The sequence below is a fragment of the Budorcas taxicolor genome, chromosome 19 (genome assembly GCF_023091745.1).
Source record: "Budorcas taxicolor isolate Tak-1 chromosome 19, Takin1.1, whole genome shotgun sequence".
Lineage (NCBI taxonomy): Eukaryota > Metazoa > Chordata > Mammalia > Artiodactyla > Bovidae > Budorcas > Budorcas taxicolor.
In genome coordinates this window covers 44,346,447-44,468,342 of record NC_068928.1, presented here as the reverse complement: position 1 = coordinate 44,468,342, position 121,896 = coordinate 44,346,447, and the positions used below count along the sequence as shown (strand labels likewise).

The 121,896-nt window shown below is 52.5% G+C and overlaps 5 protein-coding genes and 1 long non-coding RNA gene across 9 annotated transcripts; 3 read left to right on the top strand and 3 right to left on the bottom strand.

Annotated features, from left to right (window-relative positions):
- Window positions 1-755: 755 nt before the first annotated feature.
- Window positions 756-4,092, bottom strand: HEXIM1 (HEXIM P-TEFb complex subunit 1). The gene has a single exon (XM_052657409.1). It carries the CDS (start codon window positions 3,477-3,479, stop codon window positions 2,517-2,519), a length of 963 nt encoding a protein of 320 aa, XP_052513369.1. The 5' UTR covers window positions 3,480-4,092; the 3' UTR covers window positions 756-2,516.
- A 3,767-nt stretch (window positions 4,093-7,859) lies between these two features.
- Window positions 7,860-17,461, bottom strand: ACBD4 (acyl-CoA binding domain containing 4). Of its 2 annotated transcripts, none has more exons than XM_052658101.1 (11): window positions 17,382-17,461; window positions 17,180-17,277; window positions 16,885-17,004; window positions 16,482-16,602; window positions 16,314-16,398; window positions 15,923-16,043; window positions 15,610-15,696; window positions 15,232-15,302; window positions 15,055-15,130; window positions 14,234-14,373; window positions 7,860-8,583 (listed from the first exon to the last, which is right to left on the bottom strand). In XM_052658101.1, the coding sequence occupies exons 3-11, from the start codon at window positions 16,970-16,972 to the stop codon at window positions 8,458-8,460; spliced, it is 915 nt and encodes a 304-aa protein (XP_052514061.1). In that variant the 5' UTR covers window positions 16,973-17,004; window positions 17,180-17,277; window positions 17,382-17,461; the 3' UTR covers window positions 7,860-8,457. The 2 variants fall into 2 exon arrangements, with proteins under 2 accessions (XP_052514061.1, XP_052514062.1); XM_052658102.1 differs by having other exon boundaries at window positions 7,860-8,580.
- A 1,533-nt stretch (window positions 17,462-18,994) lies between these two features.
- PLCD3 (phospholipase C delta 3) lies at window positions 18,995-39,751 on the top strand. Of its 2 annotated transcripts, none has more exons than XM_052657737.1 (15): window positions 18,995-19,250; window positions 30,849-31,010; window positions 31,108-31,336; window positions 31,687-31,816; window positions 32,663-32,891; window positions 33,374-33,575; window positions 33,738-33,882; window positions 34,689-34,841; window positions 36,084-36,227; window positions 36,361-36,511; window positions 37,288-37,404; window positions 38,238-38,404; window positions 38,548-38,683; window positions 38,796-38,945; window positions 39,147-39,751. In XM_052657737.1, the coding sequence occupies exons 1-15, from the start codon at window positions 19,100-19,102 to the stop codon at window positions 39,230-39,232; spliced, it is 2,352 nt and encodes a 783-aa protein (XP_052513697.1). In that variant the 5' UTR covers window positions 18,995-19,099; the 3' UTR covers window positions 39,233-39,751. The 2 variants fall into 2 exon arrangements, with proteins under 2 accessions (XP_052513697.1, XP_052513696.1); XM_052657736.1 differs by having other exon boundaries at window positions 38,527-38,683.
- Window positions 39,752-41,937: 2,186 nt separating this feature from the next.
- On the bottom strand, window positions 41,938-76,164 carry NMT1 (N-myristoyltransferase 1). Its single transcript, XM_052658921.1, has 13 exons — window positions 76,024-76,164; window positions 63,741-63,849; window positions 60,985-61,129; window positions 54,308-54,426; window positions 53,654-53,745; window positions 52,689-52,805; window positions 51,747-51,917; window positions 50,836-50,944; window positions 47,910-48,080; window positions 47,153-47,320; window positions 46,037-46,174; window positions 45,006-45,329; window positions 41,938-43,430 (listed from the first exon to the last, which is right to left on the bottom strand). Exons 1-12 carry the CDS (start codon window positions 76,152-76,154, stop codon window positions 45,309-45,311), a joined length of 1,491 nt encoding a protein of 496 aa, XP_052514881.1. The 5' UTR covers window positions 76,155-76,164; the 3' UTR covers window positions 41,938-43,430; window positions 45,006-45,308.
- Window positions 44,517-46,962, top strand: LOC128065682 (uncharacterized). Its single transcript, XR_008201077.1, has 3 exons — window positions 44,517-44,760; window positions 45,400-45,567; window positions 46,259-46,962. It is a non-coding gene; the product is annotated as an uncharacterized LOC128065682 (long non-coding RNA).
- A 2,242-nt stretch (window positions 76,165-78,406) lies between the features above and the next one.
- Window positions 78,407-104,193, top strand: DCAKD (dephospho-CoA kinase domain containing). 2 transcript variants are annotated; one of them, XM_052658286.1, is made up of 5 exons: window positions 78,407-78,498; window positions 94,452-94,673; window positions 95,309-95,512; window positions 99,642-99,729; window positions 102,924-104,193. In XM_052658286.1, the coding sequence occupies exons 2-5, from the start codon at window positions 94,562-94,564 to the stop codon at window positions 103,213-103,215; spliced, it is 696 nt and encodes a 231-aa protein (XP_052514246.1). In that variant the 5' UTR covers window positions 78,407-78,498; window positions 94,452-94,561; the 3' UTR covers window positions 103,216-104,193. The 2 variants fall into 2 exon arrangements, with proteins under 2 accessions (XP_052514246.1, XP_052514245.1); XM_052658285.1 differs by lacking the exon at window positions 78,407-78,498 and adding an exon at window positions 84,796-84,857.
- The last annotated feature ends 17,703 nt before the right edge of the window (window positions 104,194-121,896 follow it).

Genomic DNA, 121,896 nt, shown 5'->3' with positions numbered 1-121,896 from the left:
TACCCAGACCTCAGTAAAAGAGAACGACTGAAATTGCTAATGTGTAAGCATGATCTTTTGAACAGCTTATTTAAATTGTTTAGCAGAAATGCCTTTAGTGAATGGCTAGAGTGGACTTGAGGATCATTTGTCATGATCCTGGTAGTATAAGGAATTCAGCGTCTTCCCTCTGCCCCTGCAGCAGTATGCTAGTCAAGTGTTTCACCTAGAAAGTGTTGATAGAAAATTGAAATTTTGCACAAACCGCATCATTCTAAGAACGTTAAATGCAGTAAATACCATAAAATGCAGGTGCCTTTGAAAGCAAAATTCCGAGTTGCATATCTCAAGGTAAATCAAAGTAAATTATGACAATTACTTTAAATTTCTATAATCTTAGAGACTGGATTGAATTTATCTCCTAAAACATAACACACTTTTTTCTTTTCCTGATGATCAATGCACTACAAGCTTTCTAAGACTAATAGGAAAACAAGATCTTTATACTTAAACCCATCTTATTAAGAAGAGGTTCTGAAATCAAGAGGCCATCACGGCTGCATCCCATGTAGCGCAGTCAAAATGAGGCTCCTGCTTGTGCACTGGAAAGCCAGAGGGCAGTGTTGCTGCTTCTCTAAGCAGCCGTTTCTGGGTCTCCTGTATGATGTCATGGCAGAAGGAAAATTAAAAACACGAAAACTATTTCAAAATAGACTTTTAATGTAGTTTTTAGGCCAAAGGAAAAGCTGATCATACATTGTCTCCAGTGGACCATCTGCCAGAATAGGGCCACCTCAACCCAGCTTTGAAGGCCCTGAGTCAGTCTTAACCGCCATGATTTCCCTTGATTCATGGATTTGTGTATGCTTCTCACGCATCATAAGGCACATTTCACTCTTGAAGTTCCCACCACCTCCACTATTTCATTTAGCTGCAAAAGCAAGCTTCCCAATGGGAGTTCATCCACCTCAGGGGTTCTTAACCTTCAGGGAGTTTGAGAATTTCACGATTCTCTAGAACCCTCTCTCCAGAAGTACCTACACATAATATAAGTCTACATATAATTCCATGGGGCTCGCGGACCCGAAGGCCCCCTATGTTTCTGAGGAACCAGGTGACAGAAGCCTTGTGCTAGTGATTTGAGCAATGCATTTGGTCTAGGGAAACGCAGAGGGCAGGTAAAGATGGGCTGGGTAATCATGGTAACAGTAGGGAACAGTCTTACCATTTCAGTTTTGACTTAGGGGCAGAAAAATTCCCAGGGCCTCCTGCACTTTGAAGAGTAGAACTACTGAAGGACTAAGCAGCTATCAGCAGTTTAGAAGACTGAGAATAGAGGCTGTATAGGGATGGTGCAGGGCTCCCACTTGGCCCCCCAAGGACGTAATTTAGCTCAACCAGAAGCTTTACATTTTGTTTGCAGTGAGGGGGCATTTTTAATTTTAGTTTGAGTCTCATGGAAAGGTGGACAGCTCCTATTCCTTTTCTTGATATAGGGAGCACTTAAGATTGGGCATTTAGGGTTAAGTCCTTGGAATGCCCCAAATGGTCATTTCCTCTATAAATACAATATTCCCTACCTCTGAATATTTTAACATAAAGAGCTGCCTCACAACTGTTTATTCAACCATTGCTTGCACTAAGAAAGCAAGATAAGTGCCTTTCCCAGGCATCCAAGAACTCCTTCCAGCCTTACTGGGAGGAGGAGGGGGGAATTACTAAAAACCCACTTGTAGGAGTGAAATGAGGCTGTCAGTTGTCCAACCTGACAAATGGCCAAATTAGGTTTACATTTTTGTTAATAGACTTCTGAATGGCTATTGAGAAGCAGAATTAAATTTTAAGCTGCTGATCATAGTTACTTCCTACTCCCCAAACACCCAACACTGCCTTATTTCTCCAGCATCAAGAAAGAAAATGAAGGCACTAGAAAACAACACACTTAAGTATTGAAGATAATTAAATCTTTATATTTTGCTGGAACTGTATATTGTAGCACACTAAAACCCATTCAAGGGAAAACTGGGCAAACTGAAAATTCTCCCATTAAGGTTTGGTTTTGAAAATGGACAAATACTTCCTTTACCCCTCCCCCCAATGCAGTCACATAAATCAATATTACTTTGAATTAGCTCTAGAAATCACACAAACTATGTTACATTTACAAATATTTATTATAACTAGAATGAATTTAATGGTTCTCAGATTTGGCCACCTTAGAGCTCCATTTAAGGAGATTTTTAACAGAAAACTGCATTATAACCTGGTCAAATTACTTACACATTAAAAAAGAAAAAAAAGACTCCTAAAAAGGAAAAGAAGGAAAGCAACCCTTCAGTTTCACATAATTAAAGAACAGGAGAAAGCACACAAACTACATCATAGCTAAATTGACTGAACCAACCAAAGCCAGGGGGGATTTCTTTTCTGATTATGTGTCATAAAAAGGTCCACTGTCTTATATACACATGTATATAATGTTACATTCCATCACTGTAAAAAGTCCCCTTTGCCCCCTCCCCCGGAAAAGTTTCAGTCTAGTCTCCAAAGTTGGACAGCGGCGCTCGCTCCTGCTGCCGGTGCAGTTCGTTCTCCGTCAGCAGCTGGAGGTTCTCCGCGCGCAGCCGGTCCAGCTCCAGCTCAAGCTCCCGCACACGCGCGTCGTCGCCGTCCAGCCGCTGGCTTTCCAGCCGCAGCCGATTATTCTCGTCCTCCATACGCGAGAGGCACTTCTCCAGCTCTAGGTACTCTTTGATGAGCTCCTGCTTGCTCATGTTCTGCAGGCTCTCCGCGTGGTACCGCTCATAGGTCTCCGAGAAGTCCCGCTGCAGAAACTCGCTGCCGTCTCCTCCCATCCCGTCGCTTCCCCCATCCTCCTCGCCCGCTTCTTCCATAAAGTCCTCATCGCTGGTGTCGTCGGATTTGGCAGCGGCCCGTTTGGGATAGAGACCGGTTTTAAGATCCGGCTCCTCCTGGTCGTGGTCATCCATGAGGAACTGCGTGGTGTTATAGGGAGCAACTGGCTGGCCCTTGGCGAACATCTCGGCTCGAATCCTCGAAGCTCGCAGGCTCTGTTTCTCATCGAACTTTTTCTTCTCCTCCCAGGTCAGCGTATAGTACGGTTTCCAAAGCCGCTTCTTCTTGGAGGGGCGTCTCCTATGTTTTTTCTTGCCCACCTGTCTCTGCTGCGGGGGAGCTCCGCCAGCGGACAAGTCGTCCCCATTCTGGCCCTTCTCACCCGCTTCCGGACAGCTGGATTCTGGGCAGACCTGGGTCTTAAGGGGAGACGGCTGGGGTTCCAGGCTCCCTTCCCCCCCCTGCCCTGGAGAGCCACCCGACTGGGGGGACGCTCTCGATTGCCACCTACTGTCTTCCTCCGGCACCCGCTCCTCCGCGCCTGGGGGGCGATCAGGGTTCCGTTCTTCATGGACAGCAACAGCACCTGTACAGTTGCTAGTTTGAGGCTGGTGCTGATACTCTGACAAGAGTGGCTCGGCCATTGCTAATAGAATCTTCTTCTCGAAGTTTGAAGAATGTTGGCTGTAAGTCCTTAAGGAAAAAAGGTTTGCTTTTCTTTGCAAAAATGTCCAACACAGTCCTCTTCGGTCTGTAATTCCTGCAGTGATGCCTTTAGCCAGTCCTTCTGTCAGCAAACTCCAATTGCAATTTGGGGGCGCTCAAGTCAATAAAGGGTTAAGCGCCCAGAGCTCGGCCAGATAGCGGGTCCAAGGGGGTGCAGCAGCAGGAACAGTACGTAATGTGCAGAGGGGGTGGGCTTCAAGCCTTCCCGCAGACCGCCCCCGCGATCGAGAAGTTGGTGGGCAAGAAGATTAGGTTAAATCCAATGGGTTAAACCCAGCCCCGAAGGGGTTAAAACTACCCGATGACGCTGACTCCGAGGGGCCGGATCCAGAAAGGGTTAAATCCCCTGCCGCAGAGCCCACAAGGGGTTAAAGTCCCAAAGCCACCTCCTCCCACTTCCACGGGTGTCGCTCCAAGCCGAGCTCCCCGTTCCCTAGGCCCGGCCGGAGCCTCAGCCGAGGACAGACAAACTCATCTCCCCTTTGGCTCGATGTTCTGCTCAGCTCAGTTCTCCTCCGCCTCCTCCTCTTTTTCCTCCCTCCCTCCTCCCCCTTCCGACAGCTCCTCTTCCGCCTCCTCCCCCAACTTCCCCTCCCAACCTGCCTCTCCACCTGCCAACTTCCAACTGCTGCCTCCCAACCCTCTGCGCCCCTTTTATATAGAAGCCGGTCCGCCCCGCCCATGCGCATGCGTGACTGAGTCCCCATCGCAGGAAGCTGGGAGTCGTAGTTCCCATCTTTCAGGCCCGCCGTCCTCGCGCGCCGTACGACGTAGCCAATCCCAGGACGCGTAGGGGGCGTTTTCCAGGCCGCCTCCTTCCATCGCTTATCCCTCTCTAGAGAAACGTGAGCGCCCATTGGTCAAAAGGCACACGTCTCGCCGAGGAAAGAAGGCCAATCGCAGAGAAGATGGGGCGGGTTCTGGACCATACCATTCTGCTTCAGGAATACAGCAAGATTCGATGGCCTTTGAGGGCCTGCACAGAATATTTTTACGAAAAGGTGTGTCTTAAAGGTTATTATCCTATTCTGTTCTCAGCGGGAAGGTTCTGAAGATCACAAACATTTGTTAACTTAAGCGAGAATGGTTTACCCCTAAAAAGTAGTCCCTAAAGTGTAAACGAGTATTTAATTCTGTAAATAGAGATGTTGGCCCATGGCTATTAATTCTCGATTCTTAAGATTACAAGAATGGCTTCAAGGTGTTGATTAGTGACTGGGATGGACGTTTGCGGAAGGATATTGTGAACACCTTTTTTTGTAAAAAAAATGCGCATGAAGAGGTAAACAAATGAAGAATAAAAAGTGCCGCCTTAAAGGGACAGTGTGACTGCTTTACGGCAGCACCCTCTGACTAGGCCTCGGAAGATGAGAAAGCAGGTTCGAGTCCCGGGTGACGTCCACTCCCGGACTACCTTGGGACCCTTAGAGGAAAGTGGCGGAGTCCCAGCCCCAGCGTAGTCTTTCACGGCCGCCCCCGCCCAGGGGCCAATGCAAAATGGTGGGCCGTGGCTGATTTCTCTCGCCGGCGCCGGGAAGTGCTGGGTGTGCGCCCTGGGATCCCCCGAGACCCCGGGATGTAAGGCCTCGCTTCCCTTCTCCCTTACCGGGCCTCAGCTTCTATCGAAGAAAATGGCCTCCTGGGGCCCTCTTGGTTTGTTCAGTTGGGAATCGACCATGAAATTTTCCTAAGCCTGGATGGGAGTCCAAGGCAGCGGATGAGCCTCTTTGTTGGGGGAGGGGTTCGAAATTAATCCAGAGTTGAAATAATCAACCCTGGCTACTCAAGAGAGAAGCCACAGACTGGAAAGAATCATCCACTGAGGCTCTTCCTCGTCAGTGGACGCTGGGCAACACCGGCAGGGAGGCAGAGCCAGAGGCTTCCCCGAGGAGGAAACCTTGCCCAGAAATGGGGGCAGAGGGATTCTGGCCCAGAACCGTGGGACAGATTCATGGGGGGGCGGGGAGGGGGTAGGGCGGCGCGCTACTAACTCCTTGTGAAAATTCTCCAGATTCCAGGCTTCCGCCCAAAGGACAGGGGCTGAGGGCCAGAGTAGCCGAAACCCTCCACTCAAATCACTTAGGTCTAAAATCTTTCACGCTGCAGTCCATGAGGTCGCAGAGTCGGACACTACTGAGCGACCGAACTGAACTGAAAATCTTTCTGTAATCTCAGTTTTCCCCATTTGCCACACACCGTGACTCTTCTGTTTCTTCATCAACAGCCCTGTCATATTCCAACTGCTTTCCACCGAACAGCGTTCCTTTGCACACAGAACCATTTGCCCCTCCACAGCCCAGTGAGTTAGGCAGGGTAGGGATTCTTGTCTCCATTCTAGAGAGAAGGAATCTCTAAAGCTCAAAAATTAAGTGACTTGTCCAAGGTCACATGACAATTAAGTGACACTTTCGGCGAAAGCGAAGGTCTCTGTGACTCCGTGCTGTTTTTCTATCACAAACACAAAAGTCCCTTTTTTGTAAGAACTCTGGATTTAGTTCCTTTCCATCAGCAACACTTTCAGCCAACTTCTGGCCCTTCTTTCTCTCTCTTTTTTTTGCCTCACCTGGAGGCATGTGGGATGTTAGTTCCCCCACTTAAGGAAAGAACCCGGCTCCCTACAATGGCAACAGTCTTAACCAGTGGACCGTCAGGTTAATCTCACATTGGATAAGAAGGCACAATGATGAGTAAAATTTCATCCGTGCTACTCAAGAACTGTGTAGACAGGCCATCAAACCTATGGTAAGCCAAAATGGCAGGTGATGAAAATCCTGATAGGACCTTGTGAGCCAAGTTGCTTAGGAGTTGAGAATTGTGGACAGGTTTCATGGAGGAGGTGACTTCGTGGCTGTCTAAAACATGAAGCATTTTCAGGCAGAGTGGCATGAGCAGGACATTTATGACGAGTAGGCGTCTTGTCCCAAGACAGGACTTGTCTAGGGATTCAGGAGTGGTTTTGTGGGGAAGTGGTCATGGGCATGCCCAGAGGGAGAGGCAAGCAAGAGTGACCCTGAGGCACATCCAGCTGTTTTGAGACGGAACATCCTAGCCTGTTTTCCCTGAGAACTCAGGTCTTTCTGAAAAACCTGCCCTCTCCTGTGCTGCTTCCTCAGTCATGCAAGAAGCTTCGCAGGAGCAAGAGCTTCTCCTCAACAGTGGGAGTTCCCTGATGAAAATTTTTTGGAGAGAACTCGACTGGGAGTCAGAGACCTCCAAACTGTTACATTTTCAGACTCCAAAGGACTCCTGGGTACCCTCAGTTGGGATTTGGAAGGTACAACTGAGCCCAGCCTCAGTCTGTTGGGCTCAGCTGTATGGGCTCATTTGTTCTATTAGGGGGGTAGTGGTCAGACTCACAGGTTGTGGAACTCCAGAATTCTATGAAACAAGAGGCCACGCACCTTGATATTAGCTAGGCATTTTGCCATTAATGTCCTGGTCATTAATCCCCAGGACTGCCTTATGGTGAAAAGGTCTTCATCGCTATTTCACAAACAAGGCAACCCAGGATCAGAGCAAAGAATCCTGCCCAAGTCATACTGCGAGTATGCCCAAGCGGTGGCGCTGGCTTCCGCTTGCCTCCCCAGCACCAGTTCGGCCCCTCTTCCTTGCCCTCCAGTTGTTCATCCCTAACACAGGGATTAACTTAAAATTTAGTAGCCCCAGCAGCCAGCGACTCCCAGAGGTCTCTGCTCAGTTTGGCACTGGACCCACCCCGACGGGAGCCGCGGGGACGACGCTCCCGCCGTCCTTGGCCTTCCAGAAAGTTCCCTGGGAAAGCCCGAGCGCAGAGGGCACAGGGGGAGAGCAGCTGAGGAGGGGGAAGCGGGCAGTGGGCACTTCCGGGGCCCGGATCTCGGCCCCCGACCCTACGCCGGGCGCGCAAAGCAGGGAGTAGCCGCCCTTCCCTTCGGGCGGGAACGGAGCCTGGGCCCAAGCCCGCCGGACTCCTCTCCTCCCGCCGCCCCTAGCTGGCAAACTTCCCCCCGCGCAATCCCCAACCGCGACAGGGCAGGGGGCGGGGCCCTGGCCCCACCCCCGGCCGCTGCTGGGGGCCCCACCCAGGGTGCCCCTAGTAGCCGCTCCACCTCCCCGGCAGACCCGGGGCTGTTCCCTCCACTAGCCCGGGGAGGGGGAAATGCACCCTCTGGAACGCCGACCGCTGGCGTCTCGGGGTCGTCCACGGCAGCGGGGGAGGGGGTCACAGAAGGAACCTGAACCTCGCGCGTCCCGGACGCGCTTTCCGCCTCACTCCGTGGCAGCCCAGACGGCAGAAGATGAAGGTTTTATTTTATTTAGTGAAACACTCTTTTGTAAGTGCATCTTTAGTGAGGACGTCCTGAGTACTTCTGCGGGTAAGGCGGCCAGCCAAAAGGAGCTGACTGCCCTCTCCCGGGGCCAGCTCTCTCCGCCTTTCCCCAACTCGGTCGAGCCTCCTGGCCTCCCTCCCACAGCCCGCCAGCCAATCACTCTTCCACGGCCCGGCCGAAGTCCCAACTTGCCCAAGAGCCGAGCCTCCTCGGGGAGAGGCTGGGATGGGAGAGGAGTCAGGTGACTCAGAGGGTGGGGAGGGCAGAGGCTGAGACCCGGTAGCTCCGCCCCTGGATCACCCGCCCACCCCGAACTGGGGACTTGCTCCACAAAGGCAGTCTCCCCAGGAAGCCTGAGGTGGTCGAGGGGGAGAGGAGGGACAGGCCCTGTGGAGCTGCAGGAAGAGTAGGGTCTTATCTGGCCCCCACACGAGGAGAGGGGTATCAAGGTGAACACTATTTGGGGCGGGAAGCCGGGGGGTGGGGGGTGGGGGGGTTAATGCTTCCTAAACCCTAGGAAGGCTCAGGGCACTGCAGAACACAGGGTTCATAGCCTCCTGTTGGCTACAGACTCCTCCACGGAGAGTCACCTCTTCTGGGTCCGAAACTGTCGGAAGAGCCACTGGACGATGAAGGGCCACAGGAGGAAGAAGATCAACGTGGGGCCGGAAAGCCTGAGGGGCCGAGGCCTGGCACTGGGTGGCGGCATCTGCTGCCAAGAGGAGAGAGTCAGGCCCCAGCCCAGGCCTCAGCTCAGGCTAGGCCCTCCTTAGGGACCTGCTTCTAGAACTCAAGTGGGAGCTGCTACCTCCCTCTCCCCAGTCTGAAGATTGGGGCTCCCGGTTTGTCCCTGAAACAGTGAGCTCCAACTCCCTCCCCTATCTTCCTCCCACGGCAATTCAAGGTGCCGAAAAGAGTGGAGGAACTGACTCCAGGTCATCTCTGGGCCACAAAGCCTGATAGGGCCTGAAGGCCCCATATTGTAAAGGATGTGCCACATTTCCAATGAAGACCCAGGGTGTTCAGATTTTAGTTTCTAAATCCCATTATCTGTTGAAGCAAGGCTCCTTGGAGAAGTGGCAGATTTCAGGTCTGGAGCAGGGAAAGTGGAATTGAATGTGGGATGTCTTATACCAGGAAATAAAGAAGCTGTTAAGGATTAATGAGATTATGTTACAAGAATCTAGGACCCAGCTAGAAAGGGAGGATCTTACAAAGTTGTGACAGTCTGGGCATCAAAAAGAATGATATGATTGCAGTTGACTGAAATACTGAGTCTTTAAAGTCCATAAATTCATAGAAGAGTAAGTTGGAAATTTATTACCATTGAGGTGGCTGTTAAATCAACTCCTTTCTTTAAAAATAGATAAGTAAAGAGAAAGAATTAAGCACTTATTCTGCCCTTCCATAAGGCACCATATTTCAGGGAAATCCTAGATGGTCAGGGAAACTCGACAGAAAAATGCTAGCTAATAAATGTTAAAGGAATCATACAAAAGTCCACATTTTTGCAACCATTAACTAAATTATTGATCCAACAAGGATTATCTATCACTTGTCAAAAGCTGTGTGTCAAATGGGGCTGATGGGGAACTGGGACATTTCCTGGCTCCAAGTGGTAGAATCAGACTGTCACCCCTTCATCCCTGCTGTGATCCTCACTAGGAATATTCATGGCAGGACATCCAGTTATGTGTCTTGATGTGAAGAAAGAATATCACCTCTGATGTAATCTGGTCATGTAATCTAGCCACAGGGCTGTCACGAGACTCGAGAAGTGGTACAGTCTACAAGACTACGGAACAGTCTCATCACCAAGTCAGTAGCAAGGAAGAGGACTGGTCTAGACTAACAGAGTCTTAAGGACAGAGGCTCCTGGCCTGGACAGACAGGGAAGCTGGAAAAGACGATTTGAATCTGGACTGTGTATTTGACTGTTGGCTCAGACAGTAAAGCGTCTGCCTACAATGCAGGAGACCTGGGTTTGATCCCTGGGTCGGGAACATCCCCTGGAGAAGGAAATGGCAACCCACTCCAGTATTCTTGCCTGGAAAATCCCATGGATGGAGGAGCCTGGTAGGGTACAGTCCATGGGGTCGCAAAGAGTCAGACACGACTGAGCAACTTCACTTTGTGTTTTTGATGATATGAAGGAATTGTGGTGTGCAGTAAAATGTTTTTGCTAGGTAGTAGAGTGTTCTTATTTTCAGAGATGCAAGTCCAGGTATCTCAGCATGGAAATATTCAGCATATAAAATTAGTAAAAGGTAAATAAAAAATACCACTTCAGCATTCTTGCCTTGAGAACTCCATGAACAGCATGAAAAGGCAAAATGGTAGGATACTGAAAGAGGAACTCCCCAGGTCAGTAGGCATCCAATATGCTACTGGAGATCAGTAGAGAAATAACTCCAGAAAGAATGAAGGGATGGACCCAAAGCAAAAACAATACCCAGTTGTGGATATGACTGGTGATAGAAGCAAGGTCCAATGCTATAAAGAGCAATATTGCATAGGAACCTGGAATGTCAGGTCCATGAATCAAGGCAAATTGGAAGTGGTCAAACAAGAGATGGCAAGAGTGAACATCGACATTCTAGGAATCAGCGAACTAAAATGGACTGGAATGGTGAATTTAACTCAGATGACCATTACATCTACTACTGTGGGCAGGAATCCCTTAGAAGAAATGGAGTAGCCATCATGGTCAACAAAAGAGTCCGAAATACGGTACTTGGATGCAATCTCAAAAATGACAGAATGATCTCTGTTCGTTTCCAAGGCAAACCATTCAATATCACAGTAATCCAAGTCTATGCCCCAACCAGTAACGCTGAAGAAGCTGAAGTTGAACAGTTTTATGAAGACCTACAAGACCTTTTAGAACTAACACTCAAAAAAGAAGTCCTTTTCATTATAGGGGACTGGAATGCAAAAGTAGGAAGTCAAGAAACACTTGGAGTAACAGGCAAATTTGGCCTTGGAATATGGAATGAAGCAGGGCAAAGACTAATAGAGTTTTGCCAAGAAAGTGCATGGATCATAGCAAACACCCTCTTCCAACAACACGAGAGAAGACTCTACACATGGACATCACCAGATGGTCAACACCGAAATCAGATTGATTATATTCTTTGCAGCCAAAGATGCAGAAGCTCTATACAGTCAACAAAAACAAGACCAGGAGCTGACTGTGGCTCAGATCATGAACTCTTTATTGCCAAATTCAGACTTAAATTGAAGAAAGTAGGGAAAACCGCTAGACCATTCAGGTATGACCTAAATCAAATCCCTTATGATTATACAGTGGAAGTGTGAAATAGATTTAAGGGACTAGATCTGATAGATTGAGTGCCTGATGAACTATGGAATGAGGTTCATGAGATTGTAGAGGAGACAGGGATCAAGACCATCCCCATGGAAAAGAAATGCAAAAAAGCAAAATGGCTGTCTGGGGAGGCCTTACAAATAGCTGTGAAAAGAAGAGAGGCGAAAAGCGAAGGAGAAAAGGAAAGATATAAGCATCTGAATGCAGAGTTCCAAAGAATAGCAAGAAGAGATAAGAAAGCCTCCCTCAGCGATCAATGCAAAGAACTAGAGGAAAAGAACAGAATGGGAAAGACTAGAGATTTCTTCAAGAAAATTAGATATACCAAGGGAATATTTCATGCAAAGATGGGCTCGATAAAGGACAGAAATGGTATGGACCTAACAGAAGCAGAAGATATTAAGAAGAGGTGGCAAGAATACACAGAACAACTGTACAAAAAAGATCTTCAACCAAGATAATCACGATGGTGTGATCACTCACCTAGAGCCAGACATCCTGGAATGTGAAGTCAAGTTGGCCTTAGAAAGCATCACTATGAACAAAGCCAGTGGAGGTGATGGAATTCCAGTTGAGCTATTTCAAATCCTGAAAGATGATGCTGTGAAAGTGCTGCACTCAATATGCCAGCAAATTTGGAAAACTCAGCAGTGGCCACAGGACTGGAAAAGGTCAGTTAGTTTTCTTTCCAGTCCCACAGAAAGGCAATGCCAAAGAATGCTCAAACTACTGCACAACTGCACTCATTTCACACGCTAGTAAAGTAATGCTCAAAATTCTCTAAGCCAGGCTTCAGCAATACATGAACTGTGAACTTCCAGATGTTCAAGCTGGTTTTAGAAAAGGCAGAGGAACCAGAGATCAAATTGCCAACATCTGCTGGATCATCAAGACAGCAAGAGAGTTCCAGAAAAACATCTATTTCTGCTTTAGTGACTATGCCAAAGCCTTTGACTGTGTGGATCACAATAAACTGGAAAATTCTGAAGAGATGGGAATACCAGACCACCTGACCTGCCTTCTGAGAAACCTATATGCAGGTCAGGAAGCAACAGTTAGAACTGGACATGGAACAACAGACTGGTTCCAAATAGGAAAAGGAGTACATCAAGGCTGTATATTGTCACCCTGCTTATTTAACTTATATGCAGAGTACATCATGAGAAATGCTGGACTGGAAGAAGCACAAGCTGGAATCAAGATTGCCGGGAGAAATTTCAATAACCTCAGATATGCAGATGATACCACCCTTATGGCAGAAAGTGAAGAGGAACTAAAAAGCCTCTTGATGAAAGTGAAAGTGGAGAGTGAAAAAGTTGGCTTAAAGCTCAACATTCAGAAAACGAAGATTACGGCATCTGGGCCCGTCACTTCTTGGGAAATAGATGGGGAAACAGTGGAAACAGTGTCAGACTTTATTTTTTTGAGTTCCAAAATCACTGTAGATGGTGACTGCAGCCGTGAAATTAAAAGACACTTGCTCCTTGGAAAAAAAGTTATGACCAACCTAGATAGCATATTGAAAAGCAGGGACATTACTTTGCCAACAAAGGTCCGTCTAGTCAAGGCTATGGTTTTTCCAGGGGTCATGATTAGATGTGAGAGTTGGAGTGTGAGGAAGGCTGAGCGCCGAAGAATTGATGCTTTTGAACTGTGGTGTTGGAGAAGACTCTTGAGAGTCCCTTGGACTGCAAGGAGATCCAACCAATCCATTCTGAAGGAGATCAGCCCTGGGTTTTCTTTGGAAGGAATGATGCTAAAGCTGAAACTCCAGTACTTTGGCCACCTCATGTGAAGAGTTGACTGATTGGAAAAGACTCTGATGGTGGGAGGGATTGGGGGCAGGAGGAGAAGGGGACGACAGAGGATGAGATGGCTGGATGGCATCACTGACTCGACGGATGTGAGTCTGAGTGAACTCCAGGAGTTGGTGATGGACAGGGAGGCCTGGCGTGCTGCGATTCATTGGGTCACAAAGAGTCGGACACGACTGAGCGACTGAACTGAACTGAACCGAAATAAAAAATATTAGTAAAACCTTGGCGAGGGGTAGGTGAGTGTTGAAATGCTAGCCACTGTGGATCTGAGGAAATTCCTACCAATTCCTCTGTGCCAAGGGGACAAAGGGTCACCTGAGTGATTCCTTCATATCCAGGACTTCAGCCGTCCCCTGCCCCCACAGCTCCAGGCTTCACAAGTACAGACTCATTCAGAGTTAATGGTGGATGCCAGCTTTTGAGGGAGATACAAGTGGGACCACTCCCAGCTCCATCACTTAATAATAATACTAATAGTAACAATGAGCCCCATTCGGAAGCACCTACATGCATTATCTCACCTAATCTTCACAGCAGCTCTGTGGGGTTCTTCCAGGCTGTGTGAGTTACTTCCAGGCCCTGAGGTAAATTATTCAACCTCTCAGAGCTTTAGTTTCCTCATTTGTAAAAGGGGAATGAAAAGAAAACCTATTTCATTGTTGTGTGTGTGTGTGTGTGTGTGGATAAAATGAGGTAATGTAGGTAATATGTTTGGCACACAGCCGGGGCTCCAGAAATGGCTGCTCTTATTTATTTTGCAGAAGCAGAGGTGTCAGGGGTAAGCAGATCTAGAAGTCGGGAGGAGGAGTGAGGGGTGCAAGGGCTGAATGTGAGGGGAGGGGAAGACAGTAAGTCTGGGAACAGAAGAAGTCCTGACGGAGGGGCAATAGGGACCCCCTCCCAGCCCCAGTGCAAAGAGCAGACAGGTTCTGGCACCTCCAACTGTTGGAATTCCCTCTGTCCTCGGTTTCCCTTCTGGCACGGGGTGGGGGTAAAAGCAGGAAAGGAGGGCTTCTCCCACTCTCCCTTCCAGGTTGGAAGCACTGTAGACCCCCCGACTTCCTGGCCTGACCCATAAGCCACACCATTCTCTGGAGAAGGCAGAAATATGGCCAGATAGAGACGGGGGGACAAAGAAGTGGCTAGCTGAGGAGTCCAGCACAGAGACCCTCAAAATTCTGCCCCAATCTTGCCCTGGACCTTCAGAGGGGGCTCACCTGCTTGGGGGGCATAGGCATGCTCTCCAGGCTCTGCAGCCTCCCCTGGACGTCCCGCATACTCTCCTGCAGCGCACGGACTGTCCCCACCAGCCACGAGTCCAATTCCTGGGGCCTCAGCAGCGGGCCTTCCAATCTCCCTGCAGAGCACAGACACACAGGGAAGGGGACGCAGGAAGCAACTCAGCTCGGGGCAGGGCCAGGGAGGAGTCAGTAGAATGCCATCCCTTGTGCCCAGTGTGAGTCTTATAAAGTCCATGCATGCAGCTGATGGACTGCCAGGGGTTCGAACCCCAGCACTACCACTTAGCTCTGTGGCTCTGGGCAAGTCAGTAACTTCTCTAAGCCTCGTTTGTCATCTGAAAATCATGTCCTCTCCCTCACAGGGCTGCTTGCTCTGAGGAATAAAGGAGATAATATTTATGAAAGTGCCTCTTATGGGACGTGGCACACTGGAAGTTAGGAAGAGATAAGGGAGAACTCAACTCGTCGTCCTTGGAGAGTCCCAAATGGGAGACCCCAAGAGAAAGGATGACTCCCAAGGCCACGCAGATGTAGATGAGAGAACTGGTCTAGAATTCTACCCCTGCTGCCCTGACTCAGTGCCAGCCAAGGGCACAGACTCCTGGTGGCCCTTGGAGAGGAGGCCAGGCAGGGACTTTGTTCCTCCAGACCAGTCTCTGGCTTTTGGCAACCCTTCCTTGGCAGAGGCTGCTCTCTCTAGTGCCCAGCGCTGGACTTTCTCCTCTGCCCATGAAGGCAGCCAGGGGAAGGCCCCCAGGCACTGGAACCATGGGGCAAAGAGTCGTATAGGGGCTCACCTTTCTCTGCAGGAGGCTCGGGGGTGTTTCTGGTGTCATTTTCTCCTCCCAGGGCGCCCCTTTGCTCTTCCCCAACCTGCAGGGAAGAGTCACAAAGTCCACGGAGGGGAGGGTGGTGGTGGGAGCAGCCAGGGCCCAGTGGGGTGGGGAAAGGGAGGGGATGGGAGTGGGTCTCACCAGCTCAGGCTCCAGCTGCTCCACAGAATCACAGAAAACCTCGGCGTCTTGGTCCCTGGGTGGCTGGGATTCTGAGGAGGAGGGAAGTAGGGCGAGTGGCAGGAGGGAAGCCATGGAAGGAGGGGAAAGGTGTGCACCTGGGCAGAGGCACCTGTTCAGGGGACCCTCAAGATGCTACCACAAGAGGCGCAGATGCGTCCCTGAGAGGACAGGGATCCCAGAACCTGCCCCTGGCCTTTGGGACCACAGGGGGTCTCAGTGTCTGTGGGCATGAGGTGTGACAGGCACAGCGCAGCATCTAGCCTGCTCCCCTCCACGCTGCCTGGAGGTCCTCCCACCTCTGACCTGGCCTTCTGCTCCTCCCACCCAGACACTGACCTGGGCTTGGGGGTGTTGGTTCATTGGGGAGGCAGGGAGGCTCTGGGGCAGCCTCAGCATCTCCATTCAGTACCTGCTCTTTCCAACCTGCGGAGACACAGCACCCAGAGGTGGGGCTGGGAAGAGATCAGGCCCCCACTCCCCATCCTCACTTAGCCAGGGACTCTGTCTGAGACCCACCCCATCGGGGCACTAGCTGGGGTCCTTAAAGGAACATCTCTAGAGCCCTATGCCTCCAGGCTTCCCTCCAATTGAGCAGCCCCCTAAGACAGTTCTGTCAGCCTTTGTGGAGCTCCCAGCCTGGGTGCCTGACCTGTGACCCTTCTCAGGAATGTCTCCGGGGGCCTCGGCATGTCAGGGATCACCTGGTACAGGGGCTCGAAGTAACCAAACATGTCCTCTGCCACCTCGCCCAGGGGCACTGTGTCGATCACCTGTGCAGAATGGGTCTAATGGGGAAAGGCTGGCCCCTCCCACCACTGCCCTCCTACCCCCTTGAGCTGTGCCACCTCCGCCCTGCTGCTGCCATCATATCCCTCCACCTTGTACCCAGTCAGGACCCAGAGTCAGGCAGGGGCAGGGGAACAACATGAAGGTGGAATTCCCATAGGTGTATCAATGTGCAGGAAGCATAATGGGGGAAGGGGGGCGGGTCACCTGGCTGAGAGCTTGGACGCAGGGAGGAGCCTGCAGCCTCTCCTAACCTTCTGTGCCACCAGCTTCATCTCGGTAATGTAGGCGGACATGGCCTCCTCCCTGCTCATCTGGCCCAGGCTGTTCCAGGCTTCCCTGGGGGTGGGGGTGGGGGGCGGAGGGCTGTGAAAGGCTGATTGACAGCTGAGGCTTGTTTGCCCAGCTGATGGGAAGCTCACCATTTGTAACGTCCAATAGGGTCCCAGAACCCAGGCTGGGGGATGAGGCAGGGCCCCATGGTAGCCTGCTTGTAGTAGCTGTAGAACCGCAGCATCTCTTCGTAGGAGGGGCGATAAGAGCCTGGACAGGAGTTGAGAAGTGGAGAGAGACAGTATCACTCCCAGCTCCAGGAGGACAGAGGCGGGAGGAGAACCACCCTTGGTGGGGTGGTGAAGGGTCTCTCTTGGTGGGGGCAGAGATGGTGAAGGGTCTCACTCAGGAAAGATGACAGGGGCAGGTGGCAGAGGGGAACCCCAGGACAACATATGCAGGGACTTGTCTGCAAAGCTGCCAGGATCAGAGTCTCCTGGGAGGCAGACGCTGGTCATCTGAACCACCAAATGCGGGTCCGCGTGCCCTCACCGTTCTTAGGCAGGTTCTGAATGACGCTGACTGCGGCCTGGAACTGTTTCTGACAGTCTGGTTCTGGACTTTCATTTTCGATACCCATCTCCAGCCCTGGGACCCTACTTATGGGCGACTCTGCAAGAACAAGACTGTGGGTGAACAGTTTCTAGGTTCCTCCACCCGCCTCCCTGGCACACGCCTCTGTAAGCCACTGGTCCACTTTCCAGAGGGGCAAACTAAGCTCTTTAGAGGCCTAAGTGAGATGCCCCGGGAGGTCAGAAGCTGCAACTGAGGAGACTCCTTTTCCTACCCAAGGCAGCGTGGGTGTGACCAGGGTGACTGAGAGGGCCTCGGTGTGTGGGTCAGGTGGCAAGGGTCGCGGTGTCTCTAGACGCACATCTTCGACTCCTAGACAGGCGAACGGGCAAGCCGAGAGGAATCAGGGCGGGGCGAGCAGTCTCCCACCCCAGCCTCCCATACCCCGGCTCAGCCTCTCGGCGCCCAGCACTCACCCTCAGGGCCCACTGCCCGGACACCTAGGTTCCCTCTTGTCACTAGTCGGAGGCTTCCTACCGACCTCCGGGCCGGGATCGGGACGCGAGGCAATAGGGAAAACTTACGCCAATCAGAGAACCCGTTTCAAATTTCTTCTACACCACAACCACTCAGCGCGGCCCTTTCAAGATTATGCAAATAGTTTAGTGGTGCCTCTCCAGATCAGGCGGGGCGAATCCGCGGGTTGACTCCCCAATCCTGAACGGCCAGAGGCAGGAGAAAGCGCCCCCTGGTGGACGTCGTGAAATGACGCTGTCTCTTGCGCCCCCTGGTGGAAACCGCGTAGTCAGTTGAACCCAGGCCCCGCAGATTCGAGCCACTCTATTCAGCCCTTCATTTACCAGACCCTGGGGATAAAACGGGAATCAGCTCTTGAGATCAAGGGTTCTGCAAATGGGACATTGGAGCAGAGTTTTGGAAGGCTTAAGAGTAAGCCAGGAGAAGAACGAGGAAGGTCATTCCTGGAGGAAGGAATTGCAAGATCAAAAGTACAGAGGAGAAGACTAGATATTCAGAAGGAATATCCAGAGAGGATATTCTTGGAGACGCAAGCCAGTACGGACGCAATCTCCAGGTCAGGGCTACCTGAAAATGGAGTAAAGCAGAAGGTGGCAAATCTAAGTCCTGATCAACTGTTTTATCTTTGGATGCCGTGCTCCCGGCCGCCGCCGAGTGGCGGTGTGCACCCAGCTCTCCGCCCCCGACCCAGGGCACTTGCTGCCGAAGAGGCAGATCACATCACACCCCTTGCGCACACATACGCTGGCGGTTTCTTATGTAGTAAGTGCACGCATGACACGGTCACCAGAACCCGTATTCGACGCTAACCCACACGTTGATATCAAGGACATCCACGCGACGAGCGGTGGCTGTCCCGGGACCTCAAACGCCCGGTGGGGGGTGTCGACCGACCCAAGCGTCCATTCCCAGGTTCTGCCGAGGACTCATCCGCGGGAGAACCAGTCAGCTTCGAGCCTTCTACCCCTCTGGGGGCGGTAACTGGCCGGGCGCGGAGAGGGTTAATCCTATGACGTCATAGCCAGAGCCTTCTTCCTTCCTTACCCTCAGTCAGTTCCCGCCCCCCCCCTTAACCCTCCGGTTCGGGCTTCCCTGCCTTCCAGCTCAGCTCCTAGGCCCCGGACTAGCCGGTCCGCTGACCCGATCCCCTCTGAGACCTCGGTCAGGACGGGGAGGGGGAAGTGAAAGGGGTCCTGAGTCCGCACTGAGGCCAGGTCCGGGGAAAGGAGAGAGTGTCTTCGCGAGACGGCAGCCCTCGCCCCCTCCAAAGCCTCCCCCAGCACCAAGGGGGCTCCGCATAGGGCCGGGATCCCAGGACCGCTCGGAGAACAAGGAGAAGGACTCAGGAGCAGAGGGCGAATGCGGAGACTCGGGTGCGCCAGCCAGGCCGCCGCCCCACTTGTGAGCCGGTGCCCCGCTCCCCGGCGGGGGTCACCGCCTCCCTCGCCGCCGCCTCGCGCCGCCCCAGCGCCGTCCTCGGCCCCGCCCTCCAGCTCCAGGTCCCTCCTTCCTTGACCCTCGTCCCTCCCTTTCTCCCTCCTCCCGACACCTCCTCCTCGAGACTCGCTCCCGGCGCCGCTAAGTTTCTCCGCTCCGCACCGCGCGCGCTGACCCCAGGCCCGAGGACGGGCCCGGCCCCGGCCCCGGCCCCCCGACCATGCTGTGCGGTAGCTGGAGGAACCGCCGGCGGCAGCCCGAGGAGCCCCTGGTCCCGGCCCAGGTCGCAACGCCCGTAGGGCTCCTGTCCCCGCCCGCATCCCAGGAAGGCAACATCAAGAGGCCCGGGCTCCGGGCGCTGAAGAAGATGGGTCAGTGAGCGGCCGGGGTGGCTGCGGGTGGGCGCGGATGCGCCCCGGGGGTGCATCTTGGGAAGATCGGGGTGTTACGGCAAGCCCTTCTTGGGTTTCCCAGTAGGGATGTGGGGAGTTTAGCGAGGGATGGAAGGCCAGCGCCGTTCCAGAGTGGGGCGGGGTGGAGTGTCACACCTGGGGTCACCCGAGGTCCCGAGTCTGAGCGAGGCTTCCAGGACAACTTCTGGGAGTATAGAGTGGGAGTTTGGACGAGGGCTGCGGACTGGAGTCCGAGAAGTTTGGAAGAGTAGAAAGGGAGAGACAGGCTTAGGATGCCCGTCACCCCCTCCCGGAAACCCTGTGCCTTCTAGGGTCTTCGAGCATCCTGGATTCTTGGGCCTCTTAGGGCATGAGAGTTGTGGAAGAGGCTGGCATCTCATGCCGACCTTGCAACCCTACAGTCCCCACTGGGATTAGAGCAGCCGCACAGCCCTGGAAGGACTGGTCTAACTGGTGAGAACACTGACCTTTGGGTCAGAAAGCCCAAGATGCCTTCTTAGATTTGAGGAAGTCATGGGGGAACGGAATGCATTTGTGGTTTATCAAGCATCTCCTAGACGCAGGCCAGCACTGAGTGGTTAGGGATGTGGTGCCCATCAATCTTCTTCACCTTCCTGAGAGGTAGGTGGTATAATCCCCATTTCACAGATGAGGAAGAGAAAGTAAGGAATTTGCCCATGACCGTAGAGCTAGTAGAGGGCAAAGGTTGGCGTGTAAGCCCACACTGCCCCTGGCAGCCTCTCAGAATCTGGGCAAAGTGGGACTGAGTGGGGATTGAGGGCTTGAATGAGGGGGCGTGTGTGTGAAAGTAATGTTTTAGTATTTATTTTTTTATCTTATTATTTATTTGGCAACACCAAGCCTTAATTCATGGCACGCAGGCCCTTTAGTTGTGGCACGTGGGATCTAGTTCCCTGACCAGAGATCAAACCCTGGCCCCTGCATTGAGGCCAGAGTCTTACAGAATCTCACCACTGGACCACCACGGACGTCCCTGTGAGAGTATATTATACAACGCAAAGTACTGTAAAACTGAAGTGGTGTAGGAGAACTGTGGTCAGTAGAACAGTTAATGATGGAGAGGCTAGAGGTGGGACTGAGGGAACAGAAGGACAGGATTGCCTGTGTGAATCTTGGGGTAAAATGCAGAGGTCTCTCTTGCCAGTCTTGCCTTCTCTTACAGCCACAGGGCATGTAAGATCTAGTTCCCAGACCGGGGGTTGAACCCACGCCCCCTGCACTGGAAGTGCGGAGTCTTAGCCACTGGACCACCAGGGCAGTCCTTCTGGTCTTACTTTCCTCTGTCCTCCATTGTTTTTGTTCTTATTTCTACCTCCTTTCATTTGACCTGAATTTGTTGAGCTCTGTGTTCTGATCACTGTGACTGGCACTCTCCTTATAAACACAGAAGACATGCTCTCTGCCCTATGCTTCATCAATCACACATCCGTTCAACCAACATTTATTGAGTGCCTATAGTATGCTCTCGTAGAAGGTGATGGCAACCCCACTCCAGTACTCTTGCCTGGAAAATCCCATGGATGGAGGAGCCTGGTGGGCTGCAGTCCATGAGGTTGCGAAGGGTCGGACACGACTGAGCAACTTCACTTTCACTTTTCACTTTCCTGCATTGGAGAAGGAAATGGCAACCCACTCCAGTGTTCTTGCCTGGAGAATCCCAGGGCCGGGGGAGCCTGGTGGGCTGCCGTCTATGGGGTCGCACAGAGTCGGACACGACTGAAGCGACTTAGCAGCAGCAGCAGCAGCATAGTATGCTCTGCCCTAGGGGTTCAGCAAGAAACAAGACAGACATAGCCCTGGCTCTTAGAGAGCTGAAGCGACAGCAAGGGTGTCAGACAATGAAACCAAGAAACAAGGCTCTGAAGGCTAAAGCATGAGGCTGGGGAGCCCTGACTGCACCCCGGAACTGGAGGGAGACTGGAGTGAGGCCAAAGGGGAGATGCAGGGAGAGGCTGGATCCTTGAGGCGCCTGGAGGGGGTCAGGAGCTCAGGAAAGGTCTTAGACAAGAGGAGAGCAGGAACTATGTAGGGTAAGGGTGGGTTGGATGAACACAGGGGTAAAACAGGGAGCCCCACTGAAGGGAGGCTGAGGGGTAGGTTGGGCAGAGTGGTGGAGGGGAGGCTCAGATGTGAGCTGTGGAACCAGAACGGATCCAGGACTACAGGGAGGTGGACTGAGCTGGACTCTGCTGTCAGCGGGATCTGGGAGATGTCTCTCGTGGGTGGCGGTATCATCCTCTGGTTTACAGGACAGTGGTGGAGAGAATGATCCCCATGGGGAACTGCGGTGCTGCGGAGACAACAAAGGGCTGGCGTTAGGCCAGAAAAGCAGCCCCGGGAGTGAGCCGCCCCTGAGGGTTACGTTTGCCATGGGAGGGTCGGGGTGACAATCCTGCCCACCTGCCTGTCTCCTCATTCTGCACACATTTGCCAAGCCCCATGGCTCAGATCATAAGGAGTCTGCTTGCAATGTGGGAGACCCAGGTTCTATCCCTGGGTTGGGAAGATCCCCTGGAGAAGGAAATGGCAACCCACTCCAGTATTCTGACCTGGAAAATCCCATGGATGGAGGAGCCTGGAAGGCTACAGTCCATGAGGTCGCAAAGAGTTGGACACGACTGAGTGACTTCACATCCGGGTACCAGGGTGTTGTGCCAGGGCTGGGGCTTCAGAGATGGAGAATACCTAGCCCTGGGGGAGAGGACAGTCTAGGAAACACTTGTAGACAAGTAATTAGTGCTAAGCCCAAGACTCAGCACCTGTGGCTGAGTAAGGCTGCACGGGAGTCCCGGGCACCCTGTGACGGTGACACTGTTGGGAACTATCTGGGCGTCAGACTGTCACCTGGGCACCCTCCCTCCCCTTGGCTGCTGCACCATCCTGTTGAGCGACTGCCTTCTGAGATAAGAATGTCGACTCCATGGGGAATGCCCCTTCCCCAGGCCTCACTGAGTCCAGGAACAGGGTGGAGGCGAAACCCAGGTGTCCTGGGGCCCAGCTGCTCAGGCCCACAAGGCCAAGGCCTGTGTCTACCACCCACGTAGCTTTCGATGCGAGCCCTGTGGCTGCTGCCTCTCCCAGAATGATCCTCAGGGCCGCGCCTGGTCACTGCCTCTGTCACACCCCTTGGTGCCGGTTGAGTCTCTCAGTTGTGTCCGACTCTTGTGACACCATGGACTGTAGCCCATCAGGAGCCTCTGTCCATGGAATTTCCAAGGGCAGGAATATTGGAGTGGTTTGCCATTTTCTTCTCCAGGGGATCTTCATGACCCAGGGATAAAACCTGGGTCTCGGCGTCGTAGGCGGTCTCTTGACTGCAGTAGATTCTGTATCAACTGACCCACCAGGGAAGCCCCGCCCCTTAGTCCAACAGAACAGATTTTCTTTCAAATCAGGTCAAGAGGCCAGGGCAGGGAGTGGCTCAGAGTCAAAGGCTCAGAGGGGCTCAAGGAAAAGAAAGGGCTGGGAGGGCCATACTGGGGGAAACTAAGATGAAGGGGGAGGGAGGCAGCCCCCATATTGAGTGGGAGTCATTTGTGCAGCACAGGGTCCAGCCTGCTCCAGCCCCCTGCCCCTAGGCTGGGCTGCTGGCCCAACCTGTTCCTAGGAAGCCAGGGAAGAATTGAGCCGAAGAGGAGCCAGAAGCACAGCGCAGTGCTGAGCACACAGCAGCCCCAATCCTGTTTAATCCTCTCCATCCGCAGGGAAGGTGCTGAGCTGTCCCCATGTGACAGATGAGAGGCTCGAGGTGGAGGGGGAGAAGTCACCCACCCAAGGCCATACGGCTAAGCGGCAGCAGTGCCTGTCTGCTGCCAAAGCCGTCATTGAATGATGGCTCTTTATTGCCTGGGTTCCTCTGGTCGCTCAGATGATAAAGAATCTACTTGTAATACAGGAGACCCAGGTTTGATCCCTGGGTTGGGAAGATCCCCTGGGGAAAGAATTCAGGGAATTCTTGCCTGGAGAATTCCATGGACAGAGGAGCCTGGTGGGCTACAGTCCATGGGGTCACAGAGTGAGACACAACTGAGCGGCTGACACGTACATATACATACAGCTAACACCTTTGTAACACTGTGCTAGTGCATTTCACATCTAATGTCACAGCCTATGAAGTAGGTGGAACCAGTAGCTTCATCTTATTTTAAAATGTTCATTTATCCGCACCAGGTCTCGGCTGTGGATGCAGGATCTTTAGTTGTGCCGTGAGATCTCTTAGTGGTACCATGTGGGGTCTAGTTCCCTGGCCAGGGATCGAACCTGCACTCCCTGCACTGGAAGCAGAGTCTTAGCCGCTGGACCACTGGGGAAATCCCTAACCTCATTTTTCAAGTGAGGAATCTGAGATTTAGAGAGGTTCAGTAACTTAGCCCAGGATTCAAATCTCAGAAGCATCTATAGCTAAGAGAGGATTTGAGGATTTGAACCCAGGAAGTCAGCCCAGAGTCCACGCTCTTAACACAATGAATGGATGAGTGATTTAAGCCTGGTGGGAAGGGACCTGCTACACCCCTCCCCCATATTGGCTCTGCCAACCTCCAGGGAGTGTCCTCATAGGGCTGCCCCCCAAAATACAGGATGCCCAGTTAAATGCACTTTTCAGATAAACCACACATAATTTGGGACATACTGATACCAAATTATTATTTGTTGTTATCTGAAACCCCCATTTAACTGGGCATACCGAGTTTTACCTGGCAGTCCTGCCACCCCAGAGCCCCACCCCCACGCCTAATCCCCCGGAGCAGAGCACTGAGTGGGCAGAAGCTGCTCGCTTCCCTCTCCAGTCTGTACACACCACCAAATGCCACAGGGCAAGCGTGCTCTCCCCCCGGTCTGCCCAGAACAGGTCCTGCAGGGTGAGTGGGGCTCCCGGGGGGAGGTTGGCAGCTGCTGGGGGGGGTCTTCCGAGAAGCCCCTGGTCCAGGCAGATGCCTGGCCTGGGTGGTGGGGAGGGCTGGGCTGTGCCAGGCAGGGCCTCGGGGCTGGCTCTCTCCTGCATTGTGGCCCCCTCACCTCTTCTTGTTCAGCTCTGGGGAGCCCCATCTCAGCCCCCAGACAGCCTTCACCCCTGGTCTGGCCCCTCCGAGAAAGGTGATGCCACCTTCATGGCCTTGTGTCCGCCTGGAGCAGGGGAGCGCCGCCACCCTTCCCTGACTTTGTTGATGTTTCGGGGAACATTATGGATTCTGGCGCTGAGCTCCACTGAGTTCTAGCCTTGGGTGTGGCAGCCAGCCTGGGTGAGGGGGACTCGCTTGGTACCCAAGGTGTGGGGCTGCCTGTTGGCTCGGGGATTTGGGTGGGAACCCCTCACCGTTGCCTGTCCCCTCCCAGAGCCTCATGGCCTCAGTCACCAGGAAAAGCTGCTCTCCTCCCTGCCCCTGTTGGCATGAAGCTGGCGGCTGTCTGTCGCTCTTGCCTGCATGTCTCACATTCCTGCTAGAGTCCTGGGTGCCCTTTCTGAGTGTGTACTGGCACACACACACACACACACACACACACACACACACACACACACACACACAGCCTAGTTTCCATACCAAGCGTATCACCTTCCTCCTACCCACCGACCGCCTCCCACAGACACACAGGTACACACACCATATATGCATACACCACCCTACACACACCTTCAGTCCTTACACACCCTGGCCTCTGCATATACACCCCGTGACCAGACAGCACCTCCCACCCCTGCCCCCTCCACAGTCCTTACATCCGCCCCTGCCTTGGGCCACCCACACTCTTCAGCAGACATGTTTCGTCCTCTCTGACCATCAGTGGCCCATCTATGAGAAGGGTGGGATTTTTTTTTAACATTAAACAAAATGTATATATCTATTTAATGTATTTGTTTTTGGCTGCGCTGGGTCTTCGTTGCTGTGCGAGGGCTTTTTCTAGGTGCGACAAGAAAGGGCTACTCTCTAGTTGCCGTGCGCAGGCTTCTCATTGCGGTGCCGTCTCTTGTTTCGGAGCGCAGGCTCTAGGGCCTGTGGGCTCACTAGTTGCAGCTCGCGGGCTCGAGAGCACAGGCTCAGTAGTTCTGTGGCACCGGGGCTTAGTTGCTCCGCTGCGTGTGGGATCTTCCCAGATCAGGGATTGAACCTGTGTCTCCTGCATTGGCAGGTGGATTCTTTTCCACTGAGCCACCAGGGTAGTCCAGAACAGTGGGATTTAAGGGCCAGAGATGAACTTGGCCTCCCACAGCCTCTTCCAACTCTGTCGCTGAGGCAGATTCCTGCACCACTCCTAGCCTTGGCCACAGAACCCCTCTGGCCCCCCGACCGTACACAGCCTGAATTGCCCAGGGCGAAGGTGGTCACTGGGAAACTGTGGGGCTGCCCGTTTCCCACCACCTTCTGGTCCCTCTCGGGGCAGAGGTGAACGTTCAGCTCAGGGAGGGTGTCTGGGCCCGAGCCGATGACAGTGGGCTGAGCGGGGGACAGAACCAGCTGGAGGCCGTGAGACTCAGGAGCAGGGATGGAGCAAACTACCCATCTTCCTTCCCAGGCGCTGTCTCAGTTTCCTTCTTTATCATTTATTTCAAGCTCCCTGTGGACAGGCCCCAGGTGGATTAGGGTTCAGCCCCATAGAGCCCTTTGGGTGAGCTCCCTCCCCAGTTCTCAACACACTCCAGCTCTACCACTTATCGACCCTGCAACCCTGAACAAATTCGTTAGCTGCCTCTTTAACAGCTTTATTGAGAATTAATTCAGCCATTTAAAGTGGTTTCTGGCACGCATGCTCAGTCGCTTCAGTCGTGTCTGACTCTGCGATCCCATGGACTATAGCCCGCCAGGCTCCTCTGTCCATGGGGTTCTCCAGACGAGAAAATTTGAGTGGGTTTCCATGCCCTCCTCCCGGGGATCTTCTCTACCCAGGGACTGAACCTGCATCTCCTGCATTGCAAGTGGGTTCTTTACACACTGAGCCACCTGGGAAGCCCCTCCTGGCATATTACATCATTATTATCATTATTTTTGACTGTGCCATGTGGCATGTGAGATCTTAGTTTCCCCACTAGGTATCGAACTCGTGCCCCCTGCATTGGGAACACGGAATTCTAACCACTGGACCACCAGGGAAGTCCCTTTATTTCTAAAAATCCTTCTAAAATATACATAACATAAAATTGGCCATGTAAACCGTTTTGAAGCGGATAATTGAGTGGCATTAATTACATCGGCAATGTTGTGCTATTTCCGAAACTTTCCCATCACCCTAAATAGAAGCTCTGTGACCATTGGGCCATAATTCCCTGTTTGTCCCTTTCCAAAATCCCTGGTGACCTCTAATTTACTTTCTGTCTCTGGATTTTTTTAACTGAGGTATAATGATATAAAATGCTTCTATGGATTTGACTGTTCTAGGCACCTCATTTAAATGGAATCGGATGTTTGTCCTTCTGGGTCTGGCTTATTTCACTTAGCATAATGTTGTCAAAGTTCATCCATGTCGTACTTTGCAGAGATCAGACATCACTCTTTATACGGCTGAATAATATCCCACCGAACAGATAGATCGCATTTCACTTATCCGTTTATCTGCTGATAGACGCTTGGGTTGTTTCCACCTTTTGGCTACTGATTGTCCTCATTTTTACTACTGTTATTTCATGATTGTTCCCCAGCCTGCCCAGTCGAGGTGACCAGGGTGCTGGCCCAGCCCCCTCCAGAAATGGATAGATAGGCAGAAATGGATAAATAACCCACGGAAACTGCAGGAGGTAGGCTCCTAGTGAACCTGCTCGTCCAGGAAACATCTGTGGGTTTGGGTCTGGCAGGACTGAGAAGATGTTTGCTGGGCAGCTAGGCAGAGGGCCAGGCCGCTCCCAGGATCACTGCCCAGAGCTTGGACCCTCCTCCTGACCTCACCCCCTTCCCTCTGCCCCTCTTGTCTGACACCCCATACCTCTCACTATCCCAGGGTTCAGAAGCTCAAGCAGTGGAGAAATAGAGATAGCCATCCAGGTGCTCAGTATCCGGCCCAGCCTGGCACTTCACCCTCATTCTGTGAAGCCTTTCCACTGGCAGTGTGGGCGGAGGACAGCGTGGTCCAAGGCGCAGTGTGATCTGGGGGCCCTTGCTGGTAGGGCGGGCAGAATGGAATGTCACCCCTTCCCAACACAGGCCCTTGGGGAGCTGGGGTGAGAGCCAGGAGCAGGGCCCCCGTCAACATGGGAATCTGTCCCCCTGGGGGGCCAGTCAGGAGCTCAGGCTGCCTTTCTCCATGTCCTGTTTGCAGAAAACTCTGGACAAAACAGGCCCTCGGTGATGGTGACTCACCTCCATTTCCGGCCTTAGTCATTCACCCGCTCCCCTCCTCCCCACCCCCCAGCTCTGGGCTTGGCATCACAGGCCTGGCCGGGTCAGGGGAGGCGGCTCCAGCTACAGAGTTTAGTTGTCATGGAAATGAGAAGTCCCCTTTCCCACAGCTGAGAAGGCTGAGAAGGGGTGGGCTCAGCCCGGTGGCACTACAGGGCCCCCTGACTTCCCTGCCCCCCACCCTCAGGAAGAGAGGATGGGGTTGCCCAGATATGAGGATAGGGGGCTGAGGGTCTGGTGAGTCTCTTGGCCTGGCACACGCCATGTTCTAGCTCTTTGTGTGGAAGCAGGAGGGTTCCACCTCCCCTTCCTGGCTAGGTGGCATGGAGTGGGCATTGACCCTTCCAGAAGGCCACAGTTCCAAGGACAATGGGCCTCTCTTCCGTCCTTTATTTTAAAGAGAGACCCCTTGGAGCCATTAGGGTCACAGACTGGCCCCAAGGGGGACCATAGCCCATTTTATTTATTTATTTTTTATATATTTATTCAGCTGCATCAGGTCTTAGCAATGGCATGGGGGAATATTGTTGCCTCATCCTGCTCTCTCCTGGCCACACACAGACTCTCTGGTTGCAGCACAAGGGCTTCGAGGTTGCACTTAGCTGCTCCAGAGTGCACAGGCTCCACAGCATGTGGGATCTTAGTTCCCCAAACAGGGATCGAACCTGAGCCCCCTGCATTGCAAGGCGGATTCATAGCCACTGGACCACCAGGGAAGTCCCCATAACCTCTCAAGGATGGCAGGTTTCTCCTCCTGCCTCTGAGTCCGTGATTCTCGATCACAGTCTCTCTCAAAGTCACAAAGTAGACTCTTTTTTAACCCCGGCTGCCCTGGGTCTTTGTTGCTGCGACTGTCTCTAGTTGCTGCAAGTAAGGGCTACTCTTCATTGCGGTTAGTGGGCTTCACGTTGCGGTGGCTCCTCTTGTTGTAGAGCAGGGGCTTCAGTGGTTGCAGCACATGGGCTCAGTAGTTGAGCGTGCGGACTTAGTTGCCCCGCAGCATGTGGAATCTTCTCAGACCAGGGCTCGAACTTGTGTCGCCTGCATTGGCAATGGATTCTTAACCACTGGACCATGAGGAAAGTCCCACAAGGTAGGACAGATACCCAATATACCGATATCCAATCCCCAACCTGCACCTGTTGAACGAGAATCTCTGGATCATGGGTTTCGCAACCTCTCCAGGTGATTCTGACGCACAGCCAGGGTTGAGAAACCCTGACCCACAAGGCTGCTGCTCAGAAGTCAGGACAGATGGCTCAAGGCTGGGACTAGAATGCACTTAGTCCCCCAGCTGTCTCTCCATCTGCCTCACCTTTCAGAGAACACTGACTGCAAGCCTGGGTCTGGGACAAGCCCTGGGGTGAGGACATCCCAGTGCTTCAGTTTATTAAAAATCCCCTGAAATTACAATTTAGGTGGGATGATTTAATTAAAGTAAAAAGTGTCGTTGGTGGTCAGTGCTTCAGTTTAGAAGGGGATCTGAGGATAGATCAGAGAAAGCTTCCTAGAGGAGTGGTATCTGAGCTGGTCCTTGAAGGACTCTGATATGAAGAAGAGATGGAGAAGGATCCTACAAAGGCTCCCAGAGTCAGGGAGAGGCAGTCGCAGGGATTTAGACTTGATTCCTCAGGTCAGAGTTTGCAATCAGGCAAGCAGGGTCCTTGAGGGATGGGGCACAAAGCCTAAAGCCAAGCCCAGTGCTGGGAGCCTGTTGAAATAAAAGGAGGAAGAGAGGCCCACTGTCCTGTTTCCTTTGGCACGCACAGTGGTGTTTGGGGATTTTTATTTCAATTTGATTTAATTGCCAACACTGAAAAATTTGGAGGCATCACATACAAATTCAGATTCCAGTTCTCTGGAATCTCTGGGCCCACATCCACCGCTGGCCGGCCCTGTCCTTTCCAAAGGGCGTGGACCCTACAGTTTGACTGGTTCCCACCCATTCTATTGTCCCCTGGCTCACAAACTTTTATTTTTGACCCCTGCTGAGACACATCCTAGCAAAGGGTGTGGCCCCACAGAGCAGTCAGCAGCTTGACTGAATTTTGGATTTTGCAGCAGCTACTATTGTGGTCGCCACTTTATCATGGAGACCTGGAAGCTTAGAGCAGTCACAGGGTAGTGCCACCATGGCTGTGTAAGTGACGGAAATGACAGAGCTGGGATTTGACTCCCTGAATCCCACTCTGTCCTAGGTCCCCAGGCCCAGGGTGGTTGCAGGGAGGGGTAAAGAGGATAGAAGAAGGAGCAGAGGGGTCAGTGTGCTGGCCAAGGACGAAGATGCTGGAGCCTGACCTCCAGGGTTTAAAGCCTGTTTCCACCACTCCCCAGCCATGGAATTCTGGCAAGTTCCCAAAGCATCTCTGTACTTGTTTTCCTGTGTGTTAATACATGAGTGGGGTCTGGCATGTAGTAGGTGCCTTATAAGCATTTTGTCGTATTAAGGAAGAGGGACGCTGTGACCGGAGAGCACATGGGGTTATAACAGTGTCTGGACAAGGGGGACACCAGTGTCACAGGAGATCATGCTTTCTGCTGGGCCTCACCAGGGCATCTGGAGGTCAGCCCCTGGCTGGCCAAAGCAGGGCTGGGCCTGGCCTGCTTGGTCTCAGACCCTGGAGCCAGAGTGACCTCCTTGTCCTTGAGAAAGCAGAGGTGAGGAGCTTGGGTTGCAATAAGAAAGACTTAGGTTGGATAGTGAGACTACCCTCTTGATGATCGTTGGATGGAATGAGTGTGAGCAAATTCCAGGAGATGGTGAAGGACGGGGTCTCAGAGAGTTGGACACGATTGAGCAACCGAACAAAAACAACCCTATTGATGGTCAGAGTTTTGTCTCACGGGAAAAGGCTCTTGATAGCAGATTCTAGGCTTGAAGCCTGGAGGGCAGTGGCAGAAAAGGTGACCTTTAACAGGCTGGAGGCCCAGGCAGTGTCTAGAGCAATAGCTCTGTTCTGAGGCCTCCAGGGGAGGCTTGGGAGGAGGGCCAGCCTGTTACTGGCACCCCTTCCAGGGGGCCCTGGGTTGGACACAGCGAGCACAGGCCTTGGGGCCAAAAAGCCTAGAGCCAAAGCGGGTTCTATGACCTGTTACCTGGAGAGGAACAGCTGCCTGTGGAAGTCCGCCCAGACTTGGGGCCTGCTTCTCCCTGCTGCGGAGCGGGTTAGAACTCCAGGGTGCCCCTGGCCTCCCGTCCCCGTCCCCGCAGGCCTGTCGGAGGATGAGGACGTGCGGGCCATGCTGCGGGGCTCCCGCTTCTGCAAGATCCGCTCGCCGACGTGGCAGAAGGAGCGGCTGTACCGGCTGCAGGAGGATGGCCTGAGCGTGTGGTTCCAGCGGCGCATCCCGCGTGCGCCTTCGCAGCACATCTGTGAGCGGGACCAGGGAGGGCATGGACGGGCTGGGGACAGCGGCGGCCTGGCCTCATTGCGCTGACCCGGCCGCGCGCGGCCCGTTCCTCTCCACAGTCTTCGTCCAGCATATCGAGGCCATCCGCGAGGGCCACCAGTCCGAGGGCCTGCGGCATTTCGGGGGCGCCTTCGAGCCGGCGCGCTGCCTCACCATCGCCTTTAAGGGGCGCCGCAAGAACTTGGACCTGGTGGCGCCCACGGCCGAGGAGGCGCAGCGCTGGGTGCGTGGTCTGGCCAAGCTGCGCGCGCGCCTCGATGCCATGAGCCAACGCGAGCGCCTTGACCAATATCCTCCCGGGGAGTGTGGCAGGCGGGCATGGAGGGGCCAGCCCCATGCCGGGAGGACTCCCAGCCCCAGGAGAGGCGTGGCTCCACTCTTAGGGGCCCTGAGATTTGGTCTTCAGAACTGAGGGTGGCGGCCAGGCATCCCCTGGGGAGCCCGGGTCCCACAAAGGATGCGCTCCTACGGAGCTCAGGCAGTTCACAGGCTGAGAGGAACGCACAGTTCCCAAACTGGGAGCCCCCAGGCGGGAGGGGATGAGTGTGTGTGTAGTCGGGGGAGATTGCCTGTCTGTCAATTACCTGTCAGCTGGGGCGGGGCCCAGCCTCTTGCCGGTATTTCCTGAGCACCCACACCTGGATCCACTCCTATCTGCACCGGGCAGACTCCAACCAGGACAGTAAGATGAGCTTCAAGGAAATCAAGAACCTGCTCCGCATGGTCAACGTGGACATGAACGATATGTACGCCTACCGCCTCTTCAAGGTGGGCACCTGCCGCCACTCTGACCTCTGCTCCCCCAGCCATGGGAGTCCTCAGTTCCCTTCCCCCGCCCCACCCACACCCCAGGCTTTTGTGGAGAGTGGCCTCTTTCTGCAGAAAGGCTGCATGTGGGCCTTAGTCCACCCTTTCACCCAGGGAAGCCACTGAGCCAGGTTGGGAGCCTGGGCCCAGAGCTCCTTCCTCACCCTCAGGCAGAGCCCAGGTAGTGAGGACCTCGGGCTCATGGGCACATGCGTGAGCACACCCCCTCCATTGTGGCATGTGTGGCACCTCCACACGTGACTGTGTACACCCTATGTGTGGGAGGGGCCCACGGGGGTGGGCTCTCCATCCGTGGCCCAGTTGGAGCATGTGGACTGTGTGACCCTGAGGGACAGCAGGGCCACGGCACCTGTACTCCTGGACGGACGTGCCACGTGGACTGGACCATGTGCATTCTCAGTTGCGTGTTGCTCATTGACCTTGGTGTGAACATGTGAGAACAGTACGGCATACGCACAAGAGCGGGGGTGCCGGCACAGAGGCTCAACCCTGCCTGAAGCTCACAGTTTTTCCTCCCCCATCTTGATTCTTGGGGTAGGCAGAGGGATAAGCCCTGAACCCAAGAGACCGTCTTTAGAACCCCAGCCCTACGATCTAACAGCTGCGTGAGTCTGAGTGAGACCTGCGGCCTTGCCAGCTCTCAGTTTTTCCACCTGTGAAATGGGAGACATCACCTCCTGTCCCAGCTGTGGTGGATGACGGGGTTGTGTACAGAGCATGGGTGTGAGAGCACCCGGCTCGTCCAGGGTGTTGTCTTCTTCTGAGCCTCTCCCTCCTGCCCTCTAGGAGTGTGACCACTCCAAAAATGAGCGGCTGGAGGGGCCTGAGATTGAGGAATTTCTGCGGCGGCTGCTGAAACGCCCTGAGTTAGAGGAGATCTTCCATCGGTACTCGGGAGAGGACCGCGTGCTGAGCGCCCCTGAGCTGCTGGAGTTTCTGGAGGACCAGGGAGAGCCCAAGGCCACGCTGGCCCACGCCCAGCAGCTCATCCACACCTATGAGCTCAACGAGACAGGTAAAGAAGGGTCTGCCAGATGGGGTTGGGGCCAACGCAGCCCGGGGCTTGGCGTCTGACAGGTCTGGGTCCCCAGCTAAGTGGGCTCTGCTGTTCTTGACTGTGGGCGCCATCTTGGGCAGCTCACCTCACCTCTTTGAGACTCAGCTGCCGTCTCTGTAAATTGGCATAGTAATGTATCTTCCTCACAGGGTTGAGTTGAAATTAAATGGCATAACTCGGGAGTCCCCTGGTGGTCTAGTGGTTAAGATTCTGGGGTTTCACTGCGGTGGGACCGGGGTTCAGTCCCTGGTCAGGAAACTGAGATCCCAGAAGCAGTGTGGCATGGCGCAAAAAAAAAAAAACCACCGGCATAACTTATGTAGAGTCCAGTCAGTAGACAAGTGCTCATGATTACTAAGCTGAGTGAGCTTTGAGATTTTGGGGGCCAGACACAGGGGTCCCTGCATAGCCTGATGCTCTCTTCTGCCCATTTTCTGCAGCCAAGCAGCATGAGCTGATGACACTGGATGGCTTCATGATGTACCTGTTGTCCCCTGAGGGGGCTGCCCTGGACTCGGCCCACACACGCGTGTTCCAGGACATGGACCAGCCCCTCGCCCACTACTTCATCTCCTCCTCGCACAACACCTACCTGACCGATTCTCAGATCGGGGGACCCAGCAGCACTGAGGCCTACGTCAGGTACCACAGTGCAAGGGTGGTGGGGTTGAACAGGTCTGGGAGCCGGTTTGGGGGCGATAAGGGGCTCAACTCCCACTGTGGGCTTCCTGGGGCCGAGGAGGCCTGCCCGTTGCCCTGCTCTGCGCCACCCACAAGATACTTTGTCCATCTGTCTGTCCGCAGGGCCTTTGCCCAGGGATGCCGCTGTGTGGAGCTGGACTGCTGGGAGGGGCCAGGAGGTGAGCCGGTCATCTATCACGGCCACACCTTCACCTCCAAGATCCTCTTCCGAGACGTGATCCAGGCAGTGCGAGAGCACGCCTTCACGGTGAGCCCCGGGACCCCCACACTCAGCCCCAGAGCCTTGCCGGCAACCCCAGCTGATCTTGGTCCCTCCAAAAGAACCGCCTGGGACTTCCCTGGCGGTCCAGTGGTTAGGACTCCACGCTTCCACTTCAGGGGGCATGAGTTCAATTCCTGGCCGGGGAACTAAGATCCTGCATGCTGTGCAGTGTGGCCAAGACAAAAACCAAAAGAAACCCCTGCCCAGAGACTCACTTTCACCAAGTGCTGCTGGGACAGCTGGCCAGTGGGGTGGAATAACGCTGGACGAGAGGCTCCCTTCTCCTACCCTTATGTTTAGTAATTGTATGAAAATCATAAAATTTCCAGAAGAAAACCATGTGGGTAGGGAAGGACATTTTAATCATGACTCACAAAGAGGAAATCATAAAAGAGAAGCTCAACGTTGCACCTGCATAAAATTGCCACATGTGTCAAGCTATAGGAATTTTTCCATCAACAAATAATGGGCTGGGATGAAAAATGTGCAACCTAAATGGCATGGTCAGTGTCATTAACATATAAAGAGCATTTATTAAAAGAAACATTCCTGCACCCGCTCTCAGCTCCCCAGACAGTCCACCCCCTTCCCCGGGGCCCCAGATCTGACCTCTGCCCCAACATGGACACACTGACCCCGATGTGTCCCACACCCACCCTCTCAGCCTCCCCCAGAGTGGGTCCTCCAGACTTCTGCCTGCCTGTCCTGAAGGGGGTGGGGGGCTGGGTGTAGCAGGGGTCCTGGTGGGGGAGGGGCGAGTGTCTCTGAGCTGCTGCCCCTCCCCCTCACAGGTGTCCCCGTACCCCGTCATCCTATCCCTTGAGAACCACTGCGGGCTGGAGCAGCAGGCTGCCATGGCCCGCCACCTGCACACCATCCTGGGGGACATGCTGGTGACACAGACACTGGACCCCCAGAATCCTGAGGAGCTGCCATCCCCAGAGGTAAGGCTCTCAGATCCCCAGCCTGGGCGGGGGGAGGGTCTGGCTCCAAGGTCGACCATCCACCTTTATTCAGGACCCCTCTCCTCTGTCTTAACCTTCTGGGTTTTTTTTGGCCGCCTTTTGCGGCATATGTGTTCTTAGTTCCCAGGGATTGAACCCACACCCCCTGCAGTGGAAGTGCGGAGTCTTAACCACTGGACCGCCAGGAGAGTCCTTTCTGCCTTAACCTTCTCCTGTGTCGCCGTTCATCTGACATCCGCCACCCGGTGGTCTTGTCACCTGTCTACCTTCCATTTTGACTAGACGCCTCCCACCCTTGCCCCTGGCATGCAAGGCCCTCCATGACCTGGCCTGACCTCCCCACCCAGCCTCCTGCCCACAGAGCCCCTGCGGGCTTGGCCGTTGCCTTGTTTGACACTGTCTCCTCCACCTGGAGCCCCCGTCCCAGCTGCCTGTGCTCGCCAGGCGCCACCTGCTTGGAGTCTAGCTCAGTAAAGGGCCTCTTCCTGTGGCCTTAGCAACTTCCTCAGCGCTCTGGCCAGAAGTGGTCCATCTTCCTCTCCCAAACCCCAGAGCATTTTATCTGCCTCTTTAGGACATTTATCCTTTTGGGGTTCTTGGAGAAAACTCTCCTCCTACTCCCAATCCCAAATTACACAGGGAATCTGGGTTCACCTTTGTGTGTGATTTGGCTTCTTTTATTAGTATGAAGAAAACATACATGGTAAAAGAAAAAATAGAGCATACACAATGAAAAATGGATTTTCCTCCGCAGTTGCTCCCCTTGTCCTATTTCTGAAGAAGTGGTTACCTTCAATGGTGTCTTGTATATTCTTCCAGAATTTTCCATGTGTCTATATACCTATATACCTGTGGACAGTGATCTTCTCTTTCAAGTGGCAGACAAAGAGGATCCTGTGAACACATGTTCTACCTGCATTTCTTTCATGCGAGATCTTTTCTGAAGACAGCGCCTTCTCTTTCATCCCTGAGCTGCCTTATTCATTGTATTGGCTGCCTTGCAGTGTTCTGAGGCTTGGAGGCACCTCATTAGCCAGGTCCCCGGATAGTCCCGTAGGCGCCCTCCTAGGTTTTTTCCTGTTAGAAGCATCACTCATATGTGTCTCTTTCCCTGCTCACCACCCCAAGCCAGCCCCTCACACGGTAGTGTCTGAATGATAGACTGACACACAGAATGATACAGGGGCAGGAGAGCTTCATTCTTTCTTGCTGCATCTACAGAGGCTGAAAGGCCGGGTCTTGGTGAAGGGGAAGAAGCTGCCAGCCACCCGGAGTGAGAACGGTCGCATCCTATCAGAGCGGGAGGAGGAGGATGAAGAGGAGGAGGAAGAGGGGGATGTGGGGGCCGTAGAGCAGAGGCGGCGGGTGAGTGGGCCAGCCCGGGCTGGGCAGGCACTGTGGAGCGTGGGCACAGGTGGCCGAGAGAAGGGAGGCGGGAGGACCAGGGGGCTGGAGCCGGTGGGTGGGGGGCAGACCCCCGCTGAGGCTTGCCTCCCAGGCCAAGCAAATCTCCCCGGAGCTGTCGGCCCTGGCCGTGTACTGCTGCGCCGCCCGCCTGCAGACGCTGCGCCCCCCGCCGGTCCCGCCCCAGCCCTGCCAGGTCAGCTCCCTCAGCGAGCGCAAGGCCAAGAAGCTCATCCGAGAGGCAGGTGGGAGCCAGGATGTGGGGCATCTGAGGCAGGAGGGAGGTGGGGACCAGCGGACTCCGGGTGGGTGGGAGATGCTGACGTTGATCTGGAAAGGAGAGTGAAAGGGCTTTGGGGGCAGTGAAGAGAGGGGCTTAGGGAATGAGTGCCCAGCACCAGGCCAGGTATACATGCGAGAAGAGGGCACTGGGGCAAGGGGGACTGCTGTCTGCCTTCACGGGCTCACAGCCTAGTCCGGGGCCAGACACAGACGGATAACTGCGGTGCGGGGGGGATCCACTGGGTCTGACAGAGGCTGGGGGAGTCCTGCAGCGGCGGGGGGGAGGAAGCAGCCAGATGAAGAGGGGGAGGGGACTTCCAGACTGGAGAAGCAGGTTGTCCCAAGGCCTGGAGGTGTGACATACACGGAAGGGTTCCTGGAACCCGAGGCGGGGCTGGAGGAGTGTTTGTGGGTTGAGCAATAAAAGATTGCAGCCTGGGGCCGGGGGCTCCACCCACGGAGTCAGGAATGTGGGGACTCCGGGAGGGATGCAGTGCCAGGCTGCAGGAGGGGGTCCCTGTGCCTCTCTGGACTTCAGGAGCCTCCTCATGAGGACCCCCTGCCCCCTCATCAGAGAATGAGGAAAGGGGGAAGCAGGAGCTGGCGATGGGAGTTCTGCCTGTTCCCAGCTGGTCTCTTGAGGTAGCGGGGGTCGGGGAAGGTGGCTGACAGACTCTGGCAGCCAGTGAGCGAGTGATACCCCAGCAGCCACCACAGTCCCACCCCACCTCTCCCCCAGGGAACAGCTTCGTCAGGCACAATGCCCGCCACCTGACCCGTGTCTACCCGCTGGGGCTGCGGATGAACTCGGCCAACTACAGCCCCCAGGACATGTGGAACTCGGGCTGTCAGCTGGGTGAGTGGGGGCAGCAGAAGAGGGGGTGGGCAGGGGCCACTTTGTGGGGGTGCGCCTCTGGGAGCCGTGGAGGCCCCAGCAGTGCTGGGGCAACACAGCTTTCCATAAGTCAGAAACATGAGTCTCAGTCATAACAATTATTAAAAGACTTGTCAACAGGGTCGGTGGGGAAACACAAATCAGGGTTGTTGGTTCTTGCCAGTGTAAAATCTCAATTTTTTTATGAAGGTAGAAATTAAAAGGGCTTCCCAGGCGGCGTAGTGGTAACGGAGCCGCCTGCCAATGGAGAGACACAAGAGACGCAGTTTCCATCCCTGGGCTGGGAAGATCCCCCCGGAAAAGGAAATGGCAACCCATTCCAGTCTTCTTGCCTGGAGAATCCCATGGACAGAGGAACCTGGAAGGCTGCCATCCGTAGGGTCGCGAAGAGTTGGACGCTTCCTTGTGCCCCGAACATAAACACACACACATACACACACAGAGGCAGTCCCCACTAAGTCCACACTGACAAGAAGGGGCTCTGGAGGACACTGAGCATCTCCAAAGGAGAGGGGTGTGCGCCTTGCGGAAGCTAGGGAAGCCTCTCTCTGGCCTTGAGGGATTCCAGCCATGAAGTACAGGTGATAGTGGGGCTGGGTCCCTGACTGCCATGATGCCCCCAAGCCATGGTGGGGGTGGGATGGTACGCCCACCCAGGCAGGGGGACCCTCTCTGGAGAGAACCAAGTCCTCTCCATACAAAGTCTGTCTGCGGGGAGGGCAGTGAGCCCCTGAGACTGGGCAGTGAGGAGAGGGCCACTAAGAGGCCCTGCCTTGCCCCTGCTGTGTCCACAGTGGCCCTGAACTTCCAGACACCGGGTTACGAGATGGACCTCAATGCCGGGCGCTTCCTCGTCAACGGGCAGTGCGGCTACATCCTGAAACCCGTCTGTCTGCGGTCGCCCAACACAACCTTTGACCCTGAGTGTCCTGGGCCCCCCAGAACGACTCTCACCATCCAGGTCAGAGGCCTGGGCCCTGCCCTGCCCGGGGTCCCCTCTGTGGGGGTGGCACCAGCCCGAGGACAACGGAGGCCTGGGGAGGACCCGGGAGGGTGGTGTGAGCACCTCGGGCCGGGCTGCAGCCCCTCCTTCTCCCCGCACAGGTGCTGACGGCGCAGCAGCTGCCCAAGCTGAACGCCGAGAAGCCCAATTCCATTGTGGACCCGCTGGTGCGCATCGAGATCCACGGGGTGCCCGTGGACTGTGCTCGCAAGGAGACCAACTATGTGCTCAATAACGGTGCGTGAGGGCCCTGCTGTCGGGGGGAGTAGGAGGCGGGCCACAGAGAGCGGAGGGAGGTGCTGGTTGGGGCTGGCCCTGCGGGCTCTTGACTGCCAGGCCTGTTCCCTAGGCTTCAACCCCCGCTGGGGGCAGACCCTGCAGTTCCAGTTGCGGGTTCCGGAGCTGGCGTTGGTCCGGTTCGTGGTAGAGGATTATGACGCCACCTCCCCCAATGACTTCGTGGGCCAGTTCACGCTGCCTCTCAGCAGTCTGAAGCAAGGTTGGTGGCGGTTGGTGGGGGTGGAAAGGGATGGGGGTTCTGGGCCTCCAAGACCCTGTTCACTGGGGCTGCCCATTTCCTCCAAGAGCCTACCCTGAGCCAGGCCACCCCGGGGGTGGGATGTGGTCTGCACCCTACACGCCTGGCCATGCGGGCCGTTGGACAGAGAAGCTGATGCAGGGCTACCTACCCTCCCCGCAGGGTACCGCCACATCCACCTGCTTTCCAAGGACGGGGCCTCACTGTCACCGGCCACTCTCTTTGTCCACATCTGCATCCGGGGCTGAGCCACCTTGGGTTCTGCAGGTGCCAGTCTGCGTCCCACGCCCTCCAGAGTGGAAGGGGTGATGGAGGACCAGCCCCTCCAGCCTCCTGCTGAGCCTGCCAGGCTCTGTCTCAACTGGGTGCTGGGGGCTGCCTGCACCCCTCCTGAAGAACAGGCTCCTTGCTCCGGGCTGTGAGATGGCCTCAGCCCACCTGGTTGTCGTGGCTTATGAAGAGCCAGGCCTGGTGCTGCCAGGAGACTTAGGGAGCGGGACTCGTGAGCCCTCGACCACTCTCTGCTCCCCATCAGGGCCATCCCAGCCTCCTTCCCACAAGGAGTCCAGCCACCCCCCACACCGCCCCCTCCCCCGGCACTAGCCACCCGCTAAGGGCCCTCCTTCCCTCTCCAGCTCTTGAACCTGAGCTCCCTTTCCCTGTTAAAGCAAGGAGGGAGAGGGAGGCTCAGCTCTGGGGAGACCTAGGAGTTGGTTTCTAACTTGTGTCTTAGAAGAGCCCTGGAGAGGTCAGTAGAACAAAATAAAGCAGCAAGTTTATTTTACCACTGCTACCCGCTGAGTGCCGCTGAGGCCACATCCACAGGCCTCGGGGAGGGCCGGGGCAGAAGGAGTGTCCCTTGGGCCTCTTCCCACATCTGGGCCATTTGTCTAAGATGGACAGGGCGCTGGAGGGGCTGCCACAGCTCAAAATAGCCCTGACCTCTCTTGGCTCAGAGCTGCTGCCAGCATCACAAGACTGTGAGGACAGCGGTTCATAAGGCCACCCCCTGAGAAATACACCGGAGATCTGGAATGGCAAGGGGGGCTTCTGCCAGGGTGCAAGTGTAGCTTTAAAGGGGGTGGGGACAGGACTCTGAAGGACTTCAGACAGAGTCCCCCCTTTCCAGGCTCAGCTGGGTTCTGGGCCCCTGTCTCTTCAGTAGACGAATCCCAGAGACCTGGGACTCTCCTTCCACCAGCCAAGCAGCCTTTTTTGGACAAAGGCCTGGGAAGCAGGGGGCTGCTCAGGTGCCTCTAGAGATGCTGGGAGAGCGTGCCCAGACTGCAGATGACAGAATCTGGAGGAAATCCATCAGAGAGTGACTTTCTGGGATTAAGCGTGGAGCCCTGGCATCTGGGGTTCCTTGAAGCAGCAGGACCAACAACACTGAACAAGCACAGAGCTTGGTGCCCGTTCCCCGGAGGGTGGCCTGGGGCTGGGCTGCCGCTGGAAGCTGCCCCATAGAACCCAGGGCTGGGCTGTCTCCACCTTCCTGCCATCCCGGGACCTGATGCAGAAAGTGATGGCCTCACCCTGCTCTGTTTACACTGAGCAGGGCATTTGGTTCTGATGAATCTATGCATCTGGAAGAAGACAACTAGACTCTGAAGGGGCCCAGATGCCCACCCCCCACCCAGGAACCATGAAGGGATGGGCCAGGTAGTCTGGACGCACAGTCTCAGGGCTGTCAGAAGAGCTAGGCGGCCACTCTGCAGCCCCAGGGAGCGGGCAGGGTGAGGCCCCAGGGCCCGTGTGAGGGTATGGAGAGCAACTAAGCGTTGTCCTGCCCCCACAGGGCCAGGTCTGGTCGGGGTCTGGGCCAGGGGTCCTGTGTCAGGTGAACCCTGGCCACCAGACTGAGTCCCCCATCCTGCCTCTCATCTCTGGTTTGATGCAGCAAGAGGAAGGGTTTCTGGCTAGAAGAGCCCCAAAGCTGGGAAGAGTCTTTAAGGCAACAAAGATGACAGGAACTGATTATGGGAGGTGAAGGCAAAGAAGAAACACAGCTGGTAATTCTGAAGACCTCTGGGCGGAGACCACCGGCAAGGCTATGTTTTTTTTTCCCTCCCAGCCCTGAAAGCCTGGAGTGAGCTGGTCCCGGGTGGGGAGAGACCTAAACTGTAGGTCTGGGAGGGTCAGGGAAAGGCTTCAGGGATGATCCCAGGGGCAGGACCTCTCAGGCTGCTGCTCAGGGCCCAGGTTCCCTGGAAAGGGGCTTGGAGGCACCAGCCGTGGTGGGGGGATATGGATGAAAAGGTCCACAGGAAGAGAACAGGGGTCGGGGTGGGGAGGAGTTCAGACATGGTTCCGCAGACCCTTCCTGGGAAATTTTCTGGGTTCAGTGGGACCTGATGGCTTGCAGTGTTAAGTACCCCCGGAGGGGACTTCCTTGGCGGTACAGTGGTTAGGACTCTGCGTTTCCAATGCAGGGGTTCGGGTTCGATCCCTAGTCTGGAAACTAAGATCCCACATGTTGTGTGTCAAGAAAATAATAATTAAAACACTCCAGGTGGTTCAAAAGGACCACCTGGCTCCTGCCCCACAAAGAGCAGGGTGACATCCGGACAGTGGGAGGGGTGGTGCCCGTGCCCTCTGTCAGAGGAGCCACACTGACCTGGACGGAGGGGGCGGCTCTACCAAAGTCCCGGGTGCTGGCCTAGAGCCTGGCTGCTCCTCTTACACAAAACAAACCCGAGTCAGTACTGGCTCCTCGCTGGCGGGTGGGAGAGGTTAGGGGACGAAGAGCCAAGCTGGCCCTCAAAGGGTAGTCTTGCCCAAGGAAAGTATTCAGAAGCGTCTCTGGTCATGAGGGCCCTCCTTGCAGGGCAAGAGGGCTCTGTCCAGACTGGGGACTCAGCTTCCACTGCCACCTGCTGTCCAGAGGAATACCAAGAGGGCAGAAGGGTGTGTTCAGCTGCTTCCTTTATTAGAAACAAGTGAGATGGACCAAGCAGAACAACAATGCATTTGGTATTTCTGCCCCACCCCGGAAATGGATGCCCCTCCCACAGCCCGGAGCAAAGCCAAGACACAAAGGTGAAGCCTTCCCTTTCCCTCCCTGGATGCGGGCGCCCGGTTGGAAGTCAATCGGTATCTTTGAGCTGAACTGATCTGAATGAAATCTTCCCGCACAGCCTCCCTAGGGACAGTCTGTTTGCAGGCCTGCCTTCCCCTGACAGTAATAACCCGAAGCCCTGGGCCTCCTCTGGTTCCAGGGCATGCGGCCAGGCCTGAAGGCAGCCCAGGGTGGAAAGGCCCTGGCCAGAGATACGCCCCGCCCCATCCCCTGGCCCAGCAGCCACCCTCTCCCAGGCTGCAGCTGTGAAGCTACCCAGGCCTTTGGGCCATCCCTTCAGTTGGCTAAATGCTGGTCATCTTTGGGCAAAGAATTCAAGAGCACTGGGACACCCACCCTGGGCTTCAAGTGAGCCAGCAAGTGGGTGACGGCAGTTAGAATGGAATTGCAGGCAAGGCCTGAAATTTTCCATAAACCTAGGTGTTGCAGTGGCTTGACGTAGGCCGGCCTTCAAACAAGACAGCAGCATCTTCGGAAGTAGGCGTGCGTGGGGGACACGAGCCCTGTGCAGACCTCAGTCCAGAGCCGAGACCTCCTTTCTCCCCAGCTCTCTCCATACAGAGACAGGAGGCCGTGGGAGCGTGCTGAGGGGTCATCCCAAAGACTGGAGGTAAACATCAGGAACATGGAGTCTGAAAGCCCAGCACTGGAGGCAGAGGGCGAGGCCACACTGGGAGGCCCACTGTGAGCGGCGGCCTGATGCAAGTCCCAGCTGATGAGCTTGGAGGCCCTGGGGTCTTCCCTTTGTTTGGTTTAATCCACCATCCTGCAAGGCCCCAAACACCAAGCAATGGTTCTCTCTGACCAGAAGTCCTGGAACGGGTCGAGTGAAGAACCCAGGGAGTGCTTGGGAAAAAAGAAGACTAAGAGCAGCCACCGAGCCCACTCCTGCAGACCTGTGGGTGGCGCTGAAGGTGGGCAGGGTCCCTACAGAGGGCAACAGCAGAGTCCAAGGAGCGACTGCATGGAGACACTGGGACCTCCCCAGGCGACTGGTTTCTTCCAGAGCGGGCACGGGCCTCACAGTTTCCATCCCATGACTTCAGTCACCAAGGCAAAGCTCACTCCTGGGGCCGTCAGCACCCCAAAGTTCAGAGGCAGCTCAGGCTGGGACCTGGCCCAGAGCTGAGCAAGCCTGTGACGGGGAGCCTGTCCAAGTTCCAGTCCTGCCTGAGGTGGGAGAGTCGGGAACTTTGTTCTCTGACATCTTTAGAAGCACGCACAGGGTGGGCTGCTCTGGGCCGTGGGATGCCATGTGTCTGATGTCTATGAGGCTGTGTGGGCAAGCCCCTGCCTCTCCGACTCCCGCCGTCTGTGGAATGCAGTGCACATCTTGCCGAGAACAGCAGCTTCTTTGGTCTGGGTATCTTGGAGTCAAGGAGTCAAAGGTCAGCCACAATGGGGACCTACAGTTTGCAGCACAGGGACGACGGGGAGAAAGGAGGCCCCCTAGAGGCCTCTGATGAAAGTGTGATCAGTGGAGTTGGGGGCTCCACCTGCAAAAAGCCTGGCCAGCAGCCCTGCTTGGGCAGGGGCAGCACGGCCCTATCCCAACTAAGCACGCGATCCCCTCCAGCTCTGCGGACTCTGCAGAGTCTCTCTCAAACCTCACCAGAGTCCACAGCCTGCAACACAGCCCTCCTGGCCCGTGGAACAGGGCTTCAGTTCCCACAGCTGGGCTGAGCTTGGCCTGCCGGCTAAGACTTCCTTCCCTCTACAGGTAGAGGTAAAAGCAGCCAGGAAACCCCCCACCCCACACGTCACACCATCCACCCACTGACTTCCTCCTAGAGCAAAAGTTACATACAAGTCTGGATATGAGTTGCTGCCGCTGACAATTCATGGCCCAACCCTCCCCAAACCACTTGGCTGAGCGCAACTGAGGAATGCCTACGTGATAGTCACGTGACTGGAACCTCCATTATTTGGAGGACCATGGGCAGCATCAGTCACCATCACCACCGCCACCGCAAAAATCCACAACACATCATCAGTGGAAATCAGACTCTGACAATGGCAATAGGAAATCACGTCTGTTGCCAAATGCAGACTGGCATCTCCCCACCACTCCCTGCCGTGACCTGCAGGCTGTGTGTCTTGGAAAGGAGCAGAGACGGCTAATGGGCTGGAAGGCACCGGGCCAGGGCTGGAGGCCGAGGTCTGGGTATCAGCCCCACACCATCCTTGCCCAACCAATCCTAGGGGCATCAGGGTCCTGGTTCTTTGTTCTAAGAGGAGCTAGGCAGGGCCTGCACTGACATAGTCCCCACAAGGTCCCAGATGCTATACAAGGAGGTTAAAGGTCCCCTTCATACTGCCAGTCACCCCAGGCAGTGGAAAAATAATCTCACAGGACTTATTCCTGTCACATAAGATTGGCAACAGTTGGCTAGAGAGCCTGGATGTACAAGTCAGTTGTTGGCAGGATGACTTCCTACAGGGAGCAGGCCAAGAGGACTAGAAGAGGGAATTGGATTCATGAAACACACTTTCACAGGTCATCCCTGCTGCGCAGGTTCAGGACGCAAAAAAGCTGCGGCCCCTGCAGGAGCGCTTCGGAGTCAGGTCTGCCCCAGCCAGGCCTCCACCTGCTCTTCCCAGAGAGTGCTGAGCCCTCCCCAAAGCCCTGCACAGCCCCTCCACCTGACGCTGCCATCGCCAAGCCAATCGACCCAGCTGATTCAGAAGGGGAACTGGGTAAGCCTCCCACATCCTCTTTCTCCTGCTCCCCTGAGAAAAGTCCATGCCTGCTTTCAGAAGGAAACAATTCAATTGTACCGATACGTGTCTGTCGGGCACTGGCCTTAGAGTCGAATTTTGAGGAATGATCTGGATTCAGTTTTTCATTAGAGACCAAACATCCTTGTACATTTGGAACATGAAAGATATTTAAAATATTTATATATATATATATAATATATATATATACTTTTATTATTCACCCGTTAACTCCATAATATGCCAATCACGAGCTAGTTTTCAGCAGTTACATTCCCTTGATCGCGGCTGCATAACGATGCGATTAATTGGAAAACAGGGAGACCAGAGACACGGCCAGAGCTGGCATCTCGCAGCCTACATCATTGCAGTACAATCATCAAGTTCAGCGGCGGTCTGTAAAGCCGGTTCAGTTCTGCTCTCCTTGCCAGGGATTCTCACGTTTGTGAAAACTGGACCAACAAGTGGTGGGGCTCCATTTCCTGGTAATTCTCAGTGGCTTTATCCAGAATCTCACTGGCAACTGGTTACTGTAACACCAGCCCAACCTAGGAGAGCCAAAAGGGGAGAGGCAGAGTTGAGGGAACAGCTGTCCGGACTCCCCCGTTCCCCGTCCAGGCCTGAAGGTCCAATGAGTCCGCAGGGCGCTACTGTGCTGAGCGAGCAGGCTCCGGCGAGCCCTGGGCTCTCACTCAACCTCCACCTGATGCTTCAGACATCAGAGCCTTTATCTGCGGCACCCTGAGGAACACTGGGCACCAGGCCGCACTCCAGTTCATCCGTCAGGTACGCTGTAAGTGCCGGCTTCCCCTGGCCCTGAGCTGCCCTCTGGAGCTGGTAGAGGAGGGGCCATGCTGGGACGAGGGCAGCAGCCCCTTGAGTCAGACTCTCTCTTCCTGGAAGACCACAGGCATGTGACTGGCCAGTGTCCTGGGAGTCCCAAAGCCCTGTCCCACTGGACGAGGCCACTCACCTGGTGGGAGGAGGCTGACAACCTTCCCACTTCCGTGTGGCTCAGGGGCCTGTGCCCTCTGCCCCCCTCATACCTGCTGCTCAAAGGGAAACACTGCCCCTGCTCGTGTGGCCACCAGAGGGAGAGGACTCTTCCAGGGCCCAGACCGATGCTGGATCCCAGACCTGAGGCCTGCTTCTATTAGAGATGCCAACATCTGACTCAGGCCTGACCCAGGCCAGCCCCGCCGTGGGCCCGGCTGCCAGGGAGCATGGTGGGGGTCGATGCCCAGAACGTACATACCTTCTCTGCCCCCATGCTGGGGCACTTCCAATTGTACAGGTAATACTGTAGGTTGCCATCCCCAATGCCAAACTTGAGCTTCTCCAGGAAGGTTTTGTTCTCCATGAGATCCAGTGCATTGAACACGTCAAACCCTTTCTGCGGGGCAGCAGGGAGAAACAAGGACAGGTGAGGATGGGTGGACGGCGCCTCACCTTCCTGCCCTCTCTCCTGTCGTATCAGAACCGCCCTGCGGGCAGGTGGCCAAGGGAGCGATCCACCTTCAGAGGCGCCTGCTGCTTCTGTGGCATCCAGACTCCCGTCAGCGCCCTGCTCTCCGGTGGCAGTTCTCGTGACATGCTGAGTGCCACCTCACCTGGCCTCTCCGCAGCGTCCCCCCGAGGACACATTTGCACACCCAGTGTCCAGGTCGCTGCTCCCACTGCTCCTTGCTATGCTTCCCTGAAACATGCACGTAACTTCCACAGTCCTCTCTGGAGACCAAGCCCTGAACCTTTTCCTGAGAGAAGGTGACTCCCACGAGCCTCACTGCTTCTCCACTCTCTGACGCCCCAAGTCCCAAGCCTTGGCACACCGAGGGACTTTATGACATGTGACAAGCTTCTCTGAGGCTGTGATCGACTCGATCAGGGACTGGATGGTGGCTGGCGGCCGGTGCACAGTGGGCCAGGCCGAGCGCAGGTAGACCCCACATGGCAGGGCTGCCGGGTGACCTCTCAGGTGAAAGAGAAACCTGGGCCCCTCCCCACCATGCCCTCCAGTCAGCGGCTCTGATGACTCACCACAACAGACACCACCAATCTCCCCACTCCCACATTGGGGAGGTCGTAAGGAGAACCCCTCACCTCCCCGGGCAGGCCTGGCTATTCAAGCTCCTTGGCAGTGCCTCCCGTGAGAACAAAACTCGCTGAAATAAATCAGGAGTTCAATGCCTTTGCCTGGTGTGGACGCTCCTTGCTCCCTCCTAGTTTTGGGGCTGCTGGCTGGGAACTGCTGGCCTGCTCCCAGAGTGAAGCAGGAGGGCAAGCAGGCCTTGAGGTCCCCCGCCCAGGAGCAGCTACTGCGAGCCGCGCTCAGCACCGCCCCACCACCCCTTCCCTCTGGTCAGCTCCTCACCATTTTGGCAAGAACGAGGGCGTCGCTCATGAGGTCTAGGAGAGGGGTCTGAGTGTGAACATTGTAGAAAGAGTAAGCAGCCTTCAGACTCTTGTGGGTCGGGTGGTTCATGATGGTGGACGGAAGTGTATAAAAGCTCAGGAAATCAGTCACCTCCCCGTTTGCATTCTGATGGGAAGACAATAAAGAAGGCAGGGTCACACCGGCACAGGGGCCGTGCAGCCTGGGAACAGAATGTTCCCACTGCCCTCCGCCACCCTCGGGCAGCTCTGTCCCTCCAGATGAATGGGTGGAAACTGAAACAGGATACACAGGGAGGAGAAAACACATCAAGAGGGAACCTGAGGACAGCGCTGGGAGGAAAACCCAGGCTGGGCCGGGGCTTCACTCTGCCGCACTCCTTCCCCGCCTGCAGCACCAGGGCCTCCTCATAGCTCATGGCCCCACAAACGTCCAGCCAGCTCCAGACCCAGCAGAGCTCACCTGACCAAGCGGGGCTCAGCGCTCTCTGCTCAGGGTCAGCAGCGGGGAGGGAGAGATGAAGGGCTCACGCCAGGTCCCGAAGAGCTCTTTTTAGCAAATGCAAGCTGCCACTCCCTGCCTTCAGCGGGGCCCACGCACAGGTGGCCCAGGAGGGCTGGGGTGCCAACTCTCCGGTCAGCTGCTCTTTGGCTACCGAGCCCGGGGACACCCGTCACTGCAGGAGAACACCTCCCCGTCCACGGGGCCAAGGCCCAGAATCCGCGTCCCCGCTCACCTCCACCACAAAAGTGTCAATGATATTTTCCTGGGGGTAGAACCAGTGCTCCACCTCCTCCTGGCTCATGACAGGCGTGAGGTGGAACTGCTTCAGGTACCGGCTGAGCAGCTGGTGCACTATTGGAATGTCCTTTTTCTCCATTGGTCGCAGCCCAGCTGTCTTGGGAGTCTGGAAGAAAGAAACCAGAGAGCATGAGTATGTGCTGACCGTGGGCGTCCTGGCCCCCTCTCAAGTCCTCCACGAACCGAAAAGCTCATGCTGTCTCCCTTCCTACCCTTACCCGGAGTCTAGCCCCCCAGGCCCTCAAGAGAGCCTCCTCGCTCATCTTAGGCAGCTCCCTCTCACCCCCGTCCACATCCGTGAGCACAAGTCCCTCCCTCACAGTGAATCTGGCCCCTTCCCTGCTGGTTAAGGCTGCCGTCCTTGGCTAAGGCTGTTGCGTCGATCTCTTATCCACATGGCCCAGGCTGGCTTCCTAAGAAAACACAGCCCATCACAGCCCCGCCTGCTCCAGACGCCCCAGCACAGGGCCCAACACCAGGAACCCTCAGAACCAGTGGCCGTTGTAGCTGTGATCGTCTGTCTCTCTGGCCCAGGAGCACTCAACAGGAGCAACTTTGCCTCCCAGGGGACATCTGACCATATGTGGACATGTTTTTGGGTTGTCACATTAGGGGGAGGGTGGCTACTGGCATGGAGAAACCAGGGATGCTGGTAAACATTCTGCACATACAGGATGGTCTCCCTGACCAACAGTTACCCAACCCAAAGTGTCAGCGGTGCTGTGATGGAGAAGCCCTGGCCGACGCATGGATGTGCTGAAGTGGGTCCAGCCCAGAGCTGCTCCTGGGCCTCCCAAAGGCTTTCTTAGCTCTCCACCTTCGAGCCTCACAACTCTCTCCCACTCAGCTGCAGCTCCTCTCTTTCTACACTGCTCCATCTCCTACCGACTTAGAGTACTTCACAAACAGGCGCCCAGCCGCGGGCACCGTGGAACCCCGGGGCCCAGCAGAGTCTACACTAGATGCCCACTGAGGGATGCCCACCGTTGTGCCAGGAGCACCCCCGGCAGGACAACGATGCCAGTTAAATTCAGAAAAAAGCATTAAATTCCCAGGACTCAACCTCCTGCCAGAATCCCACTCCACAGCTGCTTTTCCTTAGAAAATGCTTAAGTGGAAAAGAAGCCATGTGATGCTCGGGAATACTGTGGCTGAGGGAACATCCCCAAGGGCTTAACACACAAAGGTGAAAAAAATGAAAGTGTTAGTCACTCGATAGTGTCCGACTCTTTGCGACCCCATGTACTATAGCCCACCAGCCCCTTCTGCCCATTCTCCAGGCAAGAATAATGGAGTGGGTAGCCACTCCTTTCTCCAGGGGATCTTCCCAACCCAGGGACCGAAACTGGGTCTCCTGCATTGCAGGCATATTCTTTACCGTCTGAGGTGAGGTCAGCCAAATCTGAAAATGGGGTGGAGTAGGTTTATATGGGGCTTCCCTCAGCTCATGCTGTCTCCCTTCCTACCCTGACCCTGAGTCTAGCCCCCCAGGCCCTCAAGAGAGCCTCCTCACTCATCTTAGGCAGCTCCCTCTCTATTTTCTTCTCCACCCCATTTACTACCTCAGTGGTAAAGAATCTGCTTGCCAATGCAGGAGACAGGGTTCAATGCTGAGCCCTGGAGAAGAAAATGGCAACCCACTCCAATATTCTTGCCTGGGAAATCTCATGGACAGCGGAGCCTGGCATGCTACAATCCATGGAGTCAGAAAAGAGTAAGGACACAACTTCGTGACTAAATAGTAACAGGTTTATATACCTCAGTCACTGCCTGACACAACTGCTTCCCAGTGTAAGACCTGCTTTATTTTTAAGTTTATACTGGAGTATAGTTGAGTAACAAAGTTGTGTTCGTTTCAGGTGAACAGGAATTGCTTTCAAAACTGCAGCTCCAGAAACTCCAGCTGCCAAAATTCCTGCTAACTTGATGTCGCTAGGGAACACTCACTGACCTTATTTCTACACGGCACCTCCCACAGTGACACCTCAAATCCTGGACTGAAAAAGCAGCCCCACTGGGGTTCTCCCCACAGTCAAGGAGATCCAGAGACATTCTCCTGGCTGCAACACCACTTAAAAGAACGCTCTCTTAAAAAAACAAAACAAAACAAAAAACGCTGTTTGCCTAGCAGGCGGGACCAGTCTAGCATGAGAACAGAAAGGAGGGGATACTCATCGTGGCTCCCTAGTCTGGTCTCCTGGGCAGTGCCTGACTGTGCTGCAGCAGGCCCTCCAAACTGGACACTGATGACCCTGGTCCAGGGGTGGGTCAGCCCTCAGGTCAGCTGGCACCCAGTGACTGTGCTGACCTTGCCTGGAAGGGCTCTGAGGGAAGAGAAAGGACTGTAAGACCCAGGAGCATCCATCTCACTGGCAAACCAAGGCCCAAAGTTGAAAACCAGCTCACTGAAGCTGCCTGGTCCTTCAGCAGCAAAATCTGAGCAGGAGGCCTGAGCCTGGAAACCTCAGCTCCCCTCGCAGGCTCAGTCACCCACCCTCTCCCCGACTCGGCAGAAGTAGCAACAGACACTCTATGGCTCGTTTACACTGGTCCTGGGATGGGCTGCAGTATAGCGAGCAGATTCCTCTCTCCACTGTGCTGCCCTTAGGCTGAGACAGGTGTTCTCTGAGTCTGCCAACAGATGGCAGAGAAGCGAGTCCAGGTGCAGGCTCAGGAAAACAGACAGTTCAACTAAAATAAAACCAGCGCTACAGATAAGAGAAGGACAGAAAGGCAAAGGCTAGGAATCTGGAAACTATGGGCTGGGCTGCTTTTCTGGTAAGAGAGCCCCCTGCCCCTGGCCCAGGCTCTCCGGGCCTCCCTCCCTCCCGCTCCTGCCCAGGCCCCGGGGCCCCACTGGCCTCTGGCAGTCGGTACAGCTTCATGGTGCGCTGCATGGTCATGTTTCTGCTCAAGTGGGAGAACTTGACTTCAATCAGCTTCCGGGGATTTAGGGACCGATGCCAGTACCTGTGGGGACACAGACCTCCTGTCCTCAGAGGGCCGTGGCAAGTCGCACTAAGAGGACCTCTCCATATGGCCAGCAGGTGGCGTGAGAGAGCCGCCGGGCCCCACTTGAGCCGGCCGCCCAGGAGCTCCACCAACCCACAATGAGTGCAGAGCAGCCACAGCTCTTCCCGTAATTTCTTTCTCAAGTTCACAAGCCCCTCCTCCGTACCAGCAGATGTCTTGGGACAAGCAGTCCTCCCTCGGGGAATCAAGTCAGTGGAAAAGATCTGAGGTTCTCCGAACGTCCAGCCTCTGCCTCCCTCCTCTTTGGCGCCTAACTGATGTTTTCACTTTAGAAGCTCTTAAGGCAGAGTGTACTCAATTGTTCCAAAGAACTTTCGAAGGCAGAGGTTTTGCTTGGTTCACACAGAGACGAGACATGCTCTCTCTGGCCCACATAATATTCAGAACAAAACTGAGCTACTCATTTAAAACTATAGGACATTTACCATAAAGAACCAGATTTGGGCTCATCTGACCCCCTTCTATTTCCACATGGCAGGAATCAGAGGGAGCTAAGAAAGCCTGACCCCTTTGGACAGGGCAGGCGCTGTGCAGGCTGTCGTTCCTAGACTCCCGTTCGCTCCCCATGTGCCCCACCTGGCTCCTGTGGGCACCACCACCCACCTTTTCAGACACCGGAGCGGCGGATGCTCTCAGCCATGCACTAGCTGAGGGGCAGAGTGACTCATGGGGACACAAGCTTCCCACCTAGAGTGGGCACACCACCATCTGCAGAACCTTTCCAAGAAGAGGTTTTTACCTGCAGGTGCCAACAGGCTTTGGTAACACCACCCCGGCAGTGTAAACAGCTTGGAAGATGCCCTCCAGGTGAACCCGTCGGGTTATCTCACGGATCAGGACTGGAGCCACTCTCTTGGAGCGCAGCTTCTTGTGGACACACAGGAAGTTGATCTCTACCATCTTCTTCTCTCTGCAGAGTCAAGAGGAAACCCAGGGTCGAGGCTCTTAACAGGCGAGGCCATCCCTTCAAGCACGGGAGCCCCGTGTAGGGAGCGGGGGCCCCCAGCACAGGCTCGTGTTCTGGCCCCACCTGTGCTCAGCAGCCAGGAACGCCCTCCCATCGCCCTGCTCTGCTGCACCAGGCAAGGAACCCGCTCTCTCCTCAACACAGACTCTACTTCCAGAGGTAAGTGGGACTCAAGAAAACTCCTTAATTTAACACACCACCAGCATCTTCCTGGTGAAGCCCCCGGAGCAGGCTGAGCGAGCCCCATCTTCAGCCATCAGGAACCCCACAGAAGTCAAGGGCTATCCTATGATTTCAGGGGTTCAGACTCCCCCAAGCCCAGACGGCTGTGGTAGACAGATGGTTCTGACATTTCCAAAGAAATCAAGAGCAGAGCTGGAAGGCCCCACGACCGTGGATATGAGCCACCAGCCCACTTCTGAGTGGCTCGAGCATGGCGACGCGTGACTGGCACAAGTGCCAACATGGAGCTGGTCAGGGAGCGGGTCGGCCCTCAGGGTGGACCCCTTCCAGCCCAGGTCACAGACAAGAGCTCCAGCAACAATTCAGAGCAAGATAGGCAGCTCCTATTATGAATTTCTATTCCTAGGAACCCAAGTTCCCTCCCTTCACGGGAACTTCCCTCCTGCTTCTATGGAAGCTATGTTTTTCCCCCACTTTCCAAGACCAAGCAGGACGGTGGGGACATGGGGCAGGGGCGGTGCTGGTGCTTACGTGTCATAGATATGGATGTTTGCCGGGATGGCGCTGATGAACCCAACTAGTTTCCGACTCGAGACCACTCGAACCCCACAGTGCCACTGGGGGAGCCAGCCAGGCGGCCGGAGAGCCCTGGAAGAGAGACAGGAGCTGTGGGCACGGGGCTGCCTGCCAGCGGGCTGGGCAGACTGTCTGGCCCCACCACCGAGTCTGGCTCTAACCTCATGCTACCATCTCCCTGGGGAGGGAACAGCTCAATTCTCTGAAATCCACTTTCAGGCCAAATCCTCCTGGATACCAGTGGGACCAAGTCACAGCCCTCTCTTGCTGCTCAGTCCACTGGGCCTATTTTCCCAACCCAGGGCTGTCACACTGAACATTTCATACTGATCCAGTTTCTTTGTGCTCACTCTGACAGCCTGAGCTGGAGCCCCAGCCTCCGTGGCTCCAAATCCAGCGGGTTCTGTGGTCAGGAGCCGGCTGTGGAGCCTCTGGAGCTCTGGGCTCCATCTACTCCCCGCCTTCCACTCTGGCGGTCTTCCTTTCCCTCTCCCTTCAGACAGGTCCCCTCTGTGCCAGCCTCATGCCCTACCTCCCTGGATATTAAATGAGGCCGAAAAGGGGAGGGGGTGCTCAGCCAGGCAAGGCCATTTCTATACAACCAAGCATGCTCAGGAAAGACTGAAAATGACCCTCTATTCTTTTAAATCTTAGCAGGTCTCATCCCTCCTTCCCTTCTTACCTAAAGTCATTATACAACAGACGATTTTTTCTTCTGGGTACCAATTCCATCAAGGAATTTCTCACCCAGTCATTGTGCCTTAAATAAAGTTTCAATTCTGAGCTCCACTGGAAGCAAGTCTCAAAAACCACACACCGATTTGCCATTAAAAGGTTGGCACTTAGGAGGGATGAGCAATCTGGTGCCTTGTTTTTCTGCTCTGTGGCCTCAGAACCGTAGGAAAGTCCTTACAACTCACCACAAAAGAAATTCTGGGGAATAATCAAATCGGAACATGTTGTCATCATCTTCCACATAGTTCTCATTCAGGAGAGTGTAGAGTTCTTTCAGCTGCAGAGAGAAGAGGGGCCACCTTAGAAGTATTCTGCCAGAGTTGGGGGACCAAGGCCAATACCCTGGGGCTCCAAGCTGTTGGGAACAAGGCAAACTACCAAAAACTCTATTTAATCTCACAAATCCTTTTCATCTGGGCAGGGCAGGGACTCCTGGAACAAGCAATCTAGTGCTTAAGAGGAAACTGAGTCACCAGGGGTAGAGGGGCAGACTTAAGCACAGGAAGTGTGGCAGGCCAAGAATGTCATCCAAGTAACAGACCACTCCATCGTTCACTGAATGAATGGACGAACAAGGAAAATGAAAGCACAAAGAAGAGGCAGCCGCCTTGGGGAGCGAGCTGCAGGGGTTAACTCTCGGCGCCAGAGACGCTGTGTGCTATTCAGGCAGAGTTGCGGGCAGATCCCAGATCAACAGATGGGAGGGATCTGCTAGCCCTGCTTGGCTCGGCTCTTCTTAGAAGAGTCCTTGAGGAAGGCCCGAGAAGAAGCCATCATGGCTGGGCTCTCGGGGAACATGGTGTCCTGTCCACGCTGGTGGTCAGCCCAGGCCTACTCACCACACCACGGTCCCCCAGGTCCAAGGCGTCCCAGGTGAAGCCCTGGGGCAGCGTGTAGGGCTCCTGGCGGATGTTGTCTTTGTCAGGCTCCACGGGACCGTGCGTGTTCACAACCTCTCCTACAAGTAGAGCACAGCCATGAGTTTCACTGCTGGCTTTCTTGGGGAGGGAAGGGGCTCAGCTCAAAAACTGACCTCAGCAAATTCCTCCTGTCCCCAGGAGCCCTTCATCCGAAGAACACTCTCTTCTTGGCAATGGCAGACCGTCTCTCTGGCTACCCTTGGCCCCTAACTGAGGGCCAATTCGTGGCCAAACTTCAGAACAATCCTGGGAGTCAAGGTGGTTGGTGTCTTGGGCCTTCTTTTAAATCTCCCTTCGGTTACTAAATGACAAACATGTATCTTGACTAACTTGGCTTCCTGCCTCCCAGCTGGTGTAGAGTGTTGTCATGGCTCTGGCCCAGGCCCATAGACCTGGATGGATTTATAAGGCGTTGCAACAAGGCAGCTTTTGTGTCAACAGCAGTGACAATGTACCAGACCCATTCCTGAGCTGGACAATGGCGTTCAGGCGCCGGGCTCTCTCTGGGTCCTGCCAGCCTGGGCCTTCACCGACAGGGGCCAGTTAACTGCAGCTGCCAACTCAGGCCCACGGTGTTTACAGCCCTGTGAACGCCTCTGGGCTGAATCACTGAGTCTACACCACGCTGCTGGGAAGTCACCCCCTGACATAATATCCCCCCAGGATAGACACCCCTCCCCTGTGCAGTACACAAGGGGTGCAGGGGATGCTGAGAAGACAGAGCCCCAATTCCTAACCCCAGCCAAACCAAACCTATCTGACAGAACTCGGGCGCATCAGCCGCATCATTTCAGCCCCTGGAATTATTTGGCCCTAGTACTTTCTACAGCTCAGAGCTTATTCATTCATGTTCACAACTCAGAAAAAGGCAATGTTTAGTACACTTTAAAAATGGAGTCTTCGGGACTTCCCAGGTGGTCTGGTGGTTAAGAGTTCACCCGCCAATACGGGGAACATGTATCCCATCGCTGGTCCAGGAAGATTCCAGATGCTGTGGAGCACCTAAGCCTGTGCACCACAACTACTGAGCCAGCACTCTAGAGCCTGCGCTCTGCAACAAGGGGAGCCGCTGCGATGAGAAGCCTGCGTGCCACACCTAGAAAGTAGCCCTGGCTCCCTGCAACTAGAGAAAGACCCTGTGCAGCAACGAAGACTCAGCACAGCAATGAATAAATAAAATTTTGACGTATATACACCAGCATGCGTAAAGCAGCCAGCGAGCTAGCGGGAGGCCGCTGCACGGCACAGGGAGCCCCGCTCGGAGCTCCGAGATGGCCTGGGCGGGGGACGGGGACGGGGGCGGGGCGGGGGAGGCTCAAGAGGGAGGCGATAGATACAGTGCTAGTGACTGGTTCGAGCTGCTGCATGGCAGAAACCAACACAACATTGTTAAGCAATTATTCTCCAATTAAAAACACGAACAAAAAAGAGAAAACAACAAAAATTTATAAAAAATAAACAAGGAGCCCTTACAGAGGACCCACTGAGTCCATGGCTCTCAGCACAGGGCTCTGCACATTCCTGTCATTCAGCTCAAGCTTTTACTGATGGTCAGACTCCTGACCCAAACACACCACTCTAACGTCTAACAGGCAACTGTGGACCCTCCCGGGGGGGGATCCGTGGGCAGGTGTAGTGCAAATGGCTGCATCTGGCCATGAGCCAAGGACACCGCCAGCAGGACTGAGCATCTAACTCTCGCCCAGCACATTCACCGAACACCGGCTGGACTCCATGCACCAGGACAGGGCTGGGAAAAGGTCCCTGGCCTCACAAGACATACCATCTTCTGGGAAATAGTCAAGAAACAAGTCATAACCAATGTGCTAAGGGTCAAACACTGCGAACAACAGGCAACAGTGGGGTCACAGAAAGGAAGAATCCAGTTGACTCCTATTTATAAGCTGCTCTCAAGTGAAGGTTTCCTTGGGAGAAAGGCTGTATTTTTCTCCCCTAGTTTAGAAACTGGCCTTTTGATTAATTCATAAAGTAGTCCTTGTGAATTAATTGACTAGAAGTCAAACCACTTTCATTTCCTTGCCACGTATAATTTTTTGAGCCTAGTAAGCCAAGGGCCAGACCCCTGGGAAACACCACAGACCCAGATCCCTACTCTAGTCTTGAGTAGGTGCTAATCAATTTTCCCTATCTTGTTTTGAGTTTATACCCCCTTTTATTTAAACTTCAGAACCCTTTTATCATTTTTCCCCAAGATGATCTCACGGACAAGATACAAGTGATCCTCCCCACCAGATGACAATAGTCTCAAGGCCAAATCATTTCATTCAGGCTGGCTACCAGGTCCTGCCTGTACCAGGCATTGCCATTTGCACCTTCACCATCTGTTCTCGGAATCCTAGACAGCGCCAGCTCTGGGGCAGGAGCTGATGAATGACATGGGTGCAGGTCCTTGTCATCATGGGGTCCAGAGACAAAGCAAGCCGGCACTTGCCACTCAGCACAATGAAAGTCCGCAATAATGAAGTATGGGGGGATGAGAAGATGGAGGAAAGACCTCTTAGAAGAAACATCTAAAGATGTGACCTCAGGGATGTTCCTGGCGGTCCAGTGGTTAAGATTCCGTGCTTCCACTGCAGTGGGCACAGGTTCGATCCCTGGTCAGGGAACTAAGATCCTGCATAAAAAGAAAAAAAAGATGTGACTTCAAGGATAATTAGGAATTAGGCAGGGGTAGACTGGGTGGGGCAGGGAGGGTGGGTACACTGCGGGAAGAACAGAGTCAAGACCTGGAGATGAAAGGAGGGGAAAGAAACTAGGAGAGGAGGCTGAAGAGAAGAGTGGGGGCCAATTGTGGAGGATCCTGCAAGCTGCAAGAGGCTGGAGTTTATCCTGTGGGACATTCTGAATGGGTCTTTAAGGGGGATGGGAGGGCGCAGTGACATACTGAGGTCTGAATTGTACAAAGAGCACTCAATAAGTGCTTGTCAACTGAGTGAACTTGTATACAAACTATTCAACTGGTAAGTCTTGAGCTGTGTGTTGACAAACTGGTTCTCATAGGTTATCTCAAGGCTCTTTACCATCTGCAAGACAAAGCTGACCAAGCAGAGTGAGAGGAAACTGAGAAAGCAGAAGCCACTCAGAACAGACTCGCAGTCTGGGGTGCCGGCAATGTTGCGAGCGGCCCAGGGGTCCTGCCCACCACCTTCTACTGGCTCATGAGCACCTCTGGCCAAGAAGGTGGGGGGCTGCTTCTCAGGGGGCAGAAACGCAGCCGATTGTCTCTGGGCCTCCATGAACCAGCTGTGGAGGACACTGGGAACTTTGAAAGACAAACCTGGTTCCTTTCAGCACACTCTACCCCTAAACTCTCTCTTTGCCTTCTAATACTCAAGATCCAAAAGCAAGCACTGCAGGGCAACTGTGAAGGACTTGGGAGAAAAGAATGCGAGATCTGGGAGACCTTAAGCCAAACAAGCAGGACAAGGGAAGGACAGAGTGAGGAAACCTCTCTTTCAGGGCCCAGGGCAACCAAGTCCAAGTCCGCGTTCTCCCTTTCTTTGGTAGAGTTACTTTCTAAACTAATCTGTGGCCAGATTCCAACCCACTAAGGTCAGGCAAAGAAAAACGATTCCTCATCCTTCCATTAGTGTGGGAAAAGGGGTGACTTTTAAAAAGGAGAATGACACAGTCTGAAAAGGGGGATGAGAAGTTGATTTGGGCACACAAGAGAACTGTTATACAGCTGAAAACACTGTCTGTTTAGAAGCCTTTCAATGGTGAACTTAGGATGATTGTATACTTGAAATTAGGAGGATGATTTTTAAAGAATTCTGGGTCTCTTGAAAGTGTTAGTTGCTCAGTCGTGCCTGAGTCCTCTGAGACCCCATGGACTGGGGCCTGCCAAGTTTCTCTGTCCATGGAATTCTCCAGGCAAGAAGACAGGAGTGCGTAGCCATTCCCTTCTCCAGGGGATCTTTCCAACCCCGGGATCACACCCGGGTCTCCTGCATTACAGCCAGATTCATTACCGTCTGAGCCATGAGGGAAGCCCCTAGGTCTCTTGAGTGGAAAACAATCTAATTCTAACTCTCCCCCAAGTTGGGCAGTGCGGCAAACACAGGATATTTGATATGCTTGAGATTCAAAATTACTAGCCCTCATTTATGTGGAAAAAATGAAAGCAAGAAGCTATAAATGACACCACCCAAAGGACACCCAGAAGCAGAACTAGGGTGACACCTCAGCCATGTGGACCACCTGATGCCTGTGATGCAGTACTTTCTATCAGCCAACTCAGACACAGAGAAGGAATCCTTTATTTGGACTTGACTGACCTGAAAGGCAGACTGGCCAGATACTCGCAGTGATCCCTCTTACAAAATGTCCCACACTCCACGCTGCCACAGGCACGGGGTGAGGAAACAAAACTGAGCCGGGACTTCCCTGGCGGTCCAGTGGCTAGGACTCACACTCCCCATGTGTAGGGGGCCAGCGTTAAGTCCCTGGTTGGGGAGCTGGATCCCATATCCCACCACGAAGGTCAGAGATCATGCATGCCTCAGCTAAGACTCAATGCAGCCAAATAAATAGTAAAAAAAAACAAAACAAAACTGAGCCTCATTCCCCCTTTCCGAGATCACCCAGGTCCTGGTGAGGAGTATTGTGGCTTTTTCATAAGCTTTCTGAGAATAAAACTGGAGCACCCTCTAATTTACAGGTGGAGAAACTTTGGCAAACAACAAAGAGCAAATGAGCTGAAGCAAAAGAAAAGCAAACTCCATTATCCTAACCTGCCTCTTGACCAGGGGCCATGTCTATGAAGAATGGAGTGAAGTCACCCGTTTGCAAATTCTTAATGAAAAATCAAATCAAACCAAAACTCCATCTGAACACAGCAAAGATGGAGGCTTCCCTGTTAGTCCAATGGCTCAGATTCCACGCTCCCAGTGCAGGGGTCCCAGGTTTGATCCTCAGTTGGGGAATTAAGATCGCACATGAGGTAACTTAGGAGAGTTCAAATGCCCCAACTAAAGATCCCATGTGCCGCAACTAAGACCCTGTCCAGTCAAATAAACAAACAGATAAATAATAAATATTTTTTAAAAAACAAAACCCAGTAAAGATGCATGTCAGCTCCCTCTGAATGTCTCTGTGTAAGCCACTCAGAGGTGGCGCATGTAGCTCTTGGCTCTTCCTGGGGGAGTGTCACTGGGACCCGTTATTAGTGACGCCCGAGTAACAGCATCTACTGTTCAGTGGCTCAGCTGCGTCTGACTCTTTGTGACCCCATGGACCGTAGCATGCCAGGCGTCTCTGTCCTTCACTATCTCCCAGAGTTTGCTCAGATTCATGTCCATGTGACCCAAAGCCTTGCTGGAGGCCTTAGCCAGTGGCCTGGAACCTGGATGACCTGGGCAGCCCAACAGACCCGGTGGATGGGTCAGGGCAGGGTTCTAGTCAATAGACTTCAATACAACAGTGCCTGCTGCCCGTGCACCACCCATAACGACCTGGGCACTGCTTTGCTCTCCACCCCATAGGGGCACATCTCAGCCTGTTTCTGGATTGTGACTAAGCTGCCCGCGAACCATGTGCTCCAGAGCAGAGCTTCTCAAACTTTCAAAATGGATGCAAACCCCCTGCAGGTTCTGATTCTGCAGACCTAGGGCTTGAGCGTCTGCGTGTCTACCAGCTGTTCAGCAATGCCTGCCCACCCTGCTGTTTGAGGGGCACGCTCTGGAGTAGACAACTCTCCCTGGGCACAGATACCCCCTCCCCTACCCCAGTCTTCCGCTGTGCCCTCGGCCTTCCTCCACACCACACACAGTCAGCTCTCACCGTGTCTTAACATGGACAGCCTGAAGGTCACCTATGTTTGTGGTTCACACATACTTTTTTTTTTTTAACATACCTACTCTCCCAGTCACACAGATAATAGAAATTGGGCTACTGATGGGTCCAGAATCATGACGCAACCACTACAGAAACTTCCTGGCAATGACACCCTCTGCAGTCACCATGGAGGCGAGCCGTGGCTGGGTGTAAGCAGGCATCTCTAACCTCCTACGACCAGTCCCTTCTGGAATGCACTTATTTTCTGCCCATCCCACCCTTCTGAGAGTTCACCATAGCTTTTTGAAGAGGTGCCAACCAAACATGTATATGGTAGTCCAGGTGTTAAACCATAACCGTTAATCAAAATGTCAAGTCATTTTGCATTCAGTCAGCACAGCACACTGTTGAAAAGCCAAGGGGAAGAGGTAGGGGACTGGCCCATTCCAGATTAAACACTTGCCCAGATATACAAGACAGTCTCTATAAAATTTGTGTGAAACAATACATACATGGGCACACGTCCCCACTCATCATGTGCCAAGGCACTGTCTTTCTTTGCAGATTTATACTGGATGATGATGGACTAAAAGGACCATTGTTTATTCTCCATATGGGCTGCTGTGAAATGATAAAGTGCCTAAACAACAGTCTTTTCTGAACCACATTATGAAGACTACCCTTTAAAAATGGCCACCAAAGAACAGGACTCTCTTGTCCCCCCACAAATCCTGAGTAGAACCCTTGGCACAGCTCAGGCACTCCCGTGTTCTCTCCTCGGGAAGAAGGCACATACATACCCAGCTTGGGGACGGGCTGCGTGTCCCAGAACTGGTAGCTTCGCTTGCTAGCCTCCTCCATGGTTTTTGCAGGTCCCTGACCCACTGAAAAAAGTTCAATGGCCTTCTGTATTTCCTGGATCCTCTCTGCTGGCAAAGAGTTCATCTGAACAAGACAAAGTTGGGGAGAGGAAAGGCTCATTATGTTAATAAGCATTTTTTATTCAGTCAAGTTCAGGAGTTAAGGGAGTACAACTCAAAGAAGGGGTGTGGCTTCTCAGAGGTCAACTGCTGTAGGACAACTGGAGAAAGTGACCGACGATGAGCCGTGTGGTGGGTGGGTGCTTCCTACAGGGTTTCTCCTCTTAGTCTTACAACGTTTGATGGCAAAACCTGGCTTAGTGTAAAATTTCAAACAATGCGGCAATGTAAATATACACAGAAGGTGAAAAACCCAACAGTCCTGGCCCTCAAATATAACCCTTGTCATCAACAGTCTGAAATTTGGGAGGTAGGCTGGGAAAAGGCAAATATAATCTCAGACTTTTCTGCATACAAGTTCCAAACACACACACGATTTTCAAAAACTCAAATTGAATGGCAGAGTATTATTTTACTGACTGTTCTTCTTTAAATATTGTATCTTACAGGCCATTCCAGGAGGTCACATGGACCTGCCCATTCAACAACTGATTCCCCTATGAGCACAGACCACAAGGGCTCTGGCCAACCTCCTACCACTGGGCATTTGGTGATCTTGGTCTTCAGTTTTACAGACAGTGCTGTGATGAACTTTCCTCTGCATCTATTTTTCGCTCCCTGAATAGGTCCTTCTGCAGGATAAAGTTTAAGAAAGGAAGACTGCTGGGTCAAAGGGGATGCACATTTGAGATTACATGTATTATTAACTTACTCTTTAAGAAGAGAGTAGCAATTAAGAAAACAATGAACAGTGTACGAGAGTATGTTTCTCAAGACTCTCATCACTAGATTTACCAAATCTTAAACTCTGCCAATCTGGGGGGGGGGGGGGGGCGGAATAGTTGCTTTAATTTTCATTTTAAGTTGAACCATCTTTTCATATAAAAACCTTTTTCTTTTGAATGGCCTGCTTATTTCATTATTTTAAACTGACTGACTTATGTAGTGCAAATAACTGCCCACTTTGTTATCTTTTGACTTTTTCAGAGAAGTTTGATAGTTGTCACTTTTTCTTTTATGGCTTCTGGGTCTTATGTCCAGTTTCAGATTCTACAAATACCTTTAGGTTCCTCTAATACTTTACTACCTCTTTTTTTTTCATTTAAATTATAAAGGAAAGGGAGACTACAAATCAGTATATTTATACTGCTCATTTCTGGGAGGCAGAACTCTTAAGTGATTTTCATTTTGTTCCTGTTGCTAGGTTTTTTCCTACACTCCTTATAATGTACGGCATCATTATAAAAACAGAAGGGCTATGCAAATGGTGTTTTGCTGCGATTTTCTAATTTCGAAGTGAACCATTTTGATAAAGGTTTGAGTTCAACCCCCAAGTGGAGTCATCTAAACACCCACCCCCAGGGAAAGAAACAAACAAGAATCCCTGAAGCGGAAGCAGGGCTTGGGCTTGCCTTCCTGACTCAAAGACCTGGGAAAACCACTTCCTCACATCTTTAAAATGGGAAGACTCCCACCTACCTTGTAGAGAAGTTGAAGGCACCTCGTTAATGTAAACGATGTGCCTGGCAAGAACCTAGCTAGCCAACATGGTAGTCAACAGTGGTTACTTTATTTTTTCATAGTGGGTTTGGTATTGAAAATATTTAAAACACTGCTTGAAGCTGTATCTCAATAAGGTAGAAGATTTGAGGTGGAGTATAACTTTTGAGGGATAAAGCAAAGGGTGGGTATACTGATGAGACTAGATTTTTTGTGAGGCTTATGAACCGAGGTAATGCTAAACTAGGAATTATGCATCTGTCTTGAGTTCCCTCCAGGGCCTGCTTTGAAGAAGACAGCACTTATCTGAAATAAAAGGTGTTGTTTTTTTTTAAGAAATGTTCATCTTTATTTCTTTATTTAACGTCTTAAGACCAGACTGTGTGTGGCATATGGGATCTTAGTTCCTGACCAGGGATCAAACCCATGCCTCCTACATTAGGAGCTCAGAGTCTTAACCACTGGACCGCCAAGGAAAACCTAAAAGGTTTTCTTCTCTTAATGTTGTTTTATTTACGAAACAAAACAATCCTTACCCACACTTCTGTGTTTCGTGTCCGCGTGTCAGCCTTAGACGTAAGCTTTAGGCCAGTGGTTCTCACCTATGGAACTCAGAAATGGGCTCTGTGGGGGTCTCAGTTCTCAGTACCGTGACTATGGCATCAAGAGAATGCTTGAGAAACATAAAGGTCTGCCTTAAAAGGAACAGATCTTCATTCTCATAGTGGTGGGGACCGAAGAAAGCAAAGGCCAAGAACCACTACTCCAGGCCACAGCGGGGCTGTCATAAGGGAATTCCTCCCCAGCGCCCAGCGCAGCACCACAGGCAGTCATGCACCTGTAAACTCTGAGGGGCACTGTGCTCAGGGGCCGATGTCTAACCTGCTGTGCCTTTCAAGGTAGAACAGCAGTTTCATCACCTAGGTCTAGGGCAGCAGGGCGAGCCGACCCCTCCATCCTGAAGTAATAACAGTGGAGACTGGCAATCCATTACATTGCTCCCACGCATTTATCCCAACGCACTCTCTTCTGAAAAAGCAACTCTCAGGCCCAAGAAAACAGAGCCTCCTTGTTACCTTCACGGGCTGATCCTGGGCTGAGTCTGTCTCGCTGCCTTTCTCTTTCCTCTTTTTTTGTTTCTTTTTCTTCTTTTTGGCTCCAGTGTCATTGGCTGGACTCAGACCACTGTAAGACAAAGTAAATACTGATGCAGGCTTTTAAAAAAATCATCTGTTTTGAGCTGCACTGACAAAGAGCTTTCTGTGGAACCAGACCTTTCTTAATCAAGCCTGTGGGCTTCAGAAGCAGACCAGAGAATCCAGGCCCCAGAAGGGGCATTTGGAGAATGCCAGCAGACACAGCTCTCCTCTCCACTCCCACCAGGGAGGGAGCCATGTGCAAGGAACAGCCTGTTTGTTTGAAAGGACCTCTTCTGTTCTTGCTTCTATTTTATGTGGTTTATTTTCTTTATTTTTTTTGCTGCACCGATTGGCTTGAAGGATCCTAGCTCCACGACCGAGAATGGAACCTGGGCCCTCAGCAGCAAAACAGTGTAGTCCTAACCCCTGGACCACCAGGGAATTCCAATGGTTCACTCCCTTTAGATTGCCAGGCTGCTCACCATCAAAAGTAAATGTAATTGTTAACAGGGCATTCATGTTACCAACTCTCCCTTTGAGTCCAGAATTTAAAGGGATGACAGCCCAAAGTGATCTTTTGGAAACTCCTCATTTCCACTTCCCCCATCCTGCTATACTGGGTTCTCTGAGCTGCCCTAGCTGAACCTAAGACACAAGGTGGCTCTGGAAGGGAGGAAGGAGCAAGGAAAAGGGCAGCTTAATGTTGCTGTTATCTCTGTCCAAAATAGTCAAGCGATCATGAGAAATGCCTAAATGAGGCCTGTAGGATAGAGGGCAACTGTCAGCCCACCGGCAAAACCCAGCGCTAGGAATCCTGGGGCAACATCAACAATGAACACCCAGCCAGCCCAGCTCAGAAGAGATTTACAGGCAACATGTGTGTGCGTGTGAACCACAGCAACGGGGATTTCCTCCTGCTGCTTTCCTTCTGCATGACTCACCCAATGAAGGAAGCAAAAACAATTTCTTAGCCACATTTAATCGTTTTCTACAGGCTTTTAAAAAATCGTTCTCTGCATCATCTCTCAACATTTCTACTGAGACACAAATCACATTTTACATTGTGTTTTGCTAACATTTTTTTCATTTATTTGCTCCCTAATGCTTTCTCCCAATTCTTGTTGAGTTTCGGATATTAGTTTTGATTCTGGGTTTCCTTCATTTTATTGATGAATTTTAAGGTTCACTTTGAAGCCTGCTTTCCTAACCACCATCAAAGTTAAGTTCCTGCCATGTTTTCAGTGATTTTGGCATTGTCAGACCGGGAGTAATGCCGGACTCTCACGCTGCCATTCTCTCTGGAAATGTTCCATTAAACAAGTCAAAACAAAGGGCTTCTCTGGTGGCTCAGTGGTAATGAGTCCACCTGCCAACGCAAGAGAGACAGATTCAATCCCTGGTCCAGGAAGATCCCACATGCCTCGGAGCAACTAAGCCTGTGCACCACAACTACTGAGCCTGTGCTCTGGCGCCCAGGAGACGCAACTCTGAGCCCACCTGCTGCAAACACTGAAGTCCATGTATGCTAGAGCCCGTGCTCTGCAACAAGAGAAGTCACTGCAATGAGAAGCCGGCACACCGTGACTACAGAGCAAGCCCCCGCTTGCTAGAGGAAAGTCCGAACAGCAACGAAGACCCAGCACAGTCAAAAAAAAAATTTTTTTTTAAAGAAAGTCAAAATTAGGAGTCCAATCAAAGAGTACCCTAATCTGCAGATCAGCTAAGTGCAGGGTATTGTTTTCGCTGTATAGGCTAGATAACCAATTTTCAAAGAATTTAAATAGTATAAAATACATTTTACATACCATTGTGGTAAGTACTATTTAAGCTTTATTTTGTAATTCAGAAAGGCTTCATGGTCTTAAAGTGCCTGGAAGTTATTATGAACATTAACTCTCATCTCCTAGTACGTGGTGTAGGGGGCAAGCCACGTGCGGCCATTTCCTGTTGCAGAATGTCTTCAGATTTCTGTCTTCCTCAGTGTTCTTGGCCTGGAGAATCCCAGGGACAGGGGAGCCTGGTGAGCTGCCGTCTATGGGATCGCACAGAGTCGGACACGACTGAAGCGACTTAGCAGCAGCAGTAGCAGCAGCGGCAGCAGCAGCAGCGGCAGCAGCAGCAGCAGCAGACCTGGCTGGAAGCCCTCGCATCCACACTTCATGACCTTACACTTGGACTAAAGGAATCCCCAGCCTTTCCTGGATCTCCTTTACTCACAACTGCTCTGCCTTATCCTAAACTCTGCATGGCAGTGGGACTTGCCAATGTGAAAATGGCTTTCCACGAGTCCCTCCCATGCTTGAAAGTCTACGGTGACAGCGGCTTCTTACTCTAGAAGGTATCCGGCCCAGCTTTCCCCTTGGCCCCTCACATTCAGTCCCCATCTAGCTCAACCACCCTCATCACTCCTGCTCTGGAATAAGTGTGCCTGCACCCGTGGGGCCAGGCTTCTCATCAGGCTCCTGGTGCAGAAAGACTGAAGTCAGAGAGATCATGTCAAGGCTGGAGATTACTTTACTCCCAGCATAAGGTCATAAAGTGCAGACGCAAATGCACTTCCTAGGTATCATATCAGTGGGACCCAGAAGGCACAACACAGAAAGAAAACCGATAACATTGAAAGGGAGAATAAGGCAAACTCCCTAAAACTAGAAGCTCAGCAAAACCCCCAAGGCCATGGCAAAGAACAGGAACTCTGAAGCCATTTACAAACTGAAGATAAAAGTTTTCCTCTTATTATCTCAATTTTGATATCTTGCACAGGCCTGTTTGCAGTCTATGACAACTCTACTGTGGTTTTCTGATTCCAGAGACATTCTCACTTCAGTCTCAGGATTATAAGGTTTAAAAGCTGGTTGATGGCAGGAGACAAAGCAGGGTCCCATTGCTGATACAGTTTATAAGTCCTCACTCATTTCAGCTTGTGGAATGAATTCTCTGGGCCCTGTAAGTGAATTACCATAAGAATTGTTTTTTATGGAAAAAAAAGCATCAGAAAGGTTAAAGTGAAGAACTCGGAGAAGGCAATGGCACCCCACTCCAGTACCCTTGCCTGGAAAATCCCACGGACAGAGGAGCCTGGTAGGCTGCAGCCCATGGGATCGCGAAGAGTCGGACACGACTGAGCGACTTCCCTTTCACTTTTCACTTTCATGCATTGGAGAAGGAAACGGCAACCCACTCCAGTGTTCTTGCCTGGAGAATCCCAGGGACGGGGGAGCCTGGTGGGCTGCCGTCTATGGGGTCGCACAGAGTCGGACACGACTGAAGTGACTTAGCAGCAGCAGCAGCAGCAGATTAACCAGCTGGACACTTACTAAACACAATTTCACATAAGGAAAATAGAAGAAATTACTTCCTTCAACTGTAGACATCTTTTCACGTGGGCGAAATCCCTAAAAAGTTCCCTTCCTGCCTTTGTTCTTGCTGTTCAGTGGAAGTAGCCATCTCTTCAGAGACCCCATTTCTGGGGAAGGACCTTGGGCTGAACTCTTGTTCTGTTTTATGCATTACTAATACAAGTGCCTGGCAAACTCCAAGATCTAAACTAAAACCAGAGAGCTAATTTCATTTTCCTTGTATTTGCTTGAATCTGCACATGCAGTTACTGAGCAACAATCCTGTCTCAACCTGTACATGAAGAACACGGAGAGGAGACACTTGAAGAACAAAGGGAAGTTTAAAAGAAAAGTCAGTCACTGAGCGACCAGGTACTGAGCCACCTTCCTAAGAACACCATGAGCTCATCACGGTCTCTCGGTTAACAAGCTAAACAGGAAGACAAGTGACTCAGAGCAGAGACTTCCAAGGAGCCCAGGAGGGTTAGCTTTCTAGGTGATTAGAATAACTTTAATTATCCGTAAGAAGCCAAATCAAGCTCAGAGGCCTTGAGAGTAGGTCTTAGGAAATATTAGGGGTAGCTTCTTAGGAAGCCAACACCATTTCACAGAAGGATGGGCTCAATTCGGATTTAGGAAGAACGAAACCAAAGGATCCCATGGAAGCAAGCTACTGCTGCTGCTGCTGCTGCTAAGTCGCTTCAGTGTGTCTGACTCTGTGCGACCCCATAGACGGCAGCCCACCAGGCTGCCCCGTCCCTGGGATTCTCCAGGCAAGTACGCTGGAGTGGGCTGCCATTTCCTTCTCCAATGCATAAAAGTGAAAAGTGAAAGTAAAGTCGCTCAGTCGTGTCTGACTCTAGTGACCCCATGGACTGCAGCCTACCAGGCTCCTCCGTCCATGGGATTTTCCAGGCAAAAGTACTGGAGTGGGGGGCCATGGTCCTTCTCAAAAGAATTTGGCTTCATTTTTAAAGGGACCTGGAGTCCATCCCCACTGCGTGGGTATCCCTGGGCATGCTGGGACTCTGCAAATGAAAACAAAAAATCTCTCAGAGATCTTATTAAACCTGTCAGTCACCCTAACATACTCTGAAGGGATGGGCCAGCGCCTTGGAATATGGCAAATCAAAGTCAACCTTTGGTTCATTTGGTTGCAAAATAATGAGCAGAGAATTAGTGGAACTTGCCAGCTCTTTTTTTTGGAGAAGGGGCTGTTTGCCTGCAATGGAAAAGGAGAGGGGAATTCACATAAAAATTTTGAAATGTACATTCTAAAGTAAAGCTGATCAACTCAAGTCATTAATGACCAACCTAGCAAGTATGGGATGAATGAACAGAATGACAAAACCAGGAACAAGGAAGAAAAGCGATCATGAAATGTCATTTTTAAAGGAAGGTCAAAATATTCTAAGTTCAAACAAGTAAGAAATCCTATGGATGCTCTGGAAGAAAGTCAGGGCCGGGGTAGGAGATGGAAAAGGAACCTCAGTACTTATTTCTAGAAGCAGAACACAGCATCAGAGTGTGAGCATAGTGGGAGGCAAGGGCAAGCTGACAGGAACAGCAGGGAAGCTCTAAACAACAGGAGCAGGGTGGGTGGGGACCTGGGCCTCCTCTTGATCCTGCGATGCCACTCAAAGGTGCGGGGCTGTGAGACAGAAAGCAGTTAGCGTGGAAGCTAAAGCACCGGGGCTGGAAGGAGCTCTCAGGGCCATCTGGCTTAACCCGTTGTTTACAGAAGAGGAAACCAAGGCCCAGGGATGTGAGGCATCAACAAACTGACTGGAACCCAGGGACTAGTCACCAACCTAAGGACCCGGCCCCCTCTACTCCCAAACACTAACGTCTCATTCCCTGTGAGAATTTCTCTGAGAACCTTCAAAAGCCCTAAAACAAATTTCTGTGTGCCAGATGAGCAGATACTAAAGGCAAGGAGAGCGAGCCGCGTTTTATCCAGGAAGCCTCCTCTGACCACTCCAGCTCGCGTGCTCCTTGAGGCCTCTCTTTTAATGTTGTGATCTCCCGCACAATTTAATACTTTGCATATAATAATGGGTTGCTGCCTGGCTTCCCAAAGAGATAAAATTTGTCCTGAGTCTAGGGACCCCATCTTACACAGCTGTTTCTCACAGCATCCCTAGTTATGCTGAACACACAACTGAGAGTTCACCAAATACATGCTTGACTGATGCTTTCCAGGCGTAACAGACTAAAATAAAACCCTGAGAAGCTAGAGCCCAAAAGAGGGGCAACAAAACATCTTCAGCAGTATTTCCAGAGGACAGCTGCGCCAGCGTTCTAAGAGAGTAGTAGCGATGCGGGGCTCTTTTGAGCCACTGTTTGAGATTTTAATGATCAAATTTCTCATCCAATTTTCAACTCTCTTATTGTCTCCTCCCTCCTTAGGACCTGTTCTATTCCTACAAGAGTAAACAAAAAAGCTCCATTTTAACCACTTCCAATGGTTCCAATGTCTGAAACACAGACCATGGGTTTAGGTTTGATTATGAGATCAAAAGGAAAAAAAAAGTTCAGAAAAGGAAATTCACAACTTTCGGTTACCTGTTTTCTACCTCCAAGAAGTAGAATTAAGCTGGAAGTTATTTTTTTAGGCTCAAATTCAAAATTTCCAGAGAAACTTACTAAATAAATAACTAGCCTCTAACGTCCTTTTGATGCCACTTGTAGACATCAGGAAATTCTTCTGCAAATCAATTTTTTTTAATTTTTTGGCCACACAGCAGCTTGCAGGACCTAAGTTCCCCAACCAGGGATTATACTCAGGGCCACAGCAGTGAAAGCGCTGAGTCCTAACCACTGGACTCCCAGGAAACTCCCCTTCTGCAAATCAATTTACTCCTGAGGTGTGATTCACCAGCATACCTACTGGTCGCGTATCCAGAAGACCCAAACCCAGGTGAATGCGGTGGTGTTTACTAGGGGCACAGGCGAAACCACGTGGTGTGGCTCAGCACAGCTGCCGATCTTCTGAACGGCTGAGGCTGCAGAATCACTTAATGCCATCCCCCAAACTTTGCAAGCTCCCGCTATCAGTCACCCACAAAAAACTGCCTTTGAGTCCTAAGAGATTGTAAAAATAAAAAGTCTTTACTACTGCCATCAAGGTGCCCAGGAGGCCTGTGAAAAGACCAGCAAGATGGGAAAGGATTACCAAAGATTGTTTTTATTGCCACCCCTGCCCTCCCTGGGTTAGCCAGAGTTTTGGGGGTGAACCAGCCAATCCTGCCATGAAGGAAAGCTGGTTTTTTTTCAGAGGTCACAAGACCCCTAATACACTAAGTAGTTCAAAATGGGAATGAGATGGAAATGTAAATTCTATATACTCTGGGTTGGTTTGGTGAGCTAGACTGTAACCTGGCAACTCCAAGGTCAAATGAGATGCAGTTCAGAGACCATTTTCAGTAATTTTCTGAGTAAGGAATCAACGCTGGCAGCAATTTCACACATTGGAATGAACTCTGAAAAAGATACCAGTCTATCAAGGACAATTTAAAGGAGCCAGCCATCTCCATCACCCACTGGCTCCCTAGTTTGGGGAAAGTCCATGGGTTACTGAACACATTCAAAGACAAAGAAAGAACGCACACTGCTGCAGAGTCCAGAGGAAGGAGTCAATGCAAGTAAGGAAAAGCAATGCAGCAAGTTCTGAACGGATCCTCCTGGGTGTCAAAGGGAGAGGTGGACCAGCAAGTCCTAAGTCTCATTACAAAAGCTAAATCAGTCTTTATTAAGTCTACACGAGATAATCCACGTAAAGGGCTTTAGCACAGGGTTCAGCACACAGTCATGTTAGCAATAGAGAACATTTATTGACCACTTAACTATAGTGAAGCCTCCTTAGCTCTCTCTCAAAGACAGCAGCTGAGGAAAAAAATCTGCAGCAAGTACTGACCCTGTTAAAGAATATTAGTTTTGTTTTTGCTTTGGTGCTTTTAACAGACAACACCATATTTTATGGGCCTTACATGCAACTGTCACAAGAGTGCCTCGTCCTTGGGGAGCTGGAAGAGAGGCTTGTAGGGCAGAGATTTCAGACAAAAGGTTAAAGAGGAAGAGCTGAAGCAGCAACCTCCTAGAGTTACTGAATCTGTGGTCCCCAAACTTACGGACTCTGCAAGGAAAGGGTTAAGGGCAGACTTAGTAAAGCTGGGACATTTTAGAGTGAGCACATTAGTTAAACAATGTGAAAAATCAGCAAAACTGCTTTGCCATGAGCAGCAGTCTCCCAGAAATAGGCTCTCATTTACTTTTCATTTCTTCTGCTTTCCAGTCTTTTCTCTTTGAAGCAGCTCTTGATTAGTTTCTTTTTAATTGCCACTTAATTGGGAAATAAAATTAGAACACTTATTTGATATCAGTGATGAGGCTTCTCTTTTCATTTCTGCTTTGATCTAGTTTTGAAGAACCAAAAGCTGAAGGGAGAAATTAAGAAAAAGGAACTAAACAGATTTCTTCCTTCTAAGGACCAGATACAGCTATAAGCCAAATAAACGTGGAAAGAGCCACTCATGGAAAAGCTGAAGAATAAAACAGAAGCAAGTAAGGATAGCTTTATGGAATTCCATTCAAAAAGACCTTTCTTTTCTCTTAAGTTTCTTCATAAGGAATAATATCGCATCATGAGGAAGTAAGAAAAACTTATAACAACCCATTTTAACCTGTCCCCACGGAGTAAGGGAACAGAATGGGAAACAGACATCCCTGATCAAAGGGTTCTTGACCAATGACTTCTCAGCATTTCAGTGGTATTAACAACATTGCAAGATAAATTCCAACAGAATCTTAACAGCAAAAAGAGTGTAAAAATTCTCTCCCATTCCCAAGCATCCAAATAAACTTTGTTATCTCACAATGAAAATCTACTGCCAGCTGATAAGGTTTATTCTTCAGCGATAAAGTGAAAGTGAAGTCGCTCAGTCATGTCCAGCTCTTTGCGACCCCATGGACTAGCAGCCTCCCAGGCTCCTCCGTCCATCGGATTTTCCAGGCTACTCTTGGTACTGAAGTGGGTTGCCACTTCCTTCTCTAGGGGATCTTCCCTACTCAGGGATTGAACCTGGGTCTCCCACATTGCAGGTAGACGCTTTACCCTCTAAGCCACAAGGGAAGGCCTTCAGCGATAAATCTCTCACTAAAAACAAGCAAGCAAATTAAATCCTATAGCTGAATCATGACCCGCAGGGGGATGTAGTATAAAGATTATTTTCTGACTCTCCACTCAATTAACTGCCCACGGTAACTTATGCCAGGTAACTGGGGGGGTTGGGCTGGGGGGAATGCTACCCTCCTTTCTTTCCTCAGTTGAGTGGATTTTTTAAAAAATAGAAAAAATGTAGAGATACACACACTCACATGCACACATCTCTACTATAGATGTATGCTTGTGAACATGTGTGTGCTTTTATGTATACATGAAACTTATACCCGCCAAATGTTTAATTATGGAAGAAAGAAAACTCAGGACTAGAAATATCAAGAACTAAAATACATAAAGAAGGGACATAAGAACCAGCACCAATGCACTTCCTATTATTCCAGCGCATGAACGAAGCTCATTTCATCAGCATAAAGCACTGAGCCCATCCTGAAAGAAAGGCCCAGAGAACAAGGGTTTGTTTTGAACTATCATTAACTTTTATTGTGGCGGAGAAGGCGATGGCACCCTACTCCAGTACCCTTGCCTGGAAAATCCCATGGACGGAGGAGCCTGGTAGGCTGTAGTCCGTGGGGTCACGAAGAGTCGGACACGATTGAGTGACCTCACTTTCACTTTAACTTTTATTGCATATTGTCTGTTAGAACTGTTACGATCAAAAGGAGATATTTTTATTCTTCTACCACTTTGAACACATTTAAAATAATATTAAGTAAAGACAAGCAACATTTAAAGGAGCCAAAAAACCGTGGAAAACTTCCCTGACAAAACTGGGGCATCCTTGATTTCTGTGGGTATTTCACAGTAACTACAGGAGAAGGCATGGCACCCCACCCCAGTACTCTTGCCTGGAAAATCCCAGGGATGGGGGAGCCTGGTGGGCTGCTGTCTATGGGGTTGCACAGAGTCGGACATGACTGAGCGACTTCACGTTCACTTTTCACTTTCATGCACTGGAGAAGGAAATGGCAACCCGCTCCAGTGTTCTTGCCTGAAGAATCCCAGGGATGGGGGAGCCTGGTGGGCTGCCGTCTATGGGGTCGCACAGAGTCGGACACGACTGAAGCGACTTAGCAGCAGCAGAATAATAAGGCTTATGAGACTTATTTGGGGAAAATTAAGTGTACATGTGAGAAAAATCTGATATCCTTCTCAGCGAGGAGAAAGGAAGCTGCACGAACACTGGGCTACAAATTTTTAACATGTCAGTCATTCATCCAGCAAATGCTCATGAATACACACTGCTGCTGCTGCTGCTAAGTCGCTTCAGTCGTGTCCGACTCTGTGCGACCCCATAGACGGCAGCACTAACTGCCAGCTATCTCAGACAGGATTCCTGTTCTGAAACTCATCATGGTCAAGTAACACAAGGACTGGATACAAATGTTACTTAACTACTATCATGATAAAAGCTACAAAAAAATACAGTATGTGATGGGGTAAGGGGGAGGGGGTTGGGGAAGGACAGGGCAGATCTGAAGAAATAGAAGGGGGAAGGCTGCTTCAGATGTTATCTCATGTAATCTCAACAACTGGAGGTTAAGTAACTTTCCCAAGGACACAGGACTATTAAGTGTCAAAACCAGGCTTTGAACACAGGTTTGAATGATTCCAAAGTCTATGCTTTTCCCATTGTACTACACAGCTTCTCCCCCAAACCATTTCCTCTGACAATTAATGGAAAAAATGTCAAGCCTATTCAGATTCCAAGTGCCAGAACTAGACACTGCCCTTCAGGCTGGGTCCTCTGTTTCTCACCTGCGACCTCCAAGCTCACTCACACAGATCTCTAGATTTGGGATACTGCTGCTGCTGCTAAGTCGCTTCAGTCGTGTCCGACTCTGTGCGACCCCATAGACAGCAGCCCACCAGGCTCCCCCGTCCCTGAGATTCTCCAGGCAAGAACACTGGAGTGGGTTGCCATTTCCTTCTCCAATGCATGAAAGTGAAAAGTGAAAGTGAAGTCGCTCAGTCGTGTCCGACTCTTCGCGATCCCATGGACTGCAGCCTACCAGGCTCCTCCATCCATGGGATTTTCCAGCCAAGAGTACTGGAGTGGGGTGCCATTGCCTTCTCCGTTGGGATACTAATAAACTTAATTTGTTCACCCAGCCCATAACCATGCACTTCCAAAGAGTTTTTTAAGGTTACCATTTTGTTGTACTCTAAATAAAACACAGAACTTTTTGCCAAACAGTCTTGCAAAACGATTCATAGATTATAGGCAACAAAACCAACTAACAAGCTACAGACACTGGTCAGGGCAACAGTTTAGCATTTAAAACTAAAAGCAACTACACACACAGCAAAGATGAAGTGGTACTTTCACTTCTGAAAGGAATCTCGAATTTAACAACGCTCACATGTGGTTGGGGTCTCTACTCAGAAGGGCCACTTTCCCTCCTTCCTGTTCTTAGTTCCTCTTTTTCAGCTCTTCCTTTTTCAGGAATCTAGAGGTTTTTATTATATTAGATCTGTGTACAAAAGAACACAGTCCTATAAAAACCAAATCTGACAAGTTTCCTTTCCCCCTATGTCTTCTTGTGGTTTTAAAACTGACTGAAGAACATAAAGCTAGATCTTTTAACCTAAGCATTCATCACAAGCCACTCATAAGCCATTTAAATAATCCTTTGTTCTCCTATCACCTCAAGGTAACAGAATCTCTCTTTAAAGTTTATCCGTAGACCTCAACCTTCCACTTTTACCTCCAGGGCTACCACCAACCGACTGATTCAGAAAAGGACGAGATGGCTACGAAAATCAGACCATCAAACTCAGCCAAAGTTTTACATCCAAGAGTCTCTCATGACTTTCCGTTAGGAAACATACATATAGATAAGGAGAGTGAGCCTCTGCGCCAGCCACTGTAACAATGTGAGGAAAAAGAAATGATCGGGTGTGGCTTTTTGGAAGCTCAACACTCAAACGTTTGATGCGCTCCTTCTACCCGAGGAATAGTTAATCGGAAGCAAGACCCTAAAGTACAGGAGCCGCAGTATTAAACCACTTCCAAACCGTCCAAGGAAGCACCATTACTCAATTTCTTGAAGCTCGAAGCTACTTCGCAAAGTTAACAGAGCAAAGATACTGAAAGACCTAACTGTACATTGCTCGGGAAACTTATGGATCATTTGGAGCAGCGGACACCATATACATTAAAATATTATCATACAGTAATTACATAGGATTTATAAGGTGAGTTTATATCTTGGGATTCTCTAGTAGTGATATTTTTACAACATAATTATGGTTGGTATAGCCTGATGAATTTCCTCCTTGAAGGTGAACTGCAGTGAAACGTTTTATTATATTATTCGTTTACTGCTAATCACGTTGTTCACACACCACGACTGTAAGTAACATTCCTTTTGAACTGTACTGTTAGATTGACCTGCGTCGTGCCATCGAAGGCCATCGTCCAACATGCTCTTTTCCCCGGAAGCGCATGAGCCACAAGACGGGAACATTACACAGAACTTTTATATAATAAAAGTATTGAATGTCTCTGGGCCTTAACATACTGAGCACCCACCCCCGACAAATGACAAAGACAGCAACCAATCGCCAGACAGGATTCCAATATCTCAGCCAATAGGAATGTGGGGGTAGGGCTACACTAAGCTCCCGGTGACTTCCCCGCACCCCAGAGACCCAGGTTGTGGCGGACTGGATGGGAATTGGACTCCGAGGATCTCGTTACCCCCGGTTGTAGCTGTTGTCCTCCTCGTTCTCGCAATCGCTGCAGTGCTCATGGCCGTTTCCATTCCCTTCCATCATCTGCGGCAGCGGAGGTGCCGGCAGCTTCACTGCTGTATCACTCTCGTCCGCCATCTTGAGTTGCGAGAGCCGGCCTCCGCGCCTCGCTACATGGGGGGCTCCTATTGGACAAGGGGAACTTGCGCGATATTCTGGGTTTTGTAGTTTTTGTGGCGAAAGTAGCAGTAGCTAGGAGCAGGTTATTCCCGGGAAACCGGAACAAGATGGACTACAATACCCAGAAATCTAGAGAGGAGGCCGTCGTGGGTGGGGAGCCAGCACTATCCGGAAGTTCTGGGAGTTCGGCCGCGCGGGAGGAAAGCAGGGCCCGGGTTTGGCGAGGCCCACCCTCCGCCACCCGGGCGGTCGCATCGCATGCTGGGAGTTGTAGTTCGATGCAGTTTAGGGTTTGGGGCGTGGGCTCCAAAATCCTAGGTTTGACCTCAGCCGGCTCTGAGCCGTTATTGGCTGCCGTTAAGGACCGTTACCATTCTCAGGTAAGTAAGAGGCCTTGAGGCCTGCGGCTGCGACCCACTGGAAGCCCAAATGCATAGGATTTTCTTGGAGCGCCCTTCTGCAAGAAGCCAGGTTGGCTGGCTCCTGGCCGCCTTTCCTCGCTCGGGATTCTGGGCTGCCCGTGGTCGTTGGTAGCTCGAGGCCTTATGAAAGGCGGTGGATTGTGATGTGCGGAGCACTGATCCTGACCAATGACATCTGACTGCTGTGTCAGGCCTTAGCCCTTCTTGGTCTGAAACTTTTCCCTACACAGAGTCCCTTTCATTCTCAGCAGCAGCCCTCCACAATTACTCAATTACTTACTGCCTTCTTCTCAACAAGTCTAGAAGGTGGGCACTACTCCCGTTTTTCACAGACAAGAAACTTGGCCCCAAAATTGGTGGGTAAATTGGACAGTCTAATAGCTAAGTGGCGGGGGTGGAGTCGGGGGGAGGCGAGAAGTATACGCATATGGATATGACTTAAACTCTCTAAATTCTTTACCACTAAAGTCCCATCGTCTCATACATCTACCCAAGTAAATTGGTTATTAGAAGGTAATTTTGACATATTTTAAGCTATTTTTAGCCTTGACTGAATGCTCCAGTCCTTTGGGTCTCACCCCTGTGGTTGAGTAAATCACACCGGAGTGTTGAGGCAGAGCCCAAAGACATGGTTACCATTCCTAGAGCTTTTCCATTCAGCTTGGGTTAGGTGGGTGTTGAGGGAAGGACAAGTTCTTATCATCAGAGAGCTGCATGAAATGATCCAGCCAAAAAGGGAAATGATCTTGCCTTTGGGATAGTCTCAGCGTGGGAAGACGAATAGAGTGGGAAGAAGTATTTCCCTTCTGACTCAGGGAAGTAAAACAAAAGAGAGCTAAATATACTCAATGCTTGATCGTATGCCAGTAGCAAGAGCAGAAGTGTTAAGAATATGATCCGAAGCAGCAGGTAACCCGCAATCATTTATATTTGACTTTGGATGGCAAAGACTCCTGCTCAGCCTGAGAACTGTTACCCATTTTTGTCTCTCTGAGGCCAAGACTGTGGTCAGCAGGATGCCTTATATGCAATGCAGGCAAAAGGAGGCGGTCAGAGATAATAATAAAGCCTTACGTGTGTTAGATGTGTTAGGTAGGTAGAATAGGGAAAAGGAGTCCAAAATGGCAGTGGCTAAAAGACAAGGAAGGGAAAAGCCCACAAAAATAGAACAAAAGAAGGTCCGAGAACCGAGTGAGGACCTCAGGTAAAACAAACAACACTCCAGGCTGGCCCAATTTACATAGGACAGGCCCAGGGAGAGATAAACATATAAATAGAGGAGCCAAAGCCAGCTCTCTCTGTCTCTCTCTCCCGCGTGCTAGGGCGCTCTTCTCGTGTCTTTGGATCGCCGTGCCCTCGGATCGCTGTGCCCTCACACCTCGAAGATAGATTTTTCCTACTATCTTCTAAATAAAATAGAGCTGTAACACTGATTTGTCTAAGAGCTATAACATGGTCCATTCGAGACCAGAGAGCTATAACATGGTCTATCCAAGACCTGAGAGCTGTGACACGCCTAGGGGGCTTTAGTGTCCCTCACTCCAAATCTTTGTTGTGATAAGACAGAACCGAGGAACATACACTCACGTGACAGATGGATTTAACTTTTCTAAGTATTTCAGTTATAATAGCTCATGTGACTTTGTGAAGGAGACTTGAAGAAAACTGCTTAGAAAAAAAAAATAAAAGCGATACCTAGTTGCAGACCTCGGACCAGAACTCATTTCTGGTATTCTAATTCCAAGCCCTATATTTTCTTTTCCTACAGATTTGCAGAGGCTGAATGAAGGCTAATGAAATGGGACTCATGAAGAGTGATTATGGAGGTTGATGGTGCTGGTGTCTGTGGCCCCTTGCCATTCTTGCAATCTAAAGCTTAAGTAAGACACTCTGCATGGTATTTTACTGCAAATCAAGCAGTTTTGGCTCAGTGGAGAGCTTTTCTGGGAGATAGGCAAGCAATGTGACTAAGGTGACCAAGCTCAGAAGGCAAGTATGAGTCCAAGGTTCTGGAATCCAAGTTAGAATCTTCTAAAATCTTAGATTTCATAGGATTCATGATTTCTCTATAGTAAAAATTTAAATTTTTACGTTTTTAAAAAGAAATTGAGTATATGTGACACTTCGTTTGTTCTTTTTTTTGGCCACGCCCCGTGGCTTATAGACTCCTAGTTTCCCAGCCAGGGGCTGAACCTGACCCTGGCAGTGAAAGCACCAAGTCCTAACCTCTGGACCACCAGGGAATTCCCAACACCTTTTTAAAAGCTTTATGTTTATTATTTTATTTAAGAAATATCTTTTTTTTTTAAATGTATGTTTATTTGGTTGTACTGGCTCTTAGTTGCAGCATGTGGGATCTAGTTCCCTGTTGCTGCTGCTGCTAAGTCGCTTCAGTCGTGTCCGACTCTGAGTGACCCCCATAGACGGCAGCCCACCAGGCTCCCCCGTCCCTGGACCAGGGATCAAACCCAGTCCCTAGCCACCGGACCACCAGAGAAATCCCCAACACCTTTTTTTTTCTAAATGTCCATTTAATGACTGAATTTTGCCACATGTGACTTCAATGCCTGAGCTTACTTGAATGTCTAAGTAACTAAGCCTGTGAGCCACAAGTGCTGAAGCCTGAGCAGTCTAGAACTTGTGCTCTGCAACAAGAGAAGCCACTGCAGTGAGAAGCCTGAGCTCTGCAACGAAGACCTAGCACCACCAAAAATAAATAATTTTTTAAATGAAAAAAAAAAAAAGCATATAAGCCTGTGTAATTCTAGATAGTTTTTACATATTTTTCAATTAAGTCTTGTTCCTTTTTTTCTGAGGTAAACATCCCCAGCTTTCTGAGCTCCTCAACACACTGCAGTGGCACAATTTTCCCATCTAGCTTTGCTGGCTCTTCCTATCCACCCGTTCTGGCAAGAGCCTCATACAAGTGAGCGAGGTACAGCAGGCCCCAAAGGATGGCTGAAGGATGTGCCTGTAAACCTCTGCAGATTCTGGAATTTACTCCTAGTGTGCATACCTCCATTATTCCTTCTCGGTTATTACTGGAGACAATAGAATACAGTTGTTAAGAGTAGGTTCCAGATTCTAACTCCCTGGCTTCTGAGTCTTGGCTCTGCCTGTGACCTGGCAAGTCACTTATCCTTTCTGAGCCCGTGTCCTCATCTGAGACAGTGCACACAAAGCAGTAGTGTTTTCCCCCCAGAAAGTCAGCATCACTCCTGGTGATCAAAAAAAACCTTTCTCATGATGTCCATCCCAGATCAAGGTCATTGCTGTGCTCCCAGCAGATCAGAGATCCCCTTCTTCAGATGGGCCTAGGAAGGCATGAGCCAGGTCACCTTTATGACTCATTTAGCCAATGGCTTAGAGCACTCATGTCCTGATATGTTGGGCTCTGTGGCAGAAGGTAGACAATTAGGGATGGACCAACACAGTCCCCTCCCTGGGTCCCCTCCATCAGTTGGTAGGCATCTGGTCTGACAGGATACAGTGCAGAAAAGAGTTGAGGGGTGGCCACAGGGTGTAGCAGGAGCCTAGAGGTGGAATCCTTAACCTGGGGAAGGGGTTCTGGAGAAGACGGCTGAGCTGAGTTTTGGTAGCAGAAGCAGACAGACTGGGTGGACATCCTAGGCAGAAGGTATGAAAGTGGGTGCTTTGGCGGTATCAAAAAGGAGAAGGATGTGGCCAGCTTGAAGTGTGAGGAGCATTTTGGAAGTTGAGACCAGAGAGGCAGCAGCCAGAAGTCAGACTGGGAAGGGATGCAGCTGCCATGTTGAGGAGTTTGGATTTTACCCTGGAAACTGAGAGCCACGGAAGGATTTTAACTGGAGAGAAAGATGATGCAATTTTTGTTGGAGAAAGATCATACTGGGCAACATCCTGGCTTTCCTAGGAAAGAGAGCTTTTCTCCTCTGAAAAACAGGGCTAGTGGGCTCAATTGTGAAATAGGGGCTGGAGAGATGGTCTTTGGCAGCTCCCTGTCCCCACTAGAGCTCATGCTCAGAAAGGGCATCCTTTTTCCATGTGACAGTCCCTGATATACCAGGTCCCTGGACCACAGTGGGCTCAGCCTTCTGCCTGGTGCTGTGGGATTTAAGAGAGTGCCAAGCATTCCCTGCCCAGAAGGCACTTCCAGTGAAATCGGGAAAACCAGACACACTGGAAACCAAAATAACAAGGCCTGACTGGGTGTGATTAAATGAACTGGATAGATAAGTTAACTGAAGATGGAGGTGGGGCAGGCACTGTAGACCTCTGGGCCAGGGTGGTTAGAAAAGGCTTCCTGGAGAAAGCAGGACTCAAACTGGGCCTTGGAGGCAACTTCAGCCCTGGATTCCCCCATCATGATCGTTTTGGGGCCCCTGTGGACCCACTCCTGAGCTGGAGTCACAGCTGCAGTTTTACTTTTTTAAGTTTATTAATTTTTAAAATTAGGTATTTGGCTGCACCAGGTTTTAGTTGCTGCACGCAAACTCTTAGTTGTGGCACAAGGGATCTAGTTCCCTGACCAGGGATTGAACCCAGGCTCCCTGCATTGAAAGCACCCAGTCTTAGCCCCTGAACCACCAGAGAACTCTCCCTGCAGTTTTACTTTTGTTTGTGTGGTTGTTCAATTTGCAACCATTTCACCCCCCCGCCAACCCCCCCGCCAAGACCCTTGTTCTATGAAGACAGAACAGGTTGGGTTTTCCTCACTTCTTTATCATTTGGGCCAGCACACTGGTTTTTTTTTGTTCTTGTTTAACAAGTCATGTCCGATTCTTTTGCAACTCCATGGACTGTTGCCCACCAGACTCCTCTGTCCATGGGATTTCCCAGAATACTGGAGTGGGTTGCCATGTCCTACTCCAGGGGATCTTTCCCAACCCAGGGATCCAATCCATGTCCCCTGCATTACAGGGGGATTCTTTAGTACTGAGCCAGAGGGAAGTCCAAGCCCTCAATTAATATTTGTTGGATTAATTAATGTTTGACTGGATAAATGAGTGAATAGTGAGAAAGAAGTGACAAGTGCTTCAGGATGTGGAAACGCTGCAGACAAGGGGCAGAGGCAGGAGCACATGGTATGGTGACCACTCGTGTGCATAGAGCACTTTATTACTCACAAAAGAGCTCACACGGTACTGTCTCGTTTGATCCCTACCATCACTTGTTTTGTTTGACCCTGTGCAGTGAACACGGCTGCTATAATTCTTGTTTTACAATGAGAAGAACAGAAGTTCAGTGATTTGTCCAATGTTTCACTGCTACTAAGGATGAGCTTGGACTTGAACCTGTTGTTTTCATGCAAAGTCCAGTGCAGTAACTAAATTGCCTTCTTCCTGTGCCTTTCCCAAGGGGAAACATGGTAAGACATATGGTAGAACATATGTTTGGAGGAGTGATCAGGGGCCAGGTCACAGAAAGCCTTGAGTTTCAGGCTCATCTTCAGAGTTTGGACTTTATCTCCCAGCTGGGAAGTCTTTTTTTTTCTCTTTTCTTTTAAGCTATTTAATAAAGAATAAATATTAATGATATTTGTGAGGGAGAGTATAAAGTTAATTGCATATTAATATTTATTTAAAATAAATATACGGAAAGTAAGTTTAATTTTAAGAACTGAGTCAAAGACCCAGGAGTCAAAGGAGTCATCTCTACTGGACTCGGAGGGCACCAAACGACTTGAAGTAGCTCTGTGGTCTGGGCCTCATGCTAGATGCTAAGGACACAGGGGTGACTGAGATACAGGTCATTATCAGGATGAAGTAAGATTGTGTATACAGTCCAAGCCAGCTCCAAGTTTATTACTGCCATCCAAAATAACAGAGCGTATGTGTTTGAGCTGAAAAAGTCCTTGATGACATCACCTCAAAACTGCAAAGACAGAGCTTCAGTTCAGAGGAAGTTCCTGGGTTGAAGCCCCTGAAGCTGCCCTTCAGCCTCCAGGATCACCCCAGAGCAGAGATGCAGCTGCTGTTGGCAGATTGGACCACAAAGATGGCTAATTAGAGCCCCCACTTGTACATCGCTAGCTCGCGATACTGTAAAGCAGAATCTGTAAGGGGGGAAAAGGATTATCTTGAAGGGATTGCCTAACAATACACCCTTAGGAAGAGCCTGATACCCTGGGGGGAGGCAAAGGCATCTTATTTCTATCACTGCCATGGTCAGTCATTGTTACTGATGGGGATGGGGGAGGGAGGTGGTCTGGGTGTCCGCAAGAGGTTGAGAACCACAAAGTGAGGTTATCTGAAAGTTGTTTAGTCCAGGAAGAGGACTGGGCCATTAGCTCTATAGAATAGGAATTAGAATTGTTTTAATATGATCCTGTGGATTAGAAGAGATATTACCTAAGGAAAAATGGCCAAGATTGAATTTCAGAAACATCATGAAGCTGCCTGGAAAGACAGTGCACTCACCGACACTGGACTTGTCCAAGTAAGCAGAGATGATGTGGAGGAGATTCAAACACTGAACAGGTGTTTGGACCAAATGGCCCCTTTGATCATGAGATGCAATCCTATTCATTGGGTGATGTCAGTCAGTGCTTCTGACCTCAAGAAGAAAGGTTTCAGGGACTGGAGTGATCAGAGAAAGATATTGGATCACTTCATCCTTCAATGTATTGGATCCCTCATATGCTGGACCCTGGGCCAGGCGCTGATGACCCTAGTGGTGAAGACAAGCTTCCTGCCTTGACGCTGAAAGCAGAGATACAGTTTAGGAAGAGGGAGGAGGAGGCAGGATAGGAGTTAAGGATCACCTACTCATCTGAAAAGACCCTGATGATGGGGGGAAATTGAAGGCGGGAGAAGGGGATGACAAAGAATGAAATGGTTGGATGGCATCACTGACTCAATGGACATGAGTTTGAGTAGGCTTTGGGAGTTGATGATGGACAGGGAAGCCTGGTGTGCTGCAATCCATCGGGTCACAAAGAGTCAGACACGACTGAGCAACTGAACTGAACTGAACTATATGTGGAGCACCCTTAGGTGCTTTTATGTATTTTCAATTCTTTGAACAAGCAGCACAGTAGCCAATATTTGCACTTTAAAAGAGCAGAGAGGCGAAGTGACTTGGCTAGAGTTGTAAGCATAGAATGAGCTCCATAGCCAAAGTACATGGTAAATGGATCAACCTTTATATGTCAGCTTCCACAACTACTGAGCCCACATACCACAACTAGAGAATCTATGCCATGTGCCACAACTAAGACCCTACACAGCCAAATAAATATATATATTTTAAAATGTCAGTTTCTGGGAATTCCCTCGCAGTCTGTTAGGAGAAGCACACTGACTGAAACAGCCCACCCTGGCCAGGTACCATAGTAACCATCTGCGTGAGTTGTTTTACGATAGGAGGTCCAGGTAAGGAACACGGAACTAATAAGCCATCATCAACCAGAAGAGTTCGGGAAAGGTCCAAAGGAGACACCACATGTCTGACCACCTCCCAGAATCCTTCTCACTGGCATCCATCTTGGCTGAACAGGGTGTCCACCGCCAGGAAGGACTTCTGAGTTAGAATGATTGGCTAAAGACAGCACAATCCCATCACCATGAAACCAGAGGCTGCGAGCCACGTGGCAGAGCAGGTCTCCTAGGTTCCTTTACCCTGCTGCTCTCCGGCTGGGAGCCCTTTCCCAATAAAATCTCTTGCTTTGTCAGCACATGTGTCTCCTCAGACAATTCATTTCCAAGTGTTAGACAAGAGCCCAGTTTCAGGCCCTGAAAGGGGTCCCCCTTTCTGCAACAAGTCCAGTGGTTTCACTGATGAGGGCGGAGTTTAATCCCTGGTGGGGAACTAGGATCCCACAAGCTGCCCAGCCAGGCCAAAATAAATAAAAAATGGGGATGGTAATTGTATCTACCTCAAGGACTGTGAAGATTCAGTGAGAATGCCTACAGAGTGCTGTTAAGACTTGGCAGCAGCCACTACCATGGCTATTGTTACCAATGCCAGAGGCTGCACAGCTAGTGGTGGCCAGTCCGAACTTGAAGCTAGGCCCCGCCCGCCCTGGGTTTCTTCCAGTTTGCAAACGTTTCAGCGCCCAGGTCACAATAATCCTGCGATCCCTACCTGCGGAGCACTCTAGGAAGGCGCGCCTTCCGGGTCCCGCCCCCAGTGGCCGGCCCCGCCCCACTTCAGCTGGCCGGACGTCCGGTCCACGTGCGCGCGCTCCCGAGGCCCCGCCTGTCTTCAGAAAGCCACCCAGTAAGCGCCTCTGAGATTGGGCGAGCGGCGGCGGGCCTGGGTACGTAGCGCGCCGCATGGGCAAGTGGGAGCGGCCGGACCCGGGTTAGGGGGCTGGCCGGTTTGCGGCCCCTGGGGTCACTTTGTCTACTCTGTCATTCAGGCTATCGCGCCTGTAGTGCTTCGTCCAGCCTGGAGGCATTGTGTCCAGGCGCCGTATTGGCGCAGTAGCCGTGCTGGGCTGGCGTAGAATACGCGCCTTTCTTTTGAGCCTCGGTTACAGTTTATTGAGCACATAGTATGTAGCAGCTCTTGGTCAAACGCTTTTACCTCCGTGGCTCATTGCCTTGACAACAACCCTACTAAGTAAGGTAATGTTTTAGAGCTGTGGAAACTGAGAAAGGTTTACACTAGAAAGCAGTGGAAGTAGTGGATTTAAACCAAGGTTCAGGCCAAAGCCGCTTCCCTCGTAGCTCCCTCGGTAAAGAATCTGCCTGCAGAGTGCAGGAGACCCGGGTTCGATCCCTGGGATGGGAAGATCCCCTGGAGAAGGAAATGGCAACCCACTCCAGGGTTCTTGCTTGGACAGTTCCATGGACAGAGGAGCTTGGCAGCTACAGTCAGTGGAGCCCCAAGAGTAGACCCGACTTAGCGACTAAGTAAACACCCCCTGCACTTTAGACCTTTGTGGTCAGATCTAAATTTGATTTTTGAATACAGCCTCTGCCATTTCCAGTTGTGTGACTGTGGGTACCGCTCCGACTCTTGCTTGCTCACATGAAACTGGTGGCATGGAGTTCCCAACTCTTGCGTTGATGAAAAGAGCAGCCTACTTCTCTCCCCCCTCCCCGCTTCCCAGATGGAGGCATTGGCGCCTCTGGCGCTGAGTTTGTTTACGAAGTTTGCAAAAATTTTTCTGTCTCTTAGTTATGGGGAAGTTTTCACCCAAATGAACCTTGACATTAAGGCCTAGCTTTAAAGTTGAGGAAATGGAAGGCTTTGAAATGTGTTTTCTTTGGGGCCGGGAGTGCTGCTGCTGTTAAGTCACGTCAGTCATGTCCGACTCTGCGACCCCATAGATGGCAGCCCACCAGGCTCCCGTCTCTGGGATTCTCCAGGCAAGAATATTGGAGTGCAGGTTTGCCTAAATAAGTCAGATGGATTTGGCAGGGTGCGGACAAGCCTGGGGACACGGTGACATAATAGAGATCGGGCTATGATAGGAAGTGGACAGGCCGCTTGGAGTAGTTTTCCCTTATGAGGGCCCTAAATTCCCACCAAATCCCACCAAATCCTCTTTCTTTTGGTCAAGGTCTGAAACTGTCCTCATGGGAAGCCTGTTCAAAGGGTTCAGAACCTCACTTGGTTCCTGTGCCTTTACGACTGAAGGCAGGCCAGCAGTAACCATTGAGCTCAGCTTCCCTTCGGAAACTACCCACTCTTCACATTTTTAGGTTGCTAAAATTTTCCTCTGAAAGTTTCAATAGTTGCAAAGGCTGTGATTTCTGGTTAATTGTAAATATTGACATCTTTAAAATGAAACTGTCAAGGCACTTAAGTCTGCAAAGGAATCTAAATACCATAGTGATTTGATTTTCCCTCATCCTTGGAAAAGATTACACAAACCAGCTTTTATTGAACAGTTGAAATTTTACATGTTCCTTTTTCCGCCTTGAACTCCTGTTTCCACTTAATTTCCTCCACAGAATTTCTTTTTCTAGTCAAATCAGTTTTATACTCGAAAGTCTTTGGTTTGTTCTGCTCTGCTACAAAAATACTCATAAAAACTAAAACATTTTTGAAAATTGTGTTGTCATACTATTAAACGTTTTCTTTTAGACTGAGTTCCAAAATTGTAAAATACAAAACCGACCAAAATAACTAGTTTTGATCATTGTTAAACCTAACTCTTATTTGAAATGCTTCTCTTAATAAGCTGAGTGGAACTTTTTCTTTTAATTCATATAGGTATCCCTGTATATTTGCTAGAATTGATCTCATGTGACCTCAGCCTGCAGTGGCTTTGGAGTGGGGCTTGGGTTCCCAGCCAGAGGTTGAGGCTGGGTCGCAGCAAGAAAGCACTGGATCCTAGCCACTAGACCCGTGGTCAGTGACAAGGGCCCCGGCCCTTCAGCTCTGCAGAAAAGAATTTCCACAAAGACGGAAAGTAGTGAAGCAAGTAAAGTATTTATTAGGAGGAAAAAGAGTGCAGTACGTATGGTTAGACACACGGGGCAGACTCAAAGGGAGAGTCCCTGAGTTGCTGAGTCTCGCCCTCGTGGTAGTTTGATTACTTTTATGGGGTATTTCTTCCCCATTTCCTTTGGCTAGTCATTACGATTTGCCTGGTTCACAGTCCATATTCGTTATACCTTAAGATCCTTCCATGTGGGCATACGCATCTTTTAGCCAAGATGGATCCTACCGAAAAGGCATCTGGGTAGATCATCCCTTGGCATGATTCCCCTTTGGCCTCCTAGGAGCCTTTTCTGTCCATGTGTGTTCAGGGAGGTCTCCTGACTTCAGGAATGAGAAATATGTGGCCTCTGCAGGGTCCAGCCTCCTCCCTTAATTGTTCTGCTATGAACGTCTTGGAGTTTTTTGGTCAATAGAGAATGAATCTCCAATTTTTTTACCCTGGGAGGTGGGGGTGGGGGCATCTGCCTCATGCCTCAGAATGAGCAACTAACCCTAACCCTGCTTACCCATGAGCTGGACATTTAGCTGTGTGCTTCATGTATTCAGGGGCTTCCCTGGTGGCTTGGATGGTAAAAAATACCCAAAACACGAGAGACCGGAGTTCAATCCCTGGGTCGAGAAAATCCTCTGGAGAAGGGAATGGCTGCCCACTTCAATATTCTTGCCTGGAGAATTCCGTGGCCAGAGGAGCCTGGAGGGCTATACAGTCTATACAATTGCAAACTGAATGACTGACACTTTGTGTATTCAATAGATGCTTTTTGAGGCCCTTCTACTTATTGGGCCCTGTTTTAAGCACCTTAAATACAATAGTGCTTAGATTCTAAGGGGAGAGGCACATTACAGCAAATAATCACATAGACGTATTTGAGGGGTGATAAGCGCAGTGAAGAAACGTGGAACATGAGGGAAACAGAGGGATGCTACTTTATATATTCAGGACAGTCTGATTGGGTAGCAGTGGGACAGAGAAGGGGAAAGGGGCCTTGTGACCTTTGGGAAAAGGGTCCTGCATGTGGAGGGAACAGCCAGTGTGTCCACAGGCCCGAGGTGGGAGGTGCCCAGCACAGTCAAGGGGTAGCAAGGGGCCAGGGTGACTGAAGGGTCTCATTTGACAGGGGGAGTGGGAGGAAGTGCCCAGGGAGGCTGGAGCTGAGTCTGTCCGGAGACACATGGGAACTCTGAGACAGAGAGGTGATCTTAGGATCACGCTAGCTGCTGTGTGACCAGCAGACTGTCGGGGAGCAAAGGTGGCAGCAGATCACTCAGAAATCACTGCAGTGACCCGGGAGCCAGACGCAGGGCTGGGGGGAACCAGGCGTGTCTGGGAGGTAGAGCTGGCAGGGGCAGGTGGGTTGGATGAAGATGGTGAGAGAGGAACCGGAAGGATGCTGAGGGTTTGGGGTTGAGCAACTGAAAGGACGGAGGTGCCCTTCAGGGAAAGGAGTAGACCACCGCGCAGACGTGTCACACGCGGAGTTAGGGAAGATGAGGCGATGGTGGCATATGGTACCTCATTCAGTCCTGATGAAACCCCTGTGCGTAGTTATTTTTATTGACTGCGCCATGCAGCATTCAGAATCCTAGCTCCCCCTCAGGAATTGAACCCAGGTCCCCTGCATTGGGAGCTTGGAGTCTTAACCGCTGGACCACCAGGAAAGTCCCAAGTACTCATTATTAATCCCATTTTATACGTAAGGAAACAGAAGCCCACAGCACTGAAGTATATTGCCCGAGGCCACATGGCTGCCATCCCAGCCCAGGCCCTGTGACTTCACAGCCCCTGAGGTTTGCCCTTCCCTGTGATCACTTTTCTGTGTGACCCTAGCGTAGTTGTCCAGTCCAAACAACCTCCATGTCCGCCCATAAAACCTCCCTGGAGCAGTGGTGTGTGCCTGGAGGGGGCTCTACAAGAGAGACCTGCCTTTCCTCGGTGTTGGCAGGGCAGAGGGAGAGGCAGGCTGAGCGCCACCCCTGCTCTGGGGACTCCCGCCAGCTCCTAGCAGCCTGGAGGAGAAGTGCTGACTTAATATAGGTCCAGCGGACGAGGAGAGCTTGGACTCAGGTTTAAACAGCAGCCTCTCACCAATAATGAAAGATTAGGAGTGGGGAAAGCGTAGATAAAAATAGCACTTACTAGTTAACTGGAAAACAATATATTTTTGTAACCTCTGGTTCCACAAGAAAATAATTGGGTCCCAAGGTAGGGAACGACTCGTTTTCATGAATGATTATATTGATCATTGGAGCAAAGTGGATACACCCGCTTTGGAAAGTAATTCAAAGGAAAGGCTCGTGGCCCGGCCCAGGGTGAAGTCCTGAGAGGCTGCAGAGGAGGAAGGAGGCTGGAAGTTAATGAGGGAGCAGACTCCTGGCCCAGCCGGCAGGTGTGGGGCTGTTGGTTGGGAGACGCAGAACAAGAGAAGTCTCTCCCAACCAAGCCCCAGGCTCTCCTAAGGGAGCAGAGAGTGTCCATTCACATATCAGTTCCTTACTCTGCTTGAAGCCGCTGGGTGTTCTGTTTGTCTCCACTTTTCTCCAGAAGGGATTTACTAGCAGTGAGCAGTGTGTTTTCCTGGGTAGAGGAGCACGCTGGGAGCCTCCCCTGTGCTGATGTAGGGAGAATGTGGCCCCAAGTATTTACGGTCCCCTTCCCTGCTCATGGAGTTGTTCTGTCATTCATTCTACGATGGTCATCAAACACTATCAGAATAAAAAGGGAGCTTTGGTGGAGAGCTCCATGGGTGCTAAGTACTGTTTTAAGCGCTTTACATATATTAATTCATTTACTTTTCATGGCAACCAAGAGTAGGGCTCCTTAGCTCCATTTTACAGATGAGGGTTATATAACTCAAAGGAAGGTTAAATAAGGTGACCAGTATCACCTGGTGAGTGACAGACCCTGGACCCTGGGCTAGATGCTAGGGACAAAAGGGTCCAAGCGCTGGACATGGCTTGTGGCCTTGTGGAGCTTAATTTATCTAACACATCATGCAAACAGAAGTACAAAGCCAGATGGGCGCAAGGGAGGAAGAGGAAATGAAGTGGTGAGAGGTGTGAGGGGCCCAGGCTGGATTAAGAGGGGCACGAGGGTGTACTGAGAGAGGTGGCCTGCTGCTGTCAGGCCCTGACTCAGGGTGACCACTCTGGTGCCTCAGTTAAAGCAAGGACCCCTGTCCTTCCTGATCCCCTCCCCTACTTAGCGCTGCTTCACATATTGTGAGCTCTCTGTTTCTATACCTCCTTCAGTGGAGTGTGAGCTCCGGGAGGGGCAGGCGCCCTTGTTCTGAACAGAGCCTGGTGCCTGATTGGCTGAGGAGTCAGCCAGGAGGTGAGGAGTGCGGACAGGGGAACCACAGAGGTGGGGGCTCCGAGGTAGGAAAGAGCCTGCGTGTTCAGGGACAGGCAGCAGGCACGTGTGACGAGCACAGGTGCGGACAAGGAGTGACGGAGGGGATGGGAGCGGGGGTGGACAGTGAGCGGTATCACAGGACCCAGAGACCTCCGAAGTCGAGGAGGAGGAGAAAGCCAGCGAAGGTTTTAGACGGGAATGACAGGAGCAGATGTTCACGTTAAGCCACGAGCCTGGCTGCCTTGAGAGAAGCAAGGCAGGGCCTGGGGGGAGGGGTGCCAGGTCACGGGCTCCTGCAGGGGTCTAGGGTGCGGGTGGCTTAGGTTAGCAGGGTGGGCATGGTGGATTGAGAATTCCCCAGATGGCACGGCACCGTCTAGAGGCCCGTGAAACAATCCACTCTCATTGTTCCCTAAGAAACCCTGCCAGGGGAGATTCCAAGAGAGGTCAGCCTTCCCCAAATGTATTTTCTTTGTCGTCTCCAGACCATGGGGGCCCAAGAGGTTAAAACCAAAGGGCCCAGCAGTAGTGGAGCACAACAGAATTCTATCGTCACTTCACAGGGCTGAAGACCCCCACCTCTCTAATCCCAGTCCTACCCTTGCTTTACTCCCTGGCTCCTCCCCGCCGCCCCGGGATCCCAGGCCCAGGACCAGTTCTGGAATCCAGCTCCCACTCACTGGCTTCTCTTTGTCGCTGTGGGCCCTGGTGTTGTCCTTCCTTCTCCAGCTAAGCCAACGCTCTGAACAGCTGAGGGTGCTGAGGAGGGAGACGGCCGGCTACCAGTGGGCCTGTCATTCTTTGGTCGCCCTGGGAAGTTCACTGGACCACAGGAGGGGAGGAAGGACGCGCCAGCGTGACTCACAGCCTACCCCGGGGCTGCTGCTGTTCTTCCTGCTGGAAGTCCAGCCCCACGTTTACAGGTGTGGAGACAGAATCAGACGGGGCCAGGCGTTTGGGGCTCCGCTGTTTCTCTCTTTGGAGCACTTCCCACCTTGGGCCAGGCTGCCGAGGAGGCTTCCCAAAATCACAGCTAGTTTTCTGGCAGAGTGCAGAGGCTGGGACCAGGCCTCTCAACTCCAGTCCACGGCCTTCCATTTTCACCAGGATTCTGGTGTCTGATTGGCTGGGACGAGAGTTCCCGCCCTAGATTCAGAGGCAGGGGACTAGGGTGGATGCTGGGATTCTTCTACACGTTTTCTAAAGTTTCATAGGGGATTCAGATCACAGCCAGCTTTAGGATGGCAGTACCGTGAGGGGAACTGGAGCTTCTACAAAGTGATGATTTTTGAGCCACACCAGGAAGAGGATGTCAGAGGTGGCCACTGCTCCTGTAGGTGCCTGGGGCGGAGCTACAGGGCAGGTCTGGGTAGGACCAGGAGCCTGACTTCCAGGCAGCTTGGAACCTAAACCTTTCCTCCTTGCTGAGCCTTGAGGGTCCGGTGGGCCCTTGGGTCCGGGCGGCTCCTGGGGGCAGACCGGCGCTCCCGGACCCCAGGGTGGGCACCATGTGACAGCTTTCGGTCTCCTGTCAGTGTTCTCTTCTTGGCTGGTTTCATTTGTTACTGTCTGTCTCGCCAAGCTTTCCTGAGGGGCAAGACCTGTGTTTTGCTTTGGTTGCTGCAAAGCCCAGAGGGGCTCAGTCAGCGGTTTGTGAGGGAGCGTGCTATGGAGGGGCTTATGGGACTGGAACAGCTGGTATTTGTCTGGCCCCTTTAAGCCAGGGGCTCGCAGCCTCCCAGAGCATGCACGCCTCCATGCCCTCGCCCTTCCCAGCGGAGGCCAAGCTGCTGTGAGTCTGTTTCTACAGATAGTCAGCCAGGGCCCCGAGAAGGGGAGATCCTCACTAGGTTACCCCAGGAGCCAGGGGCAGACACTGAGCCTGTGCCCTGATGGTCGTGCGTTAGACTCGGCCCCCTGTTCTGCAGAGGGAAAAGCAGTGTGATCGTCAAGAAAACATTTTTCTTTGGCCCTGCAGATGTACGCACCCTCCTTATTTCTTCTTAATCTAAATGTAAATTAATTTCCCATTCCTTGAGTACATGAAGGCAGAGGTCTGGACACAGAGTTAGGAGCCCCGATTTCCATCCAGGCTCTGCTTTTAGCTGTGATCCTGGGCAAGTCCCCTCTTCTCTGGTCCTCAGTCTATACCATCATAAACAAAGAGCCCGTCCGAAGCCCTGTGACACAGCAGAACCCCCTGGGTGCCTCCACCCCTCTCCCCCGAGACCTGGTGCAGTAGGTCTCCAGAAGGGTCCTGTCCTGTGTACAGGCAGGAGGTGAGGTGTGCTCAGCCACGTGGTCTTCCAGGCTCCTTTACCCCACCCAGCAAACTTGGGCGACCAGGTTGCTCTCATTGATGAGGTGTCAGGCCCCTGTGGAGATGCAGGCCCCGTCCTTTCCTTCAGCGGCTCATTTCAGTACTGTGGTTCAGTCGCTAAGTCGTGTCTGACTCTTTGTGACCCCATGGACTAGCGCGCCAGGCCTCCCTGTCCCTCACCATCCTGGAGTTTGCCCAAGTTCCTGTCTATTAAATCAGTGATACCATCCAACCATCTCATCCTCTGCCGCCCTCTTCTCCTTTTGCCCTTCGTCTTTCCCAGCATCAAGGTCTTTTCCAGTGAGTTAGCTGTTCGTGTCAGGTGGCCTAAGTATTAGAGCTTCAACTTCAGCATCAGTCCTTCCAGTGAATATTTGGGGTTGATTTCCTTTAGGATTGACTGGTTTGATCTCCTTGCTGTCCAAGGGACTCACAAGAGTCTTCTCTAACACCACAATTTGAAAGTATCAATTCTTTGGCACTCGGCCTTCATTATGGCCCAACTCTCACATCCGTACATGACTGCTGGAATATAAGTTCAAACAAAGTGTAATCAGGACAGTAAATCTGCTGTTTAACCCCCCCCCCCAAAAAAAAAGTCCTGTGACAGATTTCAAGGTCCTGGAAATGCTTCGACACTTCTGAAGGAAGGATGAGAGAGACCTGGCCTTCGATATAATTTCTCCCAGCTTGGGAACAAAGTCCAGGATGTGGTAACCATGTCCTGAAAATACAACATAGCTTAAAATCTACGGTGAGAGTCTGCAGTTGCAGGAGTGGAGACCTAATTTTGTGAAAGTCTCTTTTCCTCTCCGTGCCTTGCCACACGAGCGTCACCCCCCGCAGCCACCCTGCACCAGCACCCTCACCTCCATTCCTGGTCACTTAGCATGTGAGTGGTAGTGCGCTAAGGGCTGGAGATGCATTTTCTCAGTCAGTCTGCGGAGTTTCTGCACAAAGGCCTTAGGAGGCAGGTTCTGTCATCTCCATTTTATGGATGAGAAGACTGAGGTTCCCAGAGGGAGGTGACTTGCCCTGGATTGCATGGCATGTAAGTGGAGGAGCTGAATTTGAAGGGATACATGCTTCTAGCCTCTGGGCTGTATTGTAGCTTCTCCATCTGAGAGCCACAAGTCGTGACGCCAGGTTTAATGCTGTCTCCCTGCCAAGCCTGTCATCCTTTCCTCATTATTCTTGGCATGCTCCATCCTTCTCCGAACTTTGGGCTAAGTGGCCCCCCAGCCTGCCTCCCGCTGGGCTCCCCACCTGGGTCACTTGTTCGATGAGGAGGAGGGATTATTCCTCTCAGTCCCGACCAGCTGCCCAGGCTGTCCCGGTGCCAGCCCTAGGGCACACGGGCAGGCCGTTTCTTCCTGTGAGCCTCTTGTCCAGACGAGGAAGTGGAGGCTGGGGGCATCTGGAGAGTGCCTTGGGTTCACCCCAGAGGGACAGCTGTCCCTTTCCTGTGGGAAGTTTGCCCTCGGTGGGGTATCGCCGCCTCCAGAAAGCTCTCTTTGCGTAACAGCACTTGACTTTGCTCTGCCTACTCAGCGTTTTGATAGCTAAATTTGCAAAGTGTTAGTTTGCCTTCTTTGTGAATGTTTTTAAAAGAATACCGGAGGCCTCTCCTTAAAGAGTTTTGTGTCTCAGGTGGATCCAGAGCCCCTGAGGCTCAAGCCGTGGCACTGCCTGGCCAGGTTGTGTCTGCCTCGCTTTGCCTGCCTTTGCCTCACCTTCCCCCAGCCTCTTGGCCCCACACTGACCAGGCCTGCTCTGTCCCACAGGCAGGTCCTTCCGGCGTTCCTGTGGAGGACCCTCACCACTGGGGAGCTTGGCCCCTGTGACTCCGGACTCCTGATTCTCGGTCTCACCGACCTCCCTCCTTCCTGGAAAGATGTTCCTGGTGGGCCTGACAGGGGGCATCGCTTCGGGCAAGAGCTCGGTGATCCAGGTGTTCCAGCAGCTGGGTTGTGCGGTGATCGATGTGGACATCATTGCCCGGCACAGTGAGTTGTGGGCACAGCTGTACCCTGCAGCTCCTCTATTGCTTCCTTCCTTCCATCAGGCCTCACCGTTTGACAGGCCTTTCCCATCAGCCTGGCCTCCTGCTCCCACCCCCTGCGGCCCCCCCTCCTGCTCACTCTTCCCTCCCCTCACCCCATGACCAACACGAGGGATTCCGGGGGCTCTGGTCCCCTCCCTAACTGCTTTCCCTCCTCTGGGTGTTAAAACATTATTTGTTCATTTCTGGCTACGCTCGGTCTTCATTGCTGCGCAGCTTTTTCTCTAGTTGCAGCAAGAGAAGGCTGCTCTCTGGTTGCGGTGCACGGGCTTCTCGTTGCGGTGCTCCTCTTGTGGAGCACGGGCTCTAGACACACGGGCTCAGTAGCTACGGCATGTGGGCTTAGTGGCCCCCTCAGCACATGGGATCTTCCCGAACCAAGGATCAAACCCACGTCCCCTGCATTGGCAGGTGGATTCTCAACCACTGGACCATCAAGGAAGTCTCCCTCATTTTGTTTTTGCTCCAGCTGAAAGAAGCACCCCTGGGTTGCCCCATCATTTTGCCTGTAGCCCTTAGGAGTCTCCTTGTTGACCTGGAGACTCCAGAGAATGACCCAGGTTCCTCTTCCTGCCCCAGTTGTCCAGCCGGGATACCCCGCCCACCGGCGCATCGTGGAGGCCTTTGGCACCGAGGTCCTGCTGGAGAATGGCGACATCGATCGCAAGGTCCTGGGTGACCTGATCTTTAACCAGCCCGACCGGCGGCACCTGCTCAACAGCATCACCCACCCCGAGATCTGCAAGGAAATGATGAAAGAGACCTTCAAGTACTTCCTCCGGGGTAAATCCTGGACCTGGGACCAGGCAGGGCAGAGCCAGTTCCTCCAGGCACGAACCTTTCTGTGCAGAGAGATTGTCCATGGAGGGAGGAACCAGTTTTCATGCAGGCTGTCGAATTCACTCTGCTCATTGGCATCCCCTGTGCAGCCGGGTACCAGCCCCAGAAAGATGAAGTGATGTTCCTCAACTTTTAAGGGAGTGGACAGTTTAATGAGAAGAGGCACTTGAGGCTTTTGAGCCCTGAACTCCAGGAATCTGATTTTTCTCGTAGGGGTGGGAGTAATAATGATGTTTTTGTCGTGGTTTAGTTACTAAGTCTTGTGTGACTCTTGTGACCCCATGGACTGTAGCCCACGAGGCTCCTCTGTCCATGGAATCCTGTAGGCAAGAATGCTGGAGCAGGTTGCCATTCCCTTCTCCAAGGGATCTTCCTGACAAAGGGATCAAACCAGCATCTCCTACACTGCAGGTGGATTCTTTCCTGCTGAGCCACCAGGGAACCTTCAGGGAATAATAATAGCAGACGAATAATGGAGTCATAAGACCAGAGTTTAAGTCCCAGCCCTCATGGTTTCCAGCTGCATGACTGTCAGAGTGAGCCCACCCCTCTGCCTGTTTCCTCCTCTGCAAAGTGAGGCTAATAATACCATCTCGAAAGTTCTTAGGGACTAAGAGTCCACACCGTGACTGTGGGTCACCAAGCAAATGTAAACCATGGTCAGAGTTGGTGCTGGTTGAGCTGCCTGGGAGAGTAAATTTGCAGGGTGGAAGGTAGGGAGGCTCCAGCATGGCCAGGGCTGGCAGGGGTGAATTCCAGTGGAGGATAATCCTTCAGGGCTGGGCCTCAGTAGAGAGAGCTAGCCGGGCATGTGCAGGGCCAGCCAAGTGATGGGGCAGGTCTGGAGGAGAGGAGCATATTTGTAAAGCAGGGTCTGTGGCAGCCTTTTTCCCAAGCCATACACTGCATTCCGAGCATGGTTCTTCAGGGCGTCATGGGGTCGGGGTGGCCTGATCATTACTGTCCAGGATGGGGTCAGCCCCCAGGAGAAGGGGGAGAGCCCAGAGCGGTGGCTTGGGATCAGGCGACAGGCTGGCCCAGGGGCCTGCAGAGCTGCCTGCCAGCCTCTGGGACGTGGAGCCTCCAGCCCAGGCTCTGAGTTGAAGGCCTGCCTGCTTGTCTGCCATCAGTCACCAGTCACGAGGCTGAGACTTTGCTTCCTGGAGGCTATGAGGAGCCTTCCTGTTTTTTTCCAGGCTTTTGCACTGTGATCATGGCCAAATTCTCTCATACATCAGGTTCTCATGTACAGACTGGGGACCTTCCCCTCCGACCCCACCGCCCTGGCCAGTACCTCCCTGCAGAAGGAAACGGATGAATTGACAAACAGCCTTGACATTGATACTCCCTTCCCTGCCAGACCAGCTTTTGCTCCCCATCTCCTTGTCGCAGGCCTCTTTCCCCACTGCCTCCCTCAAGGAGAGTCTCTGGACTCTTGCTGCCTTTGTCCTGCCTCTTGTGTCTGTGCCAGGACCCCTTCTGTCCTCCCCTGCACCCGCCCCTGTCCCTCAACCGGGAGTGGGGCCTTCTGCCTTTCATTTCTGCCCTTTCGAGATCTCTCCCAGGCCAGGCGTGAGTACGTACGTCTGCAGAGCTTCAGGGCAGCAGCAGCTCCCCCCTCATGAAATTACACATTAGATAATGTCACCTGCTCCAAAGTTCTCCCGCTGTGTCATCTACCCAGCCTCCCCTCTCCCCAACCACCACCACTTAAATAAAAGCCACAAAGCTCTTTTCAGCTCGATAAGGTGAAAAATGGGGACGACAGCTGTGGCTTCCTCAGTCCCAGTTTTCCCCTGATGAGTATAACAAATACAACTGTCAGAGTTGGTATAATCAAACGTCAGATAAGATCACCAGCTGTTGGGAGGTCTCCGCGTAGGCAGACGGATGTCTTAATAGAGTCAGGATGGTTTGCAGAGCTTATCAAGCAGGAGCGATGTGACAGCTGAATAGCCCTTTGCCAGTGAACCAAAGAGCTGGCCGCAAGCTCCCAAGAGGGGCCGAGGAGAAAGGACAGGGATGGGAGAGAAAGGGATGGGAGCGGAGCAGGAAAGGGAGATAAAGGGCCCAGGGAGGATCTGGACTCAGCTCCTGCTCCAGGCTGGGGAGAAGCGGGGAGCCTGCGCTGCCGGCCTCCTTCCTCCAGGAACACTGGTAATGCTAGTAATAGCAGCTATCATCTGTGGAGCCTCAAGCGAGGGTCTGGGTGAGGGGGAGCTGAGTGGTTTACAAACTTTTGCTCTCGTAGGCCTTACCATCTTCCTGTGAGCTGGGTCATCCTTTCACCCACCGACATAGGCGAGGCTTGGTAACGGGGCTGAAGCGAGACAGCAGGGGCTGCCCACCAAGGCGCATCCCAGAGCCCGTTCCTCAACCCTAGCTTCACCTGAAGGTGTCTGTTGGGCTTCCTGAGCATCGAGCCCCGAGGAACAGGAGACCCAGAGGCTTGGGTCACCATGTCCCCTGTACCACCTGGAGCGCAGCACCCCTATGACGCCCCTGGGATGGTACCACGTGTGGTTGGAAGTATTCACAGGGGCATCGTCCAAGCCAGGCATGAGTCTCTGGACCAGAGCCAGGGCCCAGCCGTTTCTCACTGCTCCTGGACCCGTGCTAGCTTGTTGACACTACCCAGTGGCCACTGGTGTCGAGAACTAGGAGCCCAAAGTGTCTCTGGGTGAGTAGCTCAGGGACGTGTCTGCTCACAGTGGGTGAGGGTGCCGCCCCCTGGACTGGCCTTGGCTTGTATTGGGTTGGCCAGAAAGTTCATTCAGGTTTTTTCATAGGATGTTGCAGGAAAACCCGAATGAACCTTTTGGCCAATGCAATAGGTGGGCTAGACAGCATCTTTTACCCCGCGGGAGTTGGTTCCGTAGTATTAGTCATAACCACTCCACCACCTCCAGACCAGTACAGGTACTCCTTGGCTGGAGCTCTACCTCTGATGCCACGAAGCAGCCTCTTTCCTTTGGGGCGGCTCCCGCTGCCCACGTATGAGTTTTTTGGAGAGAATCTATAGATAGCCTTGCAGGACTCTTCAGCAGGGAGCCAGGCTTGGACCTGGCTCCTGGGGGGAGAACCTCTTTTTTTTTTTAATTTAATTAATTTATTTTTGGCTGTGCTGGCTCTTCGTTGCTGCTTGCGCTGGGCTTTCTCTAGTTGTGGTGCTCAGGCTTCCCACTGTGGTGGCTTCTCTTGTTGCAGAGCACAGCCTCTAGGGTGCACGGGCTTCAGCAGTTGCAGCTCTTAAGCTCCAGAGCATGCGGTCAGTAGTCGTGGCATACTGGCTTACTTGCCCGTCGGCATGTGGGATCTTCTGGAACCAGGAATCAAACCCACGTCCCCTGCATTGGCAGGCAGGTTCTTTACCACTGAGCCACCAGGGAAGCCCTTTTTGCTCTTTTTTTGAGGAAAGGTGGGTGAAATAGGGCAGAAAGGACCCAGCTACTCCCAGAAACTCTCTCCAGGCTCCTATAATTCGGCTGTGTCATCTCCCTTCAGAAATGGCAACTCTTTGGGTTTCAGATCAGGGGAACTCAACCCTTTGTGACCACTTTGTCAGCTTCGCCTCACTCTGCTCCAGGCCTCTACTTCAGCCAGAGCCACTCCCATTCCTGGAACCCTCACCTCCACCCACCTCATTTTCAAGTCTCAGAGGTCCTACCTGCTTTTCAAGGCCACTACAAATGCCATCCCTTCTATAAGGTCTTCCTGGATCATCCACCCCAAAGTGACTTTCTGCAATATTCTATCCTGAGTGGCATTGGAACCAGCTAGCATTCAGATTATTGGAGAAGGAAATGGCAACCCACTCCAGTATTCTTGCCTGGAGAATCCCAGGGACTGGGGAGCCTGGTGGGCTGCCGTCTATGGGGTCGCACAGAGTCAGACACGACTGAAGCGACTTAGCAGAAGCATTCAGGTTGTGCCTTTCCTTAGAAGGTCTCCCTGTTCTGTCGGGGAGCTCCTGATGGTGGGGGACAATGGTTTTGGCTCGTTCCCACACTGAGCATGTAGTCCTGTGTGTGCTTACAGAATTGAGTTTGTGCATTTCCTGGCCTCTCCCCAGGATACCGCTACGTGATTCTGGACATCCCCCTGCTTTTTGAGACCAAGAAACTGCTTAAGTACATGAAGCACACGGTGGTGGTATACTGGTGAGTGTGTGGCACGGCCTGGCCTGACTGAGGCTGGAAAGGAGCACCCCCTGGGTAAGGCACGTGCCTGTGAAATGGCCGATCGCATTTTACCCTTTCCCCACATGGTGACCAAGAGGCCCGGGGGGGTTGGGTAGCAGTGCCCAGAGCCTGTAGAAACTGACATCTACAGAGCCAGGCCCAGATATGCCAGGGGGTGGATGTGGGAAGTGATGGCCCCCAGGTGTCTCTAGTGCTTGGGAAGGGCTCCCCCTGCTGGCTTTTGGAGGCATTTCAGCCCAGATGCTGGGCTCTGCCCTGGGGGACCATGTTCTCTTCAGTGGTTTCCTTTTCCCTCCTGTAGTGCTTCTCAACTTTCCAAACAGCTCCCACATCAATTCACCTCTCAAAAGAAGGTAGGCAGGACAGGAGTAGATATTCCTGGGGCATAGGAAACTCAAGCCAGGAGTTACAGAATTTGTCTAGGGTCACCCACTGGCAATATGTATGAGCTGAAAGTTGCAGAGAGGGAGCTGTCAGAACTCAGCTAAAAAAGGTGCTTTGTTCTCAGAATCCCTCAGGACATGGAGCAGACTGGCATCCAGGTTTGGCAAACAAGAGGATCAAACTGTCAGAGAAAATGAGTCATAGTCCCAGTGGGGTGTAAGTGTAGATGAGGCTTCAGGGTGTCTCTGCCTTCCAGAAACTTCCGGGATGCCACCCACAGATACAGCAGACACAGAGGTGGGCCCTTGGCTCTGCAGGTATTTTGGGCACAGGGTGGCTCTCAAGAGACTAATGCAGGGGAGGCTCCTGGAACACCGGAGGCAGGGCCTGGAGTGCTCAGCGCCATCACCCTGCCCTCCCAGCTCCTAGCCCTGGGCTGTCATTTAAAGGCAGCCTGAATCTACTGAGCCTGGAGCAGGGACTCAGGCCTCCTCTTCTCTCCCCCGCTGGCCTGTGTCTACCCATGTAAACCTGTAGCTTCTCTGGGTTCTTTGTTCCCTGTTTGGGAAAGACTGTCAACTGAGGCCAAGCAGACTCCATGAAGACAGAGTTCTCTTTGCCTTAGTTTTAATATAATTCCAAACTTTGTACCAAGGGATCGGAAAAAAAAAACAAAAAACCTCAGAGTATAATGTTTCAGTGAAAGTGTCAGTCGCTCAGTCGTGTTTGACTCTTTGTGACTCCATGGACTGTACCCTGCCAGGCTCCTCTGTCCATGGAATTTTACAGGCAAGAATACTGGAGTGGGTTGCCATTCCCTCCTCCAGGGGATCTTCCCGACTCAGGGATTGAACCCAGGTCTCCTGCTCTGCAGGCAGATTCTTTGTCCTGAGTAAACAAATTAGGACCTGGTTGCATCTGCAGTCACCAGGTGACTCAGGCCTACGTTTCCACCTTCTTCTCCCATGCTTTCCTTTTGCCAAGAGCAGAGACAGCTGTGGCTCCTGGCAGATAGATGGGGCTTTGTGAATTTGCCAGCTTCCCAGGAGATCCTCCAGCCCCACTCACTGGCCAGAGCCTTCCCAGCGTTCCGGGTACCATACATCCCCCACTGATATCACATGTGGTTATATGACTCTTGAGAGATACCCAGGAGATAAATGAAGGATTATTTGTCTTTCATAAAAGGGATCTACACTCAACAAAAATAAGTCCATCCCCACATGGACTCCTTTAACTGGCAAACTACCCCTTGGGCATTTGAGCTAATATGGGGGATTTACCAAAGTGTGATTATACCAAAATGTGATTATTCACTTTTTTGAGGAACTTGCCAATTGTGGGGTAAATATTTGGGCAAAAGTTCCCTTACCCCAAATAACATCAGTCCTTAAACTAACCACATGGGACTCTGAGCTCCAGGAAGGGCTGTCGGCGAGTTCTGCCTTCACATCCCCGGAGGCCCACTGGTCTCAGCCTTACCCTCTGAAGGATGAGTGCTCACTGGTGGCCCCAAGCTGTCTCCATTCTCTCAGCCAGACTTTCCCAGCCACAGATCTGCAGAGTCCCTGACAAGGATTGCATATAGTCCTGGTTCTCAGCCAGGTGGGAACTGGCCCCATGACCTTGACAGCATGCTATCCTCCTAACAAAGGAAGTCAGAAGTCCTACCAACTTTTCAAGGCCAGTACAAACGCCATCTTTATACAAGGTCTTCCTTGATTGGTCAGCCAGAAATGACTTTCTGCCACATTCGGTCCTCAGTGGCTTTGGAATTGGCTAGTGTTCAGGTTATATCTGTCCTTTCTGTCTTGACATCCCAGGAGGTCCTCAGGTTTAGGCCACAGGTAGACTAGAGGGATTAAACTAGTCATCAGATCTTCCCATCTTATAACTGGAAAAACTCCGGCCTAGTGGCAAAGCAGAGAGACCCCAGACGGCAGAAAACAGCTGCTGCAGCCTTTCACCCCCTTGTTCCCATTTAGGGGCTTAGGCCGTCAGAGAGCTAGGGGGCTGCTAAAGATGACCCTACTCCAGAGGACAGCTGGACAGTGCCTGTGTAGCCAAAGCAGGACAGGGAGCTTGCTGAGGAAGGACCAGGCAGTAACATCAGAGCAGGCAAGAGAGGCATTCTTTGTTTTTCCTCTGGAGCTGGGAGACTGGGTGCTGCTTGGCCTACTGTGCATGCTCAGTCCTGTCTCAAGGGCCAAGGGGACCCAGTTCTCAAGTCCTTGCTCCTGTTGGAAGCACGTTGGGGCATCTTGCTTCTTCCGTGGCCTCCAGCCCAGTGGCCACCGTCTCAGCACAGTCCTTGTGCTCTGAATGTGCTGGGGTGGGTGTGGGGAGACGAGGAGAGGGCTCTTTATGGAAGGCCAGGAAGCTGATTTTTATGCCGCAGGCCCTGGTCCCCAGGGGAACTGCAGGAAGCATTTAGCTTGCAGACCCAGGCCTTTCGGTAAAGGTCACCCATCCAGGGATGCAGGATGTCGCTGATTCCAGGTGACCAAATCCTCCCATTTTAAAATCAAGGAATCTCGGGCCTGGTAGCCAAGCAGAGACCCCAGATGGCAGAAAACAGCTGCTGCCCCTCTTTCCCCTCCCCAGTTATACTAAGGGGCTTAGGTAGCCCACAGCGGTGCTAGGGTGCTCATGAAGAGTGGGGTGAGCTGGGGGGAAGCCCAAGCTTCCAGGGCTGCCCACCCCTGTAACAAGGGACGAGGAAGTCCAGAGTCTGCAGTGCCTAAGCAGCCCTTCTGCGTGGTCCTTAGTGACCGAGACACACAGCTGACCCGGCTTATGCGGCGGAACAGCCTGAGCCGTGAGGACGCAGAGGCCCGGATCAAGGCCCAGCTGCCCCTGAAGGACAAGGTCCGCATGGCCCGCCACGTTCTAGACAACTCAGGCGAGTGGAGCGTCACCAAACGCCAGGTGGTCCTCCTGCACGCAGAGCTGGAGCACTCCCTGGAGTACCTGCCACTGCGGCTCGGGGTCCTCACGGGGCTGGCCGGCATCGTCAGTCTGCTCTACCTGCTCACCCACTACCTGCTGCCTTCCCCCTAGCTGGACCCTCCAAGGCAGGGACTGCTGGGTCTCCATCTCCTCAGAGGTTGCAACCAGGGAACAAATGCATCGGGTTTCCTCCCAACCCCTCAACACACGCACTCTGGATCTGGGCTGGAGCCCTGCCCTGGGCCGGCCTTTCCTCTGGGCACACACTGCATCCTGTCCAAGGCAGGGAAACAGCCCTCTGTCAGCAGATGCCCCTTTCCACCTCCCCCAGAGCCCCTCCCTCTGGAACCCCCCACAGAACAGAGTCCATGAGAGGGTGTGACAGTAACAGTGAGAGACTGTTGTTAATTTCTTGTGGGTGGGGGTGAGGAGCACTCTCAGGGGCTGTCACCAGTGTTTAAAGCTGGGAGGGTCCCTGGGCTTGAACCATCTCCAAGCACTTGCCCCATCATGGCCAAAATGTCCTCTTGGTGGACATCGGGGAATCAGTTTGGACTAAAGGCTGCCCCCATCAAGCAGGATTCCCCAGTAGACTGAAGCCCTCAGCCAGGATACATACAGTAAGGATTCGCTTATGGGCGATGCTTTATCCAGGCAGAGGCCAGGCCTCTTCTGAGATGACCCACCACCCCCCGTGGTATTTCCCCAGCACTCCCTGCAGCCCGCTCCCTGCCCCCTACCACTCTGCCTCCCTGAGCTCTTGGTGGTCCACGTGCACCTGGATGTTTCTTGCCTCTGTGCCTTTGCCTGTGCCTGCTCCCCAAGCTAAAATAACCCTCCCCCCACCTCCACCCCCCACCTGGTTACCCTCCAGCTCAGGCACCAGCTGAAGCTCAGGGCGGGGTTAGGTGCTCTGGGTCACCACCCTGCCACCACTACCATGTTTTACCTGAATCCACAGTATAATAATCAACCAAAAGCTGGTTGGTCTCTCCTAGACTGTAAGCCCTTTGTGGGCAGGAACTGTCTTATTCATCTCTGTCCCTGGTGCAGAGCCTGAGCTGCCACTGGTGCTGAATAAAGTGTGTTGATCTGAAATGCCGCATGCTGCCACTGTACCCCCAGCATCACTGACCAACTGAGGTGCCCAGACTCCGCTCATACCATGTGGGCTTAAGCGTGGCCTCCTCCCACACCAAGACCTGGGCCCCTCACTCCCCCGGCCCTAGATGGTACAGTCGCCCTCTTGACTTCATCCAGGAGGATTCAGCCGGGTCCTAACGTACCTGTGTGAGAGGAGTGGAGGTGCTACGGCAGCCTCACATCCACGTACTCCATCTTCCTTCCCCAACCCAATTACACCAGTGTGGACATCAGCTTCCTCTTGCCAGAGCCAGCAGACCTGCTGATGTGTTGATCCTGCGGCCAGCAGCCTATTAAAGCCAGAAATGAGTGTGACAAATGCGACTGCTGTGGTGGTGGGCATATTCAGCGCCCCCTTTCCCCGAGCTGCGCATCCTTTAGAGACCAGCTCATTAACTCACTGCAAACCCAGGAGGGGCCGAGGCTGGTCAAGGAGGCTGCAGAGTGGGTCCAGGGCTGGATGAGAACGCCAGAGGGTCGCTGCTTCTGTGGTTTGAGACCCGGAAAGGGGGGAAAGGAGGGAAGGGTATGGACCCCTCCCAGCACCATTACCCCAGTCATGGAGAAGATGGCTCCTCATGAAGACCTGTGACTTGCTGACACCACTGTATTGTGACACCCGGAGGTAACAGTGTATTCTGATTGCCCGCCCAGAGGGATGACCTGGTTTGGGTCAGAGCCAAGGTTCAGAAGTCTGCCCGCTGTGTCCCAGGGCCTGCCGGGAGGGAGCAGACCTGGGATTCCTCTGGCCCATTAGGCTCTGTCTCCTACCTGTGTGACCTCCTGTCTTCATGATGTTTATTTCAAAGAATCTAATGGAGGACCACGGAAACCCTTTGCAAACAGTAAAGCTCGAGTTGTTTTCTTCCCTGCCCCAGTATACCGAATCGGATGCAAGAATGTCAGAGGATGGCCAGTCAGGAAGGTGTGGAGAAAACGCCATCCCGGCCTCCTCTTCCCAGGCTTGGTGGCCCAAGGCGGCCTTAGAGGAATACTACTTCTTCTCGGGCATCACTGCGTGTCTAGGTCGCTCCGGAGCCCCTTGGATAAAGCAAGAGCATGTCCCCCGCCCCCGCAAGCCCGGGTCCCGCGACCCGGCGGCACCCTCCGCTCCGGCCGGCAGGTGGCAGCACCCGCCCGGATTGGGGTCGGGCTTCGGCGACCGGCGCAGCCGAGCGATCACTAACTTTCTCCCGGTGGCGTTCCCGTCTCTCCGGGGCCGCGGCCGGCGTCAGATTCCCCGGCAGCGGCGGAGGCGCGGGCGCGCGGCCCGGCCCGGGGCGCTAATTAACAAGCCGTGCGGCTCGCCGAGTCCTCTTTGCTGGAGCTGCGGGCCCCGGGCCCCGAGGGGCGGAGGAACGTGTCCCCATTCCACCCCTGTGCCAGGGTGACCGGTTTCCCACCCTCCAGCCGCACGCTCGGACCCTGCTGCTCTCATTTAACCCACTTGCGGTCTCACCACCCCGGCGCGGAGCAGTAAAGACGCCGGCGAGGGCTGCAGGCGTATGGGCCTCCAGGCGCGGGATGAAGGGGACAGGCAGGCCCCTAAAACCATCCCCAGGCCCAGGCCGGCCTGAGGGTGCTTAGCAGAGCCTTATTGTCCAAAGCACCTCGCGCAGCTGTCTCCTGAAATCTCCCAGCTCTGAGAAAGCTTGCAGGAGGCAGAGCTAGAATTTGAGGCTCAGAGGTTGAGCCCCTCGCTCAACCAACAGGCATAATCCCACGCTCTGGACCCCTAGTTCAGTGCCCCTCCGACTGCCTGCAGTGCCTCGGTTAATGACGCCTCGGGTCTTTAGATAGTTATCGTCAACTCTTCTTCAGATGGTCAGTCTCTCTGTCCTTGGAGAGGGTGAAGGGAGGGGCAGGGGAAGGTTTAGGAGCCTCCATTAAGGAGCCACCAGGGCTAGAAATTGGATGGGAGGGGGACAGCCAGGGCGGCTGTGACAAAGGCACTCCAGATCAAGAGGAACGTGTCCCAGAAACAGGAGAGGGAGCTGGGTGGCAGCGATGACCCGAGGCCACATGAGGTGGACAGGAGAGACCCTAGAGATGGTGGGTGAGAAGGAGGAAAACGCAGGAGGTGCTGAGGCACTGTGGGCCGGCACCCTGACTCCTTCCTGGAAAGGGGAGACTTGGCTGGTAGCTCCTTCATCCCACTGGCAGAACTGAGGCTGCACCCAGCTGGGGCCCAAAGAGCCTCCTCCCTTTGCTCCCCACCATCCCCTCCCCATCACTCAGATTCCAATACAATTTCCAGCTAACCAGCATGTCGATAGAACAAGTCGGGCAGCCGGATTGCTGGCCAATTACAGGAAATCATTCTGCTCCACAGCTCAGCGCCCAGGGAGAGAGAGAGAGGGAGGGAGGGAGGGAAGGGATGTGAGGGAGCAGGCACCTAGCTTGCAGGCTGGGAAGGTGCTCTGGCTTTGGGTGGGGCATGCAGTTCCCAGGGAGGGACTGGGGTAGGAGAGCTGGGATGGATAGGGAGGCTTCTGGGGCTGGGGGGTGTGGGCCAGCAGGGGTTCTTCCTCATCAGAGCTCTCATTCCCCAAGCCACAAAGATGAGCACCAGGAGGAAAGGTGTCTGATTGGAGTAGAAGGGGGCAGAAGGGCAGATATTGATTGAGATCAGTCTCCTCCAGAGTCCGGTGTTTGGGAATGAGGTTGGTACCCAGGCCTCCCTGGCCCAGGAGAACTCTGAAGGATCATCCCAATACCCAGAAGTGGGGCCCACATGAGCAGGACCTGTGCTTTACATCCAGCCATGGACCAAGGGGTCCAGATCCTCCCAAGGGATCCTGGGGGGACAAGGAGAAGGGGTTTAAAGAGGAGGCAGGGAGGAAAGGTGCTGCAGCCTGCAGCTGAGTGCTCCAGCAACAATCACACTTGGTAAAGGGATAAGTCTGGAAGCATCCTTCAAGACTCCAGAAGGTGGGACACAGAAACATGGGAGGGGGACAAAGAGTTCCCCACTTACCTTCCCAGCCCCTCTGCCTGGCCTTCAAGAGACTTCCACTCCTCTCAAAGGGCCCCCTCCCCCGCTCTCTCCATCCATCTGAATCTCTCCCTACCTCCCTTGATGAGCCAGATGCCTCTATCCCCCACCCCACTCCCACCTGCATCCCTCATCACATCTTTCCCAGAACTGCCTTAACTACCTCCTGGCCTCGCCACCCAGCAGACCCTGAGGTCCCCCCGATTCCCAGCACCAATGATTAGCTCCCTGGAGCGGTGCTGGGGCTCTATCCCAAAGTAGTGAAAGGTCCTTGACTTATAGGAATTTCTCCAGGGACTAACTCCACCCAGCGACTGACTACTGTTGCTCTGTTTGTCTTGAACCCCAAAATGAGTTAGGGGTCACCCGGTGATCCCTTCCCCTGCTCCAGGCTGTAGCCACCTCCCGGAAGCCCCCTCCCCGATTCCTCAGCATCTTTCTGCTCCTTCTCCCCATTCTAAACTCTCTCCTTCAAACCCCCATCAAAGGTGGGGCCTGGATTAGATTCATCCCCTCCCGCTCCCCCCGCCCACCGCATCCCCCCTTGGTCATCCCAAGGGTACACAGCCAGGCAGACACCCCGGAGAGAAGATAGATCTCTGCGCCCGGTGCACCAGCACGCAGCTGTGCTCAGGTGAAACGCCGCCGAATGAATGCAGTTGACTGGCAAGGCCGGCTTCAAAGTGGTGGGTGCATCGAGAGGGAGGGTCAGGGGTCTGGCCACTCCTACCCCAGGATTCCTGCCCGAGCCACAGGCTTGGACGTCCTCAATGGGGTTGTCGGGGCTGGCCCCTTTGTACAAAGCAGGCGCCCTGGGCTCTGAGAGATTGAGATCAAGCCGCGGCTCGGACCTGGAAGAGTCGCCTTTCGCGGGCCCTCCCTCGGGCGCTGGCCTCTCGTGGGCCTAGGGCCCAGTGCTCGGCGATCCGGAAGAGGGCGCCCCTCCCGCCCTCCCTCCCGCCCTCGTCCTCGGTGCCCCCGGCCCGGGCGCGCAGCGCTCCGCTGCCTACAGGCTCCGCGCCATCGATCGGGCCGCGGGGACCCGGGCGCATCGCCCCTCCACCCCTCGCTTTTCGCTTTTAATTGAAGTTTGTTTGAGCAGAGTGCAGAGCGGGCAGAGGCAGAAACCAAATATTTAGTTGCTGCAAATTGGCACCTCCAGATCAATTACCCGGCCCGTGTCAAGGCCTGCGCCGCCCCCAGCGCCCCGCGGAATCTCAATGTCGGGCTGCCCCCGCCCGTGCGGCCCGCGCCGCCCGCCTCCATCCCGCTGCACGTTTCTCATCAGCTCCAGCCATACATCACCCGTGGCCGCGAGGGGAACAGATTTTCAATGGGAAAAGTTCCCCGGGAGGGTCCTCGTTGCTGATTCCCGCTGCGCCCTGTGCTGTCCGCCCTCCACCCCTCACCCGGCCTGTCAGATTAGATGGGAACAGCCCGGGAGGAAAGAGTGAGATAGAGGGACGTCCAAGGCAAGGACTTTGGGTCACATGGATTGACCCAACCTTAGTAAGTCCTCTTATCCTCTGAGTGACTCAGGAGATGTTCCTTATGCTCCTTGAACCTCAGTTTCACCACCTATAATATGGGGCTCAACCTTCACCTTGCGGAGTTGTTGTGGGGGGCTAACACTGCAGAGGGACCTTGCCCGGCTCTGGGCTGGCACATCGTCCCTCTACTTCTTAGCTCTGCTAGGGGATGAACATTCTTCTAGAATGAAATGAGGGACCTTGGGTTTGTAAGCACTTCAACCAAACTACTAGAGAGTACCCAAGGGAGAGCAGGGGGCGGGCGGCCAGCCCCCTAGAGTCCCTGGCAGAAGCTGGGCAGGCCGGGGCATGTGGGTGCAGGCTCCATCAGGGAAAGCTTTCACCAACAGCCCGGGTGCATCAGGGCGCAATCGGAGGAGGAATTGCTTCTCTAGTACCAAGGACAGAGAGTTAGCTGGGCCTGAAGGTGGGCCGTGACCTCAGAGGTGGGCCAGGGGAGTGAAACAGGAAGGAAGGGGGCAGGGCACAACTTTTGAAAAACTGACATAGCCCAAGGACACAACATAAACTGATTAGAATTAAGTGGGTCCAAGATGGCAGACAAGCCAACTTCAGCTAGCCCTTGATCCTCAATCAGCAAGCTAAATGACACACCCATAGTCACCATGACTGTTCCAAGGCACCATCAAAAGACCAAAAATTGGGCAGTGGCCCAGTTCCTGGAAATCTTCAACCTTTCCTCAAATTGTTGACGTAATGCTCCCACTCATTAGCCTATGAAGTAATCCAGCCCATAAAAGCTAACCATGCCCTATTTCACAGGGCTGCACTTGCCCTCTGCGAAGGCCCACACTCTGTCTAAGGAGTGTGCTTCTCTGTGAATCAATCCGCTTCTTACCTATCCCTTTGTCTCTCACTGAATTCTTTCTGCAATGAGATATCAAGAAACTGTGCTTCATTACTGTGGGTTTTGGCTGGGAGTTCGAGTCCTAGCCCTGTGGGTTAGAGTCCAAATCTGAGGTAAATGGTTTCAGAAGGAGGCTGGAGGGATCTGAAGGAAGGGCACCAAAAACTGGGTACCAGGAGGTCATGCCCATAGTGGGGGCATGGGGGCGAGCCCTACGGAGGAATCGGAAAACTGGGCTGCATTTGAGGCCTGCCTTTTTCCTGCTGTGTGACCCTGTGCCAGTTACTTAATCTCAGTTTTCCCATGTGTAAAATGGGGTTGACACCCTCTCCCTCCCAGAGCCTTTGTGAAGAATAAAGGAGATGATATCTGGGAGAGACGAGGAAACTCCCAGACGGACTTGGAGGGAATGGTGTTGAGTCTGTGTGAGTTCCCATGCTCAGCTCACTTCCATTCCAAGAGCTTCCTTGAGGGAACTGGAGTTAAATCGTTTGGCATTTTTAAATGGCTGCCCTGTCAAACAAAGTGACAGGCGCTCTGAGTGGAAGCAGAGGTGTGGAGGGAGGCAATGGGTGCCAAGTTTCTTGCTCTGAGAGCCCTTCCTTCACCCATCTCACCTTAAAGAAAGAATCTCCGAGCTGTCTGTCCCTCCTTCCCACCTCCACCTCCCCTCAGCCAGAGACCTATGTCCCCACCAAAGGGCAGGAGTCACCCATGCCTGGAGGAAGATTTTCTCCTATCAAGTCCTGATGGAAGTCAAGGCTAAAGCCCCCGTGTTAAGTAGACTCACTCCTCAACTTCTCGATTTTCCCAGCTGTGAAATGGGACCACAGATGGTGAGCCAGTAATTACAAGGTGGCTTTTGGACTGGTGGGCAACCTCTAAAAGCTTCTGAATCCATTGCCCCACCCTCCACACACCTCCTACCCACCTCTTTCCCACACCTGCAACAAGATTGTCTCCACTGGCAAAAACCCCACCAGCCTCTTTGGGGATGGCCACCACCATTTGTCAAGTCAGGAAGTCCATCTGATGGTCTACCTTAAATGTCTCACTGCTTCCTTCAGGGAAAAGTTAAAGAACGAACAACAAAAGATAAACGCTCACGGAGAGGCGATGCCACACTATTTTTTAAAAAATCCCTTCAAAGAGGGTGTGGGGTGGGAATTACCTTTGGACACAATGCTCTTTACACTAAACATCTTGGCGATAAATATAGCTGTGTAATTCTTTTTTCTCCTTGGCAGAGAGAAAGGCTGAGGCTGGGCAGCAAGGCAGAGGGACCCGAAAATATAAATCAATATGTGACTTTAATATATGTGCTCTCGGTGTCTGTGTGTGCTGGGGGATTATTAGTAACCTTGATTCCAGCTCAGTGTCCATGTGAGGCGGGGAGACGCACGGCCCCCAGGGAGGAGAAGAGAAATTAGGAAGCCAAATTCTTCTCCTGATTGACACCCGGGTAAACATTATCCCCGGCAGAAGAAGAAGAAAAAAAGATCAATGCTGGGTATTTTTATCACGTTCCAGGACGGACAGGGAGGGAAATTAAAGAAACAGTCCCCTAGCCTCATTGAATATGCTTACCTCCAAGGAGGAGGCAAAAGGGGTGGAAGCCAGGTGGGGAGGGCGAGGGGAACGGTCAGTGGGTGCATCCCAGGGGGCATGGCCATTGCTTCTCTCACCCTGGGGCACTTATGTGAGCGGCAGCAGGTACAAAGGAGTCAGCCCGTTAATGACAGGGCAAAGGCACCAGCTTTGGTGGGGGAATCATAGGCCATGGAGTCTAACATGAGATCAGACTCTGGGTTCGACGGAGGGCCAAGAGGCATTAGTCTTAATGGGGTTGTTGGGGATATTTCTAGCAGGAGCTTTCCAGAGCATGGAGGGGGAGTGGCTTCGGTGGGGGCTGGGGGGAGTGAGTGGCCCAGGAGTGATCAGCACCAACACGGAGAGAAAGAGGCATCTCTCTGGTTGTTGTTCAGTTGCTCAGTCCTGTCCGACTCTTTGCGACCCCATGGACTGCAGCACACTAGGCTTCCCTGCCCTTCATCATCTCCTGGAGTTTGCTCAAACTCATGTCCATTGAGTCGGTGATGCCATCCAACCATCTCAACCTTCGTCATCTTCTTCTCCTGCCTTCAGTCTTTCCAAGCATCAGAGTCTTTTCCAATAAGTCCAATCTGGATTGTCTTGGAAAGTGGGTCTCTGTTCTACAGACAGGAAAACCTGGCCTCCATCCCTTGTTTCTGGCCTCCACCTCCTCCTGGCTATATGACCTTGACTAAGTCATTTGACCTCACAGAGACTCACCTGTCTTATCAGTAAAATAAGGCAGATAGGCTCTGCTTTTCTCATTTCACAGAATTTTTAATGGGATTATACAAAACCCTGAAGTGGTAAGGAGTTATTACTACCTAGAGCAACTCTGTGCAATAGAAATATAACATAAGGCATGTGCATGATTGGCAAGATTCTAGTAGCCGAATTAAAAGAGTACAAAGATGGACATCCCTTGTGGTCCCATGGTTAAGAATCTGCCTTGCAATGCAGGGGACATGGGTTTGATCCCTGGTCAGGGAACTAGGATTCCATTTGCCATGGAGCAACTAAAGGATTCCTCATAGTGCAAGACCTGATGCAGCCAAATAAATAAATAAATTTTTTTAAAGTAAAAATAAATGGGCAAAATTAATTTAAACCATATTATAAAAATTCAATCCAGTCTATCTAAAACATTATTGTTTCAACAAGTGATGCTAGTTACATTACAAGTGCTCAGTGGCCACATGTTGTTGTTCAGTTGCTAAGTCATGTCCAACTCTTTGTGACCCCTATGGGCTTCTTGGGATTCCCCGGTGGCTCAGAGGGTAAAGAGTCTGCCTGCAATGCGGGAGACCTGAGTTCGATCCCTGGGTTGGGAAGATCCCCTGGAGAAGAAAATGGCAACCCACTCCAGTATTCTTGCCTGGGAAATTCCACGGATGGAGGAGCCTGGTGGGCTACAGTCCATAGGTTTGAAAAGAGTCAGACACGACTGAGCGACTTCTTTCTGGACTTCCTAGGTGGCACTGCTGCTGCTGCTAAGTCGCTTCAGTCGTGTCCGACTCTGTGCGACCCCACAGACGGCAGCCCACCAGGCTCCCCCATCCCTGGGATTCTCCAGGCAAGAACACTGGAGTGGGTTGCCATTTCCTTTTCCAATGCATGAAAGTGAAAAGTGAAAGTGAAGTCGCTCAGTTGTCTCGGACTCTTAGCAACCCCATGGACTGCAACCCACCAGGCTCCTCCGTCCATGGGATTTTCCAGGCAAGAGTACTGGAGTGGGGTGCCATTGTCTTCTCCTAGGTGGCACTAGTGGTAAAGAACTCGCCTGCCAATACAGGTAGACATCAGAGACACAGGTTCAATCCCTAGGTTGGGAAGATCCCCTGGAGGGGGGGACAGCAACTCACTCAAGTATTCTTGCCTGGAGAATCCCATGGACAGAGGGGCCTGATGGGCTACAGTCCATAGTGTCACAAAGAGTCAGACACAGTGGAAGTGAATTAGCACGCACGCATAGATTGCAGCATGCCAGGCTTCCCTGTCCTTCGCTGGCAACATATTGGACCAGTATAGATCTAGAACAAAAAACTCACAGGCAAGGGGTTTCTGTTGCCTTAACAGTGGGGAGAGGCCCCTGTGAAGTGCAAGGTAGAGCACCCCTTTTCAGAAAGGCAATTTTGTGGCTGCAAATGGGCACCCCCAGGAGGCTTCCTGGGGGAGGCGGAGTGACAGTAGTGGTCCTCCCCTCAGTAAGCCCACCGCAGGTCCCCAGACCTGGATAGGACCTGGGGCTGGGGTGGACACTGAGCTCCCTGTCTGGCCACCCCCCCACCCCCAGCCCTTGGAGCAGCCTGGGGTGGAGAGAAGAACCTGCCAGCTGGACTTGGAAACTCTTCAGTCCTGGTGCTTCTGCTTCCTGGCTGTGAGATCGAAGGCAAAGGGATGGTCTTGATCAACGCCTTTTCAGCAGGGGTGGAAAGATTTCTTACACAATGCATCCGAAGCTGTGAGCATGGGGTGTGGGAAAGAGAATGTGAGGCGGGAGGACAGGGGAGTCCCTTCCAAGGCTACCCCACCCTGAGGGGCTTTTGCTGGGCATGTTCGCAGAGTCTGCAGGGCCCACCCTAACTCCTGGGGGAGGCCAACTTCTGCTGCAGGAAGATGGCCAGGACGGAGGCCCATAAAAGGTGTGATTCCCCAGGAGTCACCCAGCAAACCCAGCTTAGCTGGGAGTTCCCTGCTTTGGGGCCAGGACACCTGGGTCTCACTTTTCAGCTGCTTTCAGCACTAGGATTTGTTGAAAGGAATGAACAGGAATGTTTCAGGGCAACTTGAGCGATGGCAGGGAGGCAGCCTTCCTGGGTCTGCTGATGCTGGGAGCCGGGGAAGGGGGCCTGGCAGCCTGGAGCTCTTACCAGAGCCTGTGCCCAGGTGGCCCCAGCCCCTATTACCCACCAATTCCCGAAGTCCTGGCTGCAGAATTGTCCTGCCAGGGGAGGGATGTGGGGAGAGGCACCAGGCTCCCCGGGACCAAGTGCTGCAATGAGCCTTCAGTGACAGCTTTTGCAGACTCTGCAACGAAAAGGGAGAGCTGGGATTTCAGGAGATCTGAATCCTAGGAGGTCCAGCAAACGAGCTTCAGGAGATGCCTGGACACATCTCCTGTTTCCATCACTGAAGGCAAAACTTTGAGTCTGTGCTTTTTTCTAAGTTAAGGGTCTAAGCTTTTGTCAGGGCTTAGAGGCATCTGTGACTCCTGAAAGAATAAGAACCACTGCTCTAGGCACACACACTCACAAATACACACATACACTCACACATATACTCACAAATACACACATACACTCACATAGACACACAAATATGTATATGTATAACCACATGTACAGGCTTCCCTGGTGGCTCAGATGGTGAAGAATCCACCAGCAATGCAAGAGACCTGGGTTCGATCCCTGGGTTGGGAAGATCCCCTAGAGGAGGGCATGGCAACCCACTCCAGTATTCTGGCTTGCAGAATCCCCATGGACAGAGGAGCCTGGTGGGCTACAGTCCATGGGGTTGCAAAGAGTCAGACATGACTGACTAAGCACACACACAACTACACATACACCCATGTGCACACACGCTCCCTCTTGTTTCAGGTCTCTTGGCTCCATCCCGCGCAGTTCTGCCTCCGTGGACATCCTCTCTCCAAAAGTGCTATAGTGACTTCTCTGGTGGTCCAGTGCTTGGGACTCTGCGCTGTCAGTGCAGGGGGTGTGGGTTCTATCCCTGGTCAGGGAACTAAGATCCTGCATGCTGTGCAGTGTGGCCGAAAAAAAAACCCAACTGCTATTAGCCCATTCTTCCCAGTTAGAGACTGGCAATGACGCCAGTGCCTACCAAATTCAACTGTGGACTCCTGCCTTTGGCATTCAAAGAGCCCCCCTAACATCTCGACCTCTCTTCCTGCCACAAAGAGGAATCTGTTTCCAGCCCAGCTTGTGGCTCCAAGTAACCTGCCATATACGGTCGACACTCCCTGTCTCTGCCCCGGCCATTTCTCCTCCTGGGACATCCTTCCTTTCCACCCCCCCTCCCCCACCCCTCCACTTAACTGGAATCTCAAGGCCTGCAGGACCTGGCTCACATTGCCGCCTCCTCCATGAAGACTTCCTCAGCCTCATTAGAGTGTCTGCGTTCCTCTAGTCCATCTCCCATGGTCCTTTGTGTGTCCCAGGCCCTGGACCCTCATCTCTCACAACCTCAGACTCTGGGTCACCAGATAGCACTTAGCTTGTCACCCAGTGAAAACTGTAAGCCCCTGGAGGGCCTATAGGGTGGTGTCCCTGAATCCTCTCTGAATCCATCTCCCACCATCACATTTCCTGTCCCACTCACCTCCCCCAAGCCCCCAAGGTAATACCAAGGTCGGGTGAGAGAGAAAAACAGATGAAGCCACATTTTGCAAATCACAACGTATACCCCGCTCAAGTGCTACCTTCCTCCTAAGACTCCTCCTGGACTCCCGCCCGCCCTTGGCTCTGATCTGTCTGGTCCCTCCCCATCCCCCCAGGTCCAGATGTCGAGACCCTGAGTGGCTAGATGGGAGAGACATGTGTCTCTCTGTCTCTGAGTCTGGATCTTGTCTGTGTTCCCGGGAGACATCTGGCCTCCCCCATCAGACTGAGAATGGGAGGACCTACCTTTTCTGTTTTTTCTTTTTTTTCCTTTCTTTCCTCTCCCCATTCCATCAAATAAGGATTTCAAATAGCTCTCAGAGATACACGTGACAAGATACAAAATGAGAGAGGAAGTGGGGATGGAAGAGTCTTGCTTTCTCCTTCCCCACGCACGGTCTCTGGCACCCAGCAAAGGGCAGCTTTCAGAGCCGCCCATCCTGAGCCCGTTCATCCTCCTTCCCCGGGACCTCAGGTGCAGATGTGGCCAGCGCCCTCCTCCCTTGCCAACCCACCAGGCTCAGTCCGCTGCCAACCCTGGCCCTAATAGCCCAGCTCACCCGACCCGGCCCTTCATGCTCTGGCTCCTTCTCCCTCCTGCTCCCATCTGCAACCACAGCACATCTCAGCTGTCTGATTAACTCAATTGATTAATTAAGCTCTAATGAGCGCTGTGACTCACCCCTGCAGCTGCTGACCAGGAGGCCAGTGGTGCCAGGAAAGCACCAGGGCCATGGGCAGGGGCTTAAGAGGGCCCAGGGGGCAGGAAGCTCAGTGTTTGGTGTCCCTGGTAAGGGAAGCACAAACCTTGCCCAGGGCTATGTCTCCTCCAGAGCCCTGGTGGGTGAGGGATGTCCTGGGGGCTCTCTGGGCCAAGGGGTCAGTTCCAGAATGATACAGTTAGCATCTACCTGCTGAAGGTGGGAGTGGCGGGCAGGAGGTATTGATTGGCTGAGAGGTGCAGAAAGGGGACTAGACCCCCTCAGAGTCTCACTCTGGCTCCCAGGCCTTTGCCTGCCGAGACCAAGCAGGCTGTGTGGAAACCAGACCTGACCATAGGAGACAGGCTTAGCCTTCCCAGCAGAGCCAATTCTGAGGTTTCTCCCACCCACAGAACTCCTTCCTAGCCAGGCATGTGGTCCAGGCACTTCCCCTGGACCTGGTTGCGGGCTCTCAATCCCAAATAACCACAGGGCTCTGCAGAATTCCAGTTCCCCATACTGCCAGCCTCCACCACCAACCCTGACCACTGAATCACCCCTCCTCCAGACTCTATCCCCTTGTCTGGGTTCGGGAACAAATGCCCTGCATTAACAACGATAATCAGTGGAATGGAATCTTCCATCTCATAAAGTACAACTGCATCCATATTCTCCAGAATCTTGAGAGGCAGAGCCAGCGCTCATTTCTAGAAGTGAGGAAACGGAGACTTCAGCTTGCCCTACCTAGATGACAACTGGGTTTTCCTCCTTGCTTCTCAGCCATTGAATTCATCTTGAGAAAACACTTCCTCTTGGAGCTTTGAGTCCTCCGCTTAGAGTTCCCTTCAGCCAGGAAGTCCCTTGCCTACCCAGCTGTAGGGAAGGGCCCTCCTATCTTGTCACTGATGTTAAGTCATTCATACTTGCCGTTGGGCCATGAGGCCAGCGCCACCCTCTCCATCGCTCCTCATCCCTGCCTCCTGCTCAGGGCGTCACACCCAGCAAGGACATAAGGAGCATGCGCAGAAGGAAGGAAAGAAGAAAGAAATGAATGAATCACCACAAGTGGAAGGTATTCTGGTCCCCCTTCTAGGGCTGGGAGGAAGGACAGAGCAAGGCGACCAGTGTGGGCGTTCCAGCCATGAGTCAAGCAGGCAATACACCGCGTGCACGGCCCCTTGGACTGGAGCAAGGGGTAAGCCCCTCCCCTTCCCTCTGCAGGGAGAATATGGCGGGACTGGCCCAGGGAACCATGGGAGATGGAGTGGGCCGGGCAGGAGAGGGTGGGGAGGATGTAGCTCTGGGGTACTGAGGCTCCTTCAGGGGAGACAGCAGACCTAGCGGGGAGACAGAGCGCTGGCTGGAGAGGAAGACCTGGTGGGAGTCCTAGCTTTGCTTAACCGCTTGGTAGATTTTGGCCACGTGGCCTCCTCAGTTAGGCCTGTGAGCTGAGAAAGTCTAATGACGTGGCCTCTGGACCTGCTGTCCTCTTTTGTGGGCTGGGAGCCCTTGGGCCCCAGGAGACATCGGTAGCCAGAGGAAGAGAGTGCGATGGCGGGGGACAACAGGAGCGGGGTTTGTGACACCCCGACTGCTGCGGTGGGAGGGGCAGTCGCCATCAGGAGCCTTTGATCCCCAGGAAGAGCGCCCCCTCCCCTCCATTGCCCTCAGCCCCTCTGCTATTGCCACTCCTCAGGTTCAGTTACCAGCTCACCTTTCAAATCGGGCTCCAGCCCATAACTTTACTGGAGAAAATGATTATGTGACTATTTCAACCTTGCTCCAAACACCGTTTTAATTGGTTCTGGGAAAAGGCGATTTGGGCACCAGAGGGGCTATGAGGGGGCAGGCGAGGACACAGCGGCAGACTGGGGGTGTCAGGCAGCAAGCCCACCTGCCCCTGAGCCTTGAGTGGCCATAGAAGCTTCTCAGCCACTGCCCAGACCCCCACCCTCTCCCTGATGCTCACCTGCATCCTGGGTTAGCCTCAGCAGGAAAGAGGCCATGGTGCTAGTGGTAGTTGGGGGCTTCCCAGGCAAGCATGTTGGGGGAGCAGACAGGATGCCACATCCCCATTTCCTGCCCAAAGCACCGCCTGAGTCTCTTAGAAAACTGCTTTTTTGCCAACCTTATTTCTCTGCCTCCAGCTCCAGCCCACTTGGGGATAAACTTTTGCTCCAGTACTAGCCCTGAGGAAGCAGAATTGGAAAGAACACCTGATTCTTCAGAAGCCTGCAGAGCCTTCTAGCGGGATTTGAGATTATTTGCTCCAGGGATCACTCGGCCGATTTTCTGCCTGTTAAATAGTTGAGATTTGACTACTGGCTAATCTTTCTGAGCCTCAATTTCCCCAGCTTGTCAAGAGACAGTTGGTCCCACGTGACCCTGAAGGTCCCTCCCAGCTCTAAAGCTTGAAGTTGTGTGCTGTGTTAAGTTGCTTCAGTTACATCCAACTCTTTGCAACCCCATGGACTGTAGCCCACCAGGCTCCTCTGTCCATGAGATTGTGCAAGCAGAAGTACTGGAATGGGGTGCCATGCCTTCTCCAGGGGATCTTCCTGATCCAGGGATCAAACCGGCATCTCAGATCTACCAGCATTGGCAAGTGGGTTCTTTACCACTAGTGCCACCTGGGAAGCCCTTTCAACTAATTCTCTGTGCGTCATCCATGAGGCTGGGGAAGTCCCACCCTAGATTCTGGGTGGCCAATTCCAAGGGGACCTGTGGGCTCCTTTAAGCCTTGCAGAGCCTTTCTTCCCCAGCAGCTATAGGGTCCCTCCCCATCCCTGGGCCGGAGCTCAGCCAGTTGCTAGGTAGAGAGATGGAGCCTGGGGTTGGAGCAGGGGGGCAAGGGCGGGTGTGCCCACAGTTGAAGGGTCTGGAGGAGAGACATGGGAAGGTCCACCGTGTTAAAAAGATGATCTATCTATCATTTATTTTTGACTGTGCTAGGTCATTTGCTGTGTGCAGGCGTTCTCTGGTTACGTTGAGCAGCGGCTGCTCTCTAGTTTTGGTGCACAGGCTTCTCGTGGTGGTGGCTTCTCTTATTGCGGAGCACAGGCTCTAGGGCTTGTGGGCTCAGAAGTTATGGCTCACGGGCTCCAGAGCGCTGGCTCAGTAGTTGTGGTGCATGGGCTTTGTTGCCCTGTGGCATGTGGGATCTTCCCAGACCAGGGATGAAACCCATTCTCCTGCATTGGTAGGCAGATTCTTTATTAGTGAGCAACCAGGGAAGCCTGGCAGGTAAATTCTCAGCCACTGGACCAGCAGGGAAGTCTGAAGGTCCGCCTTTAACTCCATCTCCATGTGTCTCAAGGAGGAACTTTTATCCGTTGCCTTAACAAACAACAGGTTGGCACTTTAAAAAAAAAAAAATACTGCTTCCAAGCTGCCATTCTGGAGACTGTGCTCTGGGGAGCTACTCACAGCAGGAGTGAATGTGCCCCTCTGCACATCACCCCCAAGACGTGGGCACCTGGGATGCAGTGAGGACTGGCCAGGCCATGGTGGACCCCAACACCTGCCAGTCATCAATAAGCATTCTCCAGGCACTTGGTGGGCACAGGCAGAGGAATGGTGAGGCAGGTGCAGAGGGTATATAAACAGTCCATTAAATTCTTTCACCAGTTATTAATCACCTACTGGCTATTAGGTACGGGACCAGTTCCTCCTGGGAGAAGCTGACAAGCTTCTAAAAGACAGGACATCCCTTCCCAGAATAGCCTGGAGTTTTGAGACTTCACAGAAAAGACGGTGGGGAAAAAAAGGCCTCAAGGTCTCAGGAGCCATCAGTCTCAATACGATGAAGCCAGGTGGACTTCCTGCAGGAAGTGTGTCTGGGCTTAGTTTGGCCGTGGGGAGGTTGGTGGGCTTTCCGAGGGACCTCCCAGCTGAGACGCACTGGGAGAAGGGGCAGGGAGAGAAAGAAAGTAAGCATCATGTTCATGTTCACATTTTGTGCCTCACAACTCCCTACCCCAGGGGAGGGGGTGAATTTTATGATCTCCATTTTACAGATTAGGGTCCTGAGCTGAAAAACAGGTTCAAACACTTCCGGGGTCATGCAAAGCTATGAGGGACAGGAAGCAAGGTCTGCCTGTGCCCCTCAGCCTGTCTTTCTGGGGTCCCCTGGGCTGGCCTCACAAGAGCATCAGCAGGCAGAAGCCCAGCGCTCTGTGGGAAATCAGGAACCTGGCTCCCAGGAGCTCCTGGGATCCAGGAGGCTGAAGGAATGAGATCTGAGACAAACAGGTCCCCACCCTCCTGCTCAGGAATGGAGTTTCAAAGGCGCAGATCACAGGGGAAAATTATATTGTCAAAGAGGAAAACCAGCGCTGCCATCCCTCCTTCACTCATTAATTTCTGGGGAAGTATGAGCTGTCAGCAAGCAGCGGCCTCCAATTCAAATTACAGAATTTGAATTCTTAATTTCTCCTAATCCATCAGTGAGCTGCCTTCCCGGGCTAATATTAGCAGCGCTAGCGAGGCTTGTCGTGGAGTCATTGATGTCTCCCCTCCTCTGAAGAAACCCCTAATCGATAGGGCTGGCCGTGGGGTGGGCCCTTCAGAGGCAGGCACCCCTCCTCCCCACTCCCTAGCTGTGTCTAGTCCCAGAACGAGAGTGCGGAGTGGGGGGAGGCCCCTGGAGAGCAGAGGAGAGGTAGAGAAGATGGAAGAGACTTGGCATGAGGGAGGGAGGGTGAGACAGAGGAAAGACAAAATTAGTGAAACTCAGAGACGTAGGGGCAGAGAGTGATGGAGAGACCGAGCCAGAGGCCCCAAGAGATGGATGGAGACTGGGGTGGAGAGGAGGAAGGGAGCCCTCTGGAATCCAGGGCCAAAGCACACACTTTGACTCTCCTCTGGGAGAAAACAGCAAATCCATTGCAAAGCTGCATAAGATTCTCACGGCGCCATGGGGAGCATTGTGTCCCAAGGAAAATGGGCCCCAGAATGCTAAGCCCACTTGTCCATGGAGTGTTGTGAGACACAGATGTGAACATGAACGTGCCAGTTCCCTTTCTCTCTCTGCCTCTCTTCCCTGTGCATCTCAGCTGTGTGGTCCTTCAGAAAGACCACCAACCTCCCCATGGCCAGACCAGTTCAGACCCCCTTCCCTCCAGAAGTCCACCTGGCTTTGTCCTCTTGAGACAGATGGGTCCTGAGTGCCTGAGGCCTTATTTCTTCACCATCTTTTCTGCAAAGTCTCAAAGTTCTGCTTTGCCTAGAAGAGCTCTGGAGTCAGATGCTTTGAATCAAATCACAGCGTGAAGGCCTCCTCTGCCAGGAAGCCCTCTTGGTTTCTGTCCATCAGCATCATCTCTTTCCAGATCCCCTGGAGAAGGGAAAGGCTACCCACTCCAGTATTCTGGCCTGGAGAATTCCATGGACTGTATATAGCCCATGGGGTCGCAAAGAGTCGCACACACGACTGACTTTCACCATCTCTTTACCTTTGGGTAATAGCGCCCTCCCCTGGTCAGCTACCTGGGTACTGGAGGCACTCTGTACCACTACTCTGGACAGGTTGGGAAAGCATCGGAGATGACCACCATTTGTACATGTCTTC

Bases quoted from the DNA above. Each gene is read 5' to 3' on its own strand.
- HEXIM1 (XM_052657409.1), bottom strand. From the start codon at position 3,479: ATGGCCGAGCCACTCTTGTCAGAGTATCAGCACCAGCCTCAAACTAGC.
- ACBD4 (XM_052658101.1), bottom strand. From the start codon at position 16,972: ATGGGTATCGAAAATGAAAGTCCAGAACCAGACTGTCAGAAACAGTTC. The intron at 15,303-15,609 runs GTCAGTGTCTGG...CCTCCTCCTCAG, and splicing joins ACCAACACCCCCAAGCCCAG to AATCCCAGCCACCCAGGGAC. The intron at 15,131-15,231 runs GTGAGACCCACT...TCTTCCCTGCAG, and splicing joins AGCAGCTGGAGCCTGAGCTG to GTTGGGGAAGAGCAAAGGGG.
- PLCD3 (XM_052657736.1), top strand. From the start codon at position 19,100: ATGCTGTGCGGTAGCTGGAGGAACCGCCGGCGGCAGCCCGAGGAGCCC. The intron at 31,817-32,662 runs GTGGGCACCTGC...CCTGCCCTCTAG, and splicing joins ACGCCTACCGCCTCTTCAAG to GAGTGTGACCACTCCAAAAA. The intron at 36,228-36,360 runs GTGAGTGGGCCA...CTTGCCTCCCAG, and splicing joins CCGTAGAGCAGAGGCGGCGG to GCCAAGCAAATCTCCCCGGA.
- NMT1 (XM_052658921.1), bottom strand. From the start codon at position 76,154: ATGGCGGACGAGAGTGATACAGCAGTGAAGCTGCCGGCACCTCCGCTG. The intron at 54,427-60,984 runs GTATGTATGTGC...CTCTACTTGTAG, and splicing joins GCAGCCCGTCCCCAAGCTGG to GAGAGGTTGTGAACACGCAC. The intron at 47,321-47,909 runs GTGAGCGGGGAC...TCTTCCCATCAG, and splicing joins TTGACACTTTTGTGGTGGAG to AATGCAAACGGGGAGGTGAC.
- DCAKD (XM_052658286.1), top strand. From the start codon at position 94,562: ATGTTCCTGGTGGGCCTGACAGGGGGCATCGCTTCGGGCAAGAGCTCG. The intron at 94,674-95,308 runs GTGAGTTGTGGG...TTCCTGCCCCAG, and splicing joins GGACATCATTGCCCGGCACA to TTGTCCAGCCGGGATACCCC. The intron at 99,730-102,923 runs GTGAGTGTGTGG...CGTGGTCCTTAG, and splicing joins CACACGGTGGTGGTATACTG to TGACCGAGACACACAGCTGA.